Raw genomic sequence first — 118,077 nt, forward strand, 5'->3', positions numbered from 1 at the left:
AGGAGGGAAGATTATCCGTGAAAGGAAAAAGGGGGAGTCTGGTGGCCACGGCCAGCTGCCAGGCTGACCTGCTCTTGGTGAGCTAAGTTTCTAAGCTGCTGAAGGGACCCCTGAGTTCCTGCCTCTAGGCCTTGGCTCACCTGTCTCTTTTGTCTCTCCCTTTTTTTCCTCTTCAACCCCAACAAGAGCAAGAGCAGGGCAGAAAAACCATGACTGCCTCGGATAGCCTCTCTCAACCTAGAGCAGTGGTGATGGTGTCCCCCAGGGAACCATAAGGTCTGGGGGGAAGGATGCTACAGGCATTGGGTGGGTAGAGGTCAAGGAGGCTGATAAGTATCTTGCAATGCACAGAGCCGCCCCAAAACAAAGAATTATTCAGTCCCAAAAGTCAACAGTGCCGAATGGGTATGTCCCGAACAGGGCATCCAAAGCACCAAAATGCATGAAGCACATAGTGAGCCAGGCGAACCAGGTGAGTGAGGCTGAGCGAGGCTGCCACCCACAGTCAGACCCAGCGCTTGTGGGGGTGCCCGAATATCCTGATGAGATGTAGGAGGGGCCAAGGGGTGAGCGATAGGGAAGAGGGTGCTATGGTTGGCAGTCAAGGCAGGTCCCTCCCTGGAGATGCTATCTGGAGCTTCGTTGGCAGGTCACCCACGATGTTGGAAGGACGGGCATTGGAGGCAGAGGGGCAGAGAGCGGGAAGGCTTTTAGGTGTGAAGGGAGGCCTGAGGGAGGTGACAAAGCGGATGGCTTTGCTGTCAGCCCCAACGGCAGCAGCACTGAGGGCCTGAAGGGGAGGCTCGGGGTAGGAACCGTGGGGGCTGCAGGGGTTCCAAGGGGAACTTGGAGGTCCGTGCCTGTGCGTTGGGTTGGTGGTGGGACTGGGAAGACGGAGAGAACAGAACTGGGCAAGCCCCTAAGGAGCCTCCTTCCCACGCTCGCGCCGTAGGCCTAGGAATGAGGAAGGACGGCTTCCCAAACGCCCCTGTACAGGAGAAGGGGCACCGCCTTCCGGCCTTGCAGACTTCTACACCCTCCCCGCCTCAGCGGAGGAGCCCGGCTGCGCAGGTGTACGATGGCGCTGACGCGCAGGCTCCGGACCCACAGGGCCAGCCTAGGGACCCGGGACACCCTGGGGGAGATCGCACGCCTGGTGGCGTATCCGGTCCCGGGAGGCGCGGGGTCTCCTAGGGGAAAGATGGAGCCGGGGATAAGCAGCCAAGGCGACAGGGTCTCTTTCGGGGATGTGGCCACAAGCTGAGAAGGAGGGTTTCAGGCGCGTTTGGCGCCGCTGTGTGGCCGAGGCGGCCGCAAAACGCGCTGCAATCGGGAACTCGCAGGGGTGCGGCCTCCTTGGGAGAGGGCGCGGCTTGGAGCGCGGGGCGGGGCCTCCCCAGCGGAGGGCCACGGTCCTAAGGCAGGGCGGGGCGAGGCCTCCTGAGGAGACGGAGCCGCGGGGGGCGCCGGGCGCGCTTTTCCTAGCAGGGGGCCGGGGGCCTGCGGCAGGGCGGGGCCTCCCTAGGAGTGGGCGCGACTCGGAGCGCGGGGCGGGCTTTTCCTAGCAAGGAGGCTCGGATCCTAGGACCGGGCGGGGCCTCCCAAGGAGAGGTCGCGGCTCAGGGCGTCTCAACTTGAGGGTCTGGCTCAAGGGCGCGGGGCGCGGTCTCCCGAGGAGAGGGCGCGGCTCAGGGTGCGAAGCGCGGTTTCTCGGACCGAAGGCGCGGGCCCTGGGGCGAGGCGGGACTTCAGAAGACGCGGCGCGAGGCGCGGGGCGGGGCCTCCCCACGGGAAGGCGTGGCTCAAGGCGTGGGGCGGGGTCTACCGGGGAGAGGGCGTGGCTCAGGATGGGGACGCGCGCCTAGGACGGGACGAGTCTCCCGAGGAGGGGGCGCGGCTGAGCGCGGGGCGGAGCCGGCGGGGCGGGGAGGGGCGGGGCCGGAGGGGAGTACTTAAGCCGCCGCGGAGCGCGCACACGCCCCGCCATGGCTCTGAGGCGCATCCTTTCTGTGTTGTGCGCCGGCACTCCCCGTCTCGCCCCGCTGTCCACCGCGCCGGCGGCTCGGGAGCAGGCTGCTGCAGGCCGGCAGGCAGTGCCAGGATGCGGGGCCGCCGAGGCCGCGCGGCCGCCGGTGCCCGTCGTGGACTTCGGCAACACTCAAGAGGCGTACCGCAGCCGGCGCAGCTGGGAGCTGGTGCGCGGCTTGCTGGTGCTGCGCCTGTGCGCCTCTCCCGCGCTGCTGGCGCACCACGAGCAGGTGCGCGGGTAGGCAGGTGGGTGGGCCGGCAGGTGGGTAGGTGCGCATCGCGGCGCGCAAGCAGGGGCACGCGCCGGATCCTGTGTGTGTTCCCGGAACCTTCATGAAGTTTTACTGTAGAGCGGGAGCCCCTTGAGCATCGCTGGTAGCCGAGAAGTCAGGAGGGAGTTGTTTCCTGCATTCCCTTTTGGGTGTCGTGAATTTTCCTGTATGCCAGTTACCACTAACTGAAAACGAAGACCAGTTTCTGAATTTTTAAGCGATATGCTGCTTGCAGTAATGCATAGTTGCCACCTGAAATTGAAATGGAGTGTCTTCCATGTTGCCCAGACGGAAGTCTTAGTGGTATTGAAAGGCTCATGGCCTGGGAACTCCGAGTTCTCAGAAGATGTGACTAGACAGAGCCGTTCGGAACAGTGTTGGGGAAAATGGGAAGTTACTTGAACTACAACTTTTATTACTTCAACATAGTAACTTGTGAAAAGTGTGAGTGCTTTGGGGAAGTAAAAAGAACCGTCTCAGCCACTGTCAGTCTGGACGTGTGGGAAAGACAGTTTTTCAAGGTGATCCTGGGAACAGTTTGTAAGGGTGCAGTTGTTGGTGCTAAGGGTCTGGAAGGCTCTTCATGTGGGTGGTGGTGATTTCTCAAGTGAGACTGTGCTGAGTGTATGGTACTGCCTTCCTTGGCCCCTGGAGGAGGCTGGGGAGGCTGGTCCAAAGAAGAGCACCAAGTCACACTTCAGGCTTAGGTGAAAGTGAAACCACGGTGGGTGGGAGGTGAGGATACAGTCCACAAAGTCAGAGTCGGGAGGGGTCTGAGGGGACTGTGAGGCCAGCGGAGTGTTGGACTGGGTCTCCAGAAGTTTTACTCAGATGCAGCCTGGGACTGATGGTGGGAGGGGAATGCAGAGGAGGAAGGGGCTGAACTGAAAATGTGGAGGCTCCTGGGAAGCCATTTGTGTTTGTGATAGACTTGGATGCCCTGTGGCAAATTTGTGGCTGTGGAGTGCCCAGGCCAACTGGAGAGGAGGATGGAAAGTGACACTCAGGGGTCAAGGAACCTGGTGGGGGGGTGAACGTGATAAGAACCCTTTGGGGAGCACCAACGTCTGAGGGGCAGCCTGAAAGGAGCAGCAAGGTCTAGAGGTGCAGTGGTCAGGAGGGAGGAGGCAGCTGGGGGGGGCGGGAACGACTAGGGGAGGGAATGGCTGGCTATGAGGTCTCTGTGGAGGGCAAGGACAGGGACCTGGCTCCTGCGGCGGGCATGATGGGACTGCTGGGTGGGACTGGGATGCGTGGCGCAGGAGTGGTGCAGGAGCCCCGCCTACCACCATGTGGCTGGAAGGGAAGGAGTGAAGGCTTGGAGCCAGCCAGGCCCTATTTCTCCCATCTCAGCACCGAGCTTGCTTTCTTGGGATCAAAGCCAGAGGAGAAGCCAGCAGAGCTGGAGACCATCGGGTACTGTGGGTGACCACTGTCCAAGTGCCAGCAAGTGCTGGGGTGCAGGGACCACCATGGGTGCTGGGAGGCATGGAGGCTTCTCCCAGCCTTCCCTCCTGTCCCACCTGTGCCCTGAGGATGCCTTCGGGGAGCCCACTAACGGCGCTCTGTGTGCCCCCTGTGGGACCTGTTCCACCACAACATTGCTAGTGGTCACACTGGTGTCAGTGGCCTTGGTGCGTGGCACTGGAGGAAATGGGGAAATGGGGCAGGGGCCCGGCTGCAGGGTTGTGGGCTGCTCACCAGAACCAGTACTTACCTTGTCCTCTGGCCTGGGGTGGAAATTCCTCCTGCTGAGCAGTGCGGGTCTGTGCAGCACTTGCGGGGGCAGTTGGGGATCATCAAATCTGTTCCCAGGGAGTGTCAGCCTGAAGGAGCCCTGTTTGAGCTGCTGCATTGGTTTGGGACCCGGTAGGGTCCCTTCCTTGCCAAAAGATAAGGGTTTAGAAAACTCAGGTCTTCCATGACAAAGGCTTCTGTGCTTGGGTGTAGGCCAGTGCAGAAGGGGGTAACAGAAAAGGAAGGGGACAGGATGGATAGTGATGGTGGCCTTGGGGGACAGGGAGGAGAGAGAACTGGCTTTACCCCTCCTTGCCCTGCACACATCTGTTTGAGTCTTTTACAGTGGAAACAAGTATATGTGTTCGTGGGGCAAGTTTCTAAACCCACGAAGGATGCCCCCACCTGGAGAAGAGTGGGGGCTGCCTTCATCTTAGTCCGTGCTACCCAGGGATACACCTGATGCCAGGATATTTTTCAAGGGGTGGCTTTGCTCTGGAGTTAGCTTTAGAATTGCCAGTCCTGCCCCGTGTGCTTCCATAGCCCTCTCTGATGGGCTGGCTTCCTTTTGCCAGAGTGAGAGGGTGAGTGACTGGCTCGGTGACCCGGGTGGCCTTGCCTGCCCTCCCCTCTGAGCCCCGCCTCCCCTTGGGGAGCTGGTCAGTGCGAAGTGCAGGCTTTGTGGGAGGTTACCAGCCCAGGACTCCCCTGGGCCGTATTCCACATCTGCCTTGCTCCTGCTTCTTTGATTAACATTGACTGTGGCTACTTTCGTGCTTCACATGCAGGGTTGAGTAGTTACGACTGTGACCACGTGGCCTGAGCAGCCTACGTTATTTACCGTGTGGCCCCGGGCAGGAAAATTTGCTGGCCTGAGAGTAGATGGCTGGCCCCTTTCCACATGCAGTGGTTCCTGATAGTTCTCAGAGCTGACCCGTTCGATGTCAGGGGTTTTCCAGAGCCAGATGATGGTTTTCAGGTGTCCGATTCTGCCCCACCTACCCCTGGGGTGATCTTTGATCTAATCAAGATCCGGCTTTTCCTCTAGCAAGGCCGCTCTGGCCCATAGATTCCCTGACTGGAATCCGCTGGCCCTGGCTGTGTGGGGCCAAGGCAGCCTGCCCCGTTCTCCCTTGTCAGGCTTTCATTTTCCGTTTCTCATCCTCTTTATAAAAACAATGAGATGCAATGAAGCCAGGTGCTGCAGAGAGGCTGTGGCAAGGCAGAGGGGATGACCCAGAGACCCTTGTCCTCTGGACGCCCTGCGGTGCCCCCACCAAGCACCAACCTGCGATTCTAGGTATGTCTCCCTTCTGGCCAGTGTGGGGCTGCTTGGGATTGGTTTGGGGTTGAAGGTGTTTGATTTGCTCATACTTCTGCTTAGATTAGAGATTGTTCCCTGCAGCCCTGATCCCAAGAGATGTTCCTCACAAAAGGGGCTCTTTTATCCATTGGGTTTGACAGACCTCAGGCTTCTTCTGTCTTGGAGCTAAGTGTGGGGGACAGTGGACACACAGGAATTCCCAGACAGGTGGCAGATATGCCCTCCCAGCAGCCTTCCCTTCTAGCCTCAGGGGACTCCACTGTCCTCATTCCTTCCTGCCCTGGCTGTCGCACTGTAGGGACTCCATGCCACCTCCATGCCTTGGCAAGCCACCTCCCCGCCGGATCTAAGTTAGCAAACATCTCCCACCCATCACTCCCTCACCCCTGTTCTGAATCACTTGTGGAGGTGCCTTGCTCTCTCCCCTGCTAGGATGTAAGCTCCTTATCAGTTTTGTTTAGCCTAGAATTGTACTGGGCACAAAGCAGCAGCTCAGGACTTGGAATGAGTGATGGCAGAAATTGGGGATGTGGCAAAATGTGATTGGAGGAGAAAGCTGAGTGGTTTATGGGCAGCTGTCTTCCCCCGGGGCACGTCCACTCGAGCTGTGGGTCTGCTGTGGCCCTGGATGACTGTACCGAGTCCCCACTGGTCCCACAATGGGCTCTCATCTGACAGACTCTGTAGATGCTCACCTGGCTTATTGTTAGCCTAAGGCTTGCTCCAGCTGAAGTTAGACTCCTTCTGAATTTAGCATGTGTTCATCTGCTCAGCAGCCACTGGAGGGCCGGCCCCTTGCCAGGCACTGTTTGAGGAGCTTGGAATAAGCAGTGAACAAAACATTGAGAAATCTGGGTGCTCGCCTGCTAGAAAGTTGTACCAAATCCTCCTCCTAGCCGGCATAACCCACTGAGGTGTGGACACAGAGAATGTCATGATGAACACACCCGCTGCTATTCCCAGAGAGACCTGCTGTTCATTTCTTTATCCATCAAGTGATGGTCGGGCAGCCACTGTGTGCCACTGGGGTCACCTGTGAGTGTGCAGGGCAGGGAGGTGAGTGGCTGTTGGCGGGGGCGGGGGATGGGCACGGGGACCTCTGCCCTTCATGAGGAGTGGATTGACAGTAGCTACAGGCTGAGAAGCAGGCCGCTGCCATTGGTGTCCACTGTTAAACCACGGCCGGGAGTCGGGTTTGGCCCTGGGGAGGAGCGTGTGTCAAGGCTTTATGGCTGGAGCGAAGGCGGCGGGGGCACAAGGGTGTCCTGCTGGGGACAGGGGAGGCCAGGCAGCCAGGACAGCCCCTTCCTTCTGTCTTTCAGGTGCTCCATCTCACCAGGAGACTTCTGGGGCAAAGGCTGTTCGAAAAGCTCATGAAGATGACCTTCTACGGGCAGTTTGTGGCCGGCGAGGACCAGGAGTCCATCCGGCCCTTGATCCGGCACAACAGGGCGTTCGGAGTGGGCTCCATCCTGGACTACGGGGTGGAAGAGGATCTGAGCCCTGAGGAGGCTGAGCGCAAGGAGATGGAGTAAGGCCCACCTGGGCATCTGGTCGCCACCCCAAAGCGTCCTGGGGCCAGCTGGGGCTGGGCTGGGCGGAGGCCCCCCAAGGCTAGGAGAGCTTGGTCAGCCTGCTTACCAGCGGCCCTCCTGGGTTCTGCCTGGGGTTCTTGCAGTTTTGTTCTGTGAGAATGACAGCTCTGGGCTTTCACAAAAGGTCTTGTGTGCACAAGGCTGGAGGAGGGGCAGGGATTGGGGATGGCAAACTACAGTCCACAGCCCAGTGTGGCCCACCTGCCTGGTTTTGTGTGGTCTGCAAGCTGAGATTGGTTGATACTTTTTTTAAATGGCTGAAACAAAACAAGAATAATATTTTGTGATATGTGAAAAGTATATGAAATTCAAATCACCTTTGCCCTAGAGGGGCAGAGTTGAGTAGCTGTGGCAGGTGCCGTATGGCCCACAAGGCTGAAGATAGATGCTACCTGAGCATTTACAAAAGATGTTTGCTGACCCTGGTGTAGGGGGTGCTGTGGCTTCCTGATGTGCTAAAGCATCTCTTCAGAGGGGTTGCTAACCTGCTGGACAGGGGCCCACTGCCTCACCCTTGCCTAGCTCCTGGGAGGGTTTTCTTTTCTTTTCTTTTCTTTTTTAATTTTCTTTAATTTTCTAAATTTTCTTTTCTTTTCTTTTTTAATGTATTTTTATTTTTAAATTATTTTATTTGACAGAGACACAGCGAGAGAGGGAACACAAGCAGGGGGAGTGGGAGAGGGAGAAGCAGGCTTCCCGCGGAGCAGGGAGCCCGATGTGGGGCTCAATCCCAGGACCCTGGGATCATGACCTGAGCTGAAGGCAGACGCTTAACCAACTGAGCCAGCCAGGCGCCCCCCCCCCCTTTTAAAGACTTTATTTATTTATTAGAGAGAGCATGAGCCAGGGAGGGGGGCGCAGAAGGAAAGGGAGAAACAGACTCCCCATTGAGCAGGGAGCCCGATGTGGGGCTCGATCCCAGGACTCTGGGATCATGACCTGAGCCGAAGGCAGACGCTTACCCAACTGAGCCACCCAGGTGCCCCTCCTGGGAGGGTTTTCTAATCAGCAGGTGGGCTTTGCCTGGTGAGTGTGGAGCCTGCCAGGCCTGGTGCATACCCAGGGGTCCCAGAAGGGAATGGCAGCCAGGAGCAGTGTGGCAGGCTGGCCTAGGGCCTCTTCCGGAGGTCACCAACTTGCTGCAGGACCTGTTCTCTGGGCGGTGAGCCTGGGGACAGATGGGTACCTCCCTGACCCACCCTTCTGGGCCACAGAACAAAATTAGAGAATGAGACCACCCTCTGCTTTCCTGGGGAGGTGGCCATACAGGAGATCCAGGCAAGACCAGCCCTTTCTTTGCAAAATGCCCGGTTCTTTTTTTTTTAAAAGATTTTATTTTATTTATTTGACACAGAGAGAGAGAGACAGCTAGAGAGGGAACACAAGCAGGGGGAGTGGGAGAGGGAGAAGCAGGCTTCCCCCTGAGCAGGGAGCCCGATGCGGGGCTCGATCCCAGGACCCCGGGATCATGACCTGAGCTGAAGGCAGACACTTAACGACGGAGCCACCCAGGTGCCCCAAAATGCCTGGTTCTTACGCTGGTACCTGCAGCCCTCCGTGTGAGGCCTTTCCTTGCCTTTGGGACCCTAAGTTCTGACAGCAGCTGTGCCTGACCACGTGAGGCTTGGGACAAGCCTGCTGAGTAACCTGTCCTGTCTCAGGCTGGGGTGTTTGCTCTGGCCTGGGGACAAGAGGCGGGGGGAGGAAGGAGAAAGGCATCACATGAGGCTCCTGCCCTGGGAACGGAATGTCCAAGCCAAGCAGCCACAGTGGCAGCGGATTGGCCTGGGGAACCCAGCCCCTGCCTAGCCATTTGCTGTCTTAAAGGCGGGGTTCTCCAGTTTGGCACCCCTCTGTGTATTCCTAGTGGGGCTGCCTGTTGAATGGCTAATGAGCTCTGTGGCCCTGCTGTGTTTCTCCGTTGAGGGCTGAGTGGTTTCACAATGGCATTTTCTCCCTCTGCTCGGAAGACTCCTTTCCCGGGGTGATCTGGCTGGCTTCCTGCCTGTTCTGCAGGGGGAGCATCGGGAGGTGGGCTGGCCTTGCCCTGCAGTGGAGCCAAGGCGCCTGTGCCCCAGGGCCACCCTGATGTTTGCGCCCCCGATGCTCTAGGAGCCCCGCTTGGTGGGCTTTGGGACGTGGGTGTTGCTCCCTCCCATCCTAACATGGTGACCACCCTCCGATGTCAGGGGCAGGTGTCCAAGACTCATGCCTGGCTCTGCTGCCAGGTGGCCCAGTGCCTTTGGAGAGGCCTGGGCTGAGGGGGCAGAACAGCTATAGTGTCAATTGCCTGCCGGCCTTCCTGGGTGTTCTTGGTCGGGAGTGGCTCCAGGCCACGCAGCCCCCATCCACGCAGCCCCCGCGCAGAGCACTGCTGCTGTGTCCCGGGGGGCGGGGGGCAGAGGTCTGTCTCGCCAATCTTGTCATGAGGCCCATAGAGCCTGCTCTGGGGAGCGATAGAGAGGCCACCACCCCAAATGAAGGCCCCAGGAGTTGGGGCAGGGAGGGTACAGGTGGTGCCGGGCCTGCCCTGGGCATAACCGTGTGAGGCACAGAAAGGATGGAGGTTGTCTGAACGCACAGGACGCCCAGCAGGCCTCCCGAGGGTCTGCGTAGGGGGCCCACGGGGGGTTCCCTGGGGTAGGAAGCAGGAGGCGGGAGGCTGTAGGTGCTGGAGGGAGAGTAGCCATCTAGGGCTGGGGTGGGATGGTGTTTCCCAGAACACCTGGTAGAAGGCAGAGGCCGGGGCCCTGGCTCTAGGAGAGGAGCCCCACAGGATCTCCGCAGCAGGCTGAGAGCTGTGGGGATAAGGGGCTGATTGGCTCTGATGAGGACACCCAGGGACAGTGTGGATGGCAGGTGCATCTGTCTTGGCTATGCAGACCCAGGGCTGGCTGGAGGTAGAGCCCCAGGGTGGTGGCAGCTCTTCTGGGACTGGTGGTGCAAAGTGTGCAGAGGACTTGGGTGCTGCCTGGAGTCAGGGCCTGGGGGGCCAGGGAGGTAGGTGTGCAGATGGGAATGAGCTCCATTGGGCTTCTCTGCACATCACTCCCTCCTGCCACCTGCATTTCCCCACTGGGAGAGCCCTCACTGGCTCTCCTCACTTTCTGCTTTTTTCTAAAAGGCAGCCAGCCAACAAATCCCCCAGTGCAGCGAGCTGCGCTTGGAGGCGGCCAAGGGGATGGTCAGGGCCTTCCTGCCGCCTCTCCCCTGGGCCTCTGGTGTTCCGGTGTTCCCCCTCCTCTGCCCTCCGCCCCTGGGCGCGCTCTCTTCCCTCTTCCACATCCTGGGCTTTGCAAGTGTGTGTGTGTGTGTGTGCGTGCGCGCGCACACGCGCACGCGCCCAGGGTTCTTCCTCTCCCCACTGGTGACATGACCTTCCCTCCCCTCCACTGCGCCTGGCCGCTGCCATCTTGGTCTTCTCGTGACCCACCCACCGGGCCTGGTTGAGCGTGTGACCCTGATCCTTGCTGGTGCCGTCTGCCCAGAGACAGGCCTCTGTGCCCTGACCACACGGCAGTGCCGCCAGCCCGGTTCCTCTGCTCGGTCAATGCTAAAGTGCTTGCCGTCTGGTCAGGGGGCTCAGCGATGGAGACAGCTGCAGTCTCTGCTTCCCCTGCTGGGCCTGCTGGCGGTGAGGAGCGAGTGGCCCATGCTCCCTGTGCCTTTGGAGCCTGGCTGGGGCTTGCACGGTGGATAGGCCCGCTGAGGGGTGTTGAGCAGGACCCTTACACAGTGCTGGGCCACGGGGGGCCTTTTCGATAATGGTTTCCCACGTGAATGCAATGCGGCCTGCCTAGGAGGCAGGAACCTTGGAGAGGATACTCCTGTTTCTCTGAGCCATGGGCTGTGTGGTTCCAAAGCAGGCCCGAGTCCCCAGCAGCCACCATCCTTGCTGACGAGGCCCACGCCTCAGTGTAGATGGTGGGGCCCGAGTCGGGCTTTTGCCTGGTTGCACCTGGGCCACAGCCGGGGGCTGGTCTTACAGGTGCTCCTTGTCCCCAGTGGGGATGCTGTTGTGTGGGCCGACCCCTCCCTCATGTTACAGAGTCAAATATTGTCACACAGTGCCACCTCACCCTCTTTTCTTCTGTACATCAAGCGCACATGTCTAGTTGCCATGAAGTGGCCCCTGCCCCCGGGTTGGGGCCTTGTGGGCTGTGTAGCAGGACGTGGAGCCCCCAGCTCTGCGGGCTGGCCCAGCTACTGGGACTCCTGGGTCCTGACCTGGGCATCCTGGCTCAGAATCGCCAGATATGGGCCCTGGGGTCACACAGAGCCAGGGTCCCAAGGGAGGGTTCCCTGGAGGGTGGCCAGCAGCCCCCGACTTGCTGTAGGAGCACGGAGGTCAAAAGCTGCCTTGGCCCCCTGACTCGGCTTGAGACCAGCGCAGGTGCACTTACCTCTACCTCTGTGTCAGGTGCGAGGCCAGGGCGGCTGGGCTGAGCCTGAGCGGGGGCAGAAGCAACCATGGTCTCAGGCTGGCCTCACTGTCCTGTCCTCATGAGGACTGGGGGTGTTACTCGGGTATGATGGGAGGACTTGGTTTTAAAAGAAAAATTCTGGCTGTTGCTTGGAAGACACACCTAAGGGGCGAGAAGGAGGCAGGGGGCTGGCAGGCAGTGGCTGAAGGTGGGGCCAGCCGTGCACGGGCAGGAGCCCAGAGCCCGGCCTGGGGCTCCTGGTGGTTGGAGGGGCCTGGATGTAGGGGGTGCATAGAGCAGAGCAACTTCGGGAGTTTTGTGCGCTGGCTGTTGCCCGGGTCCATTCCTTATCAGCCCTGACTGGCCCCGAGGCTCCGTCTTTCCTTCAGAAGGAATGCCCCCATAGCCAGCTTTCTTCAAGCACCTATTCCATGCCTTGGGCTGTCGGCTAGTTTTACTCACTCCTCACCTACCTGTAAGGACTCTGAGGCTTCTCCAGGGTGTAGAGCCTGTGGGCCAGGCCGGTCCGTGAGGCTGCTGCCCCACCCTGCTCAAGGGAGGTGACCCTGCAGGCCTGTGGTGGGTGGGTGAGGAGGGAGGTGGGGCACATGAGTCACTCTCACCTGCCCGGGCTAACCCAGCCCTTCTCCTACAGCCCTCCTTGTCAGGTCAGGGTCAGGGCTCAGCGTCTGCCTTCCTCTCACCTCTGCCTGCTCAAAGGGAACCCATGCTTGTCACTTGCAGCCTGAGGTGGCGTGACCGACCCTCACCCTCTTCTTCCTTCACACAGGTCCTGTACGTCCGCTGTAGAGAGGGAGGGCAGTGGTGAGTAAGAGAAGGCTATTCAGGAACAAATACTCTCTCTACCTGTCCCCTCCCCCACCCCAACCCCTCCTCGGGAGACCTTGGTTCAAGGGCACAGGCGAGACTTGGGGCCAGGGCTCCTCCCTGTGTGCACCCAGGCCATTGCTCCAAGTCTGCCGACATCCTCAGGCTGCTCCCGGGGGTCCTGGCCCCCTTGGCCCTCAGTGGCAAACCCTGTCCCATGTGACTAGGGCTCAGCCAGGGAGAAGGAACAGTGAGTGTAGGAGCAGGGAGTGGTGGGCAACACAGTGCAGGGAGGCCGTGGCCGCCAAGGAGCCAGCGCCGAGGGCAGGGGGCTGTGGGCCATCAGCAGGCCTTGCCGGATGCCCGGGAAGCCCTGTGTTTGCCCAGAGCTGGGTGGGAGCGGAGCACAGCACACAGCCTCTGTGTGCTCAGGCCGTGTACCTGCCCCTCCAGGTACGAGTAAGAGGGAGAAGCAGTACCAGGCCCACCGGGCCTTTGGAGACCGCAGGGATGGTGTCGTCAGCGCCCGCACCTACTTCTATGCCAGTGAAGCCAAGTGTGACAGCCACATGGAGACATTCTTGCGCTGCATCGAGGCTGCAGGTGGGGCCCTGTGCTTTGCTGGCTGTGCACCTGCCAGGGAGAGCCGGCCCCTACGTGTGGAGATGCTGATGGGTGAAAGCGAGGCCAGGCTGGAGCGCTCGCCTGGGGCTTCCTCTCTAGGTGGCTCGGACAGTCATGAGGATGACTGTGCGTGACACTGGGGAAGCCATAGGCTGGGCTCAGGTCATACCGGGGTCACGCCTGAGTCCAGCCCTGCGCAAGGACCCCGGCGCCTCCTGCCTCTTCCCGGATACCAGTGCCCAGCTGTCCGCGGGCTGAGCAGCCTTCCATCCGGGTCAGGGGCTCGAGCCTAGCCACACGTGGCACTTGGGTTTGGCAGCTACGCTGTTCCAGGAGCTGGTGCCATGGAGGACTCCTCCGCACCTGGCCTCTGGGTGGAGCGCTCTCCAAAGGAGGCAAGTCGGGGGGGCCTCCCCCAGCTACAGCGCAGCCCCACCGCATGGGCCCGCAGCCCTTCCATTCGTGGACTCTACCTTCTGCACACTGGGAGGGGTGGGAGTGAGTGGTGCTCGGCAGCGGCCTTCTGAGAGCGGTGCTGGGGAGATGGCAGTGGTCAGGCAGAGACTCGGCCACGCGGGTCCACAGCAGGGGCGCCTCCTTGCCTCTGTGCCTGCTCTGCCTGAAGCGAAGGTCACGGAAGTGAGGACGGGTCGTCGGTTTCTGGAAGGGAGGAGAGGGGCGAGTGGGGTTGAGCACCTGCTGTGTTCCATGCTCTGTTCTGCTGGGTGTTTCTGCGTTCTGTGAACCCTCCCCCTGCCCCCCTCCTCTCCCTTGCCCCCCTCCTCCCCCCCACCCCCGCCGTGGGCAGCCTGGGGTGCCGGTGGCATGGGAGAGGACGTGGGGCAGGGACAGAAGGGGCCAGCTCCTTTGCCCACTGGCTTCCTGGATCCACGTGGCTAATAAATCCTGCCAAGTTGCCTGTCCCGCCTCCGAGGTGGGGTGCACATGTGTATTTATGGGCTCAGTAGGAACATTGTCCTTCTGCCCATAAGTGGTTAGCCAGCCAGCCCAGGATATGTGGCTCCTTGGTGGGCTCTCCCCTCCTGTTCAAGGGCGGGGGGGGGGGGGGGGGGCGGGCTGGGTGGCTGGCAGGGGCCCCTGGCGCCATCCACCTTAGCCTGAGATGGCCAAGCTGCCACTAGGGCTGCTTCCAGGGAGGGTAAGGCAGGCATGCTGGGGAGCGGAAGGCCCGTCCAGGAAGCACGGTGCCGTGCTAGGGCCGGGTGGGGAAGGGAGGAGAGATCTGCTGGTGCCACTCCGTGGTGGTCTTGGGGCCCATCTGGAAGGGAGAGCCAGGACTGTGTTGCTGTAGGTAATTGGTAGGAATGGGGGCCATGCCAGCCATTCGCAGTCTGTCACGAGTCTGGTGAGATGTGTCTAACTCCTGGGGGCACAGATTCTGGGCGCGGGCTCCTGGTCCTCCTCGTCCCCCTCTGGAGCCCTAATGGTTCTTCCTGTGGCTTCTGACAGGCGGAGCCAGTGATGATGGCTTCTCAGCCATTAAGCTCACTGCACTGGGGAGACCTCAGTTTCTGGTAAGTGCCAGAACCTTCCACGTGCAGAGTTTGTGAGAACTTGGGGTGCTGTGAGCATTAAGGGAAAGCTCCTGTGCTGGTACGTTGGTGCTGGGAGCAAGGCACACAGGGAACCAGGAGGGGGCCCAGGGGCTCTGTGGGGGTCCTGGGGGCGGGAAGCTGGGCGTACGCCAGAGAGGGAGGCTCAGGCCTGCACTTGCAGCTGCAGTTCTCAGATGTGCTGACCAAGTGGAGACGATTCTTCCACCAAATGGCTGCAGAGCAAGGGAAGGCTGGTCTGGCTGCCATGGATACGAAGTTGGAGGTGGCCGTGTTGCAGGTGTGAAGCCTTGCCCGGTGGGTGTGAGTGGGTAGGCACTGTGGGGGCTCGGGGAGGAGCCCCGGCCAGTTAGTGTGTGTGGTGGGTTCCCAGAGGCCTGTAGCAACCCCCCCTCCCCCCCCCGCCACGCAGCAGCAGCTGGGGTCTGCTGGGAAGGACATGCTGGGGGCGAGGGTTCGAGGAGCGGGGTTTGCCCTGCAGGTGGCAGAGTACTGCTTTGGGTCCAGGAAGGGGCATCAGGGACAGGTAGGAATGAAACACAAACCAGAACCGTATCCTGTTCGTACTAATGGTGTAATAAAATAAAGTCAAAAGAGCAACGCAGATGTTGGGGGGGGTGGGCAGGAAATGTTAGCGAACGGGGCTGGGGCGGGTTCATGGCACTGGCAGCTTCTTACTTCTCAAGGAAAGTGTGGCAAAGATGGGCATCGCCTCCAGGACGGAGATTGAGAACTGGTTCACTGCGGAGACCCTGGGCGTGTCTGGGTAAGAGTAGCCCCCGAGCTGGGAGTTCCGGAGTGTCTGCCCTGATTCAGCCGTGTTTCCAGCAGAGCCCCAACGGCTTCTTCCAGTCCTGGTTGCCCTCCTGGAGAGCATGGGCCTGGCGTGACAGTGCTGAAGGACCTTTGCCCCGAGACACACAGCAGGAGTCGTGGGCCTGGAGGGGGCCTGGAGTCCACGGGGCCGGGCCGCAGCTAGCCCAGGGCTAGTCCAGACTGTAGCTGCGTAGGAGCACCCCTGAACCGGCAGGGCCGCTCACAGAATTATTTGGGTCCTAGAGTAAGGGTGCCACACTCAGCCCTCCCTGGGGCCCACATGGCAGGCAGGCTGAGGGTCAGGGCAGCTGAGATCCTAGAGGGGCCCACACCTCTTTCTGAGGGGTCTGGAAGCTGGGACTGAGATCACCAGGGCCCCTGGGGGGGTGGGTAGCAGCTGTCCCATTACATGCAGGGTCTGCCTCCTTCCTGGCCTCCCATGTTTGGCTCTTTCCCAAGCCTGACATGGCCCATGGTGTCCTTGGTGTTCACCCTGGGTTTTTAGTAGCTGCCGCCGCCCCAATGCAAGAATGTTCTGGTTTTGGTTTCCATTTTGTAAACAGAGGATAATGTTAACATTTTATCTGCCTTTTAAAACTGAACACTGAGGCGGGTTTTGCGGGGGTTGGGCTAGGGGTGCTCTTTTAAGGCATGGGCTGGTTTGGGGACTGGGCCCCCCTGACAGATCCTAGTGACCCCGTGCTGATGCAGCTTCTCCCACAGCACCCTGGACCTGCTGGACTGGAGCAGCCTCATTGACAGCAGGACCGAGCTCTCCAAGCACCTGGTGGTCCCTAACATGCAGGTGACCACCCCTCACCCCTGAGCCCTGTCGCACTGGGGTGCGAGGCTGAGAAGGGAAATGCTCCCTGTCCCTCACCCTGGGCACACAGCTGGCTGAGACCAGCGTCCTTCCTGGCCACACAACATCCCTGTGGTCTGGAAGAGGACAGGTCCCTGAGTGCCCCACAGAGGGGGACAGAGACCCACGTCCTCTATCCTTGCATGCTGGGTCGTCCCAAACCTCAGTGGCCTGAAATGGCAGTAATCCTGTTGTCCCGCATCGCAGTTCTGGACTGACCAGTTCTAGTGGTTCTAGCTCAGGGTTTCCCTTGCAGTTGTTCTCAGAGGGTGCTGGGAGCTGGGCTCATTGTGGAGGGGCCCCACTCACATGGCCAGCGGTGGATGCTGGCTGTGTGGGGCGGGGCTTCCTCGCCATGCGAGGGCTGGGCTCCCAGGGTGAGTGTCTCTTGAGAGCCGGGCGGAAGCACGGTCACCTTTTCCAGCGTCACCCCAGATGTCCCATGGCGTCACTTGTGCCCAGTTGTGTGAAAAGTCACTAGGCCAGCCTGTGTTCTCGTTCTCACCAGGGAATGAGAGCCCCCTTCCCTGCCCTTCCTGCCTGGGGGAGGTGCCAGGACTTTGCACTCTGTTGGAAACCACCCCTCAAGCTGGATGTAAAGCAGCAGAAGCGCCTTGGGAAAACATCCCGCAAACAGTGCCTCCCACAAGCACCCGGGCCCAGCTGACCGAGGGCCCAGCCCCCAAACTGAGACTCTGAGGGCCAACAGAGGGGCATGCTCCGGGCCCCCCCGGGAGTGCCCTGGGCGGGGTTAGCGGGCATGTGGTGCTAGCAGAGGGCCCAGTGCCCTGTGGGCCTCCAGGATAGGTACCCCCTGCCGACCTGCTGCCTCCCCGAAAGCCACCATCTGAGGATGGTGCCTCTGTCCCCGCTGCTGTGTTGTCAGTCTCCTGCAAGCTGTCCCTGTCTGCCTGCGGTCGCCGTTCTCCCTCCAAGCCCTCTCCTTGCTAAGAGCTGAACCCTTCTGGGTGATTGGATGGGCCAAGGGTTATTTCCTTACCGTTGTGTGGGGGCAGAAGGGGGATCCCCTTCCAGGGTCCTGGGAGGCTGTGGGAGCAGATACCTTGGGTGCAGGCCTGACCTGGGGCAGCTAGCCCTGTGAGTCAGAGGGTGCTGGCTGGCAGCGAGGTTCTGGGGTGCCGTGTAGCCAGGTGGCCTCAGGGCAGGGCACTGATCTTTGCTAAAAAATGGGGAAGGGGTGGGGATGAGGTGGCCTTGCGGGTCCTGGGGACCATGCACTGGGTATTGGTAGACCCTGCACACGGCGGGGGGGGGGGGGAAGGGTGCCCTTGGGCAGGGGACGTGGTGGCTTTGAGAGGTGGGGGCTTAGAGCCCTGCTGCGGCCTGACTACATGCTGCCCCAGACAGGACAGCTGGAGCCTCTGCTGTCTCGGTTCACTGAGGATGAAGAGCTGCAGATGACGAGGATGCTGCAAAGGATGGACATCCTGGCCAAGGTCGAGGACCCTGGGGCGTGCCCAGAGAGGGGGCCACGTGTCTCACCTGACCCCAGTCAAACCCTCTGTCCCACCCCTGCACCTCTTAGAAAGCCACGGAGATGGGCGTGCGGCTGATGGTGGACGCCGAGCAGACCTACTTCCAGCCGGCCATCAGCCGCCTGACCCTGGAAATGCAGCGCAAGTTCAATGTGGGGAAGCCACTCATCTTCAACACGTACCAGTGCTACCTCAAGGTACAGCCCCTGCCTGCCGTCTCCCTGCCGACCCTCGGGTGAGCGGAGGCCCCTCGTGTAAGTCCCGTGCTGGTGTTGGGGAGAGGCCTCTACCTGAGCATGATGGACTCCGAGCAGGAAGAAAGGCCCAGGGCCCTGTCTCCAGCTGTGTACCTGCCCCTTCTCTGGGCCTCAGATCCCAGACGGGTGTAGAGGGGTAGGAGGAAGGTGAAGGAGCCTTTTTACCGTCTGCTTCATGTGCCTTAATCCCCAAATTTTGAAGGCCTCACGCGTCACTGGTTTTTCCTGCCATTTTTTAGTTCGGGTCCCATCGGATCAGATGGTTCATGGGACTGGCAACTTCTGGTTGCCTCCCCACAGAAAGACTTGCTCAGGATTTTGCATGTACCTCTGGGAGCCCCAGGGTGCTTCAGGGTGGGATTGCTGAGCACGAACCTGGGCTGGGCTGCTCTGGGACCAGGCAGGTATTTGGAAGACAATGGTGTGGGATGGGTGTCAAGGCTCCGGCGTTGGTGGGGCGGGGGGGGGGGGGGGGAATCCAGGCAGGTGCCCGTAGCATGCAGCACCGTCAGCCCAGGGAGCCTCTGGAGTGCACCATGGCTTCCGGCACCTCGTCTGTCCCCCAACAGGGTTGTCCCAGGCTACCCAGAAGAATCCCCATTTCTAAGAGAGCTCAAGGGGCCTTCCTCACCCCTACTTGTCTCCCAGCTCCCCTAAGCACCCGCAGGTCAGGCAGCTGCTGCTGGCCCTGGTGTCCCACGGTGACTATACCCTGGGAGCACCTGGGCCTCAGGGGACACAGGCTGGAGGGGGCCTCATCCTGGTCATCATCAACTTTTGGCCCCGGTCCCACAGGACGCCTATGACAACGTCACCCTGGACGTGGAGCTGGCTCGCCGCGAGGGCTGGTGCTTTGGGGCCAAGCTGGTGCGGGGTGCATATATGGCCCAGGAACGTACCCGCGCCGCAGAGATTGGCTATGAGGACCCCATTAACCCTACGTACGAGGCCACCAATGCCATGTACCACAGGTGCGCCAGCCCTCCTCGGCCCCGAGGGCCTCATGGCTTCCTGGGCAGGGGAATGAGAAAACAGGGCCGGGCTGCTGGCACTGACCCCACAAGACGCCCATCTGAAGGGGGAGCAGGAGTGAGACTTATGCTTGAGGCCAGAACTGATTATCTCCTCTGCTTTTAACTTACTGTTTATTTTTTGAATCCTCTATTGTTCTACTCTTTCCAAAAACTATTAAGGTGCATTTTTAGTACAGAAAAGCCTACTGAATAAAACTAAACTGGCCCAGGTCCGCCAGCTGGCTCTTGTTGACACTTAGGAGAAGGGAGATGCCCCGGTGGCCCTCCTGACTTGTATAGAGCCCATTTGCTTTTCATATTACACACCGGGGTCATCGGCTGTTCTGCATCTGCTTTTAGTGTGTTTGTCTTGCCAACACTGTCATGCAGCAGGGGCAGGCGGAGCGTGTGCTCTCTCTCTAGGGGGTTGTGTGTGTGTGTGTCGCAAATTCAGACCCCTGGCGTCTGCCTGGCTCCTGCGTCCTCCCTGGCAGTTCCCTGCTACTTTCCCAGAGCTTCTGAGTATGCATGTGTGTACCCGCGTCGGCTTTGGCATCGTGCACTCAGCCCTGTGCCCTTGCTTTTCCAGGTAACACCCGTCGGGACGCCCCCATGTCAGCGTGCGGGCCCCCGCTGTTAACCCAGCGGCTAGCAGCATGCCCATCCCCGTCAGGACGGTAGCGACCCGTAGCACACCCTGTCCCCGCGTACTCACGGGCAGGTACACGGTTTTGGCACATTCCTAGCAGCCGAGTTGCTGGGTCCAGGACATGCACCTTCGCTGCCAGACGGTAGGCCCCTCACACCGTGCGGGGGGAGGCCCCCCGCTCCCGCCAGGCCTTTGATTTCCTTGTGGACCCCTGCCCGGAAGCGAAGGCGTACGTGTCACGTGCCGGGGGCACCGTGCCCCAGCCAGTCCCGTCGCATGTCTAGCCCGGGGTGCTGCTCGTGTTTTCTTTCTTAGCCGCGAGGTGCTGAGGAATGTCAAGTGCAGCCGTGGTCCTACTGCTGTGGCCACGCTTGGGAGGAGTGGGCTCGCTGGACGGCCCTGGGCCTGCCTGTGGCCCCTGCGGGTTGGGGCTCACGTGGCACTCCCCCCAGGTGCCTCAACTATGTCCTGGAGGAGCTGAAGCACAACACCAAGGCCAAAGTAATGGTGGCCTCCCACAATGAGGACACAGTTCGCTTCACGCTGCACAGGTAGGCGCCCCCCCCCCAGCTGTGCGGTGCTCCTGGGGGAGGGGCTCGGGACGAGGGCCGTGGAAGCCTGTGCCGCGGGGTGACGTCTGTGCGGGGAGCAGGAGGCAGCTGTAGTGTCCTGCAGGCCCCCCGCCCCCCCGACACCGCCGGAGCAAAAGGGCGATTTGTAGTTACTTTGCTTTTTAAAGTTAATACCTGACTTATTAAAGTTGCAAATTCAAAAGCTAAATTTCCTTAGGCGCTTACTGAACTTTGTGCTTGCAGAAATGCACAAATACAGTATGTAACGTCAGCGCCCCTCGGGAGGCCTCTGGCGTGTCACCTCGTTTATCAATAGTCTCTCTTAACGCTTTCAACTGCTTTTGGAATTTAACACAGTCTGTTTTCTCTTTAAATGCCTGTCCTGTGGAGCAAAACTTTGGTAGAATCCGTACAAGTCAGATATAGGACTAAGGTGAAGTAAATTCTTAAATATTCCAGTGTCATTACCATGTTTCTGTGTTCTCCATCTTCACCCAGGCAGCACCGCACGGCGGGGGGGTCCTAGCCCCAGTCGCCACCTTCCTGGGCCGGAGGCCCCACACAAAGCACGGGCAGCCTTTCCCGGGAGCAGAGCAGGGCTCCGGGGAGGAGGGGTGAAGGAACAGCCAGGGCGGGGCGCGGCCTGATGAGCGCGCTCTGGTCACTCCGCACCCACTCGGTGACGAGGCGCCGCCTCTCCGCCTGTGATGGCGCTGCTTTCCACAGCCCGCAACTGCAGCTGACAGCCGTGGTTTCTCATGCGCAGCAGTCACGGCCATGGGGTGGGGACAAGAGCGCCGAGGCCACCAGTGCCACCTGGGCTGAGTGCAGACTGTGACGAGGCTCCCTCCCAAGAGTCCCTGCCAGGGCCGGGTCTGACTGCTCCCGTGGGACGGGTGGGGGGCCGAGTGGAGTCCCAGCTGGACAGGGTGTTCCGCCTTCTCTGCATCCCTAGGGACTTCCCAGGTGCTCATTTCCTGCCTCGGATGCCCCATCCTTGTCATTGGATGTCAGAGGGCCAGGGGCACCTTCTGTGCTCAGCGCAAAAGGAAAAAAAAAAATAGGTCTAGCCTGACTTCTAAAACAAACACCTGATTGAGTTGTAAATCTTAAAACCTGTTTTCCCCTTAGACTTAAAGATACTACTCTGTGATGGAAACTTGATCAAAGCTTGAACCCTCGGGCACCAGGGTCCTCCACTAGATGATGCACACCGAGAGCCTCCCCGCACCCCCGGCCCAGCACTTGGGAACCCACAGCCCTGCCCAGTGGCAGGACCCTGTGTGGGTCAGCGGTGTGGAAAGTGGCGCCCTCCTAGGTTTCAGTTACGCGCTCAGCCGGCTCTGTTGGCCACTCACATCTAATGCAGGGATCACAGTCCACTCAGACACCAGCTACACACAGGACAGTGGGACTCAGAGAGGTATAACCTGTCCTCAGAAGGGCTCCCTTCCTCCTGTCTTCTCAATCTGCCCCCCCCACAACATGTCTGTTTTCACCATCTTAGTGGACACGGCTTCCCCCCATCTGGAGTGCCCTCTGAGCACGCTCTCCTCTCCTCTCTCCCCTGGGCCTGCGCCAGGCTCCACAAATACCACTATCGTGGAGAAGGCTCAGCCCCCAGTCCGTGGTTCTGTGGAGCCCACAGCAGCTTGGGCTGGCCCTCCCTGAGGAAGCGGTGTGGGTCTCTGATGCCACATCGGGGATCTCCGTCTGAACAGCTTGGGTCAGCTTTGGCCAAGTGGCAAACCAACCCCAAACTCAGAGGCCTGAACAGCAGTGTATCCCGTGGGCCAGCAGGGTGGGCTGGGCTCGCTGGGGGCTGCTTTTGCTGGCTTTGCCTGGGGCCTGTCTTGCATCTGTGGTCAGCTGAGGCCTGACTGGACCTAAATGGCTTCATTCATTGGCACATCCTCAGTCCCTCCACCCGACTGGGTCTGCATCAGCAAAGGGGACTGCATCACATGTCCAGTTTCCAGTAGGCCAGGCCAGGCTTTGCCTCGTGGTGGTCTCAGGCTTCCAGAAGCCCTGGAGAGGGCAAGCCTCTGCCCACATCACATTTGCTATTGTCCTGCCGGCCAGAGGAAGTCAGAAGGCCCAGCCTAGATGGCAAGTGGAGAGCCCCCATCTGCTGGCAGGGAGCTGCAGTCACAGGACAGAGGGTGCGGAGAGGGGTCAGCAGCCGTCACTGTGGGAGCCACCGGAATGTCCCTACCGCCAGTAGTCAGGAGGCAGCCCTGCTCTAACAGGGTTCACGTTCCAGTGGGGCCCAGAGATACCTAAACCGGAGACCAGGACAACATGGTAGAGACTGTGGCCTGCTTTAGACTGGGTGGCCCCCACACTGGAGCCAGACTCTGAGGGAAGGAAGAAAAGGGCTTGTGTGATGACCCTTATGCCAGGGGAGCGCACTCCTGGCCAACAGCCTGGGTGCGTGTAAGAACCCAGGCTGAACATGCCCCTGGAGGGAGGTGGATGAGGGCAGGTTCCAGAGCGCTAGTGCAGGTATGTTGAGTCTGGACACGTGGATACAGGAAGCTGGAGGTAAAAAATGTAGGAATCCTCAGCAAGTAGACATTTCAAACCCTGGGAATTTTTGTAAGATCCTACGAGGGGAGGTGTGAAGATAGGAGAGGATGCTGGACAGAGTTGGGGGCCACCCACCCCAACATCTGAGCGGTGCTAATAGAAACGTGAGCCTCATCTATTCTAAATGTTCCACTAGCCACACAAAAAAAGATAGTTAATTTCAATAATACCTTTCGGTTAGCCCAACATACCCAAAATATTACCTGTATTCAGCATTTCAGAGAAACAGTGCATTCTTTTTTCCAGTTTTCAAAATTCCACGTGTGTGTGATACTCGCAGCCCGTCTCCGTTTAGGCCAGCCGACTTCTAAAGACTCCGTGGTCACCAGTGGCTGGTGCCGCTCTATGGGGCAGAGCAGCCAGCAAGGGGAGGACAAGAGACCCGGTCGGGTGGAGGGACTGAGGATGTGGCACTGAAGCAGAGGGGCTCAAAACGGGGCAGGGGAGGGCCTCTGAGAGCCTCCCCAGGCCACACCTTGGGGCAGGCTGGCCTTGCTGGGTCAGGGTACCAGAACAGAGGTCAGGACAGACAAGAGGGAAGGGAGAGAGCACACAGAGGAAGGGGAAGGACAGAGCTTGGTAGCCACGGGCTAAGGTGGGAACCAGGGCAGAGGCCTGGTTTGGGCAGCACAGAGCCTACACCCATGCCCATACTGCAGGGGATGGAGGCTAGAGTGTATGCTTGAGGATCTGGGAGTGGCAGTCAGGGGTGGGGGGCGCAGCGGGGCTCACCTGCCACACTGTCTATAGGATGGAGGAGCTGGGCTTGTACCCTGCCGATCGCCAGGTGTACTTTGGACAGCTACTGGGCATGTGCGACCAGATCAGCTTCCCACTAGGTGAGCGAGGCCTCCCTGGGGAGCAGTGGTGGGGCTGGCTGTCCAGGGCTGGGACTCACTGCTTCTGCCTGTGTACAGGCCAGGCAGGCTTTCCCGTGTACAAGTATGTGCCCTATGGCCCTGTGATGGAGGTGCTGCCCTACCTGTCCCGCCGTGCCCTGGAGAACAGTGGCGTTGTGAAGGGCGCCTGGCGGGAGCGACAGCTGCTGTGGCAGGAGCTCAAGCGGAGGCTCCGCACAGGCCGCCTTTGCCACCGTCCAGCCTAGTGTTCGTGGGCTACCATCGTCCTCCACCTTCAGACTCGGCCTCCAGCCCTTGCCCTGTGGGGCTCTGCGTGGCCCCTGGGCCGGTGCACAGCTATAGCCCAACCCCAGCCTCACGTGGATTCACCTTTTTATGCCCCTGAGACCTGCTGGAAGTGGGGCCTCAGCGCCCCTCTGGCCCCTGCTCAGGATGTGGGCACTCAGGCTGTGTCTGATGCCTGCCAGAGCCACTGGGAACTGTCCGGAACTGCCTCCGAACAAGTGGGTACGACTCCCATCTCTGCCAGGCCCCAGGACCTTGGACCCGAAGGACCACTTTCTGCCAGGGTTCATCTAGCCCACCTCCCCCCCCCGCCCCCCGCCCCCCGAGCCCCACAGGCGGGCAGTCGCCAGGCTGGGGAAGCCGACCTGGTCAATAAACCACTATTTCTGCAGCCCTTAACTTCGTGCCTGCAGTGCTCTTTCCCTTGCACCATCATGTGGGGTCAGCATCAAAGATAGAGTGGCGCTGATGGCCCTGCCTCTCTGGCACCGTGTGTCCCTGGGGGCCAGGCCCACCGTGGGTGGGGTGGACCCCCCAATCCCTCCCTCCAGGGTGTATCACAGATTCAGCTATGTCAGGTGCTGGACACTCCCACCCCTGGGCTCGGACCAGTGCAGATAGGATGCTCCTAGGGGTGGGCTTGGTGCTTCTCTACCTGGGGACTCTCTCCCCCAGACTCTTCCTACTGTTCTGTGCCCCTCGCCCCAGCTGCCCCATGACCCATGATGGCTGCCTGCCCCCGCCTCCAGCCTCCCCGAGCAGACTAGATGCGGTCCTAGTGCCTTGGGGCTTCCCCAGGTATGGCTGAGCCTGCTGCGCCATGAGGGAGCCCCAGAGGGGGTGCCCCTGGGAGAGCCTCTGTGACAAAGGGCCGGGTGGGGGGCCTCTGCTGATTCCTCCGTAGGCCACGGAGCTACAAGGCGAGGGCCCTAGTTGGGCCCGGTCATGGCAGATACCACAGAGTTATCACACAAGGGACGTGCAGGCCACACTGAGGTACTTTTATTTCTCTGGGCCTCACAGGGCCTGGGCCTTGGAGTGTTTCCCACTTACTCAGGGGGCTGCACCTGCCAAGGAAGGGGCTGAGACCAGAAGATGGGGCATGGCAAACGCTGGGGTGTGCCCAGTGGAGTGAGAAGGTACTAGGACCTCCAGCCCCACTCTCCCGACTCGGGGGCAGCCAGGGTCCACCTGGCCTCCTCAGAGGGTCGACCCCTCCTGCAGGCAGCTGGGAAGGTGGTGGCCAGGTGTTGGAAAGACAAGTTCCACTCAGCTTTCTGCTGCCTGTGGTGACAGGAACAGGGCTGTCTTCTCAGCCATGACGGGCAGCAGGTAACTGGCAGAGGCCCCACCTGGTCACAACGCTGTCTTCCCCGCCTGGCGGCCCCTCTGCTGCAGCTTCCTGATGAGCTCCAACAGGTTCATCTGCAGCGTCAGCTCCTGGGGTGCAGAAGGGCTGCTGTGAGACCAGAATGATACCTGGTCTCTCCTGTCCTGGCAAAAGCCCCCTTTCCCACGGGCCCAGAGGCAGATATTGGGGCCTACAGAGTGCCAGGCAGTGAACCCATGGGACTGACTTCCAGGGACTCCTGGCCACGGCTTGGGCCTGCAGTTGTCCTGGCTCGGGGCACAGGGCCCTGTGAGCAGCAGGGCCTGGGGAAGGTGGACAGTGCTCCCACAGCCAGCTGGCTTGCCCTCCTGTGGGCAGAGGCAGTGGGACCCGCCTTACTAATTCTTCCCTCCTCCCCTCCCCCAACACACTCTGGGTCTGGCTCCCCAGGGACCAGTGATAAAACCCCAGAGGGAACTGGGCCTTTGGGAACCACCACCCCCTGGGCTGTGCCAGGGCAGGCCTGAGGCACTGACCTGTGGGTTGGTGGTCACATAGAAGCCAGCAACCCCAGCCTTCTCCAGGGTGCTCTGCTGGTCGGCTACCTTCCGGTCCAGCTCCAGGACAATCTTCTGGTCCATTGCCCGCTGCTCCTCCCGGATCCGGTGCTCCACTGCCTGCGTGGTGAGGGCGGCTCAGGGGCTCAGCCCCCTGCCCATCACACACTGCCTCACACACACGCTGGTGGCCTGCCATTTCCTCCAGCCTGCTCCCCATTCCCAGGGGCTCCAAGACCACCAATGGTGCCCTTACTGCACCCAGGTTGCTCTCTTCTCGGTCACACTGAACCCTGCAGAAGGGCTCAGCTGCCCTACCCGGAATGCTGTCCCTTCCAGGACCCCCAGCCAGGCGTCCTTCCTTTGCTGTGTCGGGACCACTATGAGCTGGCCAGATGCCAGGTCCACTTCTGCTTACTATCAACTTGCCAAATGTCTCTGGGCCTTTGTGTATGTTCCCTCCCCACTGGGGCTGCCTGCCGATCCCAGCTCGGCACCTCTTCCCTGTGCACCCTGGCTCCAGGCTGCTTGGGACCCTGCATAAGCCTTTCCATGCACCCCTACCACCCATGGCTTCTTGGTTACATACGGGTCTCCTGGTTGTCCTGGAGCAACCTGGAAGCAGACTGGGCTTCTGCTGGCTGGCCCACCACCCACCATTGCCCCGAACAGGCCCAGCCCTTGAAGAGCTATGGTCTTGGGAAGCAGGGGGATCACACTCTCTACCTGGTCCTGCCACATCCCAACCCCCAGAGTGAAGAGCCACATTTGGGGACTCATCAGGCCTCCAATGGCCCACCCAAGTTGAGGCCCAGAGCAGCCAGGAGCTCCCAAACCACCCTGAGGTGATACCCACCCAGCTCACACCCCTACCTCCAGCTCACGCTGCTGAGCTGCCTGGAGCACGGGCAAGTTGTGGGGCCGGCAGGCCTGCTGGGCTTCCTGGTGCTTCTGTCGCAGCGCCTGCCTGAGCACTAGGAGGAGATGAAACCAGAGAAGTCCAGCAGGTGGTGGGGGGCGAGATGGAGCGGGGCAAGACACACTTCTTGCCTTGGCACCTACCCTGGCTGTCCCACCATGGGGCAGCCAGGCCAAGGTGCAGAGGTGAAGCCCTGGCTGATGACCCAGCCCATCTGAAGCCCTGCACTAGAAGCTGGGTGGAGTTCTGGGGGACGCCTAGTCCCCTAGCCCACTCAGTCTTGCCCTCACCCAGGGCAGGGCCTTTCTCTAGCAGTGAGGATCCAGGGGACTCTGGAGGGTGCAAGGCAACCGAGGAGGCTGAGACAGGGCAGGTTGGCCAGAGCTATGGCCAGTGCTCACAAGACCCAAAGGAGTGGGAGATTAGTCCAGAGGCTTCTGGGCTCAGATGGCCACAGGCCAGCAGTCCTGGGTGTGAGCTGCCCATCACCCATGGGATGTTCATTGAGATGTCCACCTGAGGGTCCACTGTGAGACCATCCAGGCAAAGTCTGGAATAGGAAGGAGAGGAGTCATTGTGCCTAAGCATGGCATGGCCTCTGCCCATGGTGGCGCGGTGGTGTCATTCCCTCAGTGCTGCCCTTGAGGGTGGGCAGAGCTGCCCCACCCCATCCATAGCTCCCAGAGGGGGTAAGGTGGGTACAAACCCTGGGAGGCCCTGTGCTGGGGAGTCTGTGTTGCTTCAAGTGGGGTTCACCATGGCCACTGAGAAAGCTCCCAGTTGCCATTAAGTCATACCATAAATAGAAGCAAAATTGTCTACTGTGATAGGACTGGACAGAGGACAAAGGTACCATGCATGGAATGGAAAGAAACTGATTACAAAACAGAATACTACACAGCCCAGGGCCACCTGGGTGGCTCGGTGAGTTAAGTGTCCAACTCTTGATTTTGGCTCAGATCATGATCTTGGGGTTGTCAGTTTGAGCCCCACATAAGGCTCCGCACTGGGCATGAGCCTGCTTAAGATTCTCTCTCCTCTCCCTCTGCCCTTCCCCTCCCCTGCCCACCACTCTTTCTCTCAAAAAAAAAAACAAAAACAAACAAAAACAAAACACAAAACCAAAACCCAAAAGCAAAACAAACAAAAAAAAACACTCAAACAACACAGCCCAAATCCTGGACCAGTGTCAAGTGGCCAGATCTCCCCTATAAGGAGTGGTCCCTGGCCATAAGGAATCACAAACCCAATATTATGTCTTAAGCAGACACCTCTTAGCCAGTAGTTTGGCACCTCCCGTGCCCAGAACCTTCCCAATCTCCTGTTTCTTGGCATTCTGTGCACATCTCAACAAGCATTTATCACATTAAATGAGTTTGAAACCAAGAGCCACACTTAAGATACCTTCATAAACACAGGGCCAAGGAGATGCTTCCAGGTTAATGTTTATACCCCGTGGAGGCAGGATGGGAGGAAACAGATAAATGCAGGGATGTGTCATCTCCTTTACTCCGTTTATGAAACATTGCTGCAAATCCCAGAACAACTCCCAAATTCCACTGGGTGAGCAACCATAAGTGAGAAGAGAGCTGTGCCCACTGCCCAGGCGGAAGGGGACTGGCTTTAGCAATGACCAAGGAAAGCAACGGCAGCCAATCCACCACCTGCTGAGTCGGAAGGAAAAGCAGAAAGTCACAGGGTGCTTACCCACTGCTGGTGGCATTAAAACCTGCCCGAAACTTCCAAAGGACAAGTAGCAAAGTGTCTAGAGGGTTATCAAAAACTCCCCATTAAAAGGAACCAGGATTCTGTGAAGAGACTGCTGCCCACCCCCTATTTTTATTATTCTGAGTGCTTTACTGGCTCCCTGAACTAGTAACCTCTGTGGAGATAAACAAAGATCACCCCCAGGAGAACAAGAACTACTTACTGACAGCAAGACAGTAAGTGACCACCACTGCCTGCATTTGGCAGAGACTCAAGCACAGGCAGGAGAAGGGGGAAAGTTTTATGGTGGCCGAAGGGGAAGGTGCATCCTGACGGGAGGCTGCTGGAGAAGCTGGAGGGGAGGAGGCAGGCAAAGAACAAGAAAAGATGAGCCTACACACCTTCCTGCACCAGAAAGCAAGGAAGTGCTCCAAGAATGATGGGGACACATCAAAAGGATAGAGGAGCCAGCCCAAGAGCTCTGCCACTGACCAAATGGGGCACCGTTTGAGCATCACAAAGAATAACGGGCTCTATACTTTGGATTTGTGACCGTATGCATGCTACACCTCAACAGAAATGTTTACAAAGACAACCACTCCAACAGCAGGGAAAGGGTAATACCAATTCTATAAAAACGCTTCTAGAAAACAGAAGAGAACACTTCCCCCAACTCACTCTATGAAGCCAGCTTTACCCTATTACCCCATCCAAAGACATTATAAGAAACTACAGATCAATGTCCATTATGAATATAGAGGCAAAAATTCTTAACAAGATTTTAGCAAATCAAATCCAACATAATAAAAAGGGTAATACATCCTACCAAACGGGATTTATCCCAGGAATGCTGTTTATCCCAGGAATTAAAAAAATGAGTGTAATTCATCGTAGTTAACCAAAAAGCCATGTGATCATCTCCATAGATGCAGAAAAAGGGATTCAACAAAACCCAATGTCCACTCCTGAAAGAAACACTAGTTTTTGCCACAAACGTGTAAGCTGCCTATCATCACGCCTGGATCTGCTGTCCGGCTGACAGGAAACACAGAGCGTGGAGAAACGGTTAAATGACAGCATGAGGAAGCAATCCGACAGATCCAGAATGCAGACATTCTACAGGCAGAATGCCCCAGACTCTTCAAAAAGCCCCATAGTAAATGGGACTATTCCAGAAGCAGAGACCAAAGTAACCAACTGCGATGCATAAACCTACACTGGCCTCACAAAGCGACAGTTTACGACAAGTTGGATAATGTGATTGTAGCCTGAAGGTCAGAAGACACCCTGGAATGATTTAAGTTTTCAGGACGCTGTCCACCGTGCTCACATTGGCGAGTGTTCTTGATCTAGAGCGCTGGTTCTCAATCCTGGGCCAAGGTTGATCCCCAAGGATGTATGAAGACATTTCTGATTGTCACTGCGGGGGGGGGGGGGGGCTGCGGCGGGATATGCCACTGTCATCTAGCGGGTAGAAGCCAGGGATGCTGCTGAACAGCTTGCAATGCACAAGACACCGTCTTACCATTAAGACTTGTTCAGCCACAAACAACAATGCTGCGCTTTGAAAATCCCAGTCTAGAGTAATGCTGAAGACTCATGGTGAAGCCCTATGGTGCTGCATATATTTGGGGGTATTAAGGCTTTGGCAAAATGTTAATTACTGAATCTAGCTGGAGAGAATACGGGTATATATTACCCTACTCTTTCAACTTTACTGAATATTTTAACTTTTTTTATATATATAAGTAAGTTGAGTAAAAACAAAATAACAAAGGTGGGAAACTGATGGGGCAGGGAGAGCAGCCCAGCATACCTTGCAGGAAGGGGCTCCAGGAGACCTCTGAGTGGGGATGCCTGGGAGGGGCCAAGGCTGACAAGGCTTTGGCTGAGGGTGTGGCTCAAGTGAGGCAGTTTTCAGGTCCCAAGGGTCCACAGGGCATAGTGCAGGGGAACTCAATGTGTGGGTGGTGTGGCCCTCGGCGCTGCCGAACGGGGAAATGACCCTAAAGGGCACGGCAGAACAGTCAACACTTCGGGACATCATTGGGGGCGGTCAATGGCTACCGCTGACCGCCACTACTGGGATCTGTCGGTGGACTGACCAGGCAGGGAGGCCTTGGGCCATTCTGCTTGGGGGAGGGTGGAGACACGGGCAAGTCCGGGCAGGAAGTTTCTGGATATTATGCTAACAAGGGACCGTGCAACTGAAAAAATTAAACTGCCTTGACCCCTTTGTCACCAAAAAACGCTAGCAGTCTCCGAGCCCTTGACCTGGTCAATTTTAGGGACTTCATCTGAGCGACACCCAAGGCAGGGCTCGGCCTGCACAGAGACCGAGAGCTAAACTCCCGGAGGAGAAGCGTGCGTCGTCCCGCCACCCCGCGCACCTCGGTGCTCATTCTGCAGCCGCAGGCGCTGGTTGTACAGGCTCTTCTCGGTGAGGTGCTGGATTTCCAGCAGCCCTTGCACGATCTCGAACACGGTGCCGTCGAGAAGCGCCAGGGCCAGGTCGCTGAGCGTGGTGTAGGACAGGCGCTGCTGGAAGGAGCTGAGGGCAGAGGGGCGCGGTGAGCGCGGGCCGGACCCAGGGCCACTTCAGCCGCCCGTTCCGCCCCGCGGCCGCGCACCTGGGCAGCTCTTTCACTAGGCCCTGCAGCGCGGACAGCAGCTGGTAGTGCCGCTCCTGCTGCCGGGCCCCATCCACCGCCTCCTCGAAGGCGCCCGTGTAGCGCTCCATGGCGCCCGAGTCCCGCCAGCCACCGGCTAGAGCAACGCGCGCCCCCTCTGCGTCAGTTCCTAGTGCGGCGCGTCCGGCCCATTTTACGACCGTTCGAACGCGGTGCGTCCCGCCCCCTTTTACGACAGTTAAGCACGGCGCGGCCCACCCTCTGCGCCCTGCAGAAGGAGGCTCTCTCCGCCCCTCCGCGGAGGTTCCTAGGAGGGTCCCTCGTTGTCCCCGCCTCTTACCATGCCATTTTGCCCACGCGACTTCAGAGTACGCGTAACCATAGCGTCGAAATCGCGAGATTTTGAAGAAGCCCGTCCTGCCCGCACAAAGTGGGGGCGGACCGAAGCCCAGCGCCACTGGGTCTGTACGGCTGGGCTGGGCTACGTCCCGGGGGGGGGAAGGGAGCGGGGGGAAGAGAGGGGGGAGGGGTCTCGTCCAGCGCATGCGCCTGCTGGGGCGCCGGGGGTGCTGCGGCTGTCGTAACCTGCTTGCTCCCGTTGCTCTCCCAAACAGCGCTTGAGTCACTGATCGCCGAGCTCCGCCAATACAAGCGGCGTGACCTGGAGCCATTTTCGTCACCTTCAGGCCTCAGTCTCCTTGTCTTCCATTCATAGGACGTTTGTCGGGGTTACCTGTCAAGAGAGCCCCCACCCCAAACACACACCTGCGCAGGGTGTGGGAGCTCCAGCAGCGGTGATGTAGGCAGGCCCTCCGCGCTGGAGGAAGCGCCTGGCTTGGCAGGGGCGGTTCTCTCCTCCCCCCTACACCTTCCCCAACCTCATTACTTTGAGGACAGTCCCGTTTCCCGCCTCGCTTCTGCCTCCACCAGGGTAGTCAACATGTGGAAGAAAACCTGGCCCAATGTCTCAGTCCAACCTTGAGAATAATTTCCTGGAATCCACAATTACGGTTTTCATAAGCCACAAAAATCTACAAAACAAAGTTTCGATTGCTGAATATCCTGCTGGGCTCAGGGGGGCAGGGGATTCCCGCCATGGAGAACCAACATTGTGTCTTCCTCATCTCAGTGGGAGGGTGTTCAGTGCTGCTAAAAATTGGGAGGGGGCTGCTGTATAGTGAAATGCAAAAGTAGGTAGACTCCTGAAGAAGACAACCAGAAAGAAGGCTTGTGTGGCCAACTTGAGCAGGAGAATCCAACCGGCCTTGGATAGAATGCCCAGACCTCTTGAGAAGAGGGCGTGCTGACCCCCTGGGGCTCTGTAGGGTCAGGGCCAAGGAGAGGAGTCAGCCTTCCCTTGATGATCCCTTGATGGAGACTCGTTGACCAAACTTGGGGCAGGCTTCTCTGAGCACTCCTCTGACTAGGCCTCATGCTTGGTGATGTGGGAAACAAAGGCAGAAGAAAAATTATTAAATTTCCTTACTATTTACAGCCCATCGACAAGTCCTTGAAACAGGCAGGGACTGTTTCATTCCTCTAGGGACTCAACTGCCTCAATGTTAATACTAAGGGCAAAAAACAATCCTAGCCCCCCCCCCCTCGCCAAGGATCCTGTAAGTCTACATTAACATATAAAAATTCCTTTAGAAATTTCCTTTATCTCTAAACCCCCCCAAGATATGTGTTGGCAATCACCCCTGCCCCAAGCATATGGCCTGACAATATATATCTGAAGGGTCTCATTATTAAGGTTTTATTAGACAGTAATAAATGACCTTTTCCCACCAATAGCTAGCCCCCTCAAGGTCCTGGAAGCCTTGCTTCCAAGTTCCTTAGAGACTTACGCTATCCCTAACCTCTTTCCAACTTGAAAGTATATAATGGGCCACTGCTCATGACCCCAGTGCAGCTCTTTCTGCCCACGGGTCCTGTCCCCATGCTTTAATAAAACCAACTTTATGCACCAAAGATGTCTCAAGAATTCTTTCTTGGACTCAATGGCTTTGAACCCTAACATTCTTTTTTTTTTTAAAGATTTTATTTATTTTTTTGACAGAGAGAGACATAGCGAGAGCAGGAACACAAGCAGGGGGAATGGGAGAGGGAGAAGCAGGCTTCCCGCAGAGCAGGGAGCCCGATGTGGGACTCAATCCCAGGACCCTGGGATCATGACCTGAGCCGAAGGCAGATGCTCAACAACTGAGCCACCCAGGCGCCCTGAACCCTAACATTCTTTCCGTAAATAAATAAAAATAAAAAGAACATTCATGTCCAGGATTTTGTGTGGACTTAAGTGTTGTTGGGCCTGGGGGTGGGGTCCTCCAGACCACCCTTGGGGTGGATGCCTCACTTCCTAGAAAGACTCACGGGGGGGGGGGGGGGGGGGGGGGCGGGGTCCCTCCCTCTTTGGAAGTTTTGTGCTATCTCTCAATAAACTTTGCTGCCCACCACTCTTCATCTGGTCTACCTCTTCATTCTTCAAGGTGGCGTAACCAAGAACCACGGACACGAAAGGAAAAATCTGCAACATAGTCATCCTGGGCCCCGCACTGAGAAGTGCCATCTCATTTAGCCCCAAACACAGTAATGATGTGGAGAACAAAGGCAAAAGAAATATGTTCATTTCTGGAAAAAAAAAAAAAAAAAGACTCACAGGACTCTCACAGGACTCCATGGAGGTCAAAATGATTCTGCACGGGGGTGCCTGGGTGGCTCAGTTGGTTAAGCGACTGCCTTCGGCCTCAGGTCATGATCCTGGAGTCCCGGGATCGAGTCCCGCATCGAGTCCCGCATCGAGTCCCGCATCGGGCTCCCTGCTCGGCAGGGAGTCTGCTTCTCCCTCTGACCCTCCTCCCTCTCATGCTCTCTGTCTCTCATTCTCTCTCAAATAAATAAATAAAATCTTAAAAAAAAAAAAAATAGATTCTGCATGGCCCAAGTTCCCCCACACACAACCACCACCACAAATCACATTATTGGCTTAAACTATCCAAGGCCCCAACTAAACAAAGACACTCTTCTCGGGCAAGACATTCCAAGGGCTTAGGGCTTTTCTCCCAGGAGCCAGGTAAGGTCAGACCTTTCTTTGGAATGTGCAAGTTCTAAACATGCCAGACCTGCTGAGTCAACCCTTGACTGCACTGAATCCATTTTCATTCCTCTGGAATAGATGCCTGGGATTGAGATTCTGGGTTATACAGTACTTGCATGTTTTTATCGTTGTTGTTTGCTTATTTGTAGAGCGGGGGGAGGTGGAGGGCCTCCTCCATCTTTATACCACTACCAGCGATGTGTGAGTGACCAGTTCCTCCACATCCTCAACAGCATCTGGGACTGTTTTCCCACATTTTGTCTAAGGCATCCTGGTAAATATGTCATGATACTTCACTGTGATCTTAATTTTTTTCATGTGCATCTTTATCATCTTTATCCTCTTCAGTGAAATGCGTCTTCATGTCATTTGCCTATTTTGCAATCAGACCTTTTGTTTCTCACCAGTGCATTTTGAGAGTTTTTGTAGCTTCAGATACCTGTCCTTCGTTGGATGTGTGATTAATTGGATGTGTTAACTATTTCTCTTCAGTATGTACTTTGTTTTTCATCTTCTTAAAAGAGTCTTTCACAGAACCTTGGTTTTTACTTTTAATAAGCTCTAATTTATCCATTTGTCTTGATGGGTCACACTTTTGGTGTCAGGTCTAAAATCTCTTTGCCAACCCTAGATCCCCAGTTTTTCCCATAGACTTTTATTCTAATGTTTTACATTTTATAAATGTGTGTTATCTATTTGGAGTTAATGTTTGTATGGGGTGTGAGGTTGGGTTTTAGTGTAGTTTAGGTTGCCTCTGGATGTCCGCTTGCCCTACTTCCATTTGACAGAGAGACCATCTTTCAGCCCAGGAATTACTTGTGCATGTTTACCAAAAATCAGTTGCACATATTCTTTTGTTCCATTGATCAACATGTCTATCCCTCTGCCAATACCACACACTTTATTTATTAACTATGTAATAACTGTTAAAATAGGGGATATTTTATCCCTGTTTTTCAAACTCACTTTAGCTATTCTTATTCCTTTGCCTTTTCATGTAAGTATTTTCTTAAGATTTTATCTATTTATTTGAGAGAGAGAAAGAGCTCACAAGAGCAGGGAGGAGCGGGGTGAGGGCGGGGGAGAAGGAGAAAGAATCTGAAGCAGATTCCCCGCTCAGCACAGAGCCCCACACAGGGCTCAGTCCCACAGCCCATGAGATCATGACCTGTGCTAAAACCAAGAGCCAGCTGCTTAACCAACTGAGCTACCCAGGTGCCCCCACCCAAGTATTGTTTTAAAGTGCATATTTTTTTCAAGAGAAATTCTACCATTTGCTGTTTTCATTTAGCAGGTCATCATCAAAATCTTCCCATGTCAGTACCTATAGATCTGCCTTTTCTAAAAAATAAATATAAAAATAAAGTAAAACACAAATTCATGGTGTTGATGTACTGGAATTTATCTAAACCGGTCCCTCTTAAGGGCTAGTATTTTTTCCCCAGTTTTGTTATAATAAGTAATGCTGAAATCAGTATCGTATTCTGCATGTATTTGCACAAATGTTCCCCACCCCATTGTCATTTGACTTTGCTTGTGCTATGTGCAAAGACCTGTTTTGTTTAAAATTTGTGAGGCCAAGTTTATCGATCGTTTGCTTTATGGCTTCTGGGCTTAATTATAAATAACAATGATTCATCCATGTGCTCTAGGAGTACTTTCAACATTTCAGTTTCCCAGTCCTTGCCCGGCTGAGCGCTCGCAGAATTGACCAAGTCTCCCAGGAGCCCGGGAACCGCCTGAGCTGCTCCGGCGAGAACCTAGGCAGCACTCCCTGGCCTGTTAGCCTCTCCGGGAAATGTTCCAAGTTCCCCCTTGTGCTCCTGGGTAGCGCCTTGCGGGCTAGGAGCTCCCAGGAGGACGCCCCTGGATGCGTTGCGCGCCCACCGCCCGCCCCCAACCCAACCCCCTGGCGGAGAGATGCGATCCGGGGCGCCCCCTAAGGAGATCGCGCCTTTGGGTGGCGGCGGTGCGCCTTTGCTGGCCGGCGATCCGGTGCCGTCCCTCTGACATGAACCACGGTTGTGGGGAGCCATCTGGCGGCCGCTTTTATATAGTTTCCCCCCGGAATTCCGCAGAAATCTGCAAGGATGGGGTTTGGCCAAGGGACGCGAGGCAGAACTCCAGAAGGCCGGTGGCGCTAGCGGAATCTTCCCGGTCCTACCGGGAGTCGGTGCGTTGGCGCATCATCCATTCGCTGGAGAATGGACAGGCAGGGTTTTGGGGGAGTGACCGTCGCTGTCCTCCCGGGTGCGGGTATGGACCAGAACCTGCTGGTGCCCCTTCGCCCTCGAGAACCAACCGTAGCCGCTGCGGGATAATGGGAAAGCGTGTGACCCGGCCTTCTGGTCTTCATGCTTTCCTTTTTTTTTTTTTTTTTTTCCCTCTCCCGCCGGGAGGTGGGACCCGGCAGTTCCGGGAGGACCGGATTGCGCATCATAGGCTCAGCCGCAAGCCCAAGTGGATCCCAGCTGTCAGAGGCACCTGCTGAAATTATTTTCCAAGCTTCCATTCGTAGTGGCACACCGGTAGGAGCCGTCTGTGCGGGACAGAACGGGGCCCTGGCTGGGCCGCTGTCCTTCGCGAGGTCCGGTGGTCGGAGGTGCCTCCAAGATTTCCCAAGTTCCCCTTCAGAGACACGGACCGGCCCTACCCACACAGATGGCCTGGGAAGGTGTATCCGGGCCTGGAGACGGGCTTGCGTGGGTCCCCGTCGCCGGACTTTCCCATCAGCTTTTCCGAATCCCGCTCTGGAGGTGGAGACCAGCTTGAGCTCTATGGGTGAGTTTAGGTAGGACGCCCCATCCATTGTGCGGGTCTGCGTGGGACCCGGTTTTCGGAACGCCCCCAAATATTCCAAGTCCCTTCTCTGGAGCTGCGGCCTGGCCAGGATGACCGATGCGAGGAGGCCTGCGGACGGCTTTACTGGGCCTCCACGTCTTGCTTCCCGTCATCTCGTCGTTAGGGACCGAGACGAGGCCAGGCCCACAAGGGTGGCGGTGCTCCCTCCTGGTTCTGGGGACCCAGATCCATCCGGGTGCGGTCCACCTCTGTGGTACTGCGCCACCTGGCGGCCCCTTTTATATAGTTTACTCCCTGCGCTCCGGTTCTGCCGCGATGCCCGAAGCAAAGCCCCGAGATGCCATCAGCGAGGGCGGGGTCGCTCAAGTGGCCTCCCGGAGCCGACTGGGAGCGAGCCCGGAGATCGGACCTGCAGCTCTGCGGGGGAGCGCCCGTTCCCGCCACCTTCCCAGGAGGCTCGCTGGCTTGGCGCTTTAAGGGTCCACCAGCGCAAGGTGCCCTTCACCGCAGGTGGTCCACAGGCCGGGCCGCGTACTGCCTGGGCTCCAGTCGTTGGAGGTGCTGCTCAGAAAATTTTCCAAGACCCCATTCACAGGGCCGCCTTGAGTACTGGGAAGGGAACCCCCAGCGTGGCCGTTGTACCTTCTGGGGCCCGTTCTTCGGAGGCACCTTCCGGGGAACTTTTCCAAGTCTCACTCCAGGGACACGGATCAGCTCCTGCCCCCGGAAGTGGGGGGCGGGGGGGGGGCACTCCTTGCTGAGAAATACTGAGCTGGGCTGGGAGGAGGACCCGTAGCGGACCCGGAGGAGAAATACATTATTAAGGTAGGTGATTGAAGGAGTTTACTGGAATAGAGAATGGAAATCCTGAGATTTATAAGAATGATTGTTACTACTGACGTTACTATTATTCATCATTATCGTAATTGTTACTGTTTTTTTCTGGTTATTTGTAGTTGGAAAAACACTGAAGTTTCTCTATCCAAGAAGACTGCCTGATTGACTTAAAATGATGAAGCATGGGTTCTGGTCCACAAAATTTGTTAAGAATTGAAATATAATTGACATAACATTGTATATTAGTTTCAGGTGTACAACGCAATGATTTGATATTTGTATATTTTGCAAACAGATCACCACCATCCAGTTAATATCTGCAACCATACATAGTTTATAGGACTTTTTTTTTCTTCTTTTTTTTTTTAGATTTTATTTATTTATTTGACAGAGAGAGACATAGCGAGAGCAGGAACACAAGCAGGGGGAGTGGGAGAGGGAGAAGCAGGCTTCCCGCAGAGCGGGGAGTCCGATGTGGGACTCGATCCCAGGACCCTGGGATCATGACCTGAGCCGAAGGCAGACGCTTAACGACTCAGCCACCCAGGCGCCCAGGACTTTTTTTTTCTTGTGATGAGAACTTTCAAGGTCCATTCTCCTAGATACTTTCAAATATGAAATATGGTATTATTATTTTTTCTTTTTTTAAATTTTATTATGTTATGTTAGTCACCATACATCATTAGTTTCTGATGTAGTGATCCACGATCCATTGTTTTTGTATAACACCCAGTGCTCCATGCAGTACATGCCCTCCTTAATACCCATCACCGGGCTAACCAATTCCCCTCCCCCCTCCCCTCTAAAACCCTGTTTCTCAGGTCCATAGTCTCTCATGGTTCATCTCTCCCTTCAATTCCCCCCGTCCATTTTTCCCTTCCTTCTCTTAATGTCCTCCATGTTATTCCTTATGTTCCACAAATAAGTGAAACCATATGATAATTGACTTTCTCTGCTTGACTTATTTCACTTAGCATAATCTCCTCCAGTCCCATCCATGTTGATGTAAAAGTTGGGTATTCATCCTTTCTGATGGCTGAGTAATATTCCATTGTATATATGGACCACATCTTCTTTATCCATTCATCTGTTGAAGGGCATCTCGGCTCTTTCCACAGTTTGGCTATTGCGGACATTGCTGCCATGAACATTGGGGTGTATATGGCCCTTCTTTTCACTACATCTGTGTCTTTGGGGTAAATACCCAGCAGTGCAATTGCTGGGTCATAGGGAAAAATATTCCATGCTCATGGATCGGAAGAATAAACATTGTTAAATTGTCTATGCTACCCAGAGCAATCTACACCTTTAATGCCATCCCGATCAAAATTCCAATGACATTTTTCAAAGTGCTGGAACAAACAATCCTAAAATTTGTATGGAATCAGAAAAGACCCCAAATCGCCAAGGAGATGTTGAAAAAGAAAAACAAAGCTGGGGGCATCATGTTGCCCGATTTCAAGCTATACTACAAAGCAGTGATCACCAAGACAGCATGGTACTGGCACAAAAATAGACATACAGACCAATGGAACAAAATAGAGAACCCAGATATGGACCCTCAACTCTATGGTCAAATGATCTTTGACAAAGCAGGAAAAAACATGCAATGGAAAAAAGACGGTCTCTTCAATAAATGGTGCTGGGAAAATTGGACAGCCACATGCAGAAGAATGAAACTCGACCATTCTCTAACACCACTCACAAAGATAAACTCAAAGTGGATGAAAGACCTCAATGTGAGACAGGAATCCACCAAAATCCTAGAGGAGAACATAGGCAGTAACCTCTTAGACATCGGCCACAGCAACTTCTTTCAAGATACATCTCCAAAAGCTAATGAAACAAAAGCAAAAATGAACTTTTGGGACTTCATCAAGATAAAAAGCTTCTGCACAGCAAAGGAAACAGTCAACAAAACAAAGAGGCAACCCACAGAATGGGAGAAGATATTTGCAAATGACACTACAGATAAAGGGCTGGTATCCAAAATCTATAAAGAACTTCTCAAACTCAACACCCAAAAAACAAATAATCAAGTCAAAAAGTGGGCAGAAGAGATGAACAGACACTTCTCTGAAGAGACCTACAAATGGCTAACAGACACATGAAAAAATGTTCATCATCATTAGCCATCAAGGAAATACAAATCAAAACCACACTGAGATACCACCTTACACCAGTTAGAATGGCCAAAATGGACAGGGAAAGAAACAACAAATGTTGGAGAGGTTGTGGAGAAAGGGGAACCCTCTACACTGTTGGTGGGAATGCAAGTTGGTACAGCCACTTTGGAAAACAGTGTGGAGGTTCCTCAGAAATTTATAATATGGTATTATTAACTATAGTCACCGTGGTGTATAGTGCATCCCCATGACATTCATTTTTATAACTGGAAACTTGTACCTTTTGACTCCTTTCACCCTCTGGCCCCCCTGGGGCCTCCATTCCCTCCTCAGGCAACCACCAATCTGTTCTCTATATCCATGAGCTTGTTTCTGTTTTGTTTTGTATTTCTAGATTCCACATATAGTGAGATCATACAGTATTTATCTGTTTCTGCCTGACTTATTTCACTTAGCATAATACCCTGAAGGTCCATCCAGGGACCTTGCTACAACAAAGGCAAAATTTCATTCTTTTTTATGGCCGACTAATGTTCTATTTGGTCCACAGAATTTTCTAAATCCACTCAGGAGCCCGGGAGCCTGGTTGCTCCAACTAGCAAGGCCCCTGGCCTACAAGCCACAGCACCCAGCTTAGAAGGTCAGACCACACTTTCTGCAACAACTGCCCCCAAGAGTCAGGACTTGATCAATAGCTGACAGTTTCCTTCAATATTATCCTGTCCTCCAACACAGCAAATGGGAGAAAGCCAAATTTGCACGCCCCCCCCCCCCAAATCATGCCTCTCTTTTAGTCAGCCTGACCCTCCCATCAAGAAATGCCTTCCTTTGTTTCCCCACCAGAAAGCTTTCCCACTCCTCTGCCTGCCTCGGAGTTTCTACAAGTGCTGGTGGCTGACCCCTGCGCCACACAGAGCAAGCTCTCAGTAAATGGTGCTTGTTCTCATTTGGGAGGTCTTCTTGATCTCAGTGCCAGCTAGGTGGCAGTATCTTGTGGGGATGAGGCAAGGTCTCCAGAGGGTTGTATATTCTTTGAATCAGCGACCAACATATATGGTGCTGTTTTTCCAATAGCCAGAAGTCATAGGTCCAGGAAGCAAGGGATGTAAATAGGAATGGCACCACTCCCATTACCCTAAGTCACCCACTAGCAAAATTTCTGATTCCTAGTCCCACAACCTCATGTTCTACCAGCCTGGAGGTCTTAAAACACAAGAGGGAGAAAGGCTCCTACAAGGAGACACAATGATTCCATTGACCTGGAGGTTAAGACTGCCACTCGGCCACTTTCGTCTCTTCGTGCCTCTGAATCAATAAGCAAAGGTAGGGAATTGTGGTGTTGCCTGGGGTGACTGATCCTGACTACCAAGGGAAAATTGGACTACTACTCCACAATAGAAGTAAGGTACAATATGTCTGGAATACAGGAGATCCCTTAGGGCCTCTCTCAGTTTTACCATGCCCTGTGATCAAGGTTAATGTAAAACTACGATGACCCAAGTAATAGGCAGGAATGAAGGGTTGGGTCTATTCACCAGGTAAAGAATAAAACCAGCTGAAGCGCTCACTAAAGGCAAAGGGAATACAGAAGGGACAGTGAAAGAAGGTAACTGTAAACGTCAGCTACGGCCACAGGATCAGTTACAGAAACAGAAACGAGGACCACAATCATCATGAGTATTTCCTCCTTATTTTACTATGAATATGTTTGTGTGTATCTTTTTTTCCCCTCTCTTATGCACTTATCATGTAACATAAAATGTACCAATTTTTATCATAGGATTTAAGTATGCCAATTCCACATCATAGTGTTTAAGTTACATGATATCAAGGAGAAAAGAAAACATCACTCAAGGACCTACCTCCTCTTCTAGGGAAGGAGTTAGTGCCTTTTCCACCGTACAAAGGTTGTATCGTGTTAGGCAGAATCATGACCCCTTTATTTGGTCATAAGTAATTACTTATGGCTTGAAGAGATGTGTATGGGTGCCAAGTTGACAAGGGGTAGACTTGTCATGGGTAATTTTATGTGTCAACGTGACTGGCCATGGGGAGTCCAGATTAAACAATATTTCTGGATATGTCTGAGGGCATTTCCAGGTCAGAGCAGCATTTCCATTGAATCAATCGATTCCAAAACATATTGCCAGCCCCCACCATGTGTGTGGGCCTCATCCAACCCACTGAGGGCCTGAGTAGAAAGAACAAAAAAGAGGAGGAAGGAGGAATTCAACCCTTTTTTCCTTGACTTGCTGTTTGAGCTAGAACAACTCATTACATCTCCTGCCCTCACACTGGGATTTATACCATCGGCTCCCCTATTCTCAGACCTGCAGACTCACACCGAATTACACCATCAGCTTTTCTGGGTCTCAGTCTTGCAGATGGCACACTTTTCAGCCTCTATAATAACATGAGCTGACTCTCCACATACTCACTTCATGAAAATCTACAGCACACACTGACAAACCAATCACATGTTTGTCCTTGCCCCACACACCAAAAAGGATGACAAGGAAACAAAAGGGCCAGAAGCGCAGCATGGGCTGTGGGACACCCCATCACTGAGAAGCCCATTCCCCATGGCAGCGGAGGGTTTTATCAGCTGCAACTCTGTTCTGAGGGACTGGGCAGGGAGTACCCACCTCAGAAGAGCCCCTAGGGGAATCAGGGGGTGAGTGAAAAGTGGCCTTGAAAGAGGCCTCCACAGGCCTCCCCCAGTGTTTTAGAGGGATCACAGATGTTCTGCCAAGACATACCAGCTGTGGTTCATGCCTTTGTCTGCATGGCCTATGTGGATGTGTGCAGGGCACCAGGACACCAGAACAGAACCATGTCTCTATACACACAGCAAGACCCTCACGTAAAAAAAAGTCACAGAGGGCGCCTGGGTGGCTCAGTTGGTTAGGCGACTGCCTTCGGCTCAGGTCATGATCCTGGAGTCCCGGGATCGAGTCCCGCATCGGGCTCCCTGCTCAGCGGGGAGTCTGCTTCTCCCTCTGACCCTCCTCCCTCTCATGTGCTCTCTGTCTCTCTCATTCTCTCCCTCTCAAATAAATAAATAAAATCTTTTAAAAAAAAAAAGTCACAGATACAGAGGCCCACACAACACTCAAGGACCAATGGCTATAAAAACCGCACAGTGAAGCCTTTAGCCCCACACATAAACACACACCCCTTCACAGCACAGACTCAGCTGTGCCCGTCCAGTTGTGCAGTCCGAGACAGGGACTGCAGCTCCCCCAAACACAAAACAATCAGCCGTACCCACCTGACGTTGAAGAGCCAGTCCAGTGTGTTCCAGTCACCGAAGTGTTATTAGCCAGCTTCTCCAGCTTGGGAGGCCAAGTGGAGCAAACAGACGGTGGCTGTAGAGCGAAGGTTCATGGTAGACATTACCCAGCATGTGTTATGTGGCCCCACTGAGTCCACGCACACACGGGACATGTATCCCCATTGCATGTCCCATCTACATGCCAGCCCCCTGTTCCTACAGATGTACCTCCCAGGGTGCCAACACTGTCAGCCCTAGGGGTCTAGGGAGTCAGAACCCCCTCCCTCCAGATCAGGCCCTCACTGGTAACCCAGAGGAGGCCCAGAAGCCCACAGCCCAGAGTGACCCACCACTTATGTCCACACTAGAGAGGAGTGTTGCTAACGCAGGTCAGACCAGGGTTGCCAGAGGAGGCCTTCCTGCTCCAGCAGCAGAGCAAGGCTGTGGAGCAGCTTCCACACCCAGACCTGCCTGACTTTGCCCACCCAGACTTCCCAGGACTTGGAGCAACCAGGTACACCGAGCTTGCCTGGGCAGAGGGGCCTTGTGGTCACCCACCTGGCCAGAGCATGAATCTCTATCTCAGACCCAGGCTTCATGCAGATGCCCTTCACAGATGGGGAACTGAGAGGTGGGCCCAGACTGAAACCCCAGCACCTCCCGCCATCTAGGTCTCATCCAGGACTCAGGTGGGCACCCTCACCCAGATGCTGTGATCACCCACTGCCTATGATCTCCAGGGAGGTGACAGTGCCCAGGCCTAGACCCAGCCCATTCCTGCAGCCACTCACAGTGGCTCAGCTCCCACATGGCAGCTCCGGCTCCTGTCACCAGCCAGGAGTCTGGTGCAGGGTGCCAGGGTGCTCTCCCCTGTGCTTGTCATTCATTCATTCTATTCACTCCTGGTTCCAGGCCCAGAGGGATCACAAGAACATGTGGGGAAGGGAGAGCCAACCCTGCCCGGACTGAGGAAACACCCTGGAGAAAACTGTGAGGACCATGTGGGGACTTCAGTACAACCCCAGATGGCTCTAGAACCCCCCCCCCACCTCCCTGTGTTGTCCTCCCTCCACCCTTCCCCAGTTGAAGCCCTGTCCTCTCAAATCCCACCGTGGTGGCTACTGAGTAACTTGTGAAAGGCAAATCTGATCATGTCTGTGCCCCTAAACCTTCAGATCCCCCTACTGCTCTTAGGACAAGCCCTCAGGAGCCTCTGTGACATGTACCCCAATACACTCTCCCTTTGGCTGCTGCGGCCCAGCCTCATGGGTCCTCTTGAGTAGGGGACAATGAATTTGATCAGTTTCAAGGTCAATCAGATATCAAGGGTAGGGGCTTCTCTCTAAAGTGACTTAACAGGATTCCTGATACAACTAGACCAGGCAGGCTGAAGACGGCCCAAGTGATGTAGGAAAGCTAGAGAGAGAGAGAGTGCATGAGCAGTGGGGAAGAGCAGAGGGAGAGGGAGACGCAGACTCCCTGCTGAGTGGGGAGCCCGATGTGGGGCTCCATCCCAGGACCCTGAGATCATGACCTGAGCCAAAGGCAGATGCTTAACCATCTGAGCCCCCCAGGCCCCTGGACATGAATGCTCTTAGCAGCTCTGTTCATCACAGCCCTCAAACTAGAAACGACCACAGCGGTACTTCAAGGAGTGAAATGTTAAACAGTTGGGTGAAGGGGTGGGCACGGGGGTAGTTGTGGAAATGGAGAGAAGTGTTTGCAGACACATATCAGAGGAAGAGTGGACAGGAGAGGGCAATGGATTGTCTATGACATGCGGAGAGACAGGACGTATAAATGCTTGTTGAGGTTGGATCAGGATCGCTAAGTTAACAGTGGTAGAATCTATTCAGATGCGATGTCTGGGGGACTACCAAGGCAAGGAAGAAGGGTTTGTTAACCTTCAAAATAAAACTGTCGGTTATTTTACCAGCAAAGTGGATTTATTTGGGAATAGCAGAGAATTGCAATTCGGGGCACCCAAGCTAGAGTAAAACCATGGGCAAGTCTGGAGAATGAAGGACAGGAATGCTATTTTATAGAGGAAACAAGAGTTGGGACGGGCTGGAGTAAACTGGGAGTCTGAAGTACAGTGGCTCCTCATTGGCTGAGTTGGGATGGTCTTTCGTTGGCTGGGCTGTTGCCTGCCGGGTTAGTAGAGTAGGCCTCTTCCTTTGGGGAATATGAGGGAAGTCTAGTCCTACTGGGACCTCCAATTTGCCACAAGTGGTAAGGTGTGAGAGCTCCCCCTCTGGCCGTCCCACTCCATTTTAGTGAAGTTTTTCCTTTATTAATTTTCACAGGTTGGACTCTTTTTATTATTTATTTACTTATTTATTTATAAAGATTTTATTTATTTATTTGAGAGAAGGAGATAGAGATAGTGACAGAGAGAGAGAGTACAAGTGGGGAGAAGAGGGGGGAAGCAGGCTCCCTGCTGAGCAGGGAGCCCAAGACATTGGGGCTCCATCCCAGGACCCTGGAATCGTGACCTGAGCTGAAGGCAGATGCTGACTGAACCACCCAGGTGCCCCTGGTTGGACTTTTTTAATATGTCATATCTGTAAGGTCTCCAACTCAGAAAATGTAAGAAGTTGTTGTATATCTAATTCTGGATGGAATGAGAAATCTAGGGGTTTTGTAAGCACAGAGTTAATAATCAATGCCTTAGGAGTAGACTAGATCACACAGAGGTTATTATTATTTTTTAAAGCATAGTTATAAAAGAATAGGGCCCAGTGTTGATCTATCATGCACTTCAAACTTAAAAACCCAGGGCCTATGCCTGCAGCAAATAGTGCTGTGGAGGAGCATTGAGAGATACAGGAATAAAAGGAGAAGATCTGGTGTCAGGAGTCAGAACAAGAGTGTCCCCAGAAACACAGGTGAACCACCCAGCCTGCTTCTCCGCCCCTGCCCACCACAGTCTCAGGCAGGCAGTGCCATCCCAGCCCTTCTTCCTTTCCTTTCCACTCAGATCCAGGGCCAAACTGGGTGGGCGGATCCTGAATCCACAGGCCTGGACTCCCTGTCTCCTTGCATCACCCCACATACCTGGCACCCTTAGTCATTCATTCACTGCCCCAACTGTCCAAACCAGAGGCTGGCGGCCCAGACCTACTGCATCATAGCCCTCTTTGCAAGAATTGGGCTGCTTTCCCAAGGGAAGGACATTCCCTTCACTTGGTGGGGACAACAATCCTTTTGTACCTGGACACAATCTTCATGTGTCTTGCACATGAGACCAACTGAGGCCTCAGGGATGAGTGGCCTGCTCATCACTATTGCTCTCATGAAACAGCCCCAAGACACAGAGAGGAGCTTTTGGCTGGTTGGAAGTGCTATGCAGAAGGAGGAAAAACAGACAGCCACACAAACATACACACATCCTAGGGGGCTTTGGTACTCTTGCTGGGGGCAGCAACAGTGGGAGCAGAAAATGTTTCAAGAGGCAGTGGCTGCCAACTTCTTGGGTCCCTGGGCTGACAGCCCCAGCTGGTTCAGACAGATTCTGGTTGTTTTACTGATGTTACTCTGGAGGGGGTGAGGGCTTGGAGCTTCCTAGTCTGTCATTTCCTGACCAGCACCATACATTTTATTCTGTCCACTCTACTCTTTCTCCTCAATACACAGTCAAAAATAAAACAACAATAATCTGCATACATTGTATTCAATTTTCAAATTTGATCAAAGTTTAATAACAGAGGGAAACAGTTGTGAACAAGTTTGGTAAGGGAATTTTATTTATCTTTTTCAAAGTTATCAAAATGTTCAAGTAAAGTGTATAAAAACTTTAATATGTTTAAAATTGGAGGAAGTAAATAAACAATCCCTCATGGTTCTTTCTGGCCCACCCTTTCTTTCTTCCACCTCCAGGCTGCACAGCCTCCCCGCAGCACCCGTGACTCACCTGATGAAGCATCTGCCTTCCCACTGGTCTAGAAACTTCTTCTCTCATTCATCTTTATCTCCTGTGTTCCCCACATGCCTAAGGCCACTGCAGTCACTGACATGGTGAATTATTTCTCCACTGAACCCAAGGGCTGGATGAAAAAAAAAAGGAAGAAAGAAGAAAATCTCTACTATTTGTTCTGTGAAGTCATAAGCTTAATGGAAGCTGGAACAATTGAGCATAAATGTTTGGAAAGAGATTATTTCCACATCAGCCCCTGACCTGCCATACAGCTAATGTGGCAGTGAACATAACTGGTATTATTGACATTTCCTGGGTGAGCTTAGAATATTCAGGCTCAAAGGAGAACCCTGACCATTTGGCCAAAGGTGTATCAACTCAGGAGTAAGAGCAAGTCCTTATTCATTATTTCATCGTCAGGAACTCAGCCACCACTTCTCCTCTGTATTCTCATGCAGGGACATCTGGAAACTGAGCAGATAAAGCTGAGAAAAGAGGAAGAAGCCATGGGAGAATCCAGTCTTTTAAAACATAAAGGACCACACAGATAGATAGTATTGCTAGTCCTGAATCCACAAACGTTCACCTGGAATGACCCCCTTCTAGTCCAACCCAGAGGTTATGTGCAGAAGGATCTGAGACAGACAGACAGACAGGGAGCCCTCTCCTCTCCCCAGGGTCAAAAGGAAGAAAGGATTGGCTACTCTTCACATAAGGAAGACATCCATATCCCCATTGTGTAGATAACAAAATGAAAATCATAGACTGTATGGACTAAAGTATGTCCTCCAGGACTTCATATGTTGAAGCCTGAGCCCTGTGCATGACTATATTTGGAGATGGGGCCTTTAAGGAGGTAATTTAAGTTAAATGGGGTCATAAGAGTGGGGCCCTGATCCAATAGGACTGGTGTCCTTATAGGAAGAGGAAGAGGCACCAGGAGTGTGGGCACACAGAGGAAAGACCATGAGAGGACACAGCGAGAAGGCATCTCTGCGAGCTGAGGAGAAAGGTCTCTGGAGAAACCAAACCTGCTGACACCTTGATCTTGGACTTGTGACCCCCAGAACTGTGAGAAATAAATATTTGTTAAGCCATCCAGTCTGCTGCGTTTTGTTGCAGGCAGCCATAGGAAATTAATATATATAGGGTTTTATACTTTAATTAGACCTGTTCTGAATTATTATTACCATTTAATTCCTAAGATTAACACCAAATGCTAGGAAAACCTCATACTTGCCACATGGGGATTCTTGTCTCCAAGGTAAGGACCCCACTCTGGAGTTTCTGAGTTAATAATTCCTGGTTGGGTGTGCATTGCTTCTCTAACACCCACCCTAGTCCTTTGGAGCCACCCCCTCCCTGCTGTGCCCTGCCCCACCCTCTGAGTGCACCTGCCTGCAGTCATCTTGGCTCATCCACATGTGGGTGTCAGGCAGCAGTAGGACAGCGCCCCCAGTTCTGCCCTCCATAGCCTTGGACACATGGCCAGGCTACTTTAGATCTATTCAATGGTGGGAGGGACAATCCAAGAACTCATGTCTTGCTGGAGGTTTGGTGACTCTCATCACGCAAATCAGGCACTAAAAACCCTTTGCACAGGTAAGAAGCTGGAGGACAAACATCAGGAGTCTACTGCTGGGTACCACAATCCCCATGGGGCAGACAGGCTCTGCAAATAGAGTGAAGTTCAGCTTGGGAGGACATTGAGTTCACTCTTTCAGATATCTTAGTGAAGTGGTAGATGGAGTTCTGTTCTAGCATATGAAAGCATTTGTAGACTGCAAAGTCCTACCTAAATTAATGTTAATCATTAACTGGACTGCGTGGACAAATATTGTTAGAGTGTCAGGAACAGGCGTAGATGGTAACCTTTTGACCTGGGAAATGCCAAGAGAAACCATTTCTGATACTGCTGAGGCCCTCTGATTGGGATTTACATGTATTTGCTCATTTAATCCTCATTATAAGCCTGCTATGGATTGGTTATCCTTTTGGATTGGTTATCCTTTTAACAAGGACAAGAGCTAGGTTCAGAAAGCTTTACTGAAATGATGAAGTCATAGGTCTAGAAAAATGACAGAGCTGGCATGTAAGCTTAGCTCTGCCTGTCTCTTTATCTCCAATTCCCAAACATGCTGGTCCCAAGGGGTGGATCCCAGACCTAGGTTTTCCCTGGATATGTTGCCTCTGTAGGTCAGAGCTCAGGGACCTTCTGTCTTATCTCACCCTTCACTGTTCACACGCTGACACCAGGTGCCCAACTTCTCCTACCACAGAGTACTCTCCAGGGTGCTGACCCAACTTCCTAAACCAGCCCTACCTCTCTCCTCAGTTCCTAAGATCAGTCTCCCCCACCAGGACAATCCTCAGCCCTCCTGACCTTTCAGTACCCATGCCGGTCCAGCCCCAAACCCAGATGACAGGAATATCTCCCCCTCTTGGAGCTGCATCTGTCATAGCCCCAATGCATTCTATAAATATATGGCATCCTTCTAGGCCTTGATGACTAAATTATTCTTCCTGCTTTATAACATTTTAGACATTCCCCTTGTCTTTTGAATCTCAGAAATTCTCACCCATTCCTTCACTTTCAAAATGGGCTCCCCACCAACCACAAAGATGAATTAGACCATCTGAAGCAAAACTGCAGCTCACGGCCATGACCCTACAAACATTCCTGTATCCTTCCTCATTTGTTAGTCTTCTTCTGTTTAAATTGAAGGTCATATCTATCCCTGGATAAGTCCAGTTTCTCAAATGTATCCCCTTCTCTCCTGTTCTCTGGAGAACTTTTTATTTTTTTTTTAAGATTTTATTTATTTATTTTGACAGAGAGACAGAGAGAGGGAACACAAGCAGGGGGAGTGGGAGAGGGAGAAGCAGGCTTCCTGCCAAGCAGGGAGCCCGATGTGGGACTCGATCCCAGGACCCTGGGATCATGACCTGAGCCGAAGGCAGACGCTTAACGACTGAGCCACCCAGACGCTCCCTGGAGAACTTTTTATTATTAATTAGAAGCTAATCTCCTTTACGGACCTCTTCCCAATCCAGCCCTATAAACTCCTTTAGTCTCTTCTTTCTGGAAACAGATCCTCCTCTGAACCAGTTTATCTCTAGTTCCTGCCCAGTTATTTCCTCCCCTTCAAAAGTGAACCAAAAGAGCTGCGCTCAGCAACAGTCCACGCCTCCCCTCAGCCTCTGGAGGACTAAGGGTGAGCTCCATGAGGATACTGATCTGCATATTTACAAATCTTCATAACATCACAGTTACTTCCCATAATCAAATCAGATGAATTTTTCTCAGTCTTCCACTTGGAATCAAAGCAGAAGTGGACCACTACCTCCTTTGGGGAAGTTCATGTTTCCTAGGATTCTTTGACATCTCAAACTCCTGACTGAAAAACTCATGCAATCCAGTTTTCCATTGTTGTCTCTATAATGACGATGTCTAAAATTTCATTTCTAGATTTCATTTCTGAGGAACCATCTATACATGCCATGTGGAAACAGGCACTTAAAATGAAATGCATCTCACACTGAAGCCAATAACTTCCTCCCCCAAATAAAAATTACTTCTCCTCTAGTCTCTAATCTTAGATTGTGGCTCTGCTATTCATTCAGGGACTCATCTTTGATAGACCTCAGGACCATATAAACACAATCAAGCATTGCCTTTATCTCTTCTCTGAGCACCATTATCATCATTCATTTCCAACCCAACACCTACACACATACCCCTGCCTGCACTCCAATGCTTCAGTTGCAGTTTCAGTGTCAGTTCTCAGGCATTCCTTCTTTAAATTATTCCCTAAGTGTCTCCTCCCTGTTGTCTTGAATAGAATCTGTAGGACATTCACCTAATTTCTCACTGTATCTTTATATATTTTTTTGTTCTTTTCTTTATTTCCTGTATCCCCCACTGGCCGACCTGCAGAAAAGTCAGCTGCACATTCAAAAGGCAAGTTTCCCTTGACTATTACATGTGAATTATAAACTCACCAATTCCATGTACACAAGAGCCTGACCTTCTCTCAGATGACCTGTCACCAAAGGCCTGTAGCCAAATTAAACCATCAACTTCAGATTAAAAATTTCTTGAACAGGTGTTGGTGAGGATGTGGAGAAAAAGGAACCCTCATGCATTCTCAGTGAGAATGCAAACTAGTGCAGCCATTGTGGAAAACAGTATGGATTTGAGGGTGTTCCTCAAAAAGTTGAAAATAGAACTACCCTCTGAAACCCTCAGTTTTTATACATGAACGATGAATCATGGAACACTATATCAAAAACTAATGAAGTACTACATGGTGACTAACATAACATAATAAAAAAATAAAGTATATGATCATAAAAAAAAGAAAATAGAACTACCCTACAATCTGGTAATTGCACTACTGGATATTTACTCAAAGAATACAGAAACACTAATTCAAAGGGATACATACACCCCTATGTTTATAACAGCATTATTTACAATAGCCAACAAATAGAATCAACCAAGTGTCCATTTACAGATGAATGGATAAAGATGATGTAGTATATATAATCAATGTAATATTCTTTCAGTTTCTGTCTGTCCTGAAAGCTCTTTATTTCTCCTTTCATTCTGAATGACAGCCTTGCTGGGTAAAGTATTCTTGGTTGCATGTTCTTCTCATTTAGTACCCTGAATATATCATGCCAGCAAGTTTTTGTGGATAGTTCTGATGTTAGTCTGATGTTCCTCCTTCTGTAGGTAAGGAACCTCCTATCTAGCCTGCTCTCAGGAGAGCTTCCTTGGCTCTAAGACTTGCAAGCTTCACTATTATATGTTGGGGTGTTGATCTATTTTTATTGATTTTGGGAGGGGTCCTCTCTGCCTTTTGGACACGAATGCTTGTTTCCTTCCCCAGATTAGGGAAGTTCTCAGCTGTGATTTGCTCAAATACACCTAGTTTCTTGAAGCCTTTCTTCATGGGCTGTTAGTTGTTTTTCTCTCTTTTCCTCAATTTCCTTCTTTTCCATCAGCCTGTCTTCTAGATCACTTACTCTCTTCTGCCTCAATCACCCTAGCTGTTAGAACAATCACCCTAGCGGCATCTAAGTTGTAGCATTTTTAAGTTTGGCCTGATTAGATCTCATTTTGCCCTTAGAGATTCTGTACTGTCTTTTATGCTTCTTTGAAGCCTAGCTATTAAGTTTATAATTGCTATCCTGAATTCCATCTCTGAAATCTTATTTATATCCATATAGATTAGATCTCTGGCAAAGGACCAAAGGTTCTTTTTTTGTGAATTCCTCCTTCTAATCATTTTGCCCAGGGAAGAATGGGTGAGTGGGTGAGTAGAGTCCAAAATATCTACCTCGACCCAAGCAAAATTCACCCTAGACAAATCCGAAGCGATCAGAAACCAAAACAGAAAAGCAAACAAAACCAAAGCAAAACAGAAAAAAAAAAAAAAAGAGAGAGAGAGAAAAGAAAAAAGTGGGCGGGGGGCGGTCAGAGAGACTAATCTCACAGGGTGGATAAAGCAGGGTGATGCCCTTGTTCCTGAGTATTTTGGTCTGTGTGTGAGAAGACCTAAATTTCAAAGTTGCAAAGAAGGCAAAATATATATATATATATATATACAAAAATATAATTGAATAGAGCGAAAGAGACCAAAAATGAAGCATATATCTATAAATTGTAGATGTAAAAAATAAAAGTTAAAAAGTGACTTAAAAACCTTTGGCAGAGGGGTGCCTGGGTGGCTCAGTCGTTAAGCGTCTGCCTTGGCTCAGGTCATGATCCCAGGGTCCTGGGATCGAGCCCCGCATCGGGCTCTCTGCTCCGCAGGAAGGCTGCTTCTCTCTCTCCCACTCCCTCTGCTTGTGTTCCCTCTCTCGCTGTGTCTCTCTCTCTCTCAAATAAATAAATAAATAAAATCTTAAAAAAAAAAAAAGAAAAACCTTTGGCAGAATAAGAAACTAGTTGAAACAGGAAAAAAGAAAAAAAAAACGAAATGGGAAATTTTAGAATGAAAGATAAATGAATCATGAGAAAAAACCTCTAGCTCAATATACTATTTTCCCCTGGTGCTGGAGTTTTACAGTCTTGTGGGATCTGTAAACTAGTTGTGCACCTGTTCTCCCAGTTTGTCTTCTGGGGGAGGGTCCTGCTGTGCTGTTTCTCAGTTGTCTTTGCCTGGGGGAAGTTGCACCGCTGGTCCTCCGTGTGGCTTTTGTTCCCTGGAGGCTTTCCGTGCGTCTTTAGAGGATCAGAATAAAAATGGCTATGCCTGCTCTCTGGCCCCTCTAGGGCAATATCACTTTCTGGTACCCGGTTTATGGAAGACTCTCCCTACCCTCTTTATCTTCTGGTATCTCCCCTCAGAGTCACGTCTCTGCACCTCCTACCTTGAAAAAAGCAGTCGGTTTTCTACTTGTAGAGTTCCAGATATATTTTCTCGCATCTCAGGCTGAATTCATGGCTGTTCAGAATGGCTTGATAGATATCCAGCTAAATTCAAGGGACCAGATGAAACAATGTCCCCTACTCTTCCGCCATCTTGCCTGTTGGATCCAACTGCGCAACATTTCCGATGTGCCTATCATCTGCAAACATTCTGCCTTGTGGAACTAACCAATGGTATCATAAAATCCCAACTGGCAAAACCCATGGTGTCTTTCCATTTGTCATGGCCAAAAGCTTTTCCCGTAATACCATTGAATCTTAGGTCCACTCTCCATGAGAGACATAAACTTTCACCATTTGAAATAATTACTGGAAGGAGATTTAGTCAAGGGGCCTCTGAAGCCAGCAACTTAAAGGTGATATGATGACTTATCATAAGGAAGGGCAGTTGTAAACAGGTGCTTCAAAGAAATGAGAAATTGGTGGAATAGTCTGTCCACAGCATATTCCTGGGAAACGAAGTCATCCAGCATTATGGCCTCCACCACACCTCCAAAGACTACACCAAGCCTCTTGAGGGTTCATACCAGGTATTGTGAATCGCTAGATAGAAGGCATTGACTCATAGATTCTTGTCTATCATTTCTTTTGAAAAAGTCGCAGCATCCAATTGGACTACCAAACCAATGGGACACCCCAAACTGACTGCAGCCCAGAAAAAGAAGCAGATGACATCTGCTTTCCCAAGACGCAGGACCAGACCAATTCCATAGTACTTTCATCACACAAAAATCTAATGGAAACTCCTAAAGTTGCTGAAATCTTTGCCCTTTGGTTTCTCTGTGTAGGATTTGGTGTGATATTTGTTCTTTTACACTTAGCAGGGCTTCTTCATGGTGGTAACCAAACTCTCAAAGGTTTCTGAATGCCTACTGTTGTTCCCAGTTGTTCACTTTGCCCTTATCTCCTCTCTTATCTAGAAAGATGGTATTATTGTTTAGCGATGACAATCCTATGCTTCACCTGGCAACCCATATGATTGCTGGATCTGTCATTGTTCTCCCACGGGAGTCGTGCAAGATACAATGACCCCACAGTCATTCCTATCTCCAATTTTACAATTGCACCTGATTACACAGCTAGCCATACTACAGCACCATCTGCCATAACTTATCCTGTCCAAATCTACATATTCAATATCCTGTCTCCAGCTGTTTCTTAACACCCCCACAAATTGAGAACTCTTACTGAATTTTAGCAAAAACACTAACAAAAATACTCTAACCCTACCACACGAAACTCCCACGCTGTCACATTCTTACATCATTCTCCCTTCCTGCCTCTCAGCCTCACCTTCCCCATGTGAGCAATGACCCACGTGAGTAAGTAAGAGGGACCCCCTTTGTTCCACCTTTCTGGCACAACCTGACATTGTGAATGGCTGTAGCATCCCACCCCATGCCACTAGGGGCTTGTCAAAGGAACCTCACTTCCCAACCTTGGACATCACCCCTCACTCACTCCTGGTCTCAACGTCCTTTCCAACTGATGAAACCAAACGCCCTCAGAACATGTCTGGAATCCTCTGTGCACCGGGGGGGGGGGGGGGGGGGGGAGGAGGGAGGGGATACATTTTCATTTGCATCTTCCATCTCCAGCCCTGGGCTTATGAATGTTTTGATAGCTGGAGAGGCCCTGGTGCTTGCTGCATGTTTTCTAGGACAGCCAATGTCTCCTTTTACTGTTTTCAAAATGGCTGCTACCCCTAAACCTCACTTACAAAATTCAAGACCCTTATGAATGATAAAAAATTACCTGGATGTGGTGCCTGGAAGACAATAGCTATGCCACAGCCAAGGCTGGGACTTTCCTGTAGGATATTCTGGAGATAAGTATAACCCACACCTTACAATCATTAGCTCAGGGCTTGGAGCAGGCACAGCCCATCTACAAGTTGTGATGCAAAATCTTACCAGAACTCTTAACAGAATAGCTCACTCCACTTTCAGAGCCAGCAGAGCCCAATGTAAGTCTTTAGATTCCCTAGATCCTGAGGTCCTCAACAACAAAACTGCATTAGATTACTTACTCACAGCCAAGGAGGAGTTTGTGCCACAGCTGAAACATCTTGCTGTATGTGTATGAGCTCATTTCAACAAGCAGAAATAAAAACCACCGAGTTTCTCACATTATACAAGTCCCTAAAGAGATATTTGAGCTTTATTCCAGAGTGGTTTAATGTCAAGTTTCTGATACTTTCAGCTGGCTGCCTTCAGCACTTGGGGCTCTCTTGTGTTCAGGTTTATAAGTTATACTGTTGAATATTTTAATTTGTGCCCTATTTGCAATTTTCCAATTGCTCAGTCTTTGCATTTCTCATTGTGCTACTACTCAAAATGTCAAAATGATGGTTGCACAAAGAATAGAAACCTTTCATCAGATCTACCTAGAAATGAGACCCTGGCCCCAACTGACATCACAACCCTATTTCTTAAAACCTTCTTGTTACTCAGATATGGTCCTAAGACTCACCTAGCATTCTTGCTGAACATAACAAATATCAATGAATTAAGAGACTCACCCTTTGGGGGGACATGATGGACCGAGAGCAGGTTGCCAACCACTTCAGCAATGAAAGGGGCCTGTAGGATCGTAAAACTTCTTCATGTTACTTCCTGTTGGAAAGATCTTGAAAAAAAGGTGGTGGGGGGAATGTGAAAGAAGATTTGAAATGAAGTAAGTAAGCATTGCTAAGAGAGTCACTCAAACTAGAGTATAAAGGGCAGTAAGGAAGTAAGGCATATGCACACCTCCTGTTTCAATTTCCAGAACACCATGAACTTTCACTTCTGGCAATTGTAACTGGTCAATTTTAAGTGGACACCTCCTGGAACACATTGTTCTACTTTGGACTGAAATAGAGACAATGGAACAACTGTTAAGGAAATGGCCGATCTTGTATTTGACAGTCATCCTGAACACTGAGCACTCACCATAATTCTTTCAAACAAGTCTGTATTTTCCCTTCATAAACCTGCACTCCCTGCTCAAAATTAGGAGCACACCCGATTTCTCTCCACTCTATGTCACCCAGATTACAGTTCCTAAGTCCCTAACAAGTTAAAGTTTTGGTAGTTTTATAGCATCTACTTCTTGATGGACAGGAATTATGTACAAATGCAAGGCCCACTTTTGGTTATTTATACAATGTCATCATGTGATGGCAAACGTCAGAGGAAGAATGGAAATGCCAAAATATAAGTTGACACTTCAAGTTAAAGTCAGATTCCTAAATTTGTTTAAAGTTACATGTTTTTAGAAAAATTGCTCCAGGAGAAAAATCTCTAGGTATAATAGAAGATATCTTTTTTAAAAAATTTTTATTGTTATCACCATACATTACATCATTAGTTTTTGATGTAGTGTTCCATGATTCATTGTTTGTACATAACACCCCGTGCTCCATTCAGAATGTGCCCTATTTAATACCCATCACCAGGCTAACCCATCCTCCCACCCCCCTCCCCTCTAGAACCCTCAGTTTGTTTTTCAGAGTCTATCGTCTCTCATGGTTTGTCTCCCCCTCCGATTTCCCCCCCTTCATTCTTCCCCTCCTGCTATTTTCTTCTTCTTCTTCTATTTTTTTTAACATATATTGTATTATTTGTTTCAGAGGTACAGATCTGTGATTCAACAGTCTTGCACAATTCACAGCACTCACCATAGCACATACCCTCCCCAATGTCTATCACCCAGCCACCCCATCCCTCCCACCCCCCACCACTCCAGCAACCCTCAGTTTGTTTCCTGAGATTAAGAATTCCTCATATCAGTGAGGTCATACGATACATGTCTTTCTCTGATTGACTTATTTCGCTCAGCATAACGCCCTGCAGTTCCATCCACATCGTTGCAAAAGGCAAGATCTCATTCCTTTTGATAGCTGCATAATATTCCATTGTATATATATATACCACTATTCAATCATCTGTCGATGGACATCTTGGCTCTTTCCACAGTTTGGCTATTGTGGACATTGCTGCTATAAACATCGGGGTGCATGTACCCCTTCGGATCCCTACATTTGTATCTTTTGGGTAAATACCCTGGATCATATGGTAGCTCTATTTTCAACTATTTGAGGAACCTCCATACTGTTTTCCAAAGTGGCTGCACGAGCTTGCATTCCCACCAACAGTGTAGGAGGGTTCCCCTTTCTTCGCATCCCCGCCAACATCTGTCATTTCCTGACTTGTTAATTTTAGCCATTCTGACTGGTGTGAGGTGATATCTCATTGAGGTTTTGATTTGGATTTCCCTGATGCCGAGTGATGTTGAGCACTTTTTCATGTGTCTGTTGGCCAGTTGGGATGTCTTCTTTGGAAAAATGTCTGTTCATGTCTTCTGCCCATTTCTTGATTGGATCATTTGTTCTTTGGGTGTTGACTTTAGGATGTTCTTTATAGATTTTGGATACTAGCCCTTTATCTGATATGTCATTTGCAATTATCTTCTCCCATTCTGTCGGTTGTCTTTTGGTTTTGTTGACTGTTTCTTTTGCTGTGCAAAAGCTTTTTATCTTGATGAGGTCCCAATAGTTCACTTTTGCCCTTGCTTCCCTTGCCTTTGGCGATGTTTCTAGGAAGAAGTTGCTGCAGCTGAGGTAGAAGAGGTTGCTGCCTGTGTTCTCCTTTAGGATTCTGATGGACTCCTGTCTCACATTGAGGTCTTTCAACCATTTGGAGTCTATTTTTGTGTGTGGTGTAAGGAAATGGTCCAGTTTCATTCTTCTGCATGTGGCTGTCCAATTTTCCCAACACCATTTGTTGAAGAGACTGTCTTTTTTCCATTGGACATTCTTTCCTGCTTTGTCAAAGATGAGTTGACCATAGAGTTGAGGGTCCATTTCTGGCTCTCCATTCCGTTCCATTGATCTATGTGTCTGTTTTTGTGCCAGTACCATACTGTCTTGATGATGACAGCTTTGTAATAGAGCTTGAAGCCCGGAATTGTGATGCCGCCAGCTTTGCTTTTCTTTTTCAACATTCCTCTGGCTATTCAGGGTCTTTCTGGTTCCATACAAATTTTAGGATTATTTGTTCCATTTCTTTGAAAACACTGGATGGTATTTTGATAGGGATTGCACTGAATGTGTAGATTGCTCTAGGTAGCACTGACATCTTCACAATATTTGTTCTTCCAATCCATGAGCGTGGAACGTTTTTCCATTTCTTTGTGTCTTCCTCAGTTTCTTTCATGACTATTTTATAATTTTCTGAATGCAGATTCTTTGCCTCTTTGGTTAGATTTATTCCTAGGTATCTTATGGTTTTGGGTGCAATTGTAAATGGGATCAGCTCCTTCATTTCTCTTTCTTCTGTCTTGTTGTTGGTATATAGGAATGCCACTGATTTCTGTGCATTGATTTTACATCCTGCCACTTTACTGAATTCCTGTATGAGTTCTAGCAGTTTTGGGGTGGAGTCTTTTGGGTTTTCCACATAAAGTATCATACCGTCTGCAAAGAGAATTTGACTTCTTCTTTGCCGATTTGAATGCCTTTTATTTATTTTTTTGTTGTCTGATTGCTGTGGCTAGGACTTCTAATACTATGTTGAATAGCAGTGGTGATAGTGGACATCCCTGCCGCATTCCTGACCTTAGGGGGAAAGCTCTCAGTTTTTCCTCATTGAGAATGATATTAGCTGTGGGTTTTTCATAGATGGCTTTTATGATATTGAGGTATATACCCTCTATCCCTATACTCTGAAGAGTTTTGATCAAGAGAGGATGCTGTACTTTGTCAAATGCTTTTTCTGCATCTATTGTAATAGAATATATCTTTCGAAGTAATTTGTCGAATGTCATCATAGCCACTAAAATACTCTCAAAAGTTGTACTTGTGTTTTCACCAGCAAAAAAAAAAAATCCTCTCAAAATCATCAATTAAAATTATCTGTGATCTTACATTTGCCAAATTGACGGACATTTCTTTGCTGTTATCATTTAAAAAATAAAGTTGTCCTTCAACAGATGAATTGATAAAGAAGATGTGGTTCATGGAATATTACTTAGCCATTAGAAAAGACGAACACCTACCATTTACATCGACATGGATGGAACTGGAGGGTATTCTGCTAAGTGAAATAAGTCAATCGGAGAAAGACAATTATCATATGGTTTCACTTATATGTGGAATATAAGAAATAGTGCAGAGGATCATAGGAGAAGGGAAGGGAAACTGAATGGGAAGAAATCAAAGAGGGAGACAAACCACAAGAGATTCTTGACTCTGGGAAACAAACTGAGGGATGCAGAAGGGGAGGTATGTGGGGGGATGGGGTAACTGTGCACATGATGTGATGAGCACTGAGTGTTCTATGAACTGATGAATCACTGATCACTACACCAGAAACTAATGATGTAGTATACGTTGGATAATTGAATTTAAATTAAGAAAACAAAAAGAAATAAAAATAAGATTGTTAAAAGTGTACAGTTTCATGACATAATTAGTGAGTCTGTGTAAAACTGATCCAGAAAAATGATCTATAGCAGAGGAGTTCCCTCTCATTCAGCCTTTCTGTTCTATTGAGGCCTTCAGTTGAAGGGTGAGGACACCACACCCTAGAGAGGGCCCTCAGCTCACCTTGGTGTGAGCAGTCAAATGATAATTCACCCCAAATGCCCTCACAGAAACAACAGGAGGAATATTGAGCAATTGTCGGTTTCCTCAAGGACCAGTCCACATGGCTTTCATGAGACGCATCAGGAGTGGAGGATGACCACCACATGCCTTGTTCCATCAGAGTCCTTCACACAGACACCTGTGCTGCTCACCTCCTTTCTTCCTATAACGTGTTCCCTCAGTCTTAAGTGCCCAGTTCTGTGTGTCCCTGTCTTTCTCTTCCTGTTTGGGACATGTCATCACTTTGGGTCTGCCCTCAGGCCCTTGTACTCCTAGATTTGTCCTGGGAGGGCTAGGGGCTCCTCAAATTCCCTGAGGATGGTCTTTCTCAGGATGAGCCGGATACTCAGGTAGTGAGGTCAGCCTCTGAACAACTTCCTTGTGATGATGGTCAAGCTCCTCCCCATTGGGGTGGGAGAGGGTGAGAAAAGAGGGGAACTTGGAAGGAGCACCTCGTTCACTCACATGGGAATTAGGGGACAGATGGGAGGGAGCCAGGCTTCATGTAGCTTCTAAATGGGGCTGCTGGGGCTGAGCCCTCTCTGTCCTCTGTCCTGCTCTGGGGAACACAGGATAGGTTCCCTGGGAGGGACTTCCTCACAGCCCCACCCCCCACATTACACACAGGAAGGTGGGTCTGGACTGAGCAGAAGATGCCTCTGTAGATACGATCGGCAGGTTGTCCACCAATGCTGGTCCCTATCCTTCCTCTAGAAGACAGGCTGGGGTGTAGGTGGACAGGCTCTGATGAAGCCCTGGATCCTTTCCAGGTGCTGCCCCATCACAGATCCACCTGGGGGTGGGCCTGGGAGACCAGTGAGAACCAGCCCTGTCTCCCTGTCTGGGGACCTGTGCTCAGACCTCCATGGGGGTGGGACAGCCTGGGGAGTGGTAATTTGCATAATGTGCCTCCATTCCCCTGGGGGTGATATGACAGACTTGAAGCTGCTCTGGTCTTGCTCTGTGTTCTTGCAGTCCTGGGCATCTCCATGGCCTGGACTCCTGTCTCTTTTCTCTCCTTCTTCACTTACTGTCCAGGTGCTGGATCCTGAGGGTCAGGAGGAGGGGTCTGGTTGGGACAGGAGCCTTGCTCTTTGACCACCCTGATTTCCAGGATATTTGGAGATTCCAGGCACTCCATTTGTGTCTCTCCCTGTTCTTTCCAGCTGTGTGGGTGCAGCCTGTGGTGACTCAGCATCCTCAGTGTCAGGGTCTCAGGGTCAGAGGGTCACCGTCTCCTGCAGTGCAAGCAGCAGCAATGTAAAAAGTTATACTGTGGGCCAGTATCAATAGCTACCTGGTGCTGCCCCCCACTCTGTGATGACTGGTAGTACTGGACCCTCAGGGGGTCCCAGGCAGATGCAATGGTTCCAATTATGGCACCATCAAGATCTGAACATCTCAGGGATCTGGTCTGGGGAGGAGGCTGAGGATTACTGCTCCTCTTGGGACAGAGGCCACAGTGCTGACACAGGGTTCCTGGGCTGGGAAAAGGAGACAGAAACCTGTGCTCTGACATATGGCCAACTCTGGACCACACTCCCAGCCTGTGACCTGCACCAAGTGTATCTGGGGCTGCCGACACCCAGCAGGAATCCACTGTGGACCCTGACCTTGGAAGGAAGGCCCTCCTGCATGCCCTCCTGTTGGCAGAATGTAGTGTGCATTCTCTGTGCAAGGGAGTTTATTTTATCCCACATCCTCTCCAGCCCTTTACATTCAAACTGTGGAAGCTTTCAAAGTAACTTAACCTTCAAGCAATAAGGAAATAACGGACCCAAGCATTCACCAGTTACTTGCAGAGAAAACTGAAGTTAAAGCTGTGACAAGCTGTAAGATGCAGAACTTCCAATATGTCCTGTTTCCTAATTGTTCCCACATAACCTGCAGGAAGACACAAGGTGACACCTAAATCCCTGTGTTTCAGCATCCTCCATGAAGAGCAGATAGGAAGGGAGCAGGAAATCAGGATGAATGGGCCTGGTGGATGCTCATTCATGAGGAGGAGTGGTGAAAGAAACTGGAGGGCAGGAGGGGAAAGGAGAGGCAATATGCCAATCCCCCCACCACCAGAAGGACAGGGGATCACAGAAGCATGCTCCCCAGGGGATTTCTCAGGCTTTCAAAACAAGAAGGCTGTCTGTACTAGCCTCAAAAAACCACAGAAACAAAAGGAAAAATAACTCTTTCCTTAGCAGGCCCTCATGTGATCTTTCGGGAAATATGAGATCTCCATCCAAATCTCGTGAGAACTCTTCCAAAATTTGGAAACCTCAGTCCAAATCTTGTGAGTTGTCATCCAAATCTCTCTAGATCTTAGTTGAAATCGCGGAAGATCTCATCGATATTGGGCAAGATTTTACTCCAAATCTCATGAGATCTCTTCCAAATCTTGGGAGATCTCAGGTCCAGCAATTGAGATCTGGGTTCAACACCTGTTACCTGGAGCCAAACACCAGGACCCATGGGATGATCTGGGAAGCCATAGCTGATTGTGCTTCGAGATCCTTATGTCAGTAGGTTCTGCGTATGTCAGGATTCAGCCGGGTTTCCAATATGTCCTGTTTCCTAATGGTTCCCACACAACCTATAGGAAGACACAGGGAATCTGTGACCCAAATCCCTAGTGTCTCAGCTTCCTCTATGAAGAGCAGGTAGGAAGTAAGCAGGAAATTAGGATGAATAGGCCTGGTTTTACATGGATTATCCACATAAAGTATCACATCTGCAAAGACAGAGAGTTTGACTTCTTCTTTGCCAATTTGAATGCCTTTCATTTCTTTTTGTTGTCTGATATTTGAGGCTAGGACTTCTAGTACTATGTTGAACAATAGTGATGTCAGTGGGCATCCCTTTCTTGTTTCTGACCTTAAGGGAAGCGCTCTCAGTTTTTCCCCTTTGAGAATGATATTCGCTGTGGGCTTTACATAGATGGTTTTTATGATATTGAAGTATGTTCACTTTATCCCTATACTTTGAAAAGTTTTAATGAAGAAAGGATGCTGTATTTTGTCGAATGCTTTCTCTGCATCAATTGAGAGGACCATATGGTTCTTCTCTCTCCTCTTATTAATGTGTTCTATCACATTGATTGATTTGCAAATGTTGAACCAACCTTGCATCTCAGGAATATATCCCACCTAGTCACAGTGAATAGTCCTTTTAATATACTACTGGATCATATTGGCTAGGATATGGTGGGTGTTTTGGCATGCAGTTCATCAGCGATATTGGTCTGTAATTCTCCTTTTTGATGGGGTCTTTCCCTGGTTTGGGGATCAGGGTAATGCTGGCCTCATAGAATGATTTCGGAAGTTTTCCTTTCCTTTCCTCTCCTTTTCCCTTTCCTTTCCTTTTCTTCCCTTCTTCTTCTTCTCCTTTTTCCTTTTCTTTCTTTTTTTTTTTTTTTTTGGAAACAGCTTCAGTAGAATAGGTATTATTTCTTTTTTAAATATTTGGTAGAATTCCCCTGGGAAGCCATCAGGTCCTGGACTGTTGTTTTCTGGAAGTTTTTTGATTACTGCTTCAATTTCCTTGCTGGTTATGGGTCTGTTGATGTTTTCTATTTCTTCCTGTTTCAGTATTGGTAGGTTCTAAGTTTCCCATAATGCAACCATTTCTTCCAGATTGCCTAATTTGTTGGCATACAGTTGCTCATAATATGTTCCTGATATTGTTTGTATTTCCTTGGTGTTGGTCATGATCTGTCTTGTTTCATTCATGATTTTATTAATTCAGGTCCATTCTTTTCTTTTTGATAATATCGATAAACCTCTGGCCAGACTTACTAATTTTTTCAAAGAACCAGCTTCTAGTTTTGTTGATCTGTGCTACTGTTTTTCTGGTTTCTATTAACTTGATCTCTGTATTGTTCTTCTCCTACTTGGTTTAGGTTTTATTTGCTGTTCTGTCTCCAGGTCTTTTAGGTGTAAGGTTAGCTTGTGCATTTGGGATTTTTCTACTTTTTTGAGAGAGGCTTGGATGGCTACGTATTTCCCCCTTAGGGCTGCCTTTGCAGTATCCCATAGGTTTTGGACCAATGTGTTTTCATTCTCATTAGTTTCTATGAATTGTTTACATTCCTCTTTAATTTCCTGGTTGATCCAATCATTCTTCAGCAGGATGCTCTTTAACATCCAAGTGTTTGAATTCCTTCCAAATTTCCTCTTGTGATTGAGTTCCAGTTTCAAAGCATTGTGATCTGATAACATGCAGGGAATAACCTCAATCTTTTGGTACAGGTTGAGACCTGATTTGTGACCCAGTATATGGTCTATTCTGGAAAAAGATCTGTGTGAACTCGAGAAAAATGAGTATTCTGTTGTTTCAGGATATAGTGTTCTGTATATATCTATGAGGTCCATCTGGTCCAGTGTGTCATTCAAAGCTCTTGTTTCTTTGTCGATCTTCTGCTTAGATGATCTGACTTTTGTTGAGAGTGGAGTATTGAGATCTCCTACAATTAACGTGGTTTGTCTCTCCTTTTATTAATGTGCTCTATCATGTTGATTGATTTGCAATGTTGAATCACCCTTGCATCCCAGGAATAAATCTGACTTGGTCGTGGAGAATAGTATTTTTAATGTACTGTTGGATACTACTGGCTAGGATCTTGTTGAGTATTTTGGCAACCATGTTATTCAGGGATATTGGTCTGTGATTCTCCATTTTGGTGGGGCCTTTGCCCGGTTTTGGGATCAGGGTAATCCTGGCCTCATAAAACAAGTTTGGAAGCTTTCCTTCTGTTTCTATTGTTTGAAACAACTTTAGTAGAATAGGTATTATTTCTTCTCTAAATGTTTGATAGAATTCCCCTGGAAAGCCATCTGGCCCTGGACTCTTGTTTTTTGGGGACTCTATGGCCAATTAATCTTTGACAAACCAGGTTAAATATCCAACGGAAAAATAATCTCTTCAATAAGTGGTGCTGGAAAAATTGGACAGCTACATACAGAAGAATGAAACTTGACCATTTTCTTATACCATACACAAAGATAAACTCTAAATGGATGGAAGACCTCAATGTGAGACAGGAATCCATCAAAATCCTAGAAAAGAACATAGGCAGTAACCTCTGGCATCGGCCACAGCAACTTCTTTCAAGACACATCTCCAAAGGCAAGGGAAACAAAAGCAAAAATGAACTTTTGGGACTTCATCAAGATAAAAAGCTTCTGCACAGCAAAGGAAACAGTCAACAAAACAAAAAGACAACCCACGGAATAGGAGAAGATTTTTGCAAATGACACTACAAATAAAGGGCTGGTATCCAAGATCTATAAAGAACTTCTCAAACGCAACACCCAAAAAACAAATAATCAAGTCAAAAAATGGGCAGAAGACATGCACAGACACTTCTCCAAAGAAAACATACAAATTGCTAACAAATTAGATTTTAAACCAAAGACAGTAGTAAAAGATGTAGAGGGACACTATATAATACTTAAAGGGCCTATCCAACAAGAAAATCTAACAACTGTAAATATCTATACCCCTAACATGGGAGCAGCCAACCACATAAGCCAACTGTTAACTAATATAAAGAATCATGTTGATAATAATACATTAATAGTAGGAGACCACAACACACCACTCTCAGCAATGGACAAATCATCTAAGCAGAAGATCAACAAAGAAACTAGAGCTTTTAATGAACAGAATATTCACAGAATATTCCACCCTAAAACAACAGAATACTCATTCTTCTCGAGTGCACATGGAACTTTCTCCAGAATGGACCACATATTGGGTCACAAATCAGGTCTGAACTGATACCAAAAGATTGAGATTATTCCTTGAATTTTCCCAGACCATAGAACTTTAAAACTGGAACTCAATCACAAGAAAAAATTTAGAAGAAATTCAAACACTTGGAAGCTAAAGACCACTCTGCTCAAGAATGTTTGGGTCAACCAGGAAATCAAAGAAGAGCTTAAACAATTCATGGAAACCAATGAGAATGAAAACACATTGGTCCAAAACCTATGGGATACTGCAAAGGTGGTCCTAAGGGGGAAATACACAGACATCGAAGCTTCAATCAAAAAAAAAGAAAAATCCCAAATTCACCAACTATCTCTACACCTTAAAGAACTGAAGAAAAAACAAACGATGCCTAAGCCACGCATTAGAAGAGAAATAATTAAGATTAGAGCAGAGATCAATGAATTAGAAACCAGAAATACAGTAGAGCAGATCAATGAAACTAAAAGCTGATTCTTTGAAAGAATTAATAAGATCGATAAGCCACTGGCCAGACTTATCCAAAAGAAAAGAGAAAGGACCCAAATCAATAAAATTATGAACAGAATGGGAGAGATCACGATTAACACCAAGAAAATAGAAACAATTATTAGAAATTACTATCAACAACAATATGCCAATAAATTAAGCAACCTGGAAGAAATGGAGGCCTTCCTGGAAACCTATAAACTACCAAGACTGAAACAGGAAGGAAGTGACAATCTGAATAGACCAATAACAAGTAACAAGATTGAAGTGGTGATCAAAAACCTCCCAAAAAACAAGAGTCCAGGGCCTGATGGATTCCCTGGGGAATTCTACCAAACATTCAAAGAAGAAATAATATTTATTCTCCCGAAGCTGTTTCAAAAAATAGGAACAGAAGGAAGCTTCCAGACTCATTCTATGAGGCCAGCATTACCTTGATCCCCAAACCAGGCAAAGACCCCATCAAAAAGGAGAATTGCAAACTAATATCCCTGATGAATATGGACTCCAAAATTCTCAACAAAATCCTAGCTAATAGGATCCAATAGTACATTAAAAGGATCATCCACCACAACCATGTGGGATTTATCCCTGGCATGCAAGGGTGGTTCAACATTAGCAAATCAATCAATGTGATAGAACACATTAATAAGAGGAGAGAGAAGAACCATATGGTCCTCTCAATTGATGCAGAGAAAGCATTTGACAAAATACAGCATCCTTTCCTGACGAAAACTCTTCAGAGTATAGGGAGAGAGAGAACATTCCTCAATTTCATAAACTCCATCTATAAAAAACCCACAGTGAATATCTTTCTCAATGCGGAAAAGCTGAGAGCCCTTCCCTTAAGATCAGGAACAGGACAAGGATGCCCACTCTCACCACTATTGTTCAACATAGTTCTAGAAGCCCTAGCAACAGCAATCAGACAACAAAAAGAAAATGTATTCAAACTGGCAAAGAAGAAGTCAAATTCCCTCTTCGCAGATGACATGATACTTTACGTGGAAAACCCAAAAGACTCCACTCCCAAATTACTAGAACTCATACAGACATTCAGTCATGTGGCAGGATACAAAATCAATGCACAGAAATCAGTTGCTTTCTTATACACTAACAATCAAACTGTAGGAAGAAAAATTAGAGAATCGATTCCATTTACAATATCACCAAAAACCGTAAGATATCTTGGAATAAACCTAACCAAAGAAGTAAAGGAACGCTAGGAACTACGGAATACTCATAAAAGAAATTGAAGAAGACACAAAAAGATGGAAAAACTTTCCATGCTCATAGATCTGAAGAATAAACATTGTTAAAATGTCTATGCTACCCAGAGCAATCTATACCTTCCATGCCATCCCAATCAAAATAGCAATGGCATTTTTTTTAAAGATTTTATTTATTTATTTGAGAGAGAGAGAATGAGAGAGAGCACATGAGAGGGGGGAGGGTCAGAGGGAGAAGCAGACCCCCCACCGAGCAGGGAGCCTGATGTGGGACTCGATCCCGGGACTCCAGGATCATGACCTGAGCCGAAGGCAGTCGCTTAACCAACTGAGCCACCCAGGCGCCCAGCAATGGCATTTTTCAAAGCGTTGGAACAAACAATCTTAAAATTTGTATGGAATCAGAAAAGACCCCGAATTGCCAAGGAAATGTTGAAAAAGAAAAACAAAGCTGGGGGCATCATGTTGCCTGATTTCAAGCTATATTACAGAGCCGTGATCACTAAGACAGCATGGTACTGGCACAAAAACAGACACATAGACCAATGGAACAGAATAGAGAGCCCAGATATGGACCCTCAACTCTGTGGTCAAATATTCTTTGACAAAGCAGGAAAAAATATGCAATGGAAAAAAGACAGTCTCTTCAATAAATGGTGCTGGGAAAATTGGACAACTACAAACAGAAGAATGAAACTCAACCATTCTCTTACACCATACACAAAGATGAACTCAAAATGGATGAAAGACCTCAATGTGAGACAGGAATCCATCAAAATCCTAGAGGAGAACATAGGCAGTAACCTCTTTGACATTGGCCACAGCAACTTCTTTCAAGACATGTCCCCAAAGGCAAGGGAAACAAAAGCAAAAATGAACTTTTGGGATTTCATCAAGATAAAAAGCTTCTGCACAGCAAAGGAAACAGTCAACAAAACAAAAAGGCAACCCACGGAATGGGAGAAGATTTTTTGCAAATGATAATACAAAGGGTTGATACCCAAGATCTATAAAGAACTTCTCAAACTCAACACTCTAAAGACAAATAATCTAGTCAAAAAAATGGGCAGAAGACATGAATAGACACTTCTCAAAAGAAGACATATAAATGGCTAACAGACACATGAAAAAATGTTCATCATCATTAGCCATCAGGGAAATTCAAATCAAAACCACATTGAGATACCACCTTACACCAGTTAGAATGGCCAAAATGGACAGGGAAAGAAACAACAAATGTTGGAGAGGTTGTGGAGAAAGGGGAACCCTCTTACACTGTTGGTGGGAATGCAAGTTGGTACAGCCACTTTGGAAAACAGTGTGAGGTTCCTCAAAAATTTAAAAATAGAGCTACCCTATGACCCAGCAATTGCACTACTGGGTATTTACCCCAAAGACACAGATGTAGTGAAAAGAAGGGCCCTATGCACCCCAATGTTCATAGCAGCAATGTCCGCAATAGCCAAACTGTGGAAAGAGCTGAGACGCCCTTCAACAGATGAATGGATAAAGAAGATGTGGTCCATATATACAATGGAATATTACTCAGCCATCAGAAAGGGTGAATACCCAACATTTGCATCAACATGGATGGGACTGGAGGAGATTATGCTAAGTGAAATAAGTCAAGCAGAGAAAGTAAATTATTATATGGTTTCACTTATTTGTGGAACATGAGGAATAGCATGGAGGACATTAGGAGAAGGGAAAAATGAAGGCGGGGGGAATCCGAGGGCAGATGAACCATGAGAGACTATGGACTATGACAAACAAATGAGGGTTTTAGGAGGGCGGGTGAGGGGATTGGTTAGCCCGGTGATGGGTATTAAGGAGAGCACGTACCTGCATGCAGCACTGGGTGTTATACTCAAACAATGAATCATGGAACACTACATCACAAACTAATGATGTAGTGTATGGTGACTAACATAACATAACATAAAAAAAAACACATGAAATTCACTACACACACACACCATATGCAACACATACAAATCACACCACAGACCCACTCTATATACACCAACCAGAAACCAGACACAGCAAGCACACACTGCACACAGATTTCATTTTCCTCAAATACAACAAAGTCACCACCAAAATGCCCAATATATTTACCACACATACAACACATACACAGAGCATGGGAATTACATACACCCACACAAGCCACACACAGTAGATATCCTACAAAAACCCCCATACACTACAAACACAGCACTCATATCTCACAGAGGAGACAATCACCACTCATACACCCCAGAAATACATCCCATATACGTCTCACACATACCACACATTTATGTAACACACTCACATTGCCACTCACCCAACACCTGCAGACATGCACACCACAAATACGAAATACTCACCACACCTACGATGCACACCACAGACACCACACATGCACCACCTCCTCCACAATGCACACGCCTCATGAACCCACATACAGCTCACAGACGCATTAACCACACAAACACACAGAAATTCCGAACACACCACTACAAATAAACCCCAGTAACCGAACACAGATTCCCCATAAGAGTCACAGCGCACGTTCAATACCACCACATGTAAATGACACACAGGGGCCACACGTACACCACACTCACACATGCAGCACGCAAACCCATGAACACCACACACAACACGTAGAGTACACACACACCAAAAAGACACCAGACATTAACAACACCTACACCATGGACATGCCACACATAGGACACATACCACACATTTGACACAAACACTCACTAAATACACAATATACAACAGAAAACACCACCTACCCCCCACATTTAAACCATCTGTAGAACACAGACACACACACCGGATTCATACCACACAGTTGACCCATTTACCACATGTACATTACAAACAACACATACATGACGCATATGACACATATGCCACACATGCCTACACACCTCCCATAAACCACACACAACACATGCACACACATATACCACACCTAACCCGTATCTCAAAAACAAAACATACATGTGCAAAACACAAGCACATCACAAACATACTACACAGACCTATCCCAAAACATGCCACATATTCCCCTCACACACCACACACGCAACAAAAATCACCTCATATCCAACACCACAGACGCCGTATACACCATCCACACTCCACCCCTCTACCACCCACATACGCCTCACACAGACCATACTCACCACAGGAATAGAACATATTTATCACACACACCCCGGACATATGCCAAACACACACACACACACCACACACAAAAACCTACACAAAGATACTATACTCAATATATACGCACACCACACACGCAACCTAAATCACATGCATATACTACTACATATGCACAGATCACATATAATACATGCCACATATATACCAGAAACTCACAATGCTTATACCATAGAAAAACGGACCAAACATACACAGTGCACACACCTCATAAACCCGGCACAGTAGACCACACTTACACCACATAAAAAGCTGTCACTCACACAACACATACACCGCAAACACACTGCACATATACATATACACAACACATACCCCCACATACATACACTACACAAACACCAAATAGACACCATAAAAAAACACCTCTCCATCACACACAAGCCACACGTACAACAGAGGAAACACACACTCCATACACACCACTCAATCACTGCAAACACACCACACATACACCACACAAGCAAGACACGCCAATCAGACTTACCTCACACTGAAACAACACCGACTACATACACACATACACCACACCACACATTACACATATACTGAACACAGACACACACACACACACACACATACACACACATCTGCTTAGTTCTTTGTTGGCTAGTCTACGAATGCTGATAAGTAGCCAGCTTGTCTCCCTCCCCTGGCTGATGGACAAGCCTTCATTATGAAGAGAAGATACCTCACCAATGTACAGAACACTTCATGGCATGGCCTGCACAGAAAGAGCCCATTTGTAGAATACTGCACCGGGGCCCAGTTCAAATCACTTGAGATTCACCCCAAAGCCCCCCTGCAGTCCCTGAGCCACTGTTACCTGTATTCACTGATGTGAAGGACAGGAAAAACAGGCAAGGCCAGAAGGATCCTCTCTCTTTCGGCAGGAAGAATTCGGGCCTCTTGCTGACAAGGTTCCTAGGGGTAGCCAAGGGAGGTTCCCTTTGCCCAAGCCCACACATGTTTCTTGTTCCTGAAATGGTTAGCTCGCTAGGAAATTGTCCTAGTCACTTCATTTTCATCATAATCACATTCTCATCTCTATTGAAGAACTCTGGCCGTCTGTATCCATTTCCATCCATTGGCCCTTTTTCCATACTAGGTTCAGCCTTGAGGCCATTCAGATCCTGTGTCTCAGAGGATCCTGTGTCTCAAATATTCTCTTCTTTAAAGTGGGAGTCTGGCTGAGTCCTACGGCCTGAGCAATATGTTGGGCCAAAGGATCACTTATAATTTGGGTTCAGAGATATATGGACATTGGGAGGCATAGGGCATTTTAATATGCCAGCATAGGATGTTTGTCAGTAGGCAGGGCCACATTTCTGTAACAAAGGGAAACAAAATTAAACATCTTCCCAGACTTATTTCATTCTCATTGGAATGGGGAACTTTGGCCCTCCTAGTAGCCATTCTCATAACCTTGCAGTATTTCCAACTAGATCTTGGTTCACATTCATGGGATATGTAGCTGTCACTCACACAGTCACCACCTAATGGTTGGTGGCATGCTTCCATTCTGGTCCTGTGCTAAGTGAGAACAATCAGTATCTGATATCGCCAAGGCAATTGCTGCTCCTTTCTCTAATTGCTTGCTACTACACTGGATGGAGTAAGTGCTGTAATGGGTACTCAGCTTGGTGCTATCCCTTGGCTCACTGAGATGCCTCTATTCTAAAGACCAGATGGTGTGGACAGGTAGAGTGTTCTCCAGGTCCTGGTTAGTCAATGAATATTGTCCAGGTCAATGAATGTTGTCTAAAGGCCCACTTCCAAAACATAAGAGCAACCACAAGAGCACTCACCTGCTTCCCCTGAACTACTGCTGTCTCTATTCACTGACTTGAAGGGCAGGAAAGATTTCCAAGGTCAGATGGAAGCCTCTTGCTGACTAACTCTCTGGTGTACCTTCCCTGGTGTCCTCAGTAAAATCCCTTTTCCCTGACAACCTATCTCAAATGGCTCCTCCTCCGGGAAGCCTCCCCTGATCGCCACACTGGGTGCAAGTCCCCAAAGCCCAGGAGCTCTCCATGGGCCACCCCTCTCCATGCACACCTGGGCTGCCACAGAGACCTGTCCACCCCAGTGGCTGTGCCCCCTGGAGGTGAGCCCCATCTCCTCTGGCCCTCCAGGGCATCTCCCACAATGCCTTGCACAGAGAGAACATGCACAACGGTTCCTCTCCTGGGTGCTCAGGGCGGCGCTTGTGTCAGGACAGGGAAGTGTCTCACCTGGGAGCTCAGCCTGTAAAGCCGAAGCGGTTTTGAGCATCTTGGACACGGTGGCTGAGGATACCTCTGACTCCAGCTCCCAGTAGTAGATCTGGTATTCCTGAAGAAGGCTGTTCAGGCTCTCGTCTCTTGGAGGCTGCAAATACATCAAGGTCAGCCCGCCCACGGGGTCTCAAGACCTCCGCTTCAAGTTGAATCAGCCAACTGCGCTGGAGGAAGTCACTAATTCAAACAGGGGTTCTTGGTTGTTTACAGACAAAAAGCAGGTGCCACATTCATGAAGAGGAGCACAGGGGCCCCCAGGTAGAGGATCAGACTCCGAGAGCCCGGGTTTCCTGATGCCGGTGTGTGGTATGTGGACACTGAGCATCTTATCCCAAATACTTGAAGGACCCCAGGCTAAGGCGGGGACTACGGCCCAGGTAGCAGGTGGGTGACGACGCTGCCCAATGCCTAGTGAACCCAGAACTCTAAGGGAACTATGCATGTGGGCTGGTTCTGCATCATCTACTGGCTGGCCACACCCTGTCCCTGACAGCCACCCAGGTTCGTGGCCGACTCACCCTGGGTGGGCAGTAAGTGTTCTGCACGCCAGATCACCCCTATTCTGCCCTGACTCAGACCTAAGCTGGAAGCCCCGTGGTCCCTCCAATGTCAGGTGGCATAGGAAGGGCCTAGGGTAGGGTAGGTGCTCGTTCGATGTTTAGACACCCTGTGGAACATGAATGGTGGTAGCCAGGCCCTGAATCTCAGAATTTAACCCACACCAGGATGCACACAGGGATGCCCAGCTCACATTCTCCCTCCCGTCAATTTGTTAGTTAATTAGTCTGGGGAGGGCTGCAGCAGCCAGAGTGCAGGCCAGGGGGCCAGGGGCTCTGGGTCCCGGGTCTCTGGAATACTCAGCAAATAAGGACAAGAACCGCTCAAGCTGTGACCAGACAGATGAACAAAGGGCACGCCCAGGACCCCTGGCTGCAGCAGGGCGGTGAAGCTTGTCCAGAGACAGGGATGCACGCTGAATTCCCCGTTATGCCTACATAGCCGCTGTCTATAGGATGCCGCCAGCGTCTTAGGAAATGCTTTCCTGGTGCCAGAGTAGAGACCACAGCTTTGTTGTACGAAAACTCCTCTGTTGTGGGTTGAACTGTGTCCTCCAAAAAGATACGTTGGTGTTCTAACCCCTGGTACCTGTAGATGCCAGCTTATATGGACACAGGGTTTTGCAGACCTTGCACTTAAGAGCAACACAGTACAGTAGAAAGCACCCTAATCCAGGGACTGGTTTCTTTTTTGGAAGGCAATTTGGTTTTATCTATCAAGGTTTTCAATGCATTTGCCTTTTAACCCAACAATTACAACTTCTAGAGATCTACCTGACATAAATGCATATATAGAGTCCTGGGTCCTACAAATACAAGCTAAACCTACCGATGCCCCCCAAACCCCAAAACAAAGTATCTAGGGGTCTTTTCAATGACACCTAAAGTCAAGAGGACCACCTTCAAGCTTGAAGGTCACTAACAGCAAAGCTGCTTGCAAATGTAACTGCAAAGTCTGGACAGATGAGCATGAGCAAGGAATTATAATAGCTAATTCACACGGGGAGCCCAAGTGTTCCACATGATCAGTTGCTGAACATGAAGAAAAGGCATATAGTTTGAGAAGCAATTTAGGATCCAGTAATCATTTGACAAATACTGAGGCAATAAGATGATCCAAACATCCTTAGAAGAGGAGAGAGATTGGACACACCCCTGGGAGGGCATCCTGTGAGCACAGAAGCAGAGACTGGAGCCATGTTTGCAATATTGTGACTTGGAAGAAGAATATCTATTTAGCCATTCAGATGAGAAAACTTGTTTCTCATATACGTGTCTTTGTCCAGAGTGACAAAGGTGTCGTGTCATGTTAATGAGGATGTGGGCTGGTCACCAGGACAACCAACCTTGTGATCAGAGGGTTGGAAGTTTTGGTCCCACCCATGACTTCTGAGGACGGGAGAGGGGCTGGAGGTTCAATCGATGGCCAATGGCCAATGCTTTCATCAGTCTAGCCTGTGGAATGAAGCCTCCACAAAAACCCTAGAGGACAGGTTCGGCCTGATGTGTGGAAGTAGAGAGAGCAATGGGCTGCAATGCCTGGAAGGTGGCCAGAACGTGGCAAGAGCTCAGTGCACACCGGCCTCTTTTGCCTTCTATCTTTGGTAGGTTTTGAATCAGCCCTTTGGATTGTTTTTCATGGACTCTGGGTTCAACCCCTGCCTCACTTAAACCATCTGCTCTAGATCTTGTCCTAGAGTGATCACACGGGGGGGGACACTGGCTCACACTGTGAGCAAGGCCATGGCACCACGTGGACGGTGCTGGCCTTCAGTGCTTCCCAAGTGCCACCAGGTGGGCGCCAGGGAACAGAGAGGGGAAGGGCCTTGCCTAAGGTCACACAGCTCCAGAGCCTGGTGCTAGGCACTCCCAGATGGGAGGTAGGACAGGTCATCTCTCCGAGCGCACCCGTCGGCTCTGCGTTCAAGTGCCTTCCAGTCGTCCTCTTCCCTCAGACCTCTGGGCCTGGCCCTGACCTCCACACCTGGACTTGGGGTGGCCTTGGTTAGGGAGCCTGCTGAGGCAGATTCCAGAATGAGGCTGAAGGGCACGTCAGGGGCTTGCCGAGATGGGAACTCACAGAAGATTGGTGTGGGAAGAGGGGGTCTGGGGGGGGTGTGGAGGGTGTTCACATCACTGCCCCACAGCTGCGTCCCCGGCAACTGACTGAATCTGTCTGGGCCCCCACTTGTTCTGTAGAACTGGGGCTCACAGTGCTTTGTTCCCCAGGCTTTGGTGAGGATAAAGCAAGACAATGTACAATAAGCACCTCGCCAGTGTTTGGGACAGAAGCGGCGTCCATGAAGACAGATCTCCCTAGCATTGCTCCACAGGAAACTTTACTGAGCACCTGCTCAGCTGGGCACGTGGTTTTGAACATCAGAGACCAAGTGCCTGCCTTCAGGGAGCTGCCCTCCAACACGGTGACTCAGAGCCACCCTGGGCCAGTTACACAACCTCTCTGCGCCCAGTCTCCAGCATTAAACCGGGGACATTCCTGCCTGGCTGATAAACGTCAGGTTGTGTAGACATGCGACGGTACAGGGCCTGACCTGGAAGCCGTGGACCCTGCAAGTTCCCGGCTCCGTTTCCTGCCCAGCTCTCCTCCCCATAGCACCACGACAGTGGACTTGGGCCTCGGGCCTTACCTCTCTTCTCAGTGGTGATGACGGGGCCCTCCAGCGGCTCGACCAGCCCTGCCTCGTCTTGGCCGGCAGCCTGAAGATGTATGCCGACTCCGGGGCCAGCTCGGTGTTGTGAACTACCTCTCAAGGCACCCACCTCCACCGTGGTGAACGTGCTGGGGCTACTGCTGGCCAGGCGGTGGCGATCTGGTACCCTGCGGGGGGGACAGGAGGGCCATGCGTCAGTGACATCACCCTCAAATGGCACAGAAAACCTTCCTCCAGCCCCTCAAATGGCACGGAGTGACTTCCCCTCTCTGTTCTGCTCAACGTATTTGTTGACAGGCCACACGCCTTGATGGGAACCTGGGTCCCTGGACACCGGGACTGCATCTATCTTGGCCTCCCCCCAAAGCCCTTGCCTTGCCCAGGGCAGGCACTCAGGAAAGATGACATGAATGGAGGGGCAGGGTTTCAGGTCCCCGCCAACACTGGCGAAGGATTCTCTTCTCTCAGCAGGGCCTGATTTTCGGGTTTCACAATAATGACTTGGCCATTTTCGAACACGGACAGGGATCAAATGATCATTCTGTAATCCCCCCAGCAATGCAAAGCAGCTTGCAGCGGTGTGTCCCTACACTGGCTTCAGGCCCCTGCTGGTGAGATGATCTTGTTCCAGGTCTCACAATTTGACCCCAGGGCACACGATCTACCCACAGCTCACAGCCAGATCCTATGCGTGACCGGGCTACCATGCAAAGAGAGATGTTCTGTCCCCTTCTATGACCTCCCCTAGCACAGGGTAAATCCCAACCAGAAAGCCGTCATGTGAGGCACTGAGACTGCGTACCCCTTTATTTTTTAACACCAACAGTAAGTACCAGCTTAGGAAATTACCAGAGGATCCTGGACACAGGATTCTTACTAGAATTTTGAAAATATAACAGGTTTCAGGCCAAGCCATTTGTTCCATTTGGTGTTTTTGTGACGGGCACCACCTAGCCCACGATGTGGGGCATTGGCGGGTCCCCTGTGACCGGCGGCACGAACACAAGTGAGCAGTGGGAGGGAACGACGGCTATTACAGAGCAGGTGCGTCCATGGGGCACAGCCTGGGGTCCCCCTCGGTCAGCAATCACACGGCCTTCCCGCTCCCCTTCCCCAAGCCACTCACCTCGTTCTCACTGAGAACAGTCACACCGAGGCTATTCAAAACCACGACTTCTTTTTTGGCTAAACAGAGAGTCATACACACAGCAGGGTCTTCTGGGAATCTGTGGAAGGGAAGAATGAATTCTATCAACCCAATGATCTGTGTGCAGATTGTGTGCAAGACCAAAGCAGGGGGTGATCAAGAAGAATCCAAAGATGTACCTAGCACTTTTCCAAAAAGAGAAGCAAAAATGTGAGCTGGTGTCTAGCTAGGACTCAGGTGGCAAAGTTCCCTATGGCGTAACATACACACTTCAAATGGCAGGTTCCCGGGACTGGGGACTGCCCTGGGATGGAGCCAGCAGTCACAGCAGACTCATCTGACGAGGAGTCAAGATGCAGTTTTCCAAGGGCTTCCGAACAAGTCCCCTCAGGGGCCTTCAATTGTTCCAGATGTTTTCTAAGACAGCTCTTGATGGTTTCTGAAAGAGCAGGCCCCCGAACACAGTCAGAGGGCGTGCTCTGACACTGTGAATCAAATCCTTCACCAAAGTCCACAGACCCAGGGAGAAAAAGAGCAAGTCGGGAAATGCTTCAGCTCCTCAGGGAGAAGGCCACGGGCCTCACTCCCAAACATGCCTGGGAGGTACGGCCAGGCCCACCAGCACCACAGGCTGTCCCGGGTCCCATGCCTGCAACCCCCGAAAATATTCCAGCAAAAAATAGGCTTCATTTATGGGCACAGTTTCCACCTAGAACTGTAATGTGAACTGTGTCTAATTTAGTAGGACGTACCTGGTAAATGCAGGTTACACTCTGAAGAACCTCCTTTTTGATTATAACAAAGAACAGAGGAACAGAGCTCTCAAAATCACACTATAAAAGGATGGGAATAGCAATATTTAATGTCAAAAGTTCAAAGAAAAATAAGGCTGGGGCTCTTGGGAGTCTAACAAAATACACTCATTTAAATCTTCTCACATGGCAGTGGGTTCTCTTCTCTCTCATTTTATTACACGGACACTGAATTTATTTGAACCAATCTACACAAAACAAAAAGCAAAAGGCCGCATACATTCCTACAGTAAGAAACCGATTTTCACTTACTAGCAAAGCTATTTCAAAATAGAACCCCGGCTTGGAGAGGCTTCATGCAGAACTGCAGAACTGGCTCTTTCAGTCCTTGCTGCTGAAAGTCATGGTGGAAGGTTTTTGGAAGAAATTTGACAGCAGATATCAAGCTGGTCACTGCCTGTCACTGAGGAAGTCCACTTCTGGGAATATGTCCTGAGAGGATCATCCTGTATTTGGTAAAGAGCTTTATGCATAAAGGTGCTCACGGACAGTTGTATGTAAGAACTAAATAGACAAAGGAAACAAACTCAATGTCTCTCAATAAAAATTCTAACTGCTCTACATTCCCTCCCCGTATCATCATTTAATCCTCAAATAACCCCTTTCACAGATACAGAAACTGAGGGTCAGGGCTAGGAAGTGCCAAGATACACAGCTGTGAGCAGGAAGTCAGAATTAAAACCCAACTCTGTGAACAAAAATATCACCAAATATGGACTGGACTCCTTTCTTTGTCCACATTCAGGCCCTCCTCCCACACCCTCCACCCCAGCCCTGGCCATCTGGTACCCACCTAGTGCCAGACTCCATAATTCAGACAGAAGCAGGTCCTTCCTGTTAAGAGAAAAAGGCATGGTCATCTCCCAACTTTCTCCCGTCCGCTCCCTCAGTGACCCTGCCCCTGACCATGAGCTGGATGCGGGGAGGATGGATCGCCCTCACGGACAGGGCACACAGCGCCTGCCCTGGAGTGGCAGGAGCAGGGTCCATAGTGTGCGTGTCCAGAGCCAGCCCAGTATGGCCAGCGATCAGAGAGGACAGAGGGTTGCTAGAGGACATCCCGATTCCCAAGGACCCCTCTGGGCCTCTTCTGTATCCTAGGCCCACATCACGGCCAGGCACAGAGGCCAAGCTCCATAGATAGTTGCTAGACGCACAGACTGAGCCTCTCTGAGCTTTAGTTTCCTCACCTCTAGAATGGGGAAAAGGATCGTCCCTCTTACGCAGAGTTACAGAACGGATCAAGTGGGTCAACATGCAGCAATGGCCTCACACATAGCAGGGATTCAATAAACAGTCTTTCTTATTACAAATAACTCCAAGGTGAAAGTAAAAGGAGAGACAAAACCAGTGTCTGGGCTTTCTTTATTCAAGTCAACGGGCTTACGCAACCCCAGAGCAGAACAGTCGACAGTGATTTAAAATGAACTCGGTGAAATGTCCAATCAAAAGACATACAGTGGTTGAAAACACAATACCCATCCATGTGCCACCCACAAAAAGACTCACTTTGGACCTAAGGACAACACAGACCAAAAGTGACGGGACAGAAAAGATGTTCTGCATAAGTGGGAACCAAGACAGAGCTGGAAGGGCTATAATCAGACAAAATAGAATTCAATGCTGTTTAAACACATACCAACATTTGTGAGAGGCACCAAAAGTGGTTCTAAGAGGGAAGGTTAGAGCGATACAGGCCTGCCTCAAGAAGGAAGAGAAGTCTCAAACACACACCCTAATGTGACACCTTGTGACCCAGGAAAAGAACAAAGCCCAAAGTCAGTAGGAGGGAAACAACAAAGATCAGAACAGAAATAAATAAAGGAGGGACTGAAAAAATCAGCACGCCTGGGTGGCTCAGTTGATTAAGGGCCTGACTGTTGATTTTGGCTCACTTCATGATCTCAGGGACTTGAGATCGAGCCCCGTGTCAGGATCTGTGTTCAGTGCGGTGTCGGCTTGGGATTCTCTCTCCCTCTGCCTCTCCCCCCCTGTGCACTCTCTCTCTCTCTCTCAACTAAGTAAATAAATCTAAAAAAAAAAAAAAAAAAATATATATATATATATATATATATATATACATATAAACAAAATTCATAAAGTTTTACCTACACACACCAAGAAAAGAAAAGAGGGGAGTAAAATCAGAAATGACAGTAGAGATGTTACAATGGACACCACCAAAACAAAGGCTCAAAGGGACTACTGTGAACAGTAACAATTTGGACAACCTCAAAGAATCAGCAATTTATTTATTTATACTTATGTTTCAAGTTTTTATTTAAATTCTAGTTCGTTGTGGCACCTGATGGCTCAGTCGGTTGAGCGTCGGACTCTTGGTTTTGGCTCAGGTTGTGATCTCAGGGTCATGTGACTGAGCCCTTTGTCAGGCTCCAAGCTCAGCATGGAGTCTTCTTGAGACTCTCTCTCTCCTCCTCTTCCTCTGCCCCTCCCGCTTGTGCTGTCTGTCTGTCCCTCTCTCTCTCATAGAAAATAAAACCTTAGGGGAGTCTGGCTGACTCAGTCATTAAGTGTCTGCCTTTCGGCTCAGGTCATGATCCCAGGGTCCTGGGATCAAGCCCCACATTGCGCTCCCTGCTCGGTGGGAAGCCTGCTTCTCCCTCTCCGACTCCCCCTGCTTGTGTTCCCTCTCTTGCCATGTCTCTCTCTGTCAAATAAATAAAATCTTTTAAAAAAAGTAAAAAAAAAAATCTTAAAAATAAAGTAATAAATAAATAAATTCTAATTAGTGACCTACACAGTATAATATTAGTTTCAGGAATAGAAGTTAGTGATTCAACACTTACATAAAGCACCCAATGCTCATCGTATCAGCAATTTAAAACCTCCCCAAAACGAAGTTCCAGGACTCGATGCCTTTAATGGTGAATTCTACCATTCATAGAAGAATTCATACCAATCCTTCTCAAACATTTGCAGAAAACAGAAGAGAAAGCTTCCAAAATCATTTCCTGAGGCCAACATTACCCTGATACCAAATCCAGACAGGGACCCCCAAGAAAAGAAAATTACAGGCTAATATCCCTGATGAACACAGAGGGAAAAATGTTCAACAAAATACTAGCAAACCAAGTTCACCAAAATGCTGAAAGGATCATATACTATGACTAAGTGGGATTTATTCCAGGAATGCAAGGAGGGTTCACGTGTGCACATCAATCAAAGTGATCCATCATATAAACAAAATGAAGAATAAAAATCATGTGATCATCCTGAGAGATGCAGACAAAGTATTTGACAAAACTTAATATCCATTTATGATCAAAATTCCCAACAGAGTGGGTAGAGCGGGAACATACCTCAACATGATAAAGGCCACATATGACAAGCCCACAGATAACATCCCATCCAACAGTGAAAAGTTCCAGCTTTCTTCAGTTCCTCTAAGATCCTCTATGTTAGGAACTTCCCTGATCTTTTCTCACCACTTTTATTCAACATAGTATTGGAAAACCTAGGCAGAGCAATTATGCAGGAAAAATAAATAAAAAGCATCTAAATTGGAAAGAAACAAGAAAAACTGTCACTATATGCAGATGGCAGAGTATATAAGGAAAACTTTAAAGACTCCACGGAAAAACTGTTTGAACTAATGACTGAATTCAGTAAAGGTACAGGATACAATATCAATACACAAAAATCTGTTGTGTGTCTATACACTAAAAATGAATCATCAGAAAAAGAAATTAGGAAGATGATCCCACCTGAAGTTGCATCAGAAAGGATAAAATATCCAGGAAGAAAGTTCACCAAGAGGTGAAAGCTTATATACTGAACACTATAAGATGTTATGGAAAGAAACTGAAGACAACACACGTAAATGGAAAGACATTCCACGCTCAAGATTTAGAAGAATTAATAGTGTTAAAATCTCCATACTTCCCCACACCATCTACAGATTCAATGCAATTCCTATCAAAATTCTAATTCCATTTTTCACAGAAATAGAACAAAGGATCCAAAAAGTTGTATGAAGTCACAAAAGACTCTGAATAGCCAGAGCAATCTGGGGAAAGAAGGACAATGGCTGATTTCAGAATAGTACAAAGCTAGGGTAATCAAAACAATCTAGTATTGTCATAAAAACAGACACACAGATCACCAAAAGAGAGAGCCCAGAAGGAAACCCACACATCTGTGGTCCAGGATCGTATGACAAAGAAGCCAAGAATATACGGGGAAAGAACGGTGCTGGGAAAACTGGACAGCCACATGCAATAAACGGTGCTCTGAAAACTGGACAGCCACATGCAAAAGAATGAAACGGCACCACTACCTTACACGATACACAAAAATTAACTCAAAATGGATTCAAGACTTGAAGACTTGAAACCATAAAACTCTTAGCAAAAAACACAGGGAAAAGCTACTTGACATAGGTCTTGGTAGTGATTTATGTAACATGATACCAAAAGTAAAAACAATTAAGAAAAAAAAAGTGTGGGACTACATCAAACTAAAAAGCTTCCAAATAGCAAAGGAAACGATCAACAAAAAAAGGCAACCTACTGAATGGGAAAACATTTGCAAATCATATATCTGATAAGGGGTTATTATCCAAAATATAAAGAACTCATGCAACTCAAAAGCAAAACCAAACAAAACAAAACCACAAAATAAAAAAAAAAAACAAGCAGTCTAATTTAAAAATGGGCACATCCAGAGCAAGATAGCAGAGGAGTAGGAGACCTGGATTTCATCTGGTCTCAGGAATTCAGCTGGATGGAGATCAAACCATTCTGAACACCTACAAACTCAACAGGAGATCAAAGAGAAGAATAGCAACAACTCTCTGAACAGAAAAGCGACCACTTTCTGGAAGGTAGGACGTACGGAGAAGTGAATCTGAGGCAATATTCGAGAGGACAGATGGCGGGGGAGGGGCCTCCATCGGCCCCTTCTGGCAAGTGATAGAGCAGCAGAGCACAAAATCGGAACTTTCAGAAGTCTGCTCTGCTGAGGGATGTCGCTCCAGTGGCTAAGCTGGGGGTCGAACCCTTGCAGGACAGTGTGGTCTCGGGACCCTCAGGGTCACAGAAAGACTGGGGGTGCTTGAGTGCAGCAGAGCTCCCGGGTATCGGAGCAGGAGAGCCGGCTGCAGAGATGGAGCCAAGGCACGGGCTCTCAGCTCGGGGTTGCCATAAACCGTGATCCGGGGCACAGTCAGGCCTCTGCTCCTCCAGCAGGAACCCAACAAGCGGCAGATCCGATGAGACTCCCCTTCCTCTCCCCGGGAGCACACCGCAGGGATCTGCTGGGTTTGGAGACTCCACACAGGGTCGGGTGCCAGAGATAGAAATGCTCGGTCACAGGCCGGCTGAGCACAGAGTGTGGCCAGAGACTGGGGAGACGGGAGTGACTGACGACTTTTCTCTGGGGGCGCACTGAGGAGCGGGGCCCCGAGTTCTCGGCTCCTCCACGGTGGAGATTGGGAGGCCGCCATTTTCACTCTTGGCCTCTAAAGCTGTACGGAAAGCTTGCAGGAAACAAAAGCTCCTGAGAGCAAACCCGAGCAGATTACTTAGCCCAGACCGAGCAAGGGCGGGGCAATTCCACCTCCAGGAAAGACATTTGGGAACCACGGGAACAGGCCCCTCCCCCAGAAGATCAGCAAGAATAGCCAGCCAAGACCAAGTTTACCCATCGATGAGAACGGCAGAACTCCAGAGCTAGGGAAATACTGCACATAGAATTCATGGCGTTTTTACCATGATTCTTTAGTCTTTCAAAGTTAATTTTATTTTTTAACTTTTTTTTTTTAATTTTTCTTTTTCCCTTTTTCAATCAAAATCTTATCAATCCCTTTTTTTTCTTGAAGATTTTATTTATTTATTTGACAGAGAAAGACACAGCGAGAGAAGTAACACAAGCAGGAGGAGTGGGAGAGGGAGAAGCAGGCCTCCCACCGAGCAGGGAGCCTGATGCGGGGCTCAATCCCAGGACCCTGGGATCATGACCTGAGCCGATGGCAGATGCTTAACGACTGAGACACCCAGGCGCCCCTCAATCCCTTTTTTTTAAAAAAATTTTTATTTTTCATTTTTAGAGTCAAATTCTATCACTTCATAGTAGTTACCCATATTTTTGGCATATATATACATGTTGTTCTCTCCTTAAAATTTTGAGATATTTTCTTCTAACAGATCAAAATATACCCTAAATCTCTAGTGTATGGTTTTTTTCTACTCCCCTGCCTGATCACATTCTCTCCCTTTTTTTTTTAAACCCTCTTCTTTCTTTTTTCAAACAACTTCTTATCAATTCCTTTATAAAATTTTTTATAATTTTCATCTTTACACTCATATTCCATCCCTTCATATCAACCCTTCTTTTTGTATATACATAAGTTTTTCTTTCTTTAAAATTTTGGGAGGCACTTTCTACTAACAGATCAAAATACGCCCAAAATCTAGTGTGTGGCACTGATCTATATACCAGCCTGATCATATTTGATCATATTATGTTTTTGTTTTGTTCTCTTTCTCTTTGTTTTTATCTTTATCTTTTCCTTTTTCTTTTTTCTCTCTTTCCCTTTCTTTTCCCCCCCTGCTTCAGGTCTTTTCTGATTTGTTTAGAGTATATTTTCTGGGGACGTTGTTACCCTGTTAGCATTTTGTTCTCTCATTAATCTATTCTCCTCTGGACAAAATGACAAGACGGAAAAATTCACCTCAACAAAAAGAACAAGAGGCAGTACCGACTGCCGGGGACCTACTCAATACGGACATTAGTACGATGTCGGATCTAGAGTTCAGAATCATCACTTTAAAGAAACTAGCTGGGCTTGAAAAAAGCATGGAAGCTATTAGAGAAACCCCTTCTGGAGAAGTAAAAGAACTAAAAGATAACCAAGTCGAAATCAAAAAGGCCATTAATGAGGTGCAATCAAATATGGGGGAACTAACTGCTAGGGTAAATGAGGCAGAAGACAGAATCAGTGATATAGAAGACCAAATGGTAGAAAATAAAGAAGCTGAGAAAAAGAGAGATAAACAACTACTGGATCACGAGGGCAGAATTCAAGAGATAAACAATACCATAAGACGAAACAACATTAGAAAAATTGGAATCCCAGAAGAAGAAAGAGAGAGAGGGGCAGAAGGTATATTGGAGCAAATTATAGCAGAGAACTTCCCTAATTAGTGGAAGGAAACAGGCATGAAAATCCAGGAAGCACAGAGAACCCCTCTCAAAATCAATAAAAATAGATCAATACCCCGACATCTAACAGTAAAACTTACGAGTCTCAGAGATAAAGAGAAAATCCTGAAAGCAGCTCGGGAGAAGAGATATGTAACCTACAATGGCAGAAATATTAGATTGGCAACAGACCCATCCACAGAGACCTGGCAGGCCAGAAAGGACTGGCAGGATAGAGTCAGAGCACTAAATGAGAAAAATGCAGCTAGAATATTTTTCTATTCTAGAATAGAATAGAAAAGAATACTAGATCCAGCTAGGCTGTCATTGAAAATAGAAGGAGAGATAAAAAGCTTCCAGGACACACAAAAACTAAGGGAATTTGCAAACATGAAAACAGCCCTACAAGAAATCTTGAAAGGGGTCCTCTAAGCAAAGAGAGACCCTAAAAGCAACATAGACCAGAAAGGAACACAGACAATATACAGTAACAGTCACCTTACAGGCAATACAATGGCACTAAATTCCTATCTTTCAATAGTTACCCTGAATGTAAATGGGCTAAACGCCCCAATCAAAAGACACAGGCTATCAGATTGGATTAAAAAACAAGACCCATCGATATGCTGTCTGCAAGAGACTCATTTTAGACCCAAAGACACCCCCAGATTGAAAGTGAGGGGGTGGAAAACCATTTACCATGCTAATGGACACCAAAAGAAAGCTGGGGTGGCAATCCTTATATCAGACAAATTAGATTTTAAATCAAAGACTGTAATAAGAGATGAGGAAGGACACTATATCCTACTTAAAGGGTCTATCCAACAAGATCTAACAATTATAAATATCTATGCCCCTAACATGGAAGCAGCCAATTATATAAGGCAATTAATAACAAAAGCAAAGAAACACATTAACAACAATACAATAATAGTGGGGGACTTTAACACCCCCCTCACTGAAATGGACAGATTGTCTAAGCAAAAGATCAACAAGGAAATAAAGGCTTTAAATGACACACTGGACCAAATGGACTTCACAGACATATTCAGAACATTCCATCCCAAAGCCACGGAATACACATTCTTCTCTAGTGCCTATGGAACATTCTCCAGAATCGATCACATCCTAGGCCATAAATCAGGTCTCAACCGGTACCAAAGATTGGGATCATTCCCTGCCTATTTTCAGACCACAATGCTTTGAAACTAGAACCCAATCACAAGAGGAAAGTCAGAAAGAACTCAAATACATGGAGACTAAAGAGCATCCTGCTAAAGAACGAATGGGTCAACCAGGAAGTTAAAGAAGAATTTAAAAAATTCATGGAAACCAATGAAAATGAAAACACAACTGTTCAAAATCTTTGGGATGCAGCAAAGGCAGTCCTAAGAGGAAAGTATATAGCAATACAAGGCTTTCTCAAGAAACAAGAAAAGTCTCAAGTACACAGCTTAACCCTACACCTAAAGGAGCTGGAGAAAGAACAGCAAATAAAGCCTAAACCCAGCAGGAGAAGAGAAATAATAAAGATCAGAGCAGAAATCAATGAAATAGAAACTAAAAGAACAGTAGAACAGATCAACGAAACTAGGAGCTGGTTCTTTGAAAGAATTAACAAGATTGGGGGCGCCTGGGTGGCTCAGTTGGTTAAGCGACTGCCTTCAGCTCAGGTCATGATCCTGGAGTCCTTGGATCGAGTCCCGCATCGGGCTCCCTGCTCGGCAGGGGGCCTGCTTCTCCCTCTGACCCTCCCCCCTCTCATGTGCTCTCTCTCTCTCTGTCCCAAATAAATAAAATAACATCTTTAAAAAAAAAAAAAAAAAGAATTAACAAGATTGATAAACCCCTGGCCAGACTTATCAAAAAGAAAAGAGAAAGGACCCAAATCAACAAAATCATGAGTGAAAGAGGAGAGATCACAACCAACACCAAAGAAATACAAACAATTATAAGAACATATTATGAGCAACTCTATGCCAGCAAATTCGATAACCTGGAAGAAATGGATGCATTCCTAGAGATGTATCAACTACCAAAACTGAACCAGGAAGAAACAGAAAACCTGAACAGACCTATAACCACTAAGAAAATTGAAGCAGTCATCAAAAATCTCCCAACAAACAAAAGCCCAGGGCCAGATGGCTTCCCAGGGGAATTCTACCAAACATTTAAAGAAGAATTAGGTATTAACCTATTCTTCTGAAACTGTTCCAAAAAATAGAAATGGAAGGAAAACTTCCAAACTCGTTTTATGAGGCCACCATTACCTTGATCCCAAAACCAGAAAAAGACCCCATCAAAAAGGAGAATTACAGACCAATATCCTTGATGAACATGGATGCAAAAATTCTCACCCAAATACTAGCCAATAGGATCCAACAGTAATTAAAAGGATTATTCACCAAGACCAAGTGGGATGTATCCCTGGCCTGCAAGGTTGGCTCAACATCTGCAAATCAATCAAAGTGTTATAATACATTAACAAAAGAAAGAACAAGAACCATATGATCCTCTCAATAGATGCAGAAAAAGCATTTGACAAGGTACAGCATCCTTTCTTGATCAAAACTCTTCAGAGTATAGGGATAGAGGGTACATACCTCAATATCATAAAAGCCATCTATTAAAAACCTCCACCAAATATCATTCTCAATGGGGAAAAACCGAGAGCTTTCCCCCTAAGGTCAGGAACGCGGCAGGGATTACCACTATCACCACTGCTATTCAACATAGTACTAGAAGTCCTAGCCACAGCAATCAGACAACAAAAAGAAATCAAGGGATCCAAATCGGCAAAGAAGAAGTGAAACTCTCACTGTTTGCAGATGGTATGACACTTTATGTGGAAAACCCAAAAGACTCCACCCCAAAACTGCTAGAACTCAGGAACTCAGTAAAGTGGCAGGATATAAAATCAATGCACAGAAATCAGTGGCATTCTTATACACCAACAAGGCAGAAGAAAGAGAAATTAAGGAGTCGATCCCATTGACAATTGCACCCAAAACCATAAGATACCTAGGCATAAATCCAACCAAAGAGGCAAAGGATCTGTACTCAGAAAACTATAAAATACTCATGAAAGAAATTGAGGAAGACACGAAGAAATGGAAAAACGTTCCATGCTCATGGATTGGAAGAACAAATATTGTGAAGATGTCAATGCTACCTAGAGCAATCTACACATTCAATGCAATCCCCATCAATATACCATCCACTTTTCTCAAAGAAATGGAACAAATAATCCTAAAATTCGTATGGAACCAGCAAAGACCCCGAATAGCCAGAGGAATGTTGAAAAAGAAAAGAAAGCTGGCGGCATCACAATTCCAGACTTCCAGCTCTATTACAAAGCTGTCATCATCAAGGCAGTACGGTACTGGCACAAAAACAGACACATAGATCAATGGAACAGAACAGAGAGCCCAGAAATGGACCCTCAACTCTATGGTCAACTCATCTTTGACAAAGCAGGAAAGAATGTCCAATGGAAAAAAGACAGTCTCTTCAACAAATGGTGTTGGGAAAATTGGACAGCCACATGCAGAAGAATGAAACTGGACCATTTCCTTACACCACACACAAAAATAGACTCCAAATGGTTGAAAGACTTCAATGTGAGACAGGAGTCCATCAAAATCCTAAAAGAGAACACAGGCAGCAACCTCTTCGACCTCAGCCGCAGCAACTTCTTCCTAGAAACATCGCCAAAGGCAAGGGAAGCAAGGGCAAAAATGAACTATTGGGGACCTCATCAAGATAAACAGCTTTTGCACAGCAAAAGAAACAGTCAACAAAACCAAAAGACAACCGACAGAATGGGAGAAGATATTTGCAAATGACATATCAGATAAAGGGCTAGTATCCAAAATCTATAAAGAACTTATCAAACTCAACACCCAAAGAACAAATGATCTGATCAAGGAATGGGCAGAAGACATGAACAGACATTTTTCCAAAGAAGACATCCAAATGGCCAACAGACACATGAAAAAGTGCTCAACATCGCTCGGCATCAGGGAAATCCAAATCAAAACCTCAATGAGATACCACCTCACACCAGTCAGAATGGCTAAAATTAACAAGTCAGGAAATGACAGATGTTGGCAGGGATGCGGAGAAAGGGGAGCCCTCCTACACCGTTGGTGGGAATGCAAGCTGGTGCAGCCACTCTGGAAAACAGTATGGGGGTCCCTCAAAAAGTTGAAAACAGAGCTACCATATGATCCAGCAACTGCATTACTGGGTATTTACCCCAAAGATACAAATGTAGGGATCCGAAGGGGTACATGCACCCCGATGTTTATAGCAGCAATGTGCACAATAGCCAAACTGTGGAAAGAGCCAAGATGTCCATCGACAGATGAATGGCTAAAGAAGAGGTGGTATATATATACAATGGAATATTATGCAGCCATCAAAAGGAATGAGATCTTGCCATTTGCAACAACGTGGATGGAACTGGAGGGTATTATGCTGAGTGAAATAAGTCAAACAGAGAAAGACATGCATCATATGACCTCACTGATATGAAGAATTCTTAATCTCAGGAAACAAACTGAGAGCTGCTGGAGTGGGGTGTGGGGTGGGAGGGATGGGGTGACTGGGTGATAGACACTGGGAAGGGTATGTGTTCTGGTAAGTGTGGTGAATTGTGCAAGACTGTTGAATCTCAGATCTGTACCTCTGAAACAATAATGCAATATATGTTAAGAAAAAAAGAAGAAGAAGAAGATAGCAGGAGGGGAAGAATGAAGGGGGGGAAATCGGAGGGGGAGACGAACCATGAGAGATGATGGACTCTGAAAAACAAACTGAGGGTTCTAGAGGGTAGGGGGGTGGGAGGATGGGTTAGCCCGGTGATGGGTATTAAAGAGGGCACGTTCTGCATGGATCACTGGGTGTTATACACCAACAGTGAATCACGGAACACTACATCTCAAACTAATGATGTAATGTATGGTGATTAACATAACAATAAACCCCCCCCAAAAAATGGGCACATCCAAATAGACATTTTTCTAAAGAAGAGATGCATATGGTCAACATGAATATGAAGAGATGCTCAACATCATTAACCATCAGGGAAACACAAATCAAAACCACAATGAGATACTACTTCACACCTGTTAGAATGGCCATTATCAAACAGACAAGAAGTAACAAGTTTTGGTGAAGACGTGAAGAGGAAACTCTTGGGCACTGTTACTGGGAGTATAAATTGGTGCAGCCACTATGGGAAACAGTACAGAAGTGCCTCAAAAAAATTAAAGAGAACTACCATAGGATCCAGCAATTCCCCTTCTGCGTATTTATCTGAAGAAAATGAAAACACTAACTGAAACAGGTATATGCACCCCATGTTCACAGCAGGATTATGTACAACAATGAAAATACAGAAACAACTTAAGTGCCCATCAGTGGCTGAATGGAGAAAGAAATTGTCGTAGATACACACAATGGAATACTACTCAGCCATGATAAAGAATGAAATCTTTCCACTTGCCAAATGGATGGACCTTGAAGGCATTATGCTAAGTAAAATAGGCCAGACAGAGAAAGACAAATTCTATAAATCACTTACTTGTGGAACCTTAAAACAAACAAAACAAAAACAAAAACAAAAAAATGGGTTCTGAGATAGAACAGATGGGTGACTGCCAGAGGTAGGGTGTTGGAGGTGGGAGAAATAGGTGAAGAGGTTAAAAGGGAAAAGAAAACAAGCCCAACTACAGCATCTTTTTTTTTTCCTTTTAATTAAGCAAGCTGTATCGCCAACGTGACTGAAACTCGTAACTGTGAGATCAAGAATGTCATACTCCACCGACCGAGCCAGCCACGTGACCTGAATTATAGCATCTTCCAATGCTCAATGTTTTGAGAAAGGCTACACTAATTTAATCTACGGTATTTTGAGGGCTATGTGTATATTTAGTAAACTTAAAAAAGAAAGAACATGAACCTCAGAGTCACACACTCAGATCTGTATCTGGTTCTAATATTTACTATGACATTGAGCAAGTTACTTAACTTCTTTTTATTATTTTATTTATCTGTGAGAGAGACACATAGGGAGAGCGAGCAAAAGCAGGGGGAGAGAGAGAGAGAAGTAGACTCCCCGCTGAGCAGGGAACCCGACACCGGGCTCAATCTCAGGACCCTGGGATTATGACCTGAGCCAAAAGCAGAAGCTTAACCAAATGAGCCACCCAGGTGCCCCTACTTAACCTCTCTTGTGCCTGTGTTTCCCCAGCTCTGAGGATAATATGAAAATTTATTTTTAGGATAGCTTTTATTTTTTATTTATTTTAAGAAAAAATTGTTTTTAGAATTAAATGAGAAAGCGGTCACATAGAATACTCCTACACCAGTAAGCCCTCAATAAATATTATTTTTAAAAATCTTATTCTGGGGGTGCCTGGGTGGCATAGTAGGTTAAGCAGCAGACTCTTGATTTTGGCTCAGGTCATGATCCCAAGGTCCTGGGACAGAGCCCCACATTGGACTCTGCACTCAGCAGGGAGTCTGCCCGAGGATTCACTCTCTCCCTCTGCCCCTGCCCCTCCCCTCTCTAATACATGCCTGCGCATGCTCTCTCTCTCTAAAGTAAATACATATGTCAAAAAAAATCTTATCCCGAACATTTGGCTGTTGTATAATCAAAAGCATTGTAACTTATCATATTTGGGCATTATCTATAGTTTACAAAGAACTTTTATACACATTCTCTTATTTGAGTCATGAGATGGTCCTAGGAGAAGAATTTATTGTTTTTATTTTATAGAGAGAAAAAAAAAAAACAGAATAAGAGAAGGGGTGTGTTTTGTTCAAGGCTGCAGAGGTAACACATGATCTTCTGATTCTCAGTCTAACGGAGGGGAAAAAAAAAATCCAAACACTGTAACAAGAGCCAAAGAAGGGCATTACATAATGATAAAGGAATCAATCAAACAGAGGATGCAACATTTGTAAATATTTACCCACCCAACAACAGAGGAGCAACTAAATATGTAGAGCATATACGAACACAACTCAAAGGAGAAATCAGCAGCAATATCTTGGGGGACTTTCATACCTCACTTGTATCAATGGATAGACCACCCAGACAGAAGATCAATAAGGAAACATCAGCCTCAGACAACTAGGTAATTAGATGGAGTTAAGAGATACATACAGAAGCCTCCATCCAAATGCAGCACATGGGATACGTTCCTCTCAAGTGCACAGAGAACATTCTCCAAGCTAGACCATGTTAGGCCACACAACAAGTCAGTAAATTCAAGAAGCCTACAATTTTCCAAAATGATGACTGAAATCAGATCAAGCATCTTTTCCAACCACAGTGGTATGGAACGAGAAATCAATTACAAGAAGAAAACTGGAATTTCACAAACATGCAGATTAAACAACATGCTACTGAACAACCAATGGGTCCATGAGCAAACCACAAGAGAAACCAAGAAATACTTTGAGACAAATGAAAATGGAATACAATATAGCAAAATTTATGGAATGCAGCAAAATGGGTTCCAAGAATGCAGCACTTGGCTGGCTTAGACGGTGGAGCATTGTGACTCTTGATCTTGTGGTTGTGAGTCTGAGCGCCACATTGGGCATGGAGTTCAATATATTTGTTTTTAAATATTTCATTTATTTATTTGACAGAAAGAGAGAGACTGAGCACAAGCAGGGGGAGCTGCAGGCAGTGGGAGAGGGAGAAGCAGGCTCCACCCACTGAGCAGGGAGCCCTACGCAGGGCTCGATCCCAGGAACCTGACATCATGACTTGAGCCAAAGGCAGACACTTAACTGACTGAGCCACCCAGGCACCCCTTGGAGTTTACTTAAAAAAAAAAAAAAAAAAAAGTGGTTCTAAGAGGGAAGTTTGTAGTGATATAGGTGTAAATCAAGAAACAAGAATCGTCTCAAATAAGCAGCCTAACTTTCCACCTCAAGGAACCAGAAAAAGAACACGGAAGCCCAAAGTTAATAGAAGAAAGGAAGTAACATATCAAACAGAAATAAATCAAATACAGACTATGAAGGCAATAGAAAGATCAACAAAAGAGCTCGTTCTTTGAAAAGAAAAAAGCTGACAAATTTTCAGCTACACTCAAGGTAAAAAAAAAAAAGAATGAGGACACATAATCAGAAATGAAAGATATGTTCCCATTGATACCATAGACAAAGGCTCATAAGAGACTATTGTGAACAATTACACCCCAACAAGATTGACAATCGAAAAGAAAAGGATAAATTCCAAGAAACACACAACCTTCCCAGACTGAATCATGAAGAGACAGAAATTCTGAACAGACCAATTACCAGTAGGGAAATAAAATGAGTAATAAAAAACCTCTCAACAGTCAGGAGTCCAGATGGCTTTCCTGGTGAATTCTACCAAATTTTCAAAGAAAAATGAATACCAATCCTTCTCAAACTTTTCCACAAATACAAGAGGAGGGAATGCTTCCCAACTCCTTTTAGGAGGCCAGCACTGCCCTTATCAAACCCTACCAAAATACCACAAGAAAAGAAAATTACAGACCCGTATCTGTGATGAACACAGATATAAAAATCCTCAAAAAAATAACAGCAAACGAAAATTCCACAATACACGAAGAGGTATGAACAAGTCAGATTTATTTCAGGGATGCAAGAGGGGTTCAACATCCACAAATCAATCAAAGAAATAGGCCACATTAACAAAACAAAGGGTAAAAATCAAATGATCATCTCCACCGATGCAGAAAAAGCATCTGACAAAACACAACAACCCATTTTGATAAAAGCTCTCAACAAAGCAGGAATACAGAGAAGGTAACTCAACATAATAAAGGCCATACCTGAGAAGCCACATCCTATGCAACACTGAAAGCCGAAAGCTTCTCCTCTAAGATCAGGAACAAGACAAGGATGCACTCTCTTGCCACTTTTATTCAACATACAGTTGGCCCTTGAACAATGTAGGGATTAGGGTTGCCAAACCCCTGTGCAGTTGAAAATCTGAGAATACTTTTGAGTCACCCAAAACTGAACTACTAATACCCTACTGTTGACTAGAAAAGTTATCAATAACACAAAGAGGTGATTCAGACATATTTTGAATGTTACATGTATTATAGACTGTATTCTTAACAACAAAGTAAGCTAGAGAAACAGAATGTGATTAAGAAAATCCTGATGGAGCTTGGGGCGCCTGGGTGGCTCAGTCATTAAGCGTCTGCCTTCGGCTCAGGTCATGATCCCAGGGTCCTGGGATCAAGCCCCGCACTGGATCCAAAGACTGTGGGGAGCCTCCTTCTTCCTTTCTGACTCCCCCTGCTTGTGTTCCCTCCCTTGCTGTGTCTCTCTCTGTCAAAAAATAAATTCTTTAAAAAAAAAAAATCCTGATGAAGCTAGAATATATTATGCTAAGCAAAATAAGTGAGTCAGAGAAAGACAAATACCATTCACTCCTATGGATTACACTCCTATGGATTTAAGAAACAAAACAGATGAACAAATGGGAGGGGGAATACAAAGAACAGAGAAGGAAACAAACTGTAAGAAACTCTTGATGCTGGAAAACAGAGATTTGACAGAGGGGAGCTGTTTGGGGGATGGTCTAGCTGGGTGATGGGATTAAGGAGGGCACTGTTATGATGAGTACTGGGGGTTGTAAGCAAGTGATGAATCACTGAATTATACTGAAACCAATATTGCACTGTATGTTAAGTAACTAGAATTTAAATAATCATTTGAAAAGAAAAAAAAAAAAAGAAAATCCAAAAGGACAATACCTTTACAAGTAATGCCTGTATTTACTGAATAAAAAATGTATTAAGTGGACCACACAATTCAAACCCATGATGGACAAGGGTCAACTATACTACTGGAAATCCCAGCAAGAGCAATTACACAAGAAAAATAAATAAATAAAATGCAGCCAAATTGGAAAGGAAAAAGTAAAAGTCACTATATTCAAATGACATTTTATATGTAAAAAACCCTAAAAACAACATGAACAAAACTATTAAAATAAACAAATTCAACGAAGTTGCAGGATAAAAAGTACATAAAAATATGTTCCATTTTTATACACTAATAATGAACAGGAAAATAAATTTAAAAAATCGTATTTAAAACTGCATCAAAAAAAACAAAAAACACTTTGAGGTAAATTTAACCAAGGAGGTGAAAGCCTATATACTGAAAACTGTTAAGATGCTAAGGAAAGAAACTGAAGACAACACAAGTAAACAGACATTCCATGCTCATGGATTAGAAGAATTAAGTGTTAAAATGTCTATACTACCCAAAACCGTCTAGAGATTGAATGCAATTCTTACCAAAATTCGAAACACGTTTTACAGACATAAGGCAAAGAATCTTTAAAATTTGTATGGAACCACAAAAGACTCTGAATAACCAAAACAATCTTAAGAAAGAACAAAGCTGGAGGCATCAGGCTCCCTGGTCTTAAACTTTATTACAAACCTATAGTGACTGCTGGCACACTGGCTTAAACACAGACACGCAAATCACCAGCACAGAAGAGAGAGCCCAGAAGGAAACCCACACCTCTATGGTCCAGTACCTTATGACCACGGAGCCAAGAATATACAAGGAGGAAAGAACAGTCTCTGTAATCAACGGTACTGGGAAAACTGGACGGCCCCATGCTAAAGAACGAACCTTACTTTTGTGTATCTTACAAAACACATAAAAATTAACTCAAAATGGATTCAAGACTTGAATATAGGACTTGAAACCCTAAAACAATTAGCAGAAAACATAGCGGAAGGCTGCTTGACACAGGTCCTGGTAGTGATTTTTGTGGCTCACATTCCAAAAGCAAAGGCAACAAAAGCAAAAATAAATAAGTACATCTACAGCAAACTCAAAAGCTCCTACCCAGCGAACAAAATCAACAACAAAATAAATAGGCAACCTACTACTGCCTGGAAGAAAAGATTTGCAGATCCAAAGATCTCATAAAAGATTAATAGCCAGTACATATAAAGAACTTCTACAACTCAATAACTACAACAAAAAAGAAAGTGTTTAACCAGTGGGAGGATTATCCAAATGGACATTATCCAGAGAAGACATCCAGAGAGCCAACAGGTACGTGAAAAGATGCTCAACATCATTAATCATCAGGGAAATGCAAATCAAAACAACAATGGGATAGCACCTCAAACTGGCTAGAATATTTAGTATCAAAAAGATGAGAAATAACAAATGTTAGCAAGGATGTGGCAGAAGGGGAACCCCAGTGAGCTGTTGGTGGGAACGTAGGTAGGTGCATCCACTGTGGAAAATAGTATGCAGGCTCCTCAAAACATTAAAACTAGAACGACCCTACAATCCAGCAATTTTTCTTCTGGCCATTTAGGCAAAGAAAAAAAAAACACCTATTTGAAAAGATATCTGAACCCCCATGTTCACTGCAGCATTATTCCTAACAGCTAAGATAGGAGGACAACCTACGTGTCCATGGAGGGATGAATCGATAAGGAAGATGTGGTGTATGTAGACACTGCAATACTCTTTAGCCATAACAAAAAACGAAATCTTTTCTTTTTGCAACAACATGGATGGACCCTGAGGGCACCATGCTAACTGAAAGAAGTCAGAGACAAATACTCCATGACAACACTTTTATATGGAATCTAAAACACCAAACAACTGAGCTTAAAGATACAGCAATCAGATTGGTGGTTGACAGGCAGGGGTATGGGTGTGAAATGGGTGACAGGGGTCAAAGGTTCAAACTTACAGGTATAAAATAAGTAAGTCACAGGATGTAACGTACAACATGGCAACTATAGTTAATAACACTGTACTGCAAGCTTCAATGATCCTAAGGAAAAGGTCCTGTAAAGCAATCCAAGACAAAACTGGATTTAAACAGATAAGCCATACACCAGTGTTCAGGGGACTCAGAAAGTGCAAGGACCTGCCAAAATCTGTATGGGAAGCTGCCCTCCTGCTCCTCGCAGAGGCTAAAGGAGAGCTTTGTACACTGGTGAGTGCGTGCACAGAACAGCATGTAAAGTGCTAGGCTCCTCTCTACCCAGAGCAGTGGGCACTGCATCCCGCTTAGGGGTACAGGAAGAAGCAGGGAGTTCCTGGGGGATACTGAAGAAGTTGAGGAAGAACAAGGCAGGGTGTATGGAAAGTACCTTACCGGTTTTCCAAATCCCTGGGCATGTTCCATCGTGTAGGTGTCTTTTGAGATGCTACCAAAGGTCACCGCTGCTGTCTACTCAGGCTCTTGCGGCTGGGCAGCCAACTTCTTTAACTCACTGGCAACCTCTGAGTCATCACTGTCTCTTGACCGTCATTCTAGGGGGAGAGGAGCACATAAAATGGGTCTCATTTCTCTCAGTTGGGATGGTCCTTCAGCTGTTGATCTGAATCACTAACCACCGCCGTTACATCTGTGCCCGTAAAGCACTGCAAGGGAATAAAGACAATGATGGTAACAAATAGGGAACACTTATTCCTCTGTGTTACGCCCTGTTCTAAGCTGTAAGGTGCAGAGCCAAGCATGGAGGCATGAGGGTTTCGGATACGCCCCAATCATGGAGAGCTTCGAAGCACAGGGTTTGGAGCTGCAAAGACAAGGGCTTGAAATCTGGTTCCAAGCATTATCTGCGTCTCTAAGACTCAGAGGCCTATCAGGATCCTAGCCCACGGAGATGTGCAAACTGATAAAGGGTGTAGAATGCTTAGGCCAGTGCCAGGCACAGAGCAGCTCCTCAGTTAACTCACGATGATAATCATGAGGGTGACAATCACGTTGGTGTTCCTTCCCCGGTGCTTGTGATAACAATAACCAATACTTCTATGATATTAATCCCAAACGCTGGTACTGTGCTTATCCCGTGCCAGGAACTGGGGTTTACATTGACACTGGAAATGGGTTCCATTTACTAATTCATTAAATCCTCAAAACAACCCTATATAGGTACTATTTGCAGGTCCATCTCTCAGATGAGAATTTTGAGGCACGGAGATTACCTATCTTGCTCAAGGTCACGCAGCTGGAAGTGCCATAAGAGGAATGACAACCTGTACCATGAACCGGTATAGAAGAAACCCATTACCTACATTAAATCTGCACCATAACCCTAAGGTTTTGCTGTTCTGCCCACTTTACAGATGGAGAGACTGAAGCTCAGGCCCAGGGCGGAGGCCGAACTCACCTGGCCTCCCCAATGGGAGGAAGCAGGACTTGGCACTCCGCCTCAGGCTTGGCCTCCGGGTCCTGGGTGGCCCCCTCCATCCCCCGCGGATACCAGGCTGAGGGGCACCTCTTCCTCAGAACCGCAGCATGCTAGGGTTCCAACGACTCCACTGCGCCTGGCTCCCTCTGCTCCCAGCCACACCGCCACTGCCCCCGGCTACCACCACTGACACCCGCTGCCCATGGCAGATGCCGCTGCTGACTGCCGATGCTACTGCCCCACGCTGCCGCCCTCTGCCGCCTGCTGCGTGCTGGCGCTGGCTGCCCAGCGCGGACGCTGCCCTACCACCACCGGCCTGCTGCCCCCGCCAGCTGCTGCAAGTTACCGCTGCCTACCGCCCCAGCCACCTGCCTGCCACCGCTTCCTGCCGCTGCCGCCTGCCGCCGCCTGCCAGCCGCCGGCTGGCGCCCTTGGCTGCGTCCCACTGCCTCCGCCTGCCTGCCCTCACCCCCTGCTGCCGCCTACCGCTGCCTACCGCCACCACCTGCAGCCCGCCGCCCGCCACCTCCTCTGCTGCCACCAGCCTCCGCTGCCTAACCTCGACGATGCCTGCCGACGCTGCCTGCCTACTGCCCCCCGCTGCCCCCACCGCCTGCCGCCGCCGCCGCCGCTGCCGCCTGCTGCCCTCACTGCCTGCCGCCACCGCGGCCTGCCTCCCCCTGCCACCTGCCGCCGCTTTCTGCCACCACTTAAGGCTGGCTGCGGCTGTCAGCCGCCGCTTCCCGCCTGGCCCCTGCTACCTGCAGCCCGCCGCCGCCTCCTGCTGCCAGTTACCACTGCCCGCCACCGCAGCCTGCCGCCACCACATGCCTACCGCTGCCACCTGCCAACAGCTGCAGCCACCGCCTACCTAACGCAGCTGTCTGGCCCTGCCACCTGCTGCCGCTTCCTCCCGCCGCTTACCACTTCCTGCCCCCGTCTGCTGCCACTTGCCGCCGCCTGCTGCGCCGCTGCCCCCTGCCTGCCCCTAGCCGGGGCCTGCTAGCCGCCACCACCTGCCCCCGCCACCACCACTTCCTGCCGCCACCGCCTGTTGCCACCTGCCGCTACTGCCTACTTCCACTGCTGCAGCCTGCCTGCAACCTGCCTGCCGCAGCCTGCCTGCCCCCGCCCCCTGCCGCCGCTGCCGCCGACGCCGCCTGCTACCTCCTTCCAGCGCCCGCCGCCCTTGCCTGCCTGCTGCGGCGGCCTGCCTACCACCGCTTACCACAGCCTGCCACCGCTTCCTGCCGCCGCCTGCGATCGCCTACCGCCGGCGCCTGTCTGCCAACCCTGCCTGCCGCCGCCCACCACCTTGCCTGCTGCCACCTGCCTCCCTGCCCCCACCGCTTACTGCCGCCACAGCCTGCCGCCCCCTGCCTCCACCGCCTCCCGCTGCCACACACCAACGCGCACTAACCCGGCACCTACCGCTGCCGCCGCCCGCTGTTGATCCTGCTGCTGCCGCTGCTGCCGGGCCCTTCCGTTGCTGCGGAACACCGACTCCGACAGACGCCAGCACTACCGCGGCCGCTGCTGACGCCACCGCGTACCCCGCAGACGCCCGCTGACGCTTCCGGCACCCCTCCCCACGCTGACCCACGCTGCCGCCGCTGACCCGCCTACTGCTGACCCCGCCCCCACCCACGGGGGCTGCTTTCCCCGCCGGTGACTCCCGCTGAAGCCAATGGCACCTGCTGTTGAGGCTGCCACACACCGCCGCCCAATGACCCGGGGCTGCCCAAAGCTGGCGCCCCTGCAGCCCTTAGCGCCCCTGCAGCCTCCGCAGACGCCACCCGCTGGCGATGTCACCGCTGCCACCTCTGCAGCTGTCCGCTGCCGCCTGCCGCCGACTGCCACCGCCTGCCTGCCGCCGCCTGCCGCCCTTGCCTGCGTCCCCGTCTCCGCCTGCCTGCCCTCACCCCCTGCTGTCGCTTACCGCTGCCTACCGCCACCACCTGCAGCCCGCCGCCTGCCACCTCCTCTGCTGCCACCAGCCTCCGCTGCCTAACCTCGACGCTGCCTGCCGACGCTGGCTGCCTACCGCCACCTGCTGCCGCACCCCCTGCCGCCCCCCGCTGCCCCCACCGCCTGCCGCCCTCACTGCCTGCCGCCACTGCGGTCTGCCTCCCCCTGCCACCTGCCGCCGCTTTCTGCCACCACTTAAGGCTGGCTGCGGCTGTCAGCCGCCGCTTTCCGCCTGGCCCCTACTGCCTGCAGCCTGCCACCGCCTGCTGCTGCTTACCTACCGCCGCCTCCTGCTGCCAGTTACCACTGCCCGCCACCGCAGCCCGCCGCCACCACATGCCTACCGCTGCCGCCTGCCAACAGCTGCAGCCACCGCCTACCTAACGCTGCTGCCTGGCCCTGCCACCTGCTGCCGCTTCCTCCCGCCGCTTACCACTGCCTGCCCCCGTCTGCCGCCGCTTGCCGCCGCCTGCCGCCGCCGCCCCCTGCCTGCCCCTAGCCGGGGCTTGCTGGCCGCCACCACCTGCCCCCGCCACCACCGCTTCCTGCTGCCACCGCCTGTTGCCACCTGCCGCTACTGCCTACTCCCACTGCTGCAACCTGCCTGCAACTGTCTGCCACCTGCCTGCCGCAGCCTGCCTGCCCCCGGCCCCTGCCACCGCCGCCGCCTGCTACCTCCTTCCAGCGCCCGCCGCCCTTGCCTGCCTGCTGCGGCGGCCTGCCTACCACCGCTTACCACAGCCTGCCACCGCTTCCTGCCGCCGCCTGCGATCGCCTACCGCCGGCGCCTGTCTGCCAACCCTGCCTGCCGCCGCCCACCACCCTTGCCTGCTGCCACCTGCCTCCCTGCCCCCACCGCTTACTGCCGCCACAGCCTGCCGCCCCCTGCCTCCACCGCTTCCCGCTGCCACACACCGACGCCCACTAACCCGGCACCTACCGCTGCCGCCGCCCGCTGTTGATCCTGCTGCTGCCGCTGCTGCCGGGCCCTTCCGTTGCTGCGGAACACCGACTCCGACAGACGCCAGCACTACCGCGGCCGCTGCTGACGCCACCGCGTACCCCGCAGACGCCCGCTGACGCTTCCGGCACCCCTCCCCACGCTGACCCACGCTGCCGCCGCTGACCCGCCTACTGCTGACCCCGCCCCCACCCACGGGGGCTGCTTTCCCCGCCGGTGACTCCCGCTGAAGCCAATGGCACCTGCTGTTGAGGCTGCCACACACCGCCGCCCAATGACCCGGGGCTGCCCAAAGCTGGCGCCCCTGCAGCCGCTGCAGCCGCAGACGCCACCCGCTGGCGCTGTCACCGCTGCCACCTGCCGCCAAATTCCGCCGCCTGCCGCCCTTGCCTGCGTCCCCCTGCCTCCGCCTGCCTGCCCTCACCCCCTGCTGCCGCTTACCGCTGCCTACCGCCACCACCTGCAGCCCGCCGCCTGCCACCTCCTCTGCTGCCACCAGCCTCCACTGCCTAACCTCGACGCTGCCTGCCGATGCTGCCTGCCTACTGCCACCTGCTGCCGCACACCCTGCAGCCCCCCGCTGCCCCCACCGCCTGCCGCCGCCGCCTGCCGCCGCTGCCGCCGGCTGCCCTCACTGCCTGCCGCCACTGCGGCCTGCCTCCCCCTGCCACCTGCCGCCTGCCGCCGCTTTCTGCCACCACTTAAGGCTGGCTGCGGCTGTCAGCCGCCGCTTCCCGCCTGGCCCCTGCTGCCTGCAGCCTGCCACCGCCTGCTGCTGCTTACCTACCGCCGCCACCTGCTGCCAGTTACCACTGCCCGCCACCACAGCCCGCCGCCACCACATGCCTACCGCTGCCGCCTGCCAACAGCTGCAGCCACCGCCTACCTAATGCTGCTGCCTGGCCCTGCCACCTGCTGCCGCTTCCTCCCGCCGCTTACCACTGCCTGCCCCCGTCTGCCGCCGCTTGCCGCCGCCTGCCGCCGCCGCCCCCTGCCTGCCCCTAGCCGGGGCCTGCTAGCCGCCACCACCTGCCCCCGCCACCACCGCTTCCTGCCGCCACCGCCTGTTGCCACCTGCCGCTACTGCCTACTCCCACTGCTGCAGCTTGCCTGCAACTGTCTGCCACCTGCCTGCAGCAGCCTGCCTGCCCCCGCCCCCTGCCGCCGCCGCCGCCTGCTACCTCCTTCCAGCGCCCGCCGCCCTTGCCTGCCTGCTGCGGCCGCCTGCCTACCACCGCTTACCACAGCCTGCCACCGCTTCCTGCCGCCGCCCACCACCCTTGCCTGCCGCCACCTGCCTCCCTGCCCCCACCGCTTACTGCCGCCACAGCCTGCCGCCCCCTGCCTCCACCGCTTCCCGCTGCCACACACCGACGCCCACTAACCCGGCACCTACCGCTGCCGCCGCCCGCTGCTGATCCTGCTGCTGCCGCTGCTGCCGGACCCTTCCGTTGCTGCGGAACACGGACTCTGACGCCAGCACTACCACGCCGCTGCTGACGCCACCGCGTACCCCGCAGACGCCCGCTGACGCTTCCGGCACCCCTCCCCACGCTGACCCACGCTGCCGCCGCTGACCCGCCTACTGCTGACCCCGCCCCCACCCACGGGGGCTGCTTTCCCCGCCGGTGACTCCAGCTGAAGCCAACGGCACCTGCAGCTGAGGCTGCCACACACCGCCGCCCAATGACCCGGGGCTGCCCAAAGCTGGCGCCCCTGCAGCCCTTGCCACACCTGCAGCCTCCGCAGACGCCACCCGCTGGCGCTGTCACCGCTGCCACCTCTGCAGCTGCCCGCTGCTGCCTGCCGCCGACTGCCGCCAACTGCCGCCGACTGCCACCGCCTGCCTGCCGCTGCCACCGCCGCCTGCCACCGCCTGCCTGCCACCGCCCACTGCTGCCACCAGTCAGTACTACCACTGCCGTCTGCCACTGCCGCCCCCTACTGCCTCTTACCTCTGCCTGCCGCCGTCATCTGCCTTCCGCCGCCCACTGCCCGTGCCTGCCCCCGCCGCCTGCTGCACGCCGGCACCCACGGCCACCTGCCTGCCGCCACATCCTGCCGCCGCCTGCCACCGCCGTCTGCTGCCGCAGCCTGGCTCCACCGGGCCCAGCTGCCTAACCCCGAGGATGCATGCCAACGCTGCCTGCCTACCCCCACCACTGCCGGCACCGCCTGCCTACCGCTGCCACCTGCCAATCGCTGCAGCTGCCGCCTGCCTAATGCTGCTGTCTGCAGCCTGCCTGCCCCCACCGCCTGCCTGCTGCCGCTTCCTGCTGCCGCCGCCTGCTATGTCCTTGCACCACCCGCGCAGCCCTTGCCTGCCGTGGCCTGCCTGCCAGCCGCTGCTTACTGTATCCTGCACCTGCTACCTCCTACCTGCCGCCACCTGCCACCACCGCCTGCCTACCGCTGCCGCCTGCAGCCTGAGGCCCCCACTGCCTGCCTCCGCTGTGGCCTGCCTCCTCCTGCCACCTTCCCCTGCCGCCTGCCTCTGCCGCCTGATACCGCTGCCGCCGCTTCCTGTTGCCGCTTGCCTGCCGCTTGCCGGGGGCTTGCCTGCCTGCCTGCTGCCCCAGCTGCCTGCGTCCCACCACTTCCTCCCGCCGCCGCCTGCTACCTTCTTGCACCGCCCGCCTCCCTTGCCTGCAGCGGGCTGCCTGCCAGCCACTGCTTACCACAGCCTGCCCACGCTGCCGCCTGCCCCGCCGCCCGCCTTCGCTTCCTGCCACCACTTCCTGACACCGCCTGCTGCCACTGCCGCCTGCCCCGCCGCCTGCCTTCGCTTCCTGCCGCCGCTTCCTGTCACCGCTTCCCGCCACCGCTGCCGCCTGACCCGCCGCTTGCCTTCGCTTCCTGCCGGGGCTGCCTGCTGCTACCTACCACTACCGCCTGTCTGCCAGACCTGTCTGCCAACCTTGCCTGCCGCCGCCCGCCGCCCTTGCCTGCGTCCCCCTGCCTCCGCCTGCCTGCCCGCACACCCTGCCGCTGCTTACTGCTGCCTGCCGCCGCCACCACCTGCCTACCGCTGCCGCCTGCAGCCCGCTGCCACCGCTGCACGCTGCCCGCCATGGCCCGCTGCTGCTTACACCCCTGCCTGCTGCCGCTTACCACTGCCCACCACCGCAGCCCGCCGCCACCGCATGCCTACTGCTGCCGCCTCCCAGCAGCTGCAACTCCCACCTGCCTAACACTGCTGCCTGCCGCCACCACCTGCCACCACTTCCTGCCGCCACCACCTGCCTACCGCCACCTGCCTGTCGCCGCTTCCTGCTGCCACCGTCTGTTGCATCTGCCTCTGCTGCCTCCCCCCACTGCAGCAGCCTGCCTGCCAGACACTGCTTACCGCCACCTGCCTGCCGCTGCTTACCGCAGCCAACCACCACTTCCTGCTGCCGCCGCGTGCCATCACCTACCGCCCCCGCCTGTCTGGAGAAATGGCAGGATTTCTGGATTGTGACAAGCTGGGACTCATGAATTGCTAGTGGGACCAGTCAGCATGGTTGTATAGTTTTTCTACAACCAGGTTTACCTGATTGGGTGTAGGTGCAGACATGTTCAGGGGAGGAGAGGAGTGGAGAAGGGCAAGGGAACTGAGGGTGTCTGCAAGGGGGTATATAGAGGGGCGGACGTGAAATCTAAGTCAGGTAAACTGAGAACTAAGAACATGACATAGGTGATGGGCAATTTAAAAGTGTAGGGCCCATGCTTTGGGGGACTAAATGGAGACAGAGATTGGACTGCGCTTGCTGGACTGAAAGAGCTCAGAAAGTAGGAAATGGTCATTAGAGCAGGGTGCTGGGGTGGAGACTGCAAGTGGTATTAGGATTGACAAGGTCCACGGGATGGGCTGGGGATGGGAGTCTGAGGGGATACATGGCTGACAGCTGTCATCGACCACATCTGTGTTACAGAATTCGAGGAGTCCGAACAGAGGTGCCCACCCTGCTTGACCAGCTTGGCTCAGAAGTGTCTCATCTGGGAGTGCTGCCCCATGTGGGTGAAGCTCAAGATGCTTCTCTTTGGGATTGTGGTGGACCCCTTTGCGGAGCTCACCATCCCATTGTGTGTTGTGGTGAACAGTCTTTTTTAATGTTATGTTAATCACCATACATTACATCATTAGTTTTTGATGTACTGTTCCATGACTCATTGTTTGCGTATAACACCCAGTGCTCCACGCAGTACATGCCCTCTTTAATACCCATCACCAGGCTAGCCCATCCCCCACCCCCTCCCCTCTAGAACCCTCAGTTTGTTTTTCAGAGTCCATCATCTCTCATGGTTCGTCTCCCCCTCCGATTTCCCCCCCTTCATTCTTCCCCTCCTGCGATCTTCTTTTCTTTTTTTCTTAACATATATTGTATTATTTGTTTCATAGGTACAGATCTGAGATTCAACAGTCTTGCACAATTCACAGCACTTACCAGAGCACATACCCTCCCCAGTGTCTATCACCCATTCACCCCATCCCTCCCACCCCACCCCCCACTCCAGCAACCCTCAGTTTGTTTCCTGAGATTAAGAATTCCTCATATCAGTGAGGTCATATGATGCATGTCTTTCTCTGTTTGACTTATTTCACTCAGTATAATACCCTCCAGTTCCATCCACGTCGTAGCAAATGGCAAGATCTCATTCCTTTTTGATGGCTGCATAATATTCCATTGTATATATATTCAGTCTCTCATGAATAAATAAAATCTTTAAAAAAATACTTCTGGTAACAGTTACAGTTGCATTTATCATTGACTAAAGTAAGCACCACAGTGCTCTGCAGGGATCTTAGATGTTACCCCATGCATTTGGAAAGACATAAAAGGCCATTTCTTATTCAGCATTCTGCCATTTGGACCTTGACCTGAAATGCACTCCTTCCTTCTCTGTCTTTGCTCCCATGAGCCTATCTGGTTGGAGCGGCACTGGCCACTTCCTGGGGAAGCCAAATGAGGGTCTGCTCAGCTGCATTCTTTTTTTATTCCCCTGTATTTATTTATTTATTATTTTGATGTAGTGTTCCATGATTCATTGTTTGTGTATAACACCCAGTGCTCCATTCAATACGTGCCTGCTTTAATACCCATCACAGGCTAACCCATCCCCCCACCACCCCTCCCCTCCAGAACCCTCAGTTTGTTTCTCAGAGTCCATAGTCTTTCATGGTTCGTCTCCCCCTCCGATTTCCCCCCCTTCATTTTACCCTTCCTACTATCTTCTTTTATTTTTTTTTAACATATAATGTATTATTTGTTTCAGAGGTACAGGTCTGTGATTATTCAGTCTTACACAATTCACAGTGCTCACCGTAGCCCATACCCTCCCCAACGTTCATCACCCAGCCACCCCATCCCTCCCACCCTACCACTCCAGCAACCCTCAGTTTGTTTCCTGAGATTAAGAATCCCTCATATCAGTGAGATCATATGATACATGCCTTTCTCTGATTGACTTATTTCCCTTAGCATTATATTCTCTAGTTCCATCCACGTTGTTGCGAATGGCAAGATTTTATTTTTTGATGGCTGCATAATATTCCATTGTATATATATACCACCTCTTCTTTAGCCATTCATCTGTCGATGGACATATTGGCTCTTTCCACAGTTTGGCTATTGTGCACATTGCTGCTATAAACATTGGGGTGCACATACCCCTTCAGATCCCTACTTTTGTATCTTTGGGGTAAATACCCAGTAGTGCAGTAGCTGGATTGTATGGTAGCTCTATTTTCAACTTTTTGAGGAACTTCCACACTGTTTTCCAGAGTGGCTGCACCAGCTTGCATTCCCACCAACAATGTAGGAGGGTTCCCCTTTCTCCGCATCCCCGCCAACATCTGTCATTTCCTGACTTGTTAATTTTAGCCATTCTGACTGGTGTGAGGTGGTATCTCATTGAGGTTTTGATTTGGATTTCCCTGATGCTGAGCGATGTTGAGCACTTTTTCATGTGTCTGTTGGCCATTTGGATGTCTTCTTTGGAAAAATGTCTGTTCATGTCTTTTGCCCATTTCTTTTCTTTTTTTTTTTTTTTAAAGATTTTATTTATTTATTTGACAGAGAGAGACACAGCGACAGAGGGAACACAAGCAGAGGGAGTGGGGGAGGGTGAAGCAGGCTTCCCGTGGAGCAGGGAGCCTGATGCGGGTCATGATCCCAGGTCCCCGGGATCATGACCTGAGCCAAAGGCAGACGCTTAACAACTAAGCCACCCAGGCGCCCTCTTTTGCCCATTTCTTGATTGGATTCTTTGTTCTTTGGGTGTTGAGTTTGATAAGTTCTTTATAGATTTTGGATACTAGCCCTTTATCTGATATGTCATTTGCAAATATCTTCTCCCATTCTGTCGGTTGTCTTTTGGTTTTGTTGACTGTTTCCTTTACTTTGCAAAAGCTTTTAATCTTGATGAGGTCCCAATAGTTCATTTTTGCCCTTGCTTCCCTTGCCTTTGGCGATGTTTCTAGGAAGAAGTTGCTGCAGCTGAGGTCGAAGAGGTTGCTGCCTGTGTTCTCCTTTAGGATTTTGATGGACTCCTGTCTCACATTGAGGTCTTTCAACCATTTGGAGTCTATTTTTGTGTGTGGTGTAAGGAAATGGTCCAGTTTCATTCTTCTGCATGTGGCTATCCAATTTTCCCGACACCATTTGTTGAAGAGACTGTCTTTGTTCCATTGGACATTCTTTCCTGCTTTGTCAAAGATGAGTTGACCATAGAGTTGAGGGTCCATTTCTGGGCTCTCTATTCTGTTCCATTGATCTATGTGTCTGTTTTTGTGCGAGTACCATACTGTCTTGATGATGACAGCTTTGTAATAGAGCTGGAAGTCTAGAATTGTGATGCCACCAGCTTTGCTTTTCTTTTTCAACATTCCTCTGGCTATTCGGGGTTTTTTCTGGTTCCATACAAATTTTAGGATTATTTGTTCCATTTCTTTGAGAAAAGTGGATGGTATATTGATGGGGATTGCATTGAATGTGTAGATTGCTCTAGGTAGCATTGACATCTTCACAATATTTGTTCTTCCAATCCATGAGCATGGAACGTTTTTCCATTTCTTTGTATCTTCCTCAATTTCTTTCATGAGTATTTTATAATTTTCTGAGTACACATTCCTTGCTTCTTTGGTTAGATTTATTCCTAGGTATCTTATGGTTTTGGGTGCAATTGTCAATGGGATTGACTCCTTCATTTCTCTTTCTTCTGTCTTGTTGTTGGTGTATAGGAATGCCTCTGACTTCTGTGCATTGATTTTATATCCTGCCACTTACTGAATTCCTGTGTGAGTTCTAGCAGTTTTGGGGTGGAGTCTTTAGGGTTTTCCACATAAAGTATATCATCTGCAAACAGTGAGAGTTTGACTTCTTTTCTGATTTGGATGCCTTTGATTTCTTTTTGTTGTCTGATTGCTGTGGCTAGGACTTCTAATACTATGTTGAATCCCTGCCGCATTCCTGACCTTAGTGGGAAAGCTCTCAGTTTTTCCCCATTGAGAATGATATTCGCTGTAGGTTTTTCATAGATGGCTTTTATGATATTGAGGTATGTACCCTCTATCCCTATACTCTGAAGAGTTTTGATCAAGAGAGGATGCTGTACTTTGTCAAATGCTTTTTCTGCATCTATTGAGAGGATCATATGGTTCTTCTTCTTTCTTTAATTAATGTATTGTATCACATTGATTGATTTGCGGATGTTGAACCAATTTGCAGCCCAGGGATAAATCCCACTTGGTCGTGGTGAATAATCCTTTTAATGTACTGTTGGATCCTATTGGCTAGTATTTTGGTGAGAATTTTTGCATCCATGTTCATCGGGGATATTGGTCTGTAATTCTCCTTTTTGATGGGGTCTTTGTCTGGTTTTGGGATCAAGGTAATGGTGGCCTCATAAAACGAGTTTGGAAGTTTTCCTTCCATTTCTATTTTTTGGAACAGTTTCAGAAGAATAGGTATTAATCCTTCTTTAAATGTTTGGTAGAATTCCCCTGGGAAGCCATCTGGCCCTGGGCTTTTGTTTCTTGGGAGATTTTTGATGACTGCTTCAATTTTCTTAGTGGTTATAGGTCTGTTCAGGTTTTCTGTTTCTTCCTGGTTCAGTTTTGGTAGTTGATACATCTCTAGGAATGCATCCATTTCTTCCAGGTTATCGAATTTGCTGGCATAGAGTTGCTCATAATATGTTCTTATAATTGTTTGTATTTCTTTGGTGTTGGTTGTGATCTCTCCTCTTTCACTCATGATTTTGTTGGTTTGGGTCCTTTCTCTCTTCTTTTCGATAAGTCTGGCCAGGGGTTTATCAATCTTGTTAATTCTTTCAAAGAACCAGCTCCTAGTTTCGTTGATCTGTTCTACTGTTCTTTTAGTTTCTATTTCATTGATTTCTGCTCTGATCTTTATTATTTCTCTTCTCCTGCTGGGTTTAGGCTTTATTTGCTGTTCTTTCTCCAGCTCCTTTAGGTGTAGGGTTAAGCTGTGTACTTGAGACTTTTCTTGTTTCTTGAGAAAGCCTTGTATTGCTATATACTTTCCTCTTAGGACTGCCTTTGCTGCATCCCAAAGACTTTGAATAGTTGTGTTTCATTTTCATTTGTTTCCATGATTTTTTAAAATTCTTCTTTGATTTCCTGGTTGACCTATTCGTTCTTTAGTAGGATGCTCTTTAGCCTCCATGTATTTGAGTTCTTTCCGACTTTCCTCTTGTGATTGAGTTCTAGTTTCAAAGCATTATGGTCTGAAAATAGGCAGGGAATGATCCCAATCTTTTGGTACCGGTTGAGACCTGATTTATGACCTAGGATGTGATCGATTCTGGAGAATGTTCCATGGGCACTAGAGAAGAATGTGTATTCCGTGGCTTTGGGATGGAATGTTCTGAATATGTCTGTGAAGTCCATTTGGTCCAGTGTGTCATTTAAAGCCTTTATTTCCTTGTTGATCTTTTGCTTAGATGATCTGTGCAATTCAGTGAGGGGGGTGTTAAAGTCCTCCACTGTTACTGTATTGTTGTCAATGTGTTTCTTTGCTTTTGTTATTAATTGCCTTATATAATTGGCTGCTCCCATGTTAGGGGCATAGATATTTATAATTGTTAGATCTTGTTGTTGGATAGACCCTTTAAGTAGGATATAGTGTCCTTCCTCATCTCTTATTACAGTCTTTGGTTTAAAATCTAATTTTTCTGATATAAGGATTGCCACCCCAGCTTTCTTTTGGTGTCCATTAGCATGGTAAATGGTTTTCCACCCCCTCACTTGCAATCTGGGGGTGTCTTTGGGTCTAAAATGAGTCTCTTGCAGACAGCATATCGATGGGTCTTGTTTTTTAATCCAATCTGATAGCCTGTGTCTTTTGATTGGGGCGTTTAGCCCATTTACATTCAGGGTAACTATTGAAAGATAGGAATTTAATGCCATTGTATTGCCTGTAAGGTGACTGTTACTGTATATTGTCTGTGTTCTTTTCTGGTCTATGTTGCTTTTAGGGTCTCTCTTTGCTTAGAGGACCCCTTTCAAGATTTCTTGTAGGGCTGTTTTCATGTTTGCAAATTCCTTTAGTTTTTGTGTGTCCTGGAAGCTTTTTATCTCTCCTTCTATTTTCAATGACAGCCTAGCTGGATCTAGTATTCTTGGCTGCATATTTTTCTCGTTTAGTGCTCTGAATCTATCCTGCCAGTCCTTTCTGGCCTGCCAGGTCTCTGCGGATAGGTCTGTTGCCAATCTAATGTTTCTACCATTGTAGGTTACATATCTCTTCTCCTGAGCTGCTTTCAGGATTTTCTGTTTGTCTATGAGACTCGTAAGTTTTACTATTAGATGTCGGGGTGTTGACCTATTTTTATTGATTTTGAGAGGGGTTCTCTGTGCTTCCTGGATTTTGATACCTGTTTCCTTCCCCTAATTAGGGAAGTTCTCTGCTATAATTTGCTCCATTATACCTTCTGCCCCTCTCTCTCTTTCTTCTTCTTCTGGGATCCCAATTATTCTAATGTTGTTTCGTCTTATGGTATCGCTTATCTCTTGAATTCTGCCCTTGTGATCCAGTAGTTGTTTATCTCTCTTTTTCTCAGCTTCTTTATTTTCCATCATTTGGTCTTCTATATCACTGATTCTGTCTTCTGCCTCATTTATCCTAGTGGTTAGCACCCCCATATTTGATTGCACCTCATTAATAGCCTTTTTGATTTCGACTTGGTTAGATTTTAGTTCTTTTACTTCTCCAGAAGGGGTTTCTCTAATAACTTCCATGCTTTTTTCAAGCCCAGCTAGTATCTTTAAAGTGATGATTCTGAACTTTAGATCTGACATCGTACTAATGTCCGTACTGAGTAGGTCCCTGGCAGTCGGTACTACCTCTTGTTCTTTTTGTTGAGGTGATTTTTTCCATCATGTCATTTTGTCCAGAGGAGAATAGATTAATGAGAGAACAAAATGCTAACAGGGTAACAACGTCCCCAGAAAATATACTCTAAACAAATCAGAAAAGATCTGAAGCAGGGGGAAAAGAAAGGGAAAGAGAGAAAAAAGAAAAAGATAAAGATAAAAACAAACAAAAACAGAACAAAACAAAAAAAAGCAGAATATGATCAAATATGATCAGGCTGGTACATAGATCAGTGCCACACACTAGAATTTGGGTGTATTTTGGTCTGTTAGAAGAAAGTGCCTCCCAAAATTTTAAAGAAAGAAAAACTTATATATGTACAAAAATAAGGGTTGATATGATGAAGGGATGGAATATGACTGTAAAGATGAAAATTATAAAAAATTTTATAAAAGGAATTGATAAGAAGTTGTTTGAAAAAAGAAAGAAGAGGATTTTGGAAAAAAAAGAAAAAGAAGGGAGAGAATGTCATCAGGCAGGGGAGTAGAAAAAAACCATACACTAGAGATTTAGGGTATATTTTGATCTGTTAGAAGAAACTATCTCACAATTTTAAAGAGAGAACAACTTATATATATATGCCAAAAATACAGGTAACTACCATGAAGGGATAGAATATGACTCTAAAAATGAAAAATAAAATTGTTTTTTTAAAAAGGGATTGATAAGATGTTGGCTGGAAAAGGGAAAAAGAAAAATTCAAAAAAAAAAAGTTAACTTTGAAAGACTAAAGAATCATGGTAAAAAAAGCCATGGATTCTATGTGTAGTATTCCCCTAGCGCCGGAGTTCTGCCGTCCTCATTGATCGGTAAACTTGGTCTTGGCTGGCTGTTCTTGCTGATCTTCTGGGGGAGGGGCCCATTGCCGTGTTCCCAAATGTCTTTGCCAGAGGCGGAATTGCCCTGTCCTTGCCTGGCCGGACTAAGTAATCTGCTCAGGTTTGCTCTCTGGAGCTTTTGTTCCCTGCAAGCTTTCCGTACAGCTTTGGAGGCCAAGAGTGAAAATGGCGGCCTCCCAATCTCCACCCTGGAGGAGCCGAGAACTCGGGGCCCTGCTCCTCAGTGAGCCCCCAAAGAAAAGCCATCAGTCACTCCTGTCTCCCCGGTCTCCAGCCGCACTCCGTGCTCACCCGGCCTGTGACCACGCGATTCTATCTCTGGCACCCGACCCCGGGTGGAGTCTCCAAACCCAGCAGATCCCTGCGGTGCACTCCCGCGCAGCTCCTCCCGGGGGAGTAAGGTGAGTCTCCTGGGATCTGCCGCTTGTTGGGTCCCTGCTGGAGGAGCAGGGGCCCGACTGTGCCGCGGATCACGGTTTATGGCAACCCCGAGCTGAGAGCCCACTCCTAGGCTCCGTCTCTGCAGCCAGCTTCCCCACTCTGATACTTGGGAGCTCTGCCGCACTCAGGCACCCCCGGTCTTTCTGTGACCCCGAGGGTCCTGAGACCACACTGTCCTTCGAGGTTTCCACCCCCAGCTTAGCCACTGGAGTGACGTCCCTCAGTGGAGCAGACTTCTAAAAGTTCCGATTTTGTGCTCTGCGGCTCTATCACTTGCCAGAAGCAGCCGACAGAGGCCCCTCCCCCGCCGTCTATCCTCCTGAATATCGCCTCAGATTCACTTCTCCACACGTCCTACCTTCCAGAAAGTGGTTGCTTTTCTGTTCAGAGAGTTGTTGCTCTTCTTTTCTTCGATCTCCTGTTGAGTTTGTAGGTGTTCAGAATGGTTTGATCCCTATCCAACTGAATTCCTGAGACCAGACGAAATCCAGGTCTCCTACTCCTCCGCCATCTTGCTCCACCCCCCTAAATTTCTGGATTCTATTTCCTTTTATTTCTTATTAATCGGCCAAATATTCTCCAAGTTCATCTCTTTCTTGTAACAGCTTGACAGATGTAACCATCTACATCTGACCCACAATACTAAGGTTCTGTTTTATAAACCCTTCCCCTAGGGCTACTGGCCCATGAGGCTCATGATCTGCCTCAGAATTATCCAGGGAATAGTTCTGCCATTGCAACACAGGTCAGCACTTTCTGAGCCTTCTTATATCAGTTTTCTTGTTGTCCACAACATGACCACAAGCCAGTGTCACACATTTGATGTCTTGGAGTGGCAACAGCTCTTTTCAATGTGCCAATTTCTATATTACTCAAGATAAGTACAACTAGTTAGTGTGATCATCTCTACAACTGTGAGTTAACATAATAGAGGTTTCTGTTTCACACCATATTCAGTGCTGGTTGGGAAGTTCTCCTGGAGTGTCTCCTCCATGGAGTGACTCAGGGATCCAGGACGATATGATGTCACCATCTTCAATGGGTGATCTCTACAGTAGCCATGGGAGGGCATGAGAAAGTGCATTGGTGTTTTATGCCTATGCCTGAAAGTAGCATACACTACTTCTGTCTCCATCTGCACTCCATTAGCCAGAATCCAATAACATGACCTCAACTATTTGCAATTAAAAGTGGAAAACAGTCTTCCTTTGTGTCTGAGAGGAGCAGAAGTGAATGGTGACCATATAGTCAGTGTGTGCCATACCCCATGAGACTTTATTGTTGTATCCACTCAGTGCTTGTTTAGATTCACCCTCATGCTTAGCACATCTTTGCTCTTTTTACATTCTTGCATGTGACACTTTCCCTCTGCCTGAAGTAGATTTTTTAGAATTTCTTTAAGTGGGTGTCTTCTGGCAAGAACCTCTCTCAGTTTCATTTATCTGAAATTTGCCTTTCAGTTTGTCTTTGTCTTTAAGAGAAATTTCTAATGAATGTAAAGAAAGTTGATAGTTGATAGTTACTTTATCTCAGTCCATTGAAGATATTATTTATTCCATAGTGGTCTAGCCCCTATGATTGCAGATGAACAGTCAGCTTTCAATTTAACTGTTGTTCTTTTCTCTCTGGATGCTTTTAAAATCTTCTCTTTGCCTTTGCTGTTCTGTAATCTCATTAGCATGTGTCTAGGTATGGGCTTATTTATTTTTATTTAATTTAATGCTTGAGATTCTTTGATTTCTTGAATCTACACATTTATGATTTTCTTCAGTTCCAGAAAGTCCCAAGACATTATATGGGCAAATCTAGCCTCCACACCTCTCTTTTTCTTCTCTCGGGCTTTTATTAAATGTATATTAAACTCTCCCACTCTAGTCTCTGTGTTCTTATGCCTTTTTGATATTTTCCATCTATGTCTTTCTGGCTACCTTCTGGATCATTTCTTCTGATATATCTGCAATTCATTAATTCTTTCCTAAACTGTATCACATCTGATGCGAAACTCCTCCATAGAGTTTTTAAATGTGTTATATTTTTCATTTCTAGAAGTTCCATTTAGTTATTTTTCAAAACTTATTATTATTTATAGTTTCTTGTTCTCTTCCCATATCTTCCAGTTTGTGTTTTAGTTCTTTAAGCATATTATATATACTTATACTGTTATCTCTGGCTAATAATTTTATTACCTAAGGAAATTGAATGGCAGTTCCCACATACACATCCTGGATCTCACTCCCTTGTGATGCCTCATTATTATGTATTTGTTTATTTTACTGCAACTCTTAGACACTTTTGGGTGGCGGTGCTTTGAGACCTGGAATGCAGGCTGGTTTCTTCAGAAAATATTTGCATTCACTTCTGCAAGGCACTTTGTAGGTTTGCTCTAAATTAAATTCTCAGGTTGAAATAACTTAGCAGTGTGAATTCTAGCCAAAATCCTATGTGAGCACCACTTTTGGGGTCCAAATTCTCAGTGTCAGTTTCCTACCCTCTACCTGGACCAGACGTTTAAGTTTCCTGACATTCTCCTGGGTTTATTTCTGGTTTGTCCTTACATGGAAGTTAGAGCTCTTTAGGATCTAGTCTAAAAGGGGGGAGAAATTCCTGTTAGACCTTCTACCTCAGACAGGCCCTGAGAGAAGCTTCCTGCTCTCCATGCTTCATGAGACCATTAAAACTTATGCTAGATTCACTTGATTTTACAAAAGTCTTCAGAGAAAAAAGCTAGCTTGAACAGTCTGTTTATATATCTGAATTCCCATATTTATTTAATTTTTGGCTACAGAATTTACTTACTTTATTGATAGATCATCAACGCACCTTAGATTTTATTACCCAGCATTTTATTTATTTAGTTATTTGTTTGTTTGTTTATTTATTTATTTATTTATATTTATTTGACAGAGAGAAACAAGGCAAGAGAGGGAGCACAAGCAGGGGCAGTGGGAGAGGGAGAAGCAGACTCCCCACCGAGCAGGGAGCCCGATGTGGGACTCGATCCCAGGACCCTGGGACCATGACCTGAGCCGAAGGCAGACGCTTAATGACTAAGCCACCCAGGCGCCCTATTATCCAGGATTTTTAAAAATTTTATGTATTTATTTGATAGAGAGAAAGCCAGAGACAGAGTACAAGCAGAGGGGGGAGGGGCAAAAAGAGAGGGAGAAGCAGACTCCCTGCTGAGCAGGGAGCCAGATGCGGGGCTTGATTCCAGGACCCTGGGCTCATGACCTGAGCCAAAAGCAGACACTTAACCAACTGAGCCACCCAGGCACTCCTATCCAGCATTTTTAATAACTTTTTGATGGAAAGGAAAACACAAGGGGGATCCACTATAGTCTACCATATTACCCTGTCTATTGATATTTGTCATAAGGCCCACTTCATCACCAAATGGTGACCCCCCCCAGTAGAGGACAGACTTACCTTTAGACTTACTTTTCATTCTATTCTAAAAGTAAAGCATCCTAATTAAAGTAAGTTGAAAATATAGAGAAAAGTTTAACTCTAAGATTCAAGATATTTGGATATATTTCCATACAAATATGTCCATATTACCAACTTGGTTTTTTTCCTTCCAGTCTTTTCCCCTCTAAATAGAAATTTTTATATTATGAGATTAACTAGAGAAATGGTTAATTAAATGTGAAGCAATATTCAGCAGCACTTAAAAGCAACCATTTATAAATCTTATGTGATATTATAAATAAATTCTTTTTGAGGGACAACTGGGTGATTGAGTTGATTAAGCATCTACCTTTGGCTCAGGTCACGATCCCAGGGTCTTGGGATCCAGCCCCACATTGGGCTCCCTGCTCAGCAGGGAGCCTGCTTCTCCCTCTCCCTTTGCCTCTCTCCCCAGTTTATGCTCTCTCTCTCTCTCTCTCACACTCTCTCTCTCAAATAAATAAATAAAATCTTAACAAAAAATTCTTTCTGATGTAATGGTAAGCTGGGCAAAGTGTAGAGAAAGCAATTGCGTGGGGGTGGAGGGGGCTACTCTCCTGGACCACTCACTCTAGGCACCAGCAAGAGCCAGCCAGCTCATTCCGAGGCTCTACAGCAGGCACTCTGTAACTGGGTGTTGGCTGATAGCTAACACTAGGGGCCCCCAAGCCCCTAGATATCTCTATAACAGCAAGCAAAGGGATCTTGTTCTCTTGCCTTCTGAAAAGACAACAAAAGAATTCATAGAGGATCACTCAATTCATGCCCTCTAATGACAATTACACACAATTTGCTTGCAGTATAACATAAGCTTAATTATGGACAACAAATTGCTACCTAACAGGACTCTAATATTAATTTCTAAACTCCCCACCCCCACCCCAACTAACTAAGGAACCAGTGGAAACTTCAATTCAATTAAGGCAAGAGTCAATGCCTGGCCCTTTGCTTATGGCCAGTGAGCATGCCCATGTGTCCTCACTGTCCCCAGTCGTGCCCCACAAGGATCCTACTTCAGTCTCTGCCTTTGTACTTGTCCAGAGTTTACTGTGAGAGTGGAAACCTGTAGCAATGATGCTGCTAAGGAAACTTGGCATTCTCCCAATACCCTCCGCAAAAGGGCTCCATCTAGTTTCCAATGCTGAGTGTTTGTTTGGGCTTATGTGCTGCCTCTGTTTAGTCTACAAAACTGGTGTTTTAGGCTCTGCTTCCAGTATGAGGAGAATAACTTCCAGGTTGGGTCTAAGGTGAACATAGATCATTGCACACACACCCCCATCACAAAGAGAAGTGGGAATGGAACCGCCCATATGAGAGGATTAAACCTCTCTTGGGGCTTACTGCTGTGTGGCTGCTAAAACTATTGTTGCACTGTTCTGTTCAGCATTGCATCTTAACACCTAGGCCAGAGCCAGACTCTTTGTAGGTGCTCCATAAATACCCAT

General features: G+C 49.5%; 2 protein-coding genes and 1 long non-coding RNA gene across 7 annotated transcripts; 1 reads left to right on the plus strand and 2 right to left on the minus strand.

The window, feature by feature from the left end:
- Positions 1 to 1,960: 1,960 nt before the first annotated feature.
- On the plus strand, positions 1,961 to 24,222 carry PRODH (proline dehydrogenase 1). Of its 3 annotated transcripts, none has more exons than XM_054510397.2 (15): positions 1,961 to 2,258; positions 6,684 to 6,892; positions 12,171 to 12,205; positions 12,662 to 12,811; positions 14,303 to 14,367; positions 14,570 to 14,686; positions 15,093 to 15,172; positions 15,946 to 16,027; positions 17,449 to 17,541; positions 17,631 to 17,777; positions 18,633 to 18,808; positions 19,952 to 20,050; positions 20,462 to 20,504; positions 23,411 to 23,499; positions 23,578 to 24,222. In XM_054510397.2, the coding sequence occupies exons 1-15, from the start codon at positions 1,986 to 1,988 to the stop codon at positions 23,903 to 23,905; spliced, it is 1,986 nt and encodes a 661-aa protein (XP_054366372.1). In that variant the 5' UTR covers positions 1,961 to 1,985; the 3' UTR covers positions 23,906 to 24,222. The 3 variants fall into 3 exon arrangements, with proteins under 3 accessions (XP_054366372.1, XP_045743109.1, XP_054366373.1); XM_054510398.2 differs by lacking the exon at positions 1,961 to 2,258 and adding an exon at positions 3,541 to 5,337; XM_045887153.3 differs by lacking the exon at positions 20,462 to 20,504 and having other exon boundaries at positions 1,962 to 2,258; positions 23,578 to 23,906.
- Positions 24,223 to 24,785: 563 nt separating this feature from the next.
- DGCR6L (DiGeorge syndrome critical region gene 6 like) lies at positions 24,786 to 31,435 on the minus strand. 3 transcript variants are annotated; one of them, XM_054510400.2, is made up of 5 exons: positions 31,289 to 31,435; positions 30,709 to 30,869; positions 26,566 to 26,666; positions 25,672 to 25,846; positions 24,786 to 25,245 (listed from the first exon to the last, which is right to left on the minus strand). In XM_054510400.2, exons 1-5 carry the CDS (start codon positions 31,294 to 31,296, stop codon positions 25,118 to 25,120), a joined length of 573 nt encoding a protein of 190 aa, XP_054366375.1. In that variant the 5' UTR covers positions 31,297 to 31,435; the 3' UTR covers positions 24,786 to 25,117. The 3 variants fall into 3 exon arrangements, with proteins under 3 accessions (XP_054366375.1, XP_045743111.1, XP_054366374.1); XM_045887155.1 differs by lacking the exon at positions 31,289 to 31,435 and adding an exon at positions 30,949 to 31,198 and having other exon boundaries at positions 25,672 to 25,812; XM_054510399.2 differs by lacking the exon at positions 31,289 to 31,435 and adding an exon at positions 30,949 to 31,132.
- A 25,769-nt stretch (positions 31,436 to 57,204) lies between these two features.
- On the minus strand, positions 57,205 to 97,645 carry LOC123841734 (uncharacterized). Its single transcript, XR_010407354.1, has 8 exons — positions 97,556 to 97,645; positions 79,010 to 79,050; positions 78,469 to 78,662; positions 77,384 to 77,483; positions 76,234 to 76,424; positions 72,984 to 73,119; positions 71,576 to 72,077; positions 57,205 to 61,302 (listed from the first exon to the last, which is right to left on the minus strand). It is a non-coding gene; the product is annotated as an uncharacterized LOC123841734 (long non-coding RNA).
- Positions 97,646 to 118,077: the final 20,432 nt, after the last annotated feature.

Source organism: Mirounga angustirostris, unplaced genomic scaffold (genome assembly GCF_029215605.1).
Source record: "Mirounga angustirostris isolate CCGP_5_RB_7025 unplaced genomic scaffold, mMirAng1.0.hap1 SCAF_14, whole genome shotgun sequence".
In the NCBI taxonomy this organism is placed as follows: domain Eukaryota; kingdom Metazoa; phylum Chordata; class Mammalia; order Carnivora; family Phocidae; genus Mirounga; species Mirounga angustirostris.

What these genes read in the sequence shown, in the direction of transcription:
- PRODH (XM_054510397.2), top strand. Translation starts at nt 1,986, where the DNA reads ATGGCTCTGAGGCGCATCCTTTCTGTGTTGTGCGCCGGCACTCCCCGT. An exon ending in TGTAGAGAGGGAGGGCAGTG is followed by an intron (nt 12,206 to 12,661) that starts GTGAGTAAGAGA and finishes CTGCCCCTCCAG; the next exon opens with GTACGAGTAAGAGGGAGAAG. An exon ending in CGTACCAGTGCTACCTCAAG is followed by an intron (nt 17,778 to 18,632) that starts GTACAGCCCCTG and finishes CCGGTCCCACAG; the next exon opens with GACGCCTATGACAACGTCAC.
- DGCR6L (XM_054510399.2), bottom strand. Translation starts at nt 31,058, where the DNA reads ATGGAGCGCTACACGGGCGCCTTCGAGGAGGCGGTGGATGGGGCCCGG. An exon ending in CTAGTGAAAGAGCTGCCCAG is followed by an intron (nt 30,870 to 30,948) that starts GTGCGCGGCCGC and finishes CTCTGCCCTCAG; the next exon opens with CTCCTTCCAGCAGCGCCTGT. An exon ending in CTCAGCAGCGTGAGCTGGAG is followed by an intron (nt 25,847 to 26,565) that starts GTAGGGGTGTGA and finishes TGTGATGGGCAG; the next exon opens with GGGGCTGAGCCCCTGAGCCG.